Here is a 142818-nt window from a genome sequence, read left to right as displayed (position 1 = left end):
TATTCCCCAGTGTATCAAGTTCTCAAACAGCCTATCTTTTCCCATGACCCTGCAAACTTCCATTTCCTCAGAGCAGTTGCTGTCAAAGAGACCTTAGGAAGAAAGTGATACTATTGGATGAATTCACACTAAGATGTGAATGATTGATGACCCTGTTACCCACCTAAAGGGTATTTGATTTTTAAATGTTTTTCTAAGCTTTTTAAATTTTTAAATATATTTTATTTTTAAGAGATTTTATTTATTTGACACACAGAGAGAGAGAGAGAGAGAGAGAGCATGAGCAGGGAGGAAGCAGGCTCCCCGCTGAGCAGGGAGCCCAACACAGGCTCAATCCCAGGACCCAGACAGAGATCATGACCTGAGCTGAAACCAGGAGTCAGACACTTAACCAACTGAGCCATCCAGGCGCCCTCAAATGTTTTTCTAATCTTTTTCTAAAAAAATAATTTTACACTTACAGAAAAGTTACAAGAAAAATATAAAAGATGCCTATATACTCTTTTTTGAAGTACATTTGTTTTATTCTCTCTCTCTCCACACACACTTAAACACACACGTCCTTGTCTTTCTCAATCATTCAGGAGTAAGCTGTAAGCTTATCCCCAAATACTTCAGTGGTCACCTCCTAAGAACAAGGACTTTCTCCTACAGCCGCAACACTTACACCAAATTAACACATTGACATTGATACAATCTACCCTCTCAGCTCAGACTCAATTTTTGCTAATTATCTCAATAATCACTTGTATAGAGAGACAACAACATCAATAACAACAACAGCATCCCTCTTTTTGCTGTTTCCTTCCTGGTCAGATATGGTGCTTGATTACACATTGCATTCAACTGTTGTGTCTCCTTCATCTCCAGCAGCCTGGAGCATCTCCTCAGTCACTTGCACTGCACTGTCTTAACAGTTTTGAAGAGCACAGGCCATACACATCTTTGGCAGGAACACCACTGAGGTGACACTGTGTCCTCACTGCATCCCATCGCATGTTGTGCCATGCCCATTTGCCCTATTAATGGTGCCGTTAACATCTACCACTGCTTAAGACTGTAAAGTGAAAAGCTATTTTGTTAAAAACTAGTAAGCAGGGGTGCCTGGGTGGCTCAGTGGTTGAGCATCTGCCTTTGGCTCAGATTGTGATCCGGGGTCCTGAGATTGAGTTCCGATTAGGCTCCCAGCAGGGAGGCTACTTCTCCCTCTGCCTATGTCTCTGCCTTTCCTCCTATGTCTCTCGTGAAGGCATAAAATTTTAAAGAAAAAAAGAAGAGACTAGTCATTTTGTGGGAATATACTACGAGGCCATATACATATCCTGTTTCTCAATAAACTTGCTTCTCTTTCTTTTAGCATCCATTGATGAGCCTTGCCTGAACCTATGATTACTATGATGGTTGTTACCAAGTGAAGGTTTTCTAAATTTTATCATTTCTTTATACCTATTAGTTGGCCTTCTACTATAAAGGAGAGCTCTTCCTTCTCCCTTGTTTATCTATTTATTTATATAAACATGGACTTATAAATTCCTATTATATGCAATATGTTGTAATAAATTGATATCATTACTTATTTTGTTACTGAAATTGACTTAGACATGACCAACAAGAACCCTATTAAAGATGGTTAGATTAAAAAAAAAAAAGATGGTTGGATTATTTGATTTTTAAAAGAGGTGGATTGTTCATTCAAATCTGTCTCCAAATAGTACACATAAAGTGTTAAAAGCAAATGAAGTGAAAAGTGTAGGCAGTGTGCCAGAGCCTGATGGCGAGCAGAGTGTCCTTTTACTGGATCAGCACTTCCCAAACTATTCTAGCTTCTCACCGCTTCTTCCTTCTTTTCTGTCCTAAAATGGAATTAAATGCTAGAACTTGGAGGGACTTTAGAGACCAAAAGTTCTGTGGTTCCCAAACCCTGTGTTGTGCCAAGGGCTGTGTGATTGGGATCACTGGAGAGCTGGTTTAACAGAGCATTCCCCTCAACCCTCAGAGATTCTGATTCAAGGACAGACCCCAGAGGGGTGGGCAAAAGCTCCCCACGTGACTCCTATACTCAGCCATCACCCCCTTTCCCTTTACACACACGTCTTTTATTTTATAGGTGAGGAACCAGCCACCCAGAGAGGGATATCAGCGTGCCTTTAGGTCACACTGCTAATGCCAGACTAGGAGGGGAATTGAGGTCAATACCTGCTTTTGGCGGTGCCACCTTCCAGTCCTTTAAAATCTCCCAAGGTTTTGTCCCCTTCAAATCTTCACAATGGTGAGAATGAGGAATTTGCTGTCAGGTTGGGGAGAGTGTAAATTAGATGCTTATAAACAGGGAGCTACTTCTGCTTATTGACTTAATAATTACTTGCAATGTAGTTTTCTTCTTTTAAGCTGATCTCCAGAGTTTGTTGCAAATTGAAAATAATAATACCCAACTCATAGAGTTGTTACGAGCATTAATTGTAAAGAAACAGTATGGGAGGCCCTGGCAATTTTGCTAGGGAATGCATTAACCAATTCCCCTGCCCCAAACACACACACACACACACACACACACACACAAACACACTCCTCTACTCTCATGTAAGGAAACCCTTCCTGTTACTTCTCCTGTCTCCTTTAGCTCCTGACCCCTACTGAGTATTACAGCAATATCGCTCCCCCAAAATAGTGATTGAAAACTGTAAGGTAAAGGGTACCACTGCATCGCACACACATGTCCTCCCTGGGACTGTTCTGAGCTATGGGCCACAAGAATCCAACTATTCAACAAAATCAACCTCTAAACATAACTTTAAGCCTGATAACCCAGGGTTTCTACCTAATGACAATTGAGCCACCCACCTTACCAATCTAGAAATCACCCAATATTTTCAAGGCTTGTGATACTTACAATGAAGGAGCAGCACATGTTATGAATGTTTATGTTTCTGGCTATGGATAACTGTCACCTAGTGTCAATGTGCTCAAGATCGCAAGCCCTCCACCATATACTGTCTTATTAGGTAGGCCATTTCTTCAGTGTCAGCTCTCTTCCCTTACCTTCCATCTGCTCTCTTCCTTCCTTCAGGAAATCTGTAGGGCAAGAGGGTACTAGGGGCCAGGGCCTCTGCTGCACCCCACATGATTCCTTTTCTCCTCCTTTTGCTATCACCCAGCTGACCAGGGCCATGGCCTCCAGAAGAGAAACGGTCTTTCTGAGGTGATGAGGGTGAAGCTAGGAAATGGTTGGTGAGGCCGTATTGTCCTGGACTAGAAAGAGCTGCTGAAGCTACCCACTGGGGATGGAACAGGTGTCAGCTCCTGTGTTCCTGAGTAACTGTAGCAAAGGAACTTAGCATCACTGCTAATTAAAAATCTTTGGCCTAGTAATACATAAAGCAATCACAGTGACTCAGCACTTAAAGGGCTTGTGGATTTAAAATAAGTCCACAAGATCTTTGAATCTCCTCCCTTCAAAGCAGCCTAATTCCTCTCTTGAGCGTGGCTTACATGCTTTTGATCAATAGGATGTAGCAGAAATGTCAGAGGATGACTTCCAAGGGAAGGTCATAAAAGACATTGCACTTCTGTTTTGCTCCCTCCTTTGCATCATGTGCCCTGTAGGAAGCCAGCTACCACGTCATGAGGACAACCAGGCAACCCTCTGGAGAAGCCCACACTGCGAGGAACTGAGGCCTCTTCCCCACATTTGTGTGAGCGTGCCATCTTGGAAGCAGATTCAACCAAGACAACACAGCCATAGCCATCATCTACACCACAGCCAGACCCTGAGCCAGAACAGCCTAGCTAAACGGCCTCTGAAATCTTAACCTACCAATATGGCAAGATAGTAAAAAATTGGTGTTTAAGTCACCAAGTTGTGTGGTATTTTGTTACATAACAATAGATAACCAATATAGGGTGCTTCATCTTTTCCACAGCAACTGTGACAAAAGGTAATCCAGGCTCAGCTCCAACACCCTCACTGACGACAGAACTTGCTTCCTCCAGGGCAGCCCAGTGCATGGCTTGACCACCTTGAGTGTTATTAGGTGCCGCCCTCACTGACCTGGTTTTGGCTTCCCTATAACTTCCATCCCAAGGCTTCACAGTGAAGCCAAGGGGAATCCTTCCTTCGTCCATGTGACCGCCGTTCAGACATCTGAAGTCAGTAATGATGCCTGCCCTGTGCCCCCTTCCACTAGCTACCAGAATAGGAAGGAGGGGCTCAGGAAAAGAGACATAGGCCACTGTCTTTCATGTACCAATCCAAGAGGGATTGAATACTGGGAGGCCTCACGAAATGAGGGACAACAGTCCTGAATTACTAGATGATATGATAATAGCAGTAACACTAATAATAATAATAATTAGCACTAATAGAGCACTTAGGGTGTGCCAGGTTTATGCCAGGCTTGCTCTATGTGTTTCACATGTGCTAAGTCATTTAAACCTCACAACAACTCATCACTATTGCTCCCTTTCACAGATGGGGAAATTGATTACAACATGCCTGAGGCCCCACAGCTAGTAAAGGGCAGAGCAGGATTTTAAGCCAGCAGCCTGCTTTCAGGGGTCATTCTCCCAATGACAACTCAGTACTGCCTTCCTGCTGGGTCTAGCTCACCTCAGAGCTGCTTTGAAAGCTCATATGGAAGCAAAAACCATGGCTACCATTTATTCAACGTCTGCTGTGTGTCAGGACCTGGGCTGAGCATTCTGCATGTGCTAGAACCATTCATGCTCACAGTTCCAGAAAGACGGAAATGTATGAGGGTATTTTTGTCTAATCCCATGCCCACCATGTGATTTTTATAAGGACCCATGGTCTTGAGGCTGCCATTTGTGATTGCAGCAAATCCACCCCAGGCTATAAAGGCTGAGGTCCTAGGAGGCCTTCATCAGAGGAAAGGAAAAGTGTCAGATCCTCAGAGCCCCCAGGACACTCATTTATCATGGTGAGAAATACTGATATTAATAAACCCTTCCACCTGGTACAATTTCCTGTCATTGCCCTCCCACCACCACTTTCTATTTGTAGAACAAAACTCTCAGCAAACAGAGCTTCACACTTCCTGCAGACCTGTTGGATAAACACACATAAACACTCACGGGGAACCATTTCACACCTAATGAATGGGGGTTGAAGGTGTGTGACAGCACCACAGGAGATTGGAGAGCTGCTTTCCCTTGGATTCCCACTCCTGTGAGCCTGGCAGCAATGGGCAAGATGCAGCCCTCCCCCCACTTCCTGCTTGTGAGGTGCCTGTAGGCACTGAGACAAAGGTGGGACTCTGGTCCCCAGGAGGGGAAAGTCCTCTCCAAGAGGTGAGATGTACTTTTAGAAACCTGCACTTTCTCAGATCTCAGGGAAGAGGCAGATTCAGATTTTGTGATGCCTGAAGCTTATACAACTTGAGGTCCTTCTTTAAGAAAAAGAACACCAAATTATGATACAACATGAGATTTGAAAATCACTATTCATGTAAAACCAGAAAAGAAATCACAACCAATTTCAAATCTTAAAAATGCTGACCCATACCATAAACATCACAAAATCCACACAGATGATACACTATCTTATTAATTGCCTGACATATGACTAAAATATTTTTCCTGCCCTTTTTTTGGGGGGAGGGGGGCATATTCTTTAGATTGTTTCTTCAAATTGAATGACAGTTTCTGCCAATGGAAGACAAGTCAGTCTTTAGCATGCTTGATCAAGATTTTTTTTCTTACTGTTTCAAAAGTTTCTTTCAGCATCACAACTCATTATTGGAAACACCACGTAAACATTTAGGATTGTTGTCAATTTGGGGAAAACTTCCAACAAAATTTCTTTCCTATGTGATTGCATGACTTCAGAACATAACAAGTTTTCCTCAGCAGTGACTAATCCTAAAAACTTTTCAAATTGAAAAATCACTCATTGATTTATTTATTAGTCATCCATGTCCTCACTGGAAAAGGGTATCATGAGTTGTGTGCTATCCTCTTGGGTGTCAGTTTATGAGCAAGAAATGTAAATCTCTCTTCAACATATTCATATGATTCACTCCTCATCATTAGCTGCATTATTAAACAATACAAGAGTCTATTCATTATTATTCTATTTGAAAGTTATCTCTCCTACTGAATTACTAGTTTTGATATGATTAATTATAGTTCTATCCTTGAATCAGAATAATTTTTATTTATTTCATTGCTTTTCTTTTCCTATTAACTTTTTTCCTGAAATTTTTCTGTTCTTAAATACATGTATTTAAAGATGACAAAAGAATATACCTTCCTATGTGCCCAAATTGAAAATCTATACTGATGTGAGAAACAAAGGCAGAAGAAAAATTATTACCACCTTCTTTACCACCTACAGCCCACTGACAAGTCCTTGAAACAGGCAAAGTGACCTTCTTCTAGGGACTCAATTGCCTCAATGTAGATATTTTGCTAAGGCCAAAGGCAATTTTAGCCCAACCCCTAGAGCCCTGTAAGTCTACTTTAATATATAAAAATTCCTTTGGAAACTTCTTTTATCTCTACCTTCCCTCCCCCAAGAACATGCTGGCAATCATACTCCGTGCATCTGAAAGGTCTCAAAAGTGAAAGTTTACTAAACAATAATAAACGACCTTTCCCAACAATAGCTAGCCCCTTCAGGATCCTGAAAACCTTGTTCCCAAAATACCTGGGAGGCTTATACTATCCCTAACCCCCTCCCAATTTGAAGGTACATAATGGGCCTCCCCTCATAATCCCAGTGCAGCTGTTTCTGCCCCCGGGTCCTGTCCCTGCGCTTTAATAAAACCACCGTTTTGCACCAAAGATGTCTCAAGAATTCTTGAGCTGTCGGCTTTGAACCCTAATGTCTTTCCTACATGATAAACTATCTTATTTCTTTTAGTGAAATGTTCCAAAACTGTCTTTCCAAATTGAATTAAAATGGCATTTGAGTTCTGGGAATTTTTAAGTAAACACCTTGCTTCTCCTTGTATTTAAGTTTCTCTTCTGAGTCTTTGAAAACAGTTTTTAGAGTATTCTAAAGGTTGTTATGTCCATTTTGCAAGGTTGAACAGATTTACAATAGCAGGCCAACCATTACCTACATAATTCCAAAGCTGGGTATTGTAGGCCCCATTCGTACTAAAATGAAACCTCTGTTCCTATACATTTTGGGCAGTAGAATTATTCTTGGAAGCCATTCCAACACCAGACACTCCAAAATACGTCAACTATACATGGAAGTGATAGTGACTTCAAACACAATTATATCCCAATAGATGAAATAACTAAATTAAATATGTCCCCAACTCAACTGCCCCTTGCCTACATACCCAAAATGCCCATGGGCCATCACAACACTATTTGGGATAATCGGGAGTATGAAGGAGAAGAAATTGCAGCAGAAAAAAATAATGCACTGTAACAACTGCAGTAAACAGTGTTTACTTTAAGGAAGTGTATAACTTGAAAGAAGTCCCAGTGTCCAAATCTAGGATAATTTGAACAACGAAATAATGATAGTAATGGATTTAACCTGCAGGAAAATTTAGTATCCATCAGTTCATGATGATATAAATAAAATAACTGACTAAATAAAGAAATGAGGGAGAAGAGACAGCTTTTCCTTACAGAAGCTTTCAAATTAATAATTGTACAAAAGGGAAGAAGGAAATAGAAAATGACTTTGGTAAATACCACAGGAATAACTGTTGCAGGCAAGAATCATCAATGGATGCTAAAGTCAGTGGGTGAAAGAATGAAGATAAACAGAATATTTGCATAGTATTAAAGTATCTCCTCATCAGATACTAATTACTAGGGGGTGGGAGAGGGGGGTGGACAGGAATCAAATTCTATGAGGAGACACCTCACAGACACCTTAACCAAGTAGTCAAAGTTAACATTACCAGAAACAAGACACATCAGTATCATGTAGTACCTGATAGCTCGCCCAAGAAGAATATAACATCACTGTCAAGTCAGTAAACTCTTTAGGGATCCAGTGGTTTGGGGGCTGGGGGACGTCTCTTGGAAATAAAGGACAAATTATTGTACTTCACACCTCTCACCATTAAGAAAGAAGCCCAATGCCTGGTAGTCTTCCTCGGGATCTGAAAGCCACTTAGTGATATTGCTGTGGTCTATTTACATAAAGCTGTTAGCTTTGAGTCACAAGTCTAGGATGCAATGTAAAAGCCATATTGCTTAGACCAAACGGTTAAGCAGATCCTATTGATATTAGAGTTATACGTGGTGGGAAGAAACACCACATGGAGTTTATGGCATGCCCTGATAGGAGGATGGCTAGGGTTCTGCAGCAAGGCCATGCCATCTGCAAAGGGGAGCTATATACCATTTAAAACATAGCTCCCGGCACGCATGGTCCTGATAGAGATGGAGCATCTGACAAGTGACTATGTAGCCAAAGCTTCCCATCACGAGTTGGCATCCAACCTACCAACCACGTCCTCGGGTTGGCAGGCCCGGCAGCAATCTGTGTGTAATGGAAGTGGTTCATCAGGAATTGGGCGTGAGCAGGGCCAGAGGGCAATGTGAGTGGCACTGATAGATGGCCCAGATGCTGGTGTCATCACCACTGTTGTACCAGGTTCTCTCCCTTAGATTAAATGTATGGCCGCATGGGGCGGGGGATGCCTTCCATCAGCCAAGCTGATAGTCGGGGAAAAAAGGCTGAGACTGGTTCTAGGATGTGCTGGCTTGATTTGGAGATGCTAGCCAAAACTGGCCTGCTGTGGGCCTGCAGTCCCATTCAGGACAGTCTTGAAATACAGTGTTAAGGGAATCCTCTCACTGGCCAGAACACATGATCATTCACTTTGGGTGGAATAGGAAGAGGTATACAAAAGTTAGGGCTGTGGAAAATGACTGGGCTGGTTGTCCAAGGGGCCTGAAAAGAGAAAGATTACAAGACCAGGACCTGGGAAGACCACGTAGGTGGACCCATGGGTGAAGATCTTTAAACTGAATGTTAATGGCCACCAGAGAGGATCTTCCAGGGAGAAGGCACTGAACTCTGTAAAGATGAAGGGCTATCTTCTAGGATGCCATCAACATCCCCAAAGGCCATTATATGATTTGGTATCCCCAAGAAGCAAAATACATGGGTCCAGGAAGCAAGGGGTAGAAGTAGGAAAGACCCTGCCCACCTTCGTTCTCTGTGTCCCACCTGGGCAATCAATACTTCTCACTGCTGCTGCATTAGGCTCTGTAAGTCTAGAGGTCTTGATTCCCAGAGAGACACATTTGTGCCAGGGAACATAGTAAATGCCCTATTAAACTTTAAGCCTCACTTGCTGCCTAGTCACTGTAAGCTTCTTGTGCCAAAAGAAGGAGGTGAGGATAGGAGTCCCTACATTAGGAGGGTGATTAACCTTGATCATCAGCAGGAGGTAGGGCTGCTGTAACACTGCAATACCAGGTATACACTGGGGCTTTTCTTGGTAGTCTCCTGCCTCTTCTGGTGATAACTTGATGAGTTCAGGAGGCACAGCCAGAGAAAGCATACTGACCGGAAGCTCAGACAGGATGTTTTGGGTCCTCCTAGCAAAGCCAACAGCGAGAAGAATATAAAATATAATCATGGCCCTGAGACCAACTGTACCCACTTGAGTTATAGAGGCATCCCTTTAATCTTCCTCTGGAAAGTGGCAAAGGGAACCAACCAGAATCCAAGCAGAGCTGTGCCCAGACAGACTGAACTTCCTATCAGAGTCCAAGCAAGGGCACTGTGGCAATCGCTCTGGCACTGCACCTGGAAGCCTCCATCTAGGGTCAAGGTTCCCATTCCCTCAGCTGCTATGAGTGTTGGCTGCTGACTGCTCACATCGAGCCCCTCTAGGAATTGCCCCACACTAAAGGGAGTGGTCTAGGGAACAAGATGGGGCTCCCCTGCCTCAGCCTGAGTCAGTACAGAAGAACCGTAACCGTGGACCTGGCTGGGGCTGCTGTTGCAACTCTACCACACTTCCATCTGGCCCTGTGCTCATCCCTGCTTCCTCAGCCCCTTACAGGTGTTGTTCCAGAAACCATCACTCTGCAGACAAACTCCCTGCAACCTTTCTCCCAGGGAACCTGACTCAAGACTCCCAGATTTTCTACATGCTCTTGACACGAGTAGGAGTGTTGGCCCTTGCATGTAATGGTCCCAACCACTACAGATGAAAGGGGATGATGTGAAGCATCACACAGACATAGAGGATGAGCAAGAAGTAAAATTTGTGGTTTTCAGTCCCTGGGATGTGACAGTTCTTTGTGACCACAGTAGAATGAAATGCATCCAGACTGATAGAGAATCCACATGGTAATTCTGTCATTAAAATTGTACATTTTAAAATGTAAAATTTTGGACCTGGTTAGGTCCACATCAGAGTCCAAGCAGTGCACTAAGGTGCACTAAGGTTGGCCTAGGCCAAACCTCAATTTACAAAGCAAATGTAGGTTTGAGCTTATGGGTGACAAATTAGAATCAAGCAAGAAAGAGAGAAATGAAGTCAAGGAGGCTAAGTGCCAGCTCAGCTGGGCTTTTCTGGAGTCTTGACTGGGAGTTGTAGGATGGAATTGACTAAGAATTGCTTGTGGTGGCTGTTGGGTAAGTCTGGAAAGCGAGGATGAATTGCTAGTCAGCAGGTCATGGTTGGAGTTGGTTAGCCAGCTGTCCATGTGGTTTCAGGTCACTGCCAAGAGCTTTTTGTGGGTAATCTAGATGGTCCTGGACTCAAGTGGAAAGGGAATCGCCGCCTGTACCCGTGAGACAAAGATGAAAACTTCAGAGTTGTGTTCCATGTCTTCATTCAGTGGGAGGCATGGATCTAGGACAAAGGTCTGGACACTCGACAATGCACACTCATAGATAAGAGAACTTGTTAAAGTCCTCTCCAAAGGGGCATCAACAATGGATTTTGCTGATGGAACTTGACTAGTCATGGGGCTTTCCACCGTGGCCCTGTCTCTGGCCAGGTAGGGGGCAGAGTTTCCTCAGCCTGTGTGTCCTTGACACCCTTGTTAACGGCCTGCGATACAATACAATGTTATCTGGCTCAGAAATGTTCTGTAGCTATAGTCGCTGAGGAAAAAGCCAGAGTCTCGCTCATTAATATTTCATGAAGTAAAGTCCTGGGAATTTGCGTGTTGTCGATCTAATCAACCTAAGAGCCATAGGCAGTGCATCTGGCCTCTTCCATCCGTTTCTGCACAAATCTTGGCCAGGTTATTCTTTTTAATCCCATTTTTGATATTCCATTCCCTCTGCTGACTGCAGGCAATGTGGGCATTGATAGCATGAATAATTCCGTAGGCCTCACAACTTTAAAACCCGACCTGTCAAATGTAGGTCCCTGTGGTTGTAGAGTATTCCAAATCCAGGAATGCAGTTTTATAGAGTCTTTCGCCGATCACCACTGTCTCAGCCTTGGCATGCAGATATGCTTCTACCCATCTTGAAGAGACCATAAATTACTCAACCATGCCCATATGGATAGCGTTTTCCTTATCTGGATAAATCGAGTTTGAATTTTAATTACAGATAGCGCCTAGAGGAGGGAATACACTGCTTTCTCTTGTTGACAGCTGCCCCGTGCTCCCCCTTCAATTGCGAGCCTGATAAATAGGGCAGCTTTTGGGGTACTGTTTGGCCAAACAAGAATGCCGTGGACCAACTGGTCAAGCCTCCTGTTTCCTAACATCCCTTCCTTGTCGCCATGGGTGGTATCATGGGCTATGTGAGCAAGGGGAGGAGGCAATGCTTTTTGTGCCAAACAAGATATGGGTGCAAAAGGCCCCCTGCCCATCTCCGAAGATTCTGATCTGAATCTGAGACCCCATCCAAAAGTGCTGCCTGATTAGAGCGCTAGGCTCTTGACATTGGAAAGAAGCCACAGCCGCGGTCTGAGAGTACCAGTGGCCAAGGCTGGGCTATGAGCCAAAGCAAACACCTTTTTATATAACATAAGACACCAGAAATTTTAATTTTTTCCATTGTCATAAGCTGCCCAAAGTCACAGTGGGCGGCGGGCTTTGAAGAACTAAGTGTGCCCAGCTCCGGTGGCCCCCGCAGGAGGCAAGGAGCTTCCCCACCTGCCCCCTCTGGAGAACAGAGTACATCTCAGAGATTAATCCTCTTCTTTTTTCCTTCTTAAACCAATGACTGCTTTACAGTCACTGCTAAGTCCTTCAGAACACAATAACCCTGCAAGATAAGCTTATCTGCGTTTTCCAGATGGAAGACATCAGAGTCCAAGAGGCTGGGAGGGTTGCATTGGCCAAGCCTGGTCTTGAGCCCAGATCCTTCTGCCTCCAAAACCCTAGCACATCACCTCTGCTGTAGCCCTTCCCCTCTATGCAAAACAGCCCCTCCTCTGTGGTACAAGCCCAAGCTGCAGACTCTTGCTGTTCAACCTGTGTGTCTAGGGAACACGGCAATGGAAAAGAGATCTACTGTATTCATCTGTGTGTTCCTTCATTCTTTCACTCATTCTCATTTCCTTAATAAATATTTGTGCTCCTTTCACCAGCACATACACTTAACAAATACTTATTGAGCTGTTACTATGTCCCAGATACCCAGCTAAATGCTGAAACAGGTAAACAACAGACGGTCCGCTGAAGGAATCAGACACTAAACAGGTAAACACACAAATAAATACATAGTTACAAGCTGTGTGGAGGGTCTTTTTTCCAAAGTCTGTTACCATTGGCAGCAGCAAGGCTGGAAAAGCGTTTTCAGTTGTGTGGTTTGAGAATTGGAACTGAGAAGCTCCAGTGCAGCATGGCTCATGAGAAATAGATGTGTGTCATGCCAACCACAGAGGCGGGCGTAGTTTCTACTAGCAGCTTTAGGGCAGGTGAAAACAAACAGGGGAAATTAATTCTGATAACTTATTTGATTTACCCCCATGTCCAAAATACCACTTCAAAACAACAATATCTCATTATTGATGAGATATTTTGCCTTTTCTTTTCAGACTGTCATCAAAATCCAGTGTGTAGCTAATTTAAGGCTCACAGAAGATGAGAAATCAAGCTAGTCTCATTGCAAATGTTCAATAATACATGCTGGGCTTGGGTGCCGTGTTGTACGGTACACACTTAGTGGACACTGACAGAGCCATCTTGTGTGTACATTGGTGGCTTTCAATCTTAGCTACCATGGGAATCACTGGGGGATCATAATTCTCATTTGATTGGTGTGGGATGGGTTAGGGTTGGGGAAGAGGAATGTCTGGATGTCATTATATTTTAAAACTTCCCAGGTGATTTTAATGTGTAACACGCTGTGAGCAATAGAACCTTGCACCCAAAGTCTTCAGATCATTCAAGGTGATAGACTAAAGGCCCCTGACCCCTGCTTGCTAACCCCTGTTGTCTCTCCCCTGCAAGCTCAGCCCTGGTCCTAGGCTCTCGTCCAGGTACCCTAGTCTGGAAGGTTGGGCTGAGGAGCTCCAGGACAGTTGTCATACACCTGGGATACACACCCTGGCTGCTGGTCCCATCTGACCTTGTGGCCCGGGCTCTCACGAATCTGATTCTACCTTTGCTGTTGATTATCTTCTGTTCCTAAGCCTTTCTTGGTCCAGGAACCCACCCCCACATCTCCAGCCTTGGGCCTGCCTTGGTCTCTTTCCTATCCCCCAACCGTCCTATCCCACCACCTCCTCTGAGAGTACCTATTGGAGCTTCCACCCTTTCTCCCGCTTGATAGGACACCTGCCACTTCTTTGCCAGGTCTTCCAAGGTTCTCTGGATCGCTGGGCCCGCCAGCTTGGCTGCTCTCTCTTCATTCTCCCCCACCCCCAACCTTCCCTCATTACCTGGCCCACCTTCCCTGCCTTGCTGGTTAATCCTTCCTGGCCCAGTCCTTATCAGAGCATCTTAAAGCTCAAGCTCTTTTAACTTCGGATCATAATAGGCTCATTAATCTTTGTATCTAAGCACTTCAACCTGCCCAGGAAACCAAACCTCTGCTTATTTCTATTTTTATCCCTCTCCCATTACCTTTGTTTTTAGTTTTTGGTTTTTATCTCACCTTTTAATTTTTTCGTCTTCCGTTGCTTCTCCTGCTCTAGGCCTGCCATCCCCAGAGGAAAGAGTAGAAAGTCCAATAAATAGTGGAAGAAGAACATCGCCCACAGCCACCACAAGAGGTGTCTGCTCTGAGCTGACTCACTGCCCCATGACTGGTCTGGGAGCACAGAGAGGCCTGCAAAGCCAGTGGAGAAAACTTGCCTGGGAGATTTGGTCTCCAGCTTAGTATTCTCTTGGAGCTTCTTGTGCAGGGCTAGCATGAGTGTTTTTGGAGTTTTTTGCCCCAAAGTCCTGAGGACAGCATTGTTACAGTCAGCGTTGCAGTCCTGTTACGAGTGTAGCAGAACCTTCGGCTGAAACGTTAATATTCTTTGCTATTTTGCATAACCTAACAGCTGGTGTCTCCAGAGAGTCAAGCTTGTCAGATAAATAAAATTAAGGCTGTGAGGCTGTTATCTAAAACCTACCACAATTCTATTCCCACTAGGGAGTTAGGAAAAGATAAAGAGAGAACCAGAAGAATTTTTTAAGTCCATTCATCACACACACAGAGGCCAGGACTTAGGCAGCTTTTCTAGGTTTTAAGCACAGGAGGGATGACTTTCCCTATCTGTGGCAAATTCCTACTGCCCCAGTCTAATAGGTGTAATTTCTGGGGGAGCTAGCCACCCTATTCCTCTCCTTGAACTCTTGCATCCATAAATTGTCCTGGCCATTGGGCAAATGTCAAGTTTATTTTTGGATCATTAAGTCCTGTCCATAAACCTGAAACACTAGGATTTAAAAGCATTAATTGGTGGGATGAGAAATGCAGAACATAACACGGGGCTTGTGGGGTCCTAGGTGGATGGGTTGGTGGATGAATGGATGGATGGACAAGGATCTACCCTGTCAACCATGAAAATAATTTATTCTTCTGTCTTACATGCAGTGAGATAATATTTGGAAACATTAATTGACATGCTTTTGTCCCTGGTAGCATATTTGTATTTTTTTTACTTTTCCACTGTAAACAAATGTAGAAGACAAAAATAGTAACTTCTTCCCCAGATTGTTGTATTAAATGAGGTACCTGGGGAAAGCTGTTTAGCTGGAGTATTAACTTATAGTAAGAGATCATCAATACTTGCAGCTATTGTTACTATTCTTCCCATTTCACATTAATAACTTGTTTGATATCACATAGCTAGTCAGTATAAAACCTGGGTATATCCTGCCCCATTGGGAAGCAGCTGCTGGCTTGGATTTCTCCAGAACCTGACTCTTCCCCCTTAGAGGGAAAAGAGCACCACTGAGGCTTCTCAGTACCATGTAGACCAGTCTTCTCCTCCTGCAAGTGGTCACACTACTGCACTGGAAGGAAAAAAAGAGGGGTGTGTGTGTGTGTGTGTGTGTGTGTGCCTACGTGTGCATACACACATGTACGTTGAGATGAGGGGTAGAGAAGAGGTCTGCTATCCCATTTGGAAAAGTATAATATATGGCAGGACTCAGGTGTGTTTTGAAAACTCTTCTAGGAATGGAAGCTCTTCGCTTTTATTTTGCAAGTCCAAGGCCTGTGGCTCTGACCACCCCTCAGGAGGAAAATCAGAATCAGAAGGGTGTAAAAGAAGAGCTAGCAGGTCACCCCTCCCTCTGCTTCTTCCCTGAGGCCCTTGAAAATAAATACACCTGCAGAGAGGTTCTATGCAAAAGGAGGGCCCCTCCGGCTCCCTTCACCCCCATGCTAGCTCTTAAGGTCCCCACTTGCCCTGAATGTCAAGTACCATCTGATGAACCTCTGTATTGAAGAAGGCCTAGAAAAGGCCAGCCTCTGAGAGGTGGTGCTTTCTGAGTAGGATATAAAATTGCCAAATAAATCAGCCTTTTGGGCCAGAAGCACAGCCGCTAACTCCCTGTTGGGTTCTAAGCTTCACCCTCCGGCTCCCTCAAGGGCCTTCTAAGTCTGGGCCCCAGAAGATATGGAGATTGAGAGCAGACAGCTTGACCAGAGGGGCTAAATGCCCCTCTCCCGGCATTTAGCCTGCCTGCAGCTAGAGACAGCAAAGCATGGACCCGAACAGAGAGGTGACTTATCAAACAGGCAGCCTCCATGCATGCTCGAGATTCGGGATTGTTCTTCCAAGAGTACATAGTACCAACCCCAAGGGGGGACATTGTTGAAAGCAGAGCAGCCCTTGCATTTTCTCTATGCAGATATCATCTGTAACTCATAACCTTTGTCTGCCTGGTGCTCAATTACAACAGCAAAATCTCCCTCTGAAATTATCATTAATTTGAATATTTTTAAAGCTATGTTTCTCTAAGGAGACTCAACCTTTAACATGGCATCCAAAACACTGGTTTCCCTTAAATACATAAATGAGGTAGCTAAGGCACGCAGTTTGATGAGACACGTCTATCATGCCATACAGCAAAGAGTCTCGCAGAGCAGCCAATGGGGCAATCAGGTGGCAGGGGCCCATGTGTCCTTTAAAGGACATCAGTACATGAAAATTCAGCTTTGGGAAGCAGTTAAACGACTGCAGGTAAGTTTCTAATTTGGTAAGATTTTTCCCAGGACTCCTTTTGATGAAGACTCATTGTGGATCACTTACGATATAGTCTGATTTACAAAAAGCATATCTGTTCACAACACACAATGGAAAAGTGAAGTGGTTTGGTTTGGCTAGAAAAAAAGGCAGAATCTTTTGCTTATAGGAGGATGGCAAGGGTAACGTCCAGTTGACTCGGGGGAGCACCTCTCTTGGAATTCTTAGCAGAGTCCAGTTTCTAAGGCACTATCGCAGTAATTCACGATTCTGACCAGTGCAGCTGAGGAACTTGTGTAGCTTTTAGGTAAAGCAATAAGGAAGAAATAGCTGTGATTTTGTCACACCATCATGGAGTGTGACGGGGGCTTCGGAGGTAGACCAGGACAATGGGGGCAGTTCGTGCTGCAATGCAGACTAGGCTTAAACCTTGAGAGGAGTCATGATCCAGGAATCAGACAAGCAGCTAAGAACCAGGCGATCCATGGAAGCCAAATTATAAAGAAAATCTGTGGGGCTAATGTCAGTGAACTAGGGGGTTCGTGGCTTCTGAAGCTTCGGCCGGCATTGATTCATAAACTGCAGTTACAGGGAAGCATGAAGACTGAGTTGTCATCAGCTCTACCCAAGGAACTCCAGAGCTGGTAGGTGTGGAAAAGGTAAACCCTAACTCAGAGGTAAGAGACTGCTTGTCTGGAAGGTGGAGCCAGAGGTTCCAGAAGGTTCCAGCCAGCCTGCTGGAAGCAAGGACTCAAGGGAAACGGTTTCTATTTGGAGGAGGTGATGGCAAAATATCCAAAGGAACAGGAAATTAAATCTTACTCTCTCCTGCCTCCCTGTCTATCTATAGCCCAAGCTCTTATTGAGTAAGGAGCAGGTAAGGCTAGGGAGGGAGAAATAGATAGGGGGGCTACTAATCAGGCTCACAGAAATCTCAGATGTGGAGAGATGTTATAGATAAGATATTAACCAGAGAGAAGGGAACATAACAACTCCACCTTGTTTGTTCTAAATATAGATGGGATCATTCATGATATTTACAAATCCGCCTTGTTTAAAATAGATCTATAAATGTCATAGACAAGATTTTTACTGGGTTCCCTGGTCAGTTTTCTATAAAAGACTGACCATAAAAGCCCTCAGTGGGAGGGGGACACTTGACGGGATGAGCACTGGCTGTTTTTCTGTATGTTGGTAAATTGAACACCAATAAAAATTAATTTATTAAAAAAAAAAGCCCTCAGTGGACCCCCTCACTCCAGAGAGTTTTGCATTCCTTTCTATTTTCACCCTCACTTGATAAACTTTCACTTCAGTTCACCTTTTTGTGTTGAGATTCATTCTTCAACTCCATGAGACAAGAACCAACATTACTTTGGTTCTTGCAACATTATTTTTCTGTAATCCTTGTTACCTGAGTGAGATAAATAGTCAACTCGTCAGGGATCCAATAAAAGAGATAAGATGGTCTTCCCAAAGCCACGTCTTCTGCACAACATTATTGGGCTGAAGGAAGTTCTCCCGGGAGGGAAATTAAATTCTGAGGACCTCAGCATTTGACTTGCCTTTTTCCTTCCCTGCTGCTGAAAATTTGGTAAGCAGTAACCCAGCTTGGAGAAGACCCAGGTTGCCTCCAACAGCGAGGAAGAGCAGTGAGCAGGGGCCTCTTGTCTGCCCTATGACTTTGGAGGTTTGAAAACAAGGGAATCAGGAAGAGAGAGAGCTCTGCACGCTTCACTGTTTTACCTTGAGCTATTCCTCAGTGCAAGCATCCTGAGTGGAATGCCTAAGAGGGGGGAGATAATGAAAGAGATGCCTTCAGAGAGGCACTATGCATATTTGCTTCATGGAGATGGGTGAGAAAAGGGAGCAGGGAGGCAAAGGGCCTGAGCCAAGGTAAATGATTGCAGATACTGTGCTCTCTTGTATCCCATAGCACCTTGCAGCAGGTCCATTTTTATCAACAGCCAAAATAAAAACAGGAGGCCTACCGATCAAATATGAGACACCTTGAAACTGTCCGGAAAAGCCAAAGCATCAGACAGCAAAATTTGGGTCTAAATTCATCTCAACAAGCTGGGAAAATTTGGAATTTAAAAAATGAGAATTCCAGATCAATGGAGAGGCTGTCCCTAGGCATCCAAAACCACAGTCACACATACAGAAAGGCCAAGTCCTGGCTCAGCAGCAAGTAGGGAGGGTGCTCGGACTCCCCAGTGTATCAAGGGAAAGTGTGCTGCTTGGTGGGTGCAAATTGGTGTGTATGTGTATCTTCTCTGCAGGGGCCTGCAAGCAGTTCTTTAGGAAGGACTTCCACGAGAAAGAGCAACCATGGAAGTGGTAGTGGGATTCAACACCAGGTGGGTAAAGGAAAACCAGAGGAGCTGGCCACGCAACCTGCAGAGAAGAGCTGTGGCCACGGTCACGTGTATAATTTGTGGTGCCCAGGGCACAATGAAAAAGTAGCACCACTTGTTCAAAGAGCAGAAAAAAAAAAACAAAAAACAGGGCCATTAAAGATACTACAATATATGGGGCAACTGGGTGGCTTAGCAATTGAGCATCTGCCTTCAGCTCAGGTCATGATTCCAGGGTCCTAGGATCGAGTCCCACATCGAGCTCCTCACAGGGAGCCTGCTTCTTCCTCTGCCTGTGTCTCTCTGTGTCTCTCTTGAAAAAATAAATAAAATCTTAAAATAAGGTACTACAATATAAAGCTTTTTCCTTTATGATTATTTTTACATATAAAACACAAAGCAAAATTAGAGTGATAAATAACAGTATATGCATAACAACACACATTTAGAATTTGCAGAAATAACATTTTGATGTTATTTTATATAATACAATAAATAATAATGCCTTATTACTGTAATATATTGCCTAATCGTAAGATTTTTCTACAAATTCACTTACACTTTTGGTGATTTCACTTCCATTGAATGTAATTAAAGGTGGTGAGTTACTTTTGGCAAATGCAAGACTACAAGCTGACAACTGATCTTTTAATTTTGAGAATAATCTTTCTGATGATGTGGCTGTTGCTGAGCTATTAAGAGTATTTTACAGGCTGTGGCAACATTGGGATACATTTCTGATGAATTATTTTGAAATCTATAGGTTAGTACACCTAGAGTTGATGATTCTCATGAAACAGACTTTCTAAAGAAATTTAACTCTTCATACAAACTAATTTCATGTAGTCTGAGTTTAATTTTGAAGTCATTTTAGACCGTGGCATTTTAAGGTTTCCTCTAACATTTCCTGTAACTCGTGAAAGTCACACAAGAAACTGAAAGTGGCCTCATGAATTTATATAATTCAGAACATGTTTATGCATTCTCTCACTGTATCTTCAGTTGTGAGGAAAATTAATTTTACAGTTGTCTTCCTTGTTGAGAATTGGTTCATCTAAAGCTTCATCCAGAAGTAGTGTTCTTTTCCATTCAATGTGCAGTCTTTAGATTTAATTTCTACTCTAAGGCTGTGCATATTTACTTTGCAATGGTGTAGCAGTTCTCAAAACCAGAGAGTCAAACTCTTTGAAGAATTCTAGTAACTCTGTGATCCACTTTCCTGCAATGTGTGTGCTTTTATTTTGTAATAATTTACTGACAGAGTTTACTGTCTGAGCTTTGGCAGCTCCTATCTCTGAGTTGAGGCCAGAGGCTGAGTATTTGTGCAGATGTTCTGGGGATGGGTTCCAGAGGCAGACAGGCAAGCTGGCCTCCCACCAGCAGTCCTGCTGCTGCATTCAGGCACAGTCCCTCCCGCCCTCCCTGGGCCTGGCGGCCACTACTACTTCTTCTGCTACTACTCGTACTGTCATCGCCACCAGTCTTGGCTCAGGTCCTGCCCCAGGCTGCCCAGCTAACTTCTCAGGACACATGCTTGCCTGTTGTCCACAGTGGCCACAGGCTTAGGACCATGAGCATCACTTTGCCCCCTCCTTGGGTGTCTTCTCTATTCACATACTCTGCTCTACTGTCCCGTCAGACTTCATTTATGGAGCATGAGTTCCGAGATAAAATGATTAAGAATTCACAACAGTGATGGCAGGGCATTAAACCCAACACCGAGTCCTTGTGAAGTGGGCCCTGTGTGACTGCCCACAGTCACACACACCCATAGGTGCCCATAGGTCACACACACCCTCCATGTGGGAGAGGGTCAGGGACATGATGCAGATCCCAGGCTGGACTTCGGCAAGTCTGCATATGCATAACAGTGGTAAAATGGTCCCCATACATCAATTTGCTTGGGTTTTTCTACATCAAATGCACAAAGAAGCTTGTGCCTCAGAAGGAGGGGGTGGAAAGAATGAGCTAGATCAGCTCTGGCACCATGGCTCAGCCCCAAGGATAGGCACCCATCCAGCCCCTTGCAAAGGGAGGTTGCAGGCAGAAGCCAAAGGAGCCATTCTTCTCAGGGATCCTGAGACATGGAGAACCCCACTGAGCTGTGTAGGGCTCAGGTGCCTGCATGGTAAAAGGGCCTCCCACAACTCTAAAGGGAAATCAGCCAGTTGCTAAACCACCAAGTTCTCCAGGAAGACACAGCTGCTCTGTGTCTGGAATCTGGGGGACCACAGGTCTGGGGCATTGGTTCCAGTGCTTCAGTGCAGATGCAGTGCAGCTTCACTCACCTCAAGGGGCTTCTCACCTTGCACTGATGGGGTCAGGCAGGAAGGGAAAGAGACCTGGAGGAGCGGGTGAGAATGGAGGTCAGTCTGTGTTCTGGTGGGGGACATGCCCTGCAAAGGGACAAGAACCAGCACGATTGGGTTGGGATCACTCCTGGGACTCTGTAACCATCGGCTGCTGAGGCCTGGGGGTGGGGGTCACAAATATGGTCTTGGCTTTGAGTATCTGAAGGCCCATCAATTGAGAAAAGAAAGACCAGCTCTGTGGAGAGCAACTTGAGGAAGTAGTGGGGATGTGTGGGTGTGAGGAAGAACCAGTCTAAGTGTCACAGCAGTCCCTTACAGGCTGCCTCGAATCCGTTCCAGCGGAGACTGTGTGACTATAGGTCAAAACCCTTCTGTGAAAGATGCAAGGAGGGGATGGGGTTCAGGGAGGGAAGAGAGCGTTTTTCAAAGTGTTGCTGGAGGGCCTGCTTGCATCAGATGCCCTCTGCAGAGAGGGTGTTGAAATGTAGATTCATGGTCCCCCCAGAACTTCTAATCAAGCAGGTCTGAATATAACACATGCCTCCCTACCCTACAACCTTAATATGCAGTCAAGTTTGAGAACCACCATCGTAAGGATTTGCAGCCATGAACCCTGATACCTGCAGCCCAGCATTGTTCCCCCTGCCCTCGCAAAAGCACCAGCAACTGTTGCACAGAGAATCCTTGAGTCTGCAACCTCCTCTGGTCCCTGGTGCCTGCACATGAAAATAGGAGGAAAATGAGCAGGAGAAGGAGTCTCCTACTAACTCTTTTAGCATGAATTAAACCTGATTTTCACAGAAACCCTTCAAAGATGTTTTTAAATGTCTCTTCTTAGCAATCCAAACCATCCCAAGCACCTAAAATGTACAAGCAGCTTTCCCCAGAGCGTTCAAAACATGGCAAGGAAGATGCGCCATGCACTGGAGTTGGCCTGGGCCTGCCAGTCCAGCTTGGAACTGGGGAACAGCTGCATTTCCCCACCGAATGCCTCCCCTACCCCCTTCCAAGGTGTGTGTCTAATCTGCGGCAGCCCAGCAAAATAGGTGGTATCACCCACAATTTGCCAAAGTGCAAACCAACGCTCAGACACAGAATTGCTTCAAATCCCAGAGTAAGTAGTAGAGCCAGGATGGGAGCCAAGGAGGACAGGTTCAAACCCTGGGCCATTCCCAGGGCATCGTGCAAGGAACGCCCCCACTTTCTCTTCCTCCGGCTCCAGCAGAGCTTTGTGAAATGGTAGTTATTAGTCATTCCTGCTCCCCCCCCTTCCTCGCAGATAGGAAGAGGGAAATTGCAGATCTTCCTGTGCCCTGTCAGTAAGAAGCTATTAGCCAGTGAGCACAAATGTAAATGTCTGTCAGGGTCAGGCAAATTATGTAAATACTAAATTAAGCAAGATTTAAAAAATTAACTTAAATCCGGTTAGCATATTTAAACACATAAAAATCATTTTTTATTCCACAAAGAAATACGTTCACAGATTTCTCCCCTGCCACATAAGAAAGCGCTTTATTTCTAGCTGTCACCGTGCCCACATCTTGCACCTGCAATTTTAAAGCCTCTGGGGGCAGGATGCATGTAGGATATTAATCTCATTCCAGCCCCCAGCCTCCTCCAATGCCTAGGCATATATGGAGGGTTTCAGGAATGGCGACTAGATATTCTTAACCAAAGAAAAAAATGTCAGGCAGAAGGATTTAGGCCAACTATGAGGGAAAACAGACACTAATGGAGAAAGAATGCTTCCGTTCACCAAGGGGTATACCTCAGGCAAGTCCTTGGATTTGATCCCTGTGTTCTATTATTTCCTAGGCTTCTAAGATCCTATTATTCTAACACACAGAGAATTGGTTTACTTTTAAACCCTGGATTGGTTTATCAAAAAATGCTGTGTGTTTTCTTCTTAAGATCTTAAAAAAATTTCTCCCCTGCGTGGGATGTTTTAAATGTGGTTTTGTCTAAGGACAGGATGAGTTCTTAGCTCTTAATTAATTATCCTGCCTCAAATGATTCGGATAAACAAGTCAGTCTTTTTTGCACTGCTCCTGCTTGGTAGAGGCCCACTCATTTTATTTAACCTTTACAATAACCCTACAGGGTGCTATTATTCTTACTTTACAGATAATGAAATTGAAGCTCAAAGAAGCTAAGTGCCCTTCCTTCCTATCCTCTGTCCTTCTTTAAATTGCATTAGTTTTTGACAAGGAACAAAAGGTAGAAAAGAGTAGGGATAAGAATGTGTGTTACCTAAGCCCCTTATGCTATGTCAAACCACAATTGAAAATGTGTGTTGTGGTTGTTAGCTTTGTCTCTCACCCAACTTGAACCTCTGAACGTAGCTCTCCATGGCACTGCATCTTCTGCAGGAAGCCTTATTGTCAGGTTTTTTTAGGTACATTCTCGTTGACCCGAATAGCACTCATCAGGTAATACGACCGTCTCTGTGCCCCAATAGATTGCAAATTTCCCAAGAGCAGGAGCTTTGTCTTTTTTGCTCATTGTTAAGTCTCTAGCACTTAACACAGTGCTCTCTACATACCATGCACTCAATATCTGTTAATTAATCAATATCTCTCAATTAGATATCCTGGTGTACCTAAATTTATACACCCAGATCTAAGGTGCACTTCGTGGTACAAATGTCACATCAAAAGTATGGACATTTTCAATTTTAATAGATATCGGTAAATTGTCCTCTAAAAAAGTTATATAAATTTACATCCCTACCAACAATGTGTAGGAATGCTTGTTTCTCCACACCTTTGCCAAACCAATTTGAGCTTTGCCAATCTAATTGAAAATGGAATCTCCAAATATTTTATCTATATTTTTCTTATTTTAAATAAAGTTGAGCATCTTTCAAATGTCCTTTTTGTTTTCTTTTTGCAAACTATCTGTACATGACCTTTGCCCATTTTTCTATTGGATTATGAGTCTTATCATTGTAGTGACTCTTTCTATAATATGGAAATTAGTCCTTTGTTATGCACATTGAAGATAGTTTTCCCAGTTTTTTTATGGCATTTTCCCCCATTCAGTTAAAAAATAGTATATATAGAAGAACTATTAGAATTAAGTTTTCTAGAGGTTATTTCATGATCCACTCAAATGTACAAAATTCTCACATGGTTTCTTCTTGTGCTTTCATGGCTCTTTCTCTCTTTTTAAGTCTTTGACCCATCAGAAATTTATTTTGGAATAAGATATGGCAATATCTTTTTTTATTTTCTTCAGCAAGTTTCTTCATGTTTGGCTCTACAGGTTAGGGCTGAACCCTCATCTATAGATAAGCCTGCTGATTGGAAGATTTTTTTTTTAGGCATCCCATTTAGATAACTCCTTCCAGAATTCATTCATTCACTCATTCAGTCATTAATTTATTCAATACTGTGCCTATTATGTTCAAGGTACTTTATTAAGTGATAGAGACTCAAAGACCAAGATGTAGTTTTTCCCCTTGAGAATCTCACAGACTAGGAACCACATAGTAAACAACTGACCATTTAAATACATGCATGAGCACACACACATGCTCATGAGTTGGGCATGGAGGCAATGGTTGATATGAGAACCCAGTGGGGAGCACGCAGCTCTGGAATAGATGTCCTGAGGATAGTGAGCAATGTTTGAGCATATTAGAGAATGAGCAGGCATTAACCAGTCAAGGAGCATCCCAAGTTGAAGGGAAAATATGAGCAGATTTGGGTAAAAAAAATTATAAGGAGGTCATAGCAAAAAGTAGAGAAACATAAGGCTAGAGAGGTAAACAGGGGCCAGGTAACAGAAGGCCTTCTATGTCATAGGAGTGACCTGGATCTCATCCCAAGGGCATTGGAAGCTGACAAAGGATTTTAAACAAGGGAGTGACACAACCATATGGAGGATGGATTTGAGAGCCAAGGGTGAAGGGAGATACCCTTTGGGAGACCATTGTGACAGTCCAGGTAGAAGACAATATAAGAATAAATTAAGACAGTAGTATTAAGCATGGAAAGTAGGAGAGATTTAAAGAGTAAATGTGGCACTGACCTCTCCGTCCCTCTCATCTCCTGTAGTCTATGTAATCTCTCATTGCTTCCTTAGCTTCCTTTCTTGCAGTGCCTTCCAATATCTTGTTTTTTTCCCCATCTTGCCCTCCCAACCCCCTCCATTTGTCAATATAACAGGATATGTCTTTGAGTTGCTAAAATCTTCCCACTCATAGCTTTCGGTCTAGGGAAATTATCTCCCTGAGAAGGAAATAGACAAGTTTGTGCAAGTGGCAAGGAGCTTTCTGGGAGAAAGGAATCAAAACCTGATTGCTTTCTTTTTTGAGGCTCCATGTTTTTAGAACTCAAGTGATGAATTTCAGTTTTAAAAAGCTGATTGGCCACAGGTGTTCATTTCTTTGTCCTACCACAACGTTGCCAACATGATAGTAAAGGAATAAAAATGGATACAAGGACATACAGGACAGAAGAGCAACAGCAGACGTGACATTTAAATGAAATTTTGGAGAATGGGAAGCAGATGAAGTGATCACTGACTTATCAGAAAGGAGTAAATTATAACTTCAGACCCTGTCATAGAAAATTCTGGCATTTGGTAGGACCTACAGACTCCCGAGAGGTTCAGGATTTGAATGCTCTGCTGAGAAAAAGGTTTGGGACTCTGGTCTGAAAACAAGAGCCATTGTTTGAAAGTCTACATATACTGTCTTGGGACCCCATGTTCCTTCCACATGCACATGGCCATAAAACTGAGACATGCATCGTCCCAGTGAACAATCTGGCCTGGTGTATGAAAATCCTAAAGAAAAGTGAATCCATTGGCAGGCTCTATCCATATACCGTGGAGGTTCATAGTGGCTTTTCAGTGCTTTGTTCTTTTTTTTTTTTTTTGGTTTTATTTATTTATTCATGAAAGGCAGAGAGGAGAGGCAGGCTCCCTGGGGAGACCAATGTGGGACTCCAACCCAGGACCCCGGGATCACAACCTGAGCCAAAGGCAGATGCTCAATCGCTGAGCCACCCAGGCCCCCCTAGTGATTTGCTCTTAAGGAATAGATAACCCAGATATGACTTGTGAGGAATGCTCCTAACATAGAGGAGAGGAAATCTTCAGGAAACTAGAAGAAACAGACCATACAGGGCACATAAGAAATGACATTACATCTCAAAATAAGAGCATAAGAACTGTAGAAGAACTTTGACGAACTAGAATAATTCAGGATGGTGGAACATTCGATGGGGAAAGTAGATTGTAGTACAACAGGCAAATGCAAAACAAATTAATTGCGAAGTCTACGAAAAACCCAGGGCCATACAAGGATGGAATCTTAATCCAAACCACTACCTGGCTCAGCAGTGAAAAATATTTGCATAGTCAAAATAGTGAAATATGGAGCGTCAGATTATCCAAATATTGTACTGTAATCATGTTTGGGAGACAGTGGAGGAAACGTGAAAGAGTATTGGTATATGAGAACTAAGTCCCTACCTACCAAGGAAGAACATATAGGAAGTGACTAAAATTCAGTAAAGAATTAAGGAAATTAAGGAAGAATTGGAGGTAAATTCTAGAAGAACTAGCTAAAAGCTGTGGGTAGTTGCCTCTAGGGAGCGAGACTGGACAATGGGAGAGTTACAAGGAACAGGAAAGGGACTAGTGTTTTCAGTATGGGCCTTATAGTGTCATTTGACTTTCAAGTTATGAACGTGTGTTACTTTGATTTAAAAAATTGATTATGGGGGATCCCTGGGTGGCGCAGCGGTTTAGCACCTGCCTTTGGCCCAGGACACGATCCTGGAGACCCGGGATCGAATCCCACGTCGGGCTCCCAGTGCATGGAGCCTGCTTCTCCCTCTGCCTGTGTCTCTGCCTCTCCCTCTCTCTCTGTGTGACTATCATAAATAAATAAAAATTAAAAAAAAATAAAATAAAAAATTGATTATGGATAAAAGGAACGCTTCTCAAGATTGAGAGAGACTTGCTTGACAGCGATGAACAGCAGCAACAAAAAGACACCATAGGCTCCTTATGGCATGCAGTAGGCACTCAAAAGGTGTCAACAATTTTTCTTGTTACAGTAGCGAGCCGGCCAACTTTATAAGATGGTTACCTGTCTGTGACAGGCCCTGGTCTGCCACTGACAGGGACTTCTCACATGTTGGTCACAATACTAGAGTTGACTTGAGGGCTGGGCACGGTGGCTCAGCTGAGGTCAAAAGAAACCCTGGACTTGGTGCAAAATAGTGACTTTGTGGGGGAGACTACTGGCGGGCACCACCTTCACCACGTGGTCAAGGCTGATATCCCCACCCATATCGTGTGACTGGCTCCTCTAAGTTTAAAGTTATTTCCAATTAAAAAGTATTTTTAAAAAGTATAGAGAAAAAAAAAAGGAAGAAGAAGAAAAAGTATAGAGAAAAAACAAACAAAAAAGTATAGAGAAGAAAAAGCAAAATCTGTGAAAAGACAGCTTATAGAAACGCAAAGTGGCCAATAAACCTATGAACCTGTGCCCGGCACCCCTAAAAATCAGAGAAATGAGACATTTAAAAATTCTGTCACCTTAGCGCCATCAGAATGGCAGAAAGTAGAAGAGAAGCCACCTAGGCGTCCCTACACGACCCATTTCTAAACTTGAAATCATTTCGTAGATTTAGTTACAGTCTGCTCCATCAACTGTGCTACTCCCCCACTACAGCCCGGAACCCAGGCGTGAGGAGATGAAAACCCCTTCCCTAAAACCACACAATGGGGAGCACTCCCAGGCACAACCCCAGGAGTGAAGATAACTGGAATGACCATTCTGAACATTCTCAGGCCAAATTCTTCATGTTACAGCGCTAGGGTCCATGCAAAGCCACCCTCCCCTTTCGCCCTTCTTTGGAGGGTGGCTGCAAGATCAGCTGCAGGCCCAGGCCCTCCTCAAACGCTCCCTGACTAGAGAACCACTCCTATCCTCCTCCTAGGAGCCACAGCAAAGAAAGGCAGCCCAGGGGGCAAGCCTTCAGGAGCCAGCTGCCCTCAGGCCCCAGCCTCCCTGCAGCCTGGCTGGGCCTCGGGAGCCTGTTCACCACAAGTTCCCCGACCAGTCACTGAAGCCAGCAAATCTCCCACAACAGAAACCACCTGGAGGAGAGCCAGCCAGAGGCCTTGACATTAGTGCTCTAGGAGGGAGGGAGGTTATGGAGACCAGCACAGCAGCGGGGCAGTGACCCGTTGGTCCAGCCGGCCCACAGCTGCTGCCCTCGGGGCTCATTCTGTCACTCAATTAAAATAACAGGCAATCAGAATAGTAAAATCGGAGCACCTCTGAGTACAGAGCCAATGACGTCTCCAACCATAAACTCTTGAGGGCAGGACCAGGAAATCCTGGAATTTGTCGCTGGAAGGTACCTTGGAGATCCTCTGGTTCTGTCTCCCCACCTGGGGGACAGGTAGTCTCCTGAGGAAGCAGAGTACGGTGGTGGCGTGGCCACAACACCGGGTGAGTGTGGGGACAGGGCCCAGGGAGCAAGCGCAAGCCGCATTTCTGTGGCTCTAACCTCCAAAATAGCCCATGAGGGCAAAATACTCATCCCTTCTCTTTGGTCACTACCTGAGCTCCTGCTGGCTAGGAGTCTCTGGTACTCCTGTCCTCTCCCCCAAAGCTTCCATCTTTCCTGAGGAGGAAGAGGAGGCTTTGGAAACTCTGCAAAACGCCTTCACCACCTTTTCTGGAGGATCTAGTCTTATAGACGGTCCTGAGAAAAACAAGAGATCCGGGTGGGAAATTCTTACCTCCGTCCACTCCAGAACTATGGACTAAAATTTTTGTCAACATTTTTGCCACCCCCCCCCTTTTTTTTTTTGGCTCTTGTATCTAAAAACAAACAAATAAAATCAGGCTATTCTGTGAATTATACAGAATCTGAGCTAATTTGGTCCTCTCCCTCCTCCCATCCACTGCGAGCTCTGGCCCCAGCCCGTGAGCATTAGAAAATGACTTGTCACCCACTCAGCTCCCTGTCTCGTTCTTAAAGGAAAATATTTATATTATGCCACAAAGGGTTTCCATGGCAGTGACGACTGTAACACTGTTGCCTTGGCAACCACTTGAGTCCATCTTGAATGATCTGAAATCCCCTTTAGAGACAAATAAGGAAAATCTGTCAGGAAGACTGTTCTGCTGAAGGGAGCCCCGAGAAACGGCTCCCCCCACTCCCCCGAGTTTTCCCTCTGACACCCGCTCAGTCTCCACTGGCTCACCTCCTTTCATACACTCTCTTAAGCGCTTCCCACAGCTCCCACTCTTCCAAGGGCTTGCCTTGCCCTCTCCCTAACCCACTGTGGTGACACTGCCCAGGGCTCTGTAAAGGGTTAAGGACTGGCATGCAAAGCCACGCCAAAGATAACAGGAGGCAGGATAAACACACAGATCCTCCTTTTTATAGAGCTTGCTGCCTGCCCCTGGAGACTGGGTGCACGTTCTTCTCCTCCTCGGTCAGTCCGGAGCAGGTCTGACAGGAGAGCTTTACCAGAAAGAAAGACCGGTCTATCCTGAAGTACAGCTCCCAGTCAGGACACGTTGGCAAGTCACCTCTTTGGGCCGCAGCTTCCTCATCTGTAAAACAAAACAACAAAAAAGAGTTGAGTGGAGGGGCCTTCTGGTTCCTACATTCTAGAAATTTTTATGAATCAAGAATGCACCATCTCCCATCTCCCAAAGACACCAGAGATTTCTCTTGGCATGCCTGCTGGGAGCTCAGGGCCTTGGGGCGAGAGAAATCCAGCAGTGAAATGGAGCACGCCTACATTGCATGAGTCAACACGTTTCAAGCCATGAATGCAACGTGCACGTGTAGAAGTGTCATCGTTATCAACCCCGTTTTAGCACAGCATGCACCAAGTGGTGGACCCCGACTTCAGGGCCACTCCAACTCAAAAATTGTACTAGAGAAGGTACCCCAGCAAGCTGCTTAAATAAATAACTGAGACCCCTCTGGGCAGCGGAGGCTTTTCTCCAGGAGGAAATATCCTGAGCACGATTCCTGCCCACCTCTGGGGGTTTCTTTGCCTCTTTCCTTATTATTGAAACACAGCTTGGAAAGCTAGAAATGCTGACCTGTTTTCTTTCATTCTTCTTCCCACTTCTGACTGATGGGGAGAAAGCTTTTTCAAGAGAGGCAGAGGGCTGTTTAAATCCTTTTTATCATTTTACTAGTACACAAGGAAACCACTTTGCCAGTTTGGTATGGAGACTAGGAGAAACGTGAGGAGTCATGGGAAAAAAAGAAAACAAGGGAGAAGCAAATGCTATCTCGGAAGGAAGCTGAAATACCTCTTCCCCAAAGCCCTTCTCGGAAAGTAGAAAGTCTATACATAGCTCAGATTTACTCAAATTTCTGACCAGAGAGACAGAGAGTGCGGGAGTCTAGGGTCAGCTTTGGAGACACATGACGCCAGGCGCAGAACTTGGCCCTGGCATATACCACTCTTCTGACCACGGGCAAATTCCTTGACCTCCCTCAGCCTCTGTTTTTCCATCTGTAAAATGGGAGAAGCAATATCTCTACCTAATGGGGCTGTGTGGCGATTAGTTTGTAGCATCATCTTGGCTAGCTTATGGTGCCCATGCGCGGAATCAAATGCTAATCTAGGTGTTGCCATAAAGGTAATCTGCGGATGTGGTTGACATCTGTGATCAGTCGCCTTTAAGTGAAGGATGTTACTCATCCAATCAGTTCAAGGCCTTAGTGTGAAAACTGACCTTACCTAGACGGAGAGGAGCAAATTTGCCCTAAGATGGGCAGCAGAAACTTCAGCCTGAGTTTCCAGCCTGCTGGCCAACCCCATACTGAACTTGCTAGTCCCCACAACCGCATGAACCATTCCTTAAAATAAATCCATCCCTGTGTGTGTCTGCTTCTCTGGAGAACCCTGACATCCCCCAGGCCGTTGGGGGATTGAAATAACATGTGTGTACCTCACATGTTTGCTAGGCAGCCCTACCACCTGCAGCCTGTAGAAAGGGGAACTGGTCTATCCGTAAACCCTCCTGAGAGGCCACATTGCATCCCTATGTCCCCTCTTGCTGGCTGGCCACAGCTGATTGGACTAGGCAGGAATAGGAGCTTGACCTAAAGGCAACCGATCACAGCCTGGCCTGACCTGATCCAAAAGGCTGAACCAGGCCAATTAGCTTTCTTCTCTTAGGAGGCTCAATGGCAATTAAATAAAGGCCTCACTAGTTGGGAAAGGACGAGTCGGGGCAAAGGTGGAGCAGTTAAAAATGTGCATAACTGGCAGTATGGGGTAAGACTATGGTGGCATCTAACCACATAATGACCCACATTTTTGTGAATCTGTTACCGGTCTTTAAAACCAGGGAGATTTCACATAAAAATACAGCCAGAAAGTCTGTAACACAGATCTGTACAGCTGCAGTAAGCTGGCGCTGGGGTGCAGTGGCCTATTTATGGGGCCACGTGTTCTCCCATCTACCAGGCTCCACCAGCCCTACTAGGCACCAACTGGCCAGCCTCGTGCTTATGCTACCTGCCTGGCAAATGTAAGTATGGATGCTGGCAACCCCTGGGTCAGAGGGAAGGTTCTTGGATGACTGCTTCTCAGAAACCAGAGTTGCCTTGAATACAGAGCCACCTAGAGCTTGAGAATTATGGAGGCAAAACCCTAATGTGATTCTTGTGCCTACATCTCCTTGAAGCTCCCCTTAATCTTCTATGTAAATCTGCTTTCCTTGAGCTAGTGTGAATACTTCTCTATTCCTTGCACTAGCAAAATCCAATGGATACCAGGGTAATAACGGAAATTCTCTCCCCAGTTCTCCCAGAACCTGAGTCTCTCAGATGCTGAGTTTTTGTGCAATGGGCTGCCATCTAAGGAGCACTCCAGAGAACACTGGCTGATGATGTCCAGCGGCAGCCCCAGAGATCTGCTGGGTTGGGCTCATTTCTCCCAGGAAAGATGCAGAGATGAGGGCTGTGGCTGGCTGGCTCATGGGCCAACAGTTTGCTGAATCCCAGAGTAACTCCCATGAGGCAGCTACCTAGGGCTTCCTGGGGTCAGGAGTAAGCCAAGCATAGATTGGTCTTCTGGATACCTGGGGAAGCCAACGTGATGTCCAGCAGGACTGTGAGGAAGCTGATCCGTACTAGCGATGACAACAGACCTTAGCCCTAGCACAAGAACTGGGTCATGCAGGACCCCAACCCGACTGTGGACAGGGTTCCAAGGCTGCTGGGCCAGGAGGCTATTGATCAACCAGTATGGAAGCATACAATGTGCTAACAATTGGCATGACTGACCATGACCAATGACCATAAGGGCTTTAACTCACTAAACAGTCATGGATATGACATGGGGCCTTATTACTAGTTTGCCAAGAGTGCAACATTGGTGCCTTAGTGGGTTAAGGCACGCCCCTGAGAATCTTCCTTTGCTATATACACTTGTCCCTAGCAGCTCTGCTTTGGCAAGGATTTTGCTTCACAGATGTGTGTGAGCTCCAGGGGATTGCAATTTGCTATCACTGACTCCCAGGTACGCTGGATGTGAGCCACCAAACTCCGTGCACAGTGAGGTCTTTGCCTTCTAGATACAACCGGTGCAACAGATGCATACAGGCCTGAGCCACAGGCTGGGCCGAGGGCTGAGAGCGGGATCTCTTATCCTGAACCCTCGGCACATTTTGACAGTGTCAGGTTCTCAATCAGTAGCTGGAGGAAGGAGCATGGCTATCTGAGAAAGGAGGAAGACGGTTGTTTTCTTGACCTTTTCCGTATTTGGGTGGATATATTTAGCCACCTTCTTTACCTGAATGGGTCTTTCTCATTTGAAAACAAGTTTTTAAAAACACAGATTATTTTCTGAATCCAAAGTAACTTTACCTTCAAGGTCAAGAATTTGGAGAACATACAAAAAGAATACGGAAGAAAGTCAATACCAATGTCACTGCCTGGTTGTGAAGCATATTGCAGTGTTGAGTCAATTCAATGATTCCCCTCAGGTGGGTTCCAGTGCTAGGGAGGCAGAGCTCGGGGTGGTTCAGTCTCAGATGAACCCCACCTGCAGTTCCTTCACCTGGGCCACGAGCTACAGACTCCATGGTCCTCAATTAGCCCATGAGCACCCAGTAGCCTCCCACATGCACCAGGGTCTGCTCTGAGCTCTAGAATAATGGTCCCTATTTCTTCTATTCCTGAAGGCAATAATCACCTTCTCTGGGAAAACTGCAGCACTGGTTTGTTTCTGGATCCCTTCTAGCATGGCCTTCAATCGAGCCCAGCCTTCCACAAAGCCATCTCCACCTTTACCACAAGCAACTGTAATTAATTCCTTTCATCTTGTCTCACAATATACGGCCAAAGCCTGTGGCTCTTTCTAAATCAGGACAGCCCCAGAGTGTGTCTCTGAAGCCAGCCCACCACACCCAGGTGTGTGTCCAGAAGGTCATTTGCCTCTCTCCCAGCTCACACCTCTGCCTGGTGTCCCCACACTTGATCAAGGGACCTTGAAGTCTCCCACTACCAGCTTTTTTTTTAAAAAAAGGATTTTACTTATTAGAGACAGAGCATGGAGTAGGGAGAGAGAAAAGCAGGCTTCCCACCAAGCAGAGAACCCAACATGGGGCTCTATCCCAGAACCTGGGATCATGACCTGTGCCAAAGGCAGGCACTTAACCGGCTGAGCCACCCAGGCCCTCCTCCCCCTAGCAGCTCTGACAGCTTGCTTCAGCACCTGCTTATACAGGGCCACGTGTCTGTGATAAAACAAGGTTCTGCGACGCTTTTAAATAAGCTGTTCGTGTAACACGTCCCCCAGAACATCTTTCCTGCACGCCTATGGCCCGAGTCAGTCTCCAACCAAAACAAACTCCCACCAGCCCTGCTTAAACCTCCAAATTAATTTCATCTGATAATAAGCCTCTATTAAGCATCTTTGGAGCAGCAGGTCCTGTATGGCTGCATGGAGGACACCAGCTGATGGAGATGGGGCTACCACCGGTGAGTCACAGGACTCTGAAATGTGAGAACAAGAAGGGCAGGAGACCGTCAGTAGGAACTGTCATTACACCCGGGGAAACGTGGCCTGTGCGGGAACCGGCCTTAGTTCTTCAGAGTTCCACGGCGAGCGTCAGAGCCGCACCTAGAGCCCACTTCTTTAGAGTCTTTGGCCAGGTCCTTGCCATTCCATCCCGAGTGGCAAACTTTAGGTTTCCAGGCAGGTGACCTAAAGGAGAAATGCAGCTGAGCAAGGACTGTTGAGCTGGAGGGTACAGACCCCTCTAAAGGTGACCCCTACTTCTCAACCGTTTGTGGCTCATCCAGCCTGCTCACCCACCAGCAGGACCATCCCCTCCGCACTCCGCACCCTGCAGGTGGGGACAGAGGAGAGTGGAGAAAGTCAGGTGAAGTCCAACTCCTCAGCTGGGTTTAGCAGAACACCCGAAGCACTGAAGTTTGTCTAATCCCATTTGCATGGCCCAGCCACCAGGCTCAACTCTACTGTGCATAAGAATCACCTGGAGGGGGGGCAGCCCGGGTGGCTCAGTGGTTTAGGGCCGCCTTTGGCCCAGGGCATGATCCTGGAGACCTGGGATCGAGTCCCGCATCAGGCTGCCTGCATGGAGCCTGTTTCTCCCTCTGCCTGTGTCTCTGCCTCTCTCTCTGTATGTGTCTCTCATGAATAAGTAAAATCTTAAAAAAAAAAAAAAAAAATTCACCTGGAGGGGAACCTGAGTGGCTAGGTCAGTGAAGTGTCTGCCTCTGGCTCAAGTCATGACCCCAGAATCCTGGGAATGAAGCCTCGCATTGGGCTCCCCGCTCAGTAGGGAACCTGCTTCTCCCTCTCCCCTTGCTTGTGCTCTCTCTCAACAAACTCTTAAAAGAATCACCTGGAGAAGGGGGGTTAAAATGTGAATTCTTGGACCCTTCTCAAAGAGTTTAAGCCAGAACCAGGTGAACCAAGTAATATGACTGATACTCAAGCTGGTGAGCCCCTGAGAAAGGAACAGGGCTGCTCTCCCAGAGCCTTGGAGGCTGGCACAGGCTGGGTGGCCCAGCTGTGGGACTTCACTTCCCCATGTGTTATTACGTTAGGGGGTTGGATGGGATAATCCCAGTGCCCCCTCCAATTCTGACATCCCAGGATGGTGTCGTGCACAAGTCCCACACATTCTGACCCCTGGGCTTGGCTGAGCAGACTCTTGGAGTGACTGGGGACATGGGGCTCCCCGGATGACGCTCCCTCCTGCAGATGAACCTAGAGATGTGTGCCTGGCTCAGTCGGAACTCCCCATGCCCACTGACAACCTCCCATCACAGGTGCCCTTCCCAGGGGCTCCGATGATAGAGCCTGGCCCACAGACCTCTCTGCCAAGGTGGGCTGGGCCCTCTAGACTCCAGTTTCCCTGTCTTCCTCCCACTGACGTCTCTTACTTCTGAGGATGAACTCTCCTACACCTGCCTGAGAGGGGATGAGCCCTTAGACACAAAACACAGGATCTTCCAAGGGATGAGAAAAGAAGGGGTCCTGGGGGAGTGACCCCTGGGCCAGAGCAGCCCCACCTGCTCAGTGGCTTAACAGCTTGGACTCCTCTGAGCTCCAGGGTTTCTCATCAGAAAAACGAAATGAGAAAACTCAGGTTTACCTACAGGGCGTGGGGAGACTAAAATGTGATTACACACAGGGAGTGCCTAGCACTTCAACGGGACTCAGTAAGCCTGCCCGCCCGGCTCCCTTGCCCACCTTCTACGTGGGGGCGCATTGCTGCGGAGGCTCTGCAGCTTCGGGCTCCTAGGGGCGGACCAGGGCTGCGGGAGGCCGCCTTCTCTCCTTAGTGTTATTGAAAAATGTTCAAAAGAAACATTTACACGAAAGCAACTTTGGGAAAACAAAGGGAAAGGAACAAAACCAAATATAAATCCCTACAATGAAATGCAAATTGCAGCTCCTACAGGAGCTTCTGATAACTGGGTCCCCCTACCATCCCAGGGACCCAGAACAATGGGTGCAACTGGGTCTCCAGCTGCACATTGAAGCCTCTCCCTCCGCATCCGACCCGTGGGGCTCCCTCTGCCTCTGGGCTGTTTCCTAGGGTGGGGGGTGCCAGGCCCGGGGCCACACAGAGCCCTTGACTTAGCCCTGTCAGCTTTGCAGCTCGGTGGCCCTTGGCCCGGCCTGCTCAACACCCGCGCGCATCCCCACACCCTGTCCGGCGGCTCCCAGAGGGACGGCACCCCCAGCCCTACCCTCCGGGAGCTGCACAGGGCCCATCCCGGCTTCCCACACAAGGGAGACTCCCACTCGAGTGGGGTGGGCCCAGGAGGGGCAGGAGGCTGACAGTACTGCCTCTCTGCGTCTGGGCCCTTGAGTGACACCTGGTCCTTGCTGTGAACCACTGTTCTGCTCTCGGCCAAAAGGACGACCAGAAGCCCAAAAAGGGCGAGGCCCCAACGGTAGTCTAGAAGTTCTGTGCTCAGGATCCACTGAGGCCCACCGGCAGCAGATGCAGGGAAATCAGAACCCGGTGCAAGATTGGATTCAGATGGGGTGTCAGAGCAAAGGGGACGGCTAGTAAAAGGAGGCAAAACTAAGACTGCGGTTAGACCTTCCAGGGCAGCAGACTTGGCTCAGAACAAGGAAAATCTTCTAAACGGAGCAACGCAGCAGCATAGTGGGTGCCTGTGGAAGGCTCTTGGGGAAAGTGAACAGAGCGTGCCCCCAGGGTCAGCCACCTGGCTCAAGTCCCAGCTCTTAGCAACAACTGTGTGACCTTAGCAAGTTTCTGAGCCTCTCTGTCCTCATCGGCAACGTGAAGGAAATAACGGTACCTACCTCCAGGGGCTGTCCCGAGGGCCCGGTCTGTTTGTCAAGGGCATAGGGCCTCCGCGTGGCGTGGGTACACTCCCGAAAGTGCTGCGCATTCACTAGGATTGTGCTGCAGGTGGCGACACCGCACTGCTGGGAGCGGTGGCACCTGGGCGGAAGATGAGTTTCCGGGAAGCTAGAGGTCCCTGGAGACTGAACTAGACCACATTACAGAAAAGAGAGCCTTGGGCTCAGGTGACTTTGTGTGAGCCGCAGAATCTGCTGGTCTCAGTTTTCACATCTGTAAATGAGGCTACTGCCTCTCCACACACTGCCCTGAGGATTAAATAATCACGCGTACAGACATCTTATTGTTTGCACCTTTTCTTGTATTTTTAAAATCTCAAAATATAGGGCACCTGGGTGGTTCAGTGGTTGAGCGTCTGCCTTTGGCTCAGGTCGTGATCCCGGGGTCCTGGGATCGAGTCCCGCATCGGGTTCCCCACAAGAGGCCTGCTTCTCCCTCTGCCTGTGTCTCTGCCTCAATCTGTGTCTCTAGTGAATAAATAAATAAAAATCTTTTTTAAAAGTCTCAAAAAAAATAAAATAAAAGTCTCAAAAAATAATAATGCAAGGTGTTTATTGGGGTACCGCCCCTGACACATAACTGGGGCAGAGTTTGGAGGACTGTGTGACTCCCTTTCTCCCCCAAAGGCCTGTGGCTCCCCAGACACCAAAGCTGATCTTCTGCAGGCTTCTCACTGGTCTTTTTGTCCTTTCACAACGAGTACCCTCTTCTTCCAGTTGGCTGGGTGTGACTCACCCTTCTTTGCAATTAACTGTGATGTTCTGCTGGAGGCTTCCGTTACAAATGACGAGGAGAACAGCCGATTTGGCCTAAACAGAGTCTGGCGGGTGGGATTGTCTCACCTCATGATTTACTGCCAAAGAGACAGAAGATGGGCCCCTGGGCATGTCACAGCCGGCCTGCCTCTCCCTCACTGCTTAGTGTTGTCCCTTGACCTGGGTTCCCGGCACATCCTGTTCCAAGGGCCAGGCCTGCCCAGTCACACATGCTCACAGGCACCTGGCTGGCTGGCAGGAGGGAGGCTGGCAAAGAGAGAAATGCTATTTCTTCTCTTGGAGTTTGTCTTCCATTTAATCCAAGACGCCTTAATTGAACACCTACTCTGTGCCAGGCACTCTAGGGGATCAGATGTGGATTTGAAGCGGTTCTCACTCCCTAGAAGCTTATGATACACCAGGAGGTGAAGGCAGATCCGTGAATAGTCCTGAACCTCGGGTGGCATTGGAGCAACTGGGGAAGAAAGAGACTTTCCAACCACAGGGGCCCTCAACAGGCTTATTACAGTTGTATTTGTTGAGCACCTACTGTGTGTGTGAGGTGCTTCCCTTACCTGCTTCAATCCACAAGAATCTGTGAGGAATGGGATTATCTTCATGCCCATTTTACAAACAAACAGAGGGTCTGAAAAGTGAAATGACTTACCCAAGTTGCATAGCCAGTGAGAAGGAGAATCAGGACAATAATCTGAGTTCCAAACACATGATTTTTTCTTTCTGAAGGCCATGCTGCCTGCTTCTTAGAGAAGGTTGAATTTGACCTAGGCCTGAAGGACGGCTGATACTGCCTTCCTGGGGGTCGGGCATTCCTCCTAGATGAGTACAGCCTGCTTGCCCAGAGACACAGCTAACGTCCTCCCTCTTCTTTCCGCAAGAGGCTGTTGAAGCCCCACGGCGGGCTTGGTGAAGGGCCCTTCTGGTTCTTGTCTCCAGCTCCACCAGTGAATCAACCTTTAACGACCACACTGGCCATCCAAGTAGCACTGCCTGTCCACTGGAACCAGCAACCCAGATTTATGTAACACCTGCTGGGAGCTATTACTCGGTGATGCACCATTAATAACCTCTTCAACTCTGTAAGTAGCTGAGCACAAACACATTCTTTATGTTCCCTCCAGGCATGTTCGTTCTTGCCCCAGTTATAGAACTTTAGACGATCAGTGCCAGAAGGTAAGAACTGAGTTCAAGAGCTTCTTCCAAAAGATCCCATACCGACGTTCAGAGAGTGGAAGGAGCTGGTCTAGGGCTTCAAAAAAGGACAGCTGAGGGGTGCCTGGGTGGCTCAGTCGGTTAAGTGTCTGCCTTCGGCTCAGGTCATTATCTCAAGGTCCTGGGATTGAGACCTGCATCGTATCAGGCTTCTCCCTCTGCCCCTCCCCCTGTGCTCTCTCTTTCTTTCTCTCAAATAAATGAAGGAAGGAAGGAAGAAAGAGATAAAAGAGATGAATGGATAAAGAAGATGTGGTCTATGTATACATGGAATATTCCTCAGCCATTAGAAACAACAAATACCCACCTTTTGCTTCAGCGTGGATAGAACTGGAGAGTATTATGCTGAGTGAAGTAAGTCAATCGGAGAAGGACAAACATTATATTGTCTCATTCACTTGGGGAATATAAAAAATAGTGAAAGGGAATAAAGGGGAAAGGAGAGAAAATGAGTGGGAAATATCAGAGAGGGAGACAGAACATGAGAGACTCCTAACTCTGGGAAATGAACTAGGGGTGGTGGAAAGGGAGGTAGGCAGGGGGTGGTGGTGATGGGCACTGAGGGGCGCACTTGATGGGATGAGCCCTGGGTGTTACGCTCTATGTTGGCAAATTGAACTCCAATAAAAAATAAATAAAAATAGTAAAGATAATCTTTTGAGAAAAAAAAAAGGACGTCAGCTTTGCTTGGCAGTTGAACTCCTGCCTTCCACCCTGGGCTTGATCCTGGAGTCCTGGGATGGATTCCCATGTCGGGCTCCCTGTATGGAGTCTGTTTCTCCCTCTGCCTGTGTCCTTGCCTCTCTCTGTGGGTCTCTTTTGAATGAATAAATGAAAACTTTAAAATGAATGAATGAATAAATGGATAAATAAATAAAATGAATAGTGATAAAAAAAGAAAAAAAGAAAGAAAAAGAAAGAAAGAAAGAAAGAAAGAAAGAAAGAAAGAAAGAAAGAAAGAAGAAAGAAAGAGAATCACTGTCTTCATGCTCCTCACATACTGGGAGGGGCAGGATGGAGATTCACCAAGTACATCTCTGGCGGGGATTTGTCCCAGGAATTGTACTGTCGCATTTCATCCCCATCACAGCCCTGATTAGGGGTCCTGCACCCCATTTTCAGATGAGAAATCTAAAGCCTGAGGAATCCACAAAGAGAGAAAATAGCAAAGAGAGAATGAGACTTGCCCAAGGTCATACGAGAAGAAGCCAAGGTAGGGACACACACTTGACTGTCTCCCAAATCCTACCACAGAGCAGGAGGTGGGTGTTTTTCCCCCATCCCTTTTTGGGCTTACAAGATGGGCTAAGGTGTGGTGTAGACTCAGGAGGTCTAGGACCTGTTTCTCCTAGCACTGGACCTTCCCACCGGAGAGATCTGAGCTGCCCGAAGAATGACCAGCCCTGGGCAGGCACAAAATGACACACGCAGAGCTGTGGAAAGTGTACTTACATCTCTTGCTTTGTTCCTGGATGACTCATGCAGCCCACATAACAAAATTAATGTCTTCTCCAGCACCAGCAAATTGTATTTCTTCCTTGAAAAAATCACAAGCAAATGGTCCTGGCTTATTCTGGAGACATAGAGCCATCCTGTGGCCACTTCCCTGGACAGGCCGGCAGCTGCAGTCAGGGACACCCCCCCCCCCCGGAATGGGGGACCTCCCTGAGGCTGTCTCTAAGTCCTGCACTCCGCACTCCGCTCCCGGCCAGACCTTCTGCTCCAGGCAGTGACATTCCCTCATACCCGTGTCTCTTCTGAACTGATGTTCCGTGTAAGACCAAGGGCTCTGGAAGCCCCCACCCCAACTCCCCTCACACGGTGCCCTCCCCCCAGTGGGCCAGTTTACTCACCTCTCAGCGTTCAGCTCCAGGGCCACCCCCCCAACTCCATGAGCCTTCTCTGCCTGCTTCTGCACCAAAGTAGCATTGCCCCTTCCTCACTTTGTACCTCAATATCTCCATATGCAGGTCTCTTCCGATAATAATAAATAACGGCCAACATTTATATAGTACTAACTGTATACCGTCACTGTTCTAAGATACATATGTGTGTATACACATGCATATGATATACGTACACAGTATGTATCTCTGTGTGTGTATAGACACACAGATGCTCATTTAATCTTCACAATGCTATGAAATAGGCAGTTTTATCACCATTTTACAGTTGGAGAAACCGAGACAGAGCGAGGCCACATGGTTGGTTGGCCATCACTCAGCTAGTTAAGCAGCAGAGCCAAAATCTGGGTCCCTTCAATCAGGCTCCAGATCCTTCCTCCTAACCTGTACCCTATGGCTTCCAGCACCAGTCACACTCAGTTTTATTTGCTGAATTCCCACCTCACACCCCACCCCCCGATTCTGTTGTCTGCTTAAGGGGAGGGCTTGAGTCTTCTTCCTCCCGTGTCCCCGTGCCGGGCTCAGCATCTAGACCACAGCAGGGCTCCACATGCTTACTGAAAGAATGCATCGAGTCTGACATACCAGCCCCTTCCCAGGGCTCCATGCCTCTTCCTGCCTCTTATTTCTTTAATCCCCACCACTAGCACCCCGGGACAAGTCCCTGGCCTTGTTCTCCGTGTCAAGGATACTGGCACTGCTTCTAGCCCGCACCCTGCCTCTCCGTTTGAGGCTTGTGCTTCATCCTGTGGGGGCCAGAGGATGCAGGGGAACACAGACAAGCATGCACCCCATTCCTACTTCAATTTTTCTTTGCCTCTTTCAAAAGCACTCTATATATACATGCATCCAACAATATATTTTGGACATCTACCTCAAATCAGGCACTGTTCTAGGCACTGAGAGCATCCTGGCGAACCAGAACCAGGCACTACTGTCGTGGTTAGGTTCTGGGCAGGGAGACAGGCAGCAAACAAAGGACAGTGAGATGTGTGGTCATGTGCCAAGGGATGGCAGGTGCTGGGAAGGGAAAGAAAGTAGGGAAGCACAGACAGAGAGACGCAATGGTTACGGAGGGATTCTCTGCACATAGGATATTGGAACAAAGACCTGATGAAGCGAGGGACACAGGCTGGTACCTGTGGGGTAAAGCTCCAGACAGAGGGGCTGTAGGTGCCACATGCTGCGGTGGCTGGTGCGTAAGGAGCAGAGCGAAAGAGGGTGACGGTGGCAGCAAAGCATATAGATCTGGGCCATGAGGAGCGATGTAGGAGAGACATTAGACTTCAAAGCCAACAGCCAAGAAAGAATTCCTGGGACATCTTTGGTGCAAAAGGGTGGTAAAGCACAGGGACAAGGCCTGTGGGCAGGAAGAGCTGCACCAGGGTCGTGAGGGGTGGCCCATTATATACCTTCAAGTTGGAAGGGGGGTTAGGGATAGTGTAAGTCTCTAAAGGATTTGGAAACAAGGTCTCCAGGACCTCGAGGGACCTGCTATTGCTGGGAAAAGGTCATTTATTACCGTCTAATAAAGCCTGAGTCATGAGACCTTTCAGATGTATATCGGGGGTCATATACTTGGGGGATGATTGCCAACACGTATCTTGTGGGGTTTAGAGATAAAGGAAATTTCTAAAGGAATTTTTGTAAGTTAAAGGAGACTTGCAGGATGCTAGGGGTCGGGCTAAGGCTGCCTGTGGCCCTTAGCAAAGTATCAACATCGAGGCAGTTGAGTCCCTAGAGGAAGGTCACTCTGCTTGTTTCAAGGACTTGTCAATGGACTATAGATAGCAAGGAAAAATTTTTTTTAAGATTTTATTTATTTAGACATGAGAAACACACAGAGGCAGAGACATAGGCAGAGGGAGAAGCAGGATGTCCGCGGGGAGCCCAATAGAAAACTCGATCCCAAAACCCTCGGACCATGACCTGGGCTGAAGGCGGACACTCAACCATTGAGCCACCCAAGCATCCCAGTAGCAAGGAAATTTAATAATTTTTCTTCTGCCTTTGTTTCCCACATCAAGGAGGGTTGGAGGTTTGTCCTAGGGCTGCTTTAACAAAATACCTCAGACTGAGTGGCTTATAAACATCAGAAACGTATTCCTTGCAGTTCCGGAGGCTGGAAATCTGAGATCAGGGTGCTGACATGGTTCGGTGAGCGTCCTCTTCTGGATCTAGATTTCTCATTGTGTCCTCACATGGTGGGAGGGGTGGGGAGAGCTCTTCGGGACTTCTTTTATGAGAACATGAATCCCATTTGCCTAAGCAGCTTCCAAAGACCCCACACCCCAGCACCCTCAAATTGGGCATTAGGATCTCAATATATGAATTTGGGGGCCACAGACATTCAGGCTATAGCTGGTTTTATTCCAAGTGTGTTGGAAACTCCTGAAGGGACTGGTACAATCTGACTCAGGTTTTAAAAATGCAAAAGCTCAGGTTGTGGGGCAGCCTGGGTGGCTTAGCGGTTTAGCACCTGCCTTCAGCCCAGGGCGCGATCCTGGAAACCTGGGATCGAGTCCCATGTCAGACTCCCCCCATGGAGCCTGCTTCTCCCCCTGCCTGTGTCTCTGCCTCTCTCTCTGTGAGTCTCTCATGAATAAAGAAAAATCCTTTAAAAAAAAAAAAAAAACAAAAGCTCAGGTTGTGTGTGTTATCCAGTTACGCAAATGGATAACGATGCTTGGGGTTCTTGAGAAGTGCTCGTTGTTCCCACTGCTTCTCTCAACAACTACCTCCCTTTGCAGCCATGTTATGTCTTCACAGACTTTGACTGGAACTCAGAGCCCTAATAAAATAAACCACGGCTGCTGGAATTGGCAGAGATGGGGTGATCCAGGGGCTGTGGGAGCACAGAAAAGGGGCTACCAGGAAGACCGGGTACAAAGTCTGGGATGGCTTCAGCAGGAGGTAGGGTGTGACATGAGACCTGAATAAGCAGAGGTCCAGCCATGGGGAACCATATGCATGGACAGAGAAATCACAGTGCTACCATAGCGAAGGTCTTGACTATACCCTGATTCCTTCACTCCCTTGTTCTTCACCACCACCATCACCTCCCTCCCCACCTTGCCAACCCCAGCCTGGCCGCCCCAACTGAATCCCTTTCTGCCTCTGAACTTAACTGTACAAATCTGCCCCTACTGGTTCCAACACAACACAAATTCACACTCTAATCCCAGCGAGACCCATGGCCACCAGCACTCCCTGCCCTGGAAATTAACTGCCTGCCACATTCCCAACAGCTTAAACTCCAGGCTTCTCTCTCTGCCTCCTTCACCACGAGGTGACCCGACCTCATGTTACAATGTGAACTCTACCTCCTTTCCCCCGATCTCCACCCAAAGGATGCTTGAATCTTCAACCCTCATCTCCTTCAGATGGTCTCAGACGTGATGTGACCATTCTTCTTGATTAAGATTAACCATTTATCTTCCCTTGCCTGGATAGATTATATTTTGGAGTAATGGATAGCCCAGGTGGATAAGGGAGTATTCATTTTGATAGAAGAATTCCAGCCAAATAAAAAAGTGAATAAAATATAGAATTAAAAAATCGTCTTTCTAAAATAAATAAATAAATAAATAAATAAATAATAAAAAATAAAAAAATAAAAAATCGTCTTTCTGCAATGCCATTGGTTCACGTGAAAATTATCAATGGATGAAACAATCAGATGGTATGTTAATGGGACCCTGTACATGGAAAGAGAAGGCCGCCAGCACCTGACCGCCACTGTTCCATCTTAGCGAGATCCCTGGGACTGGGCCAACAACAGGTGCACCTCCTGATGAGATGAAACACAGGCGCTGGGCCTCACCTGCTCACTGGAATCACCTGGGGGAGCTTTAACAACTACTGGTGCGTAGCTCCATCCCACTAATTATGATCTGAAAGGTCTGGGTGCAGCCTATGCATGGAAATGTTTACAAAGTGCCCAGCTGATTCTAACGAGTGGCCAAGGCATGAAGCACAAAGTGTTACCCATTAATTGTGTTTACCTTGCAAGAGGTGATCCTTTCAAGCTAATCTCTAGTTAAAGAAATTTCAAGGGATAGAGAAACAAGTTAAGTGGCACTGTGAGGAAGCAACCAGACAAATCCACTCATTCCACTGAGCAAATGACTCATTTCATGTTTTCAGTAATTCAGGGACTTTAAGAAGGGGATGGAAGGACTGTGTGACATTGAGAATTTAAAGTCCTAAGAACCACCTTCAGTGAATGGAGTCGCTTTAGATCTTGACTTAAATCATTTTTTACACAACTGGGGAACCTGACTGCGGACTGGACATTAGAGGCTACCAAAGAGGAAATGCCTATTTATTTAGGTGTGTAATTACACTGTGAAGATGTAAGGAATGTTTTACATCCAGGTGTAAAAATGGTGAAACGATAGGAGATCCAGGGTTTGTTTTAAAATATTTCAGCAATGACAAAAAACAGTCATTGAAGCAAATGTGACAAAAGTTTGGAATTATTAAATCATGTAATCTCCCTGCAGCACATGACCCACTGACTGCTCCCCTGTTCTTGGAGCCTTCTCTACCATTGACTGGGGAAACATGGTTTCACCTGAAAACTGTTTTCTCTCCTCTGATTCTTCATCCTCCTTCTACAAACTTAATGTCACCTTTCCCATGTACTTAGCAGTGTGATCTTCATTATCAACCTAAGTATTTATCAGAGTAGGGCCCTGTGACCAACATCACAATCATCTGGGGTACATGGTAAAAATGCAGATCCCAGGGCGCCTGGTGGCTCAGTCGGTTAACCATCCGACTCTTGATTTTGGCTCAGATAATGTTCTCAGGGTCCTGGGATTGAGCCCTGCATCTGGCTCCCTGCTCAGTGGGAATTCTCTTCTTCTTCCTCTGCCCTTCCCCTTTCTTTCAAATAAATAAATAAATAAATAAATCTTTTTTTAAAAAAAAAAATGCAGATCCCAGGACCCACCCACAACTCCTGAACTAGATTCTGAAAGTTTAGTATCTTCATTTTAATAAGTTCCCCAGGAGATTTTTACATCCCTAGAGTAAAAATGCTTTCCCAGTGCCCCTTCCTTTCCAAAGCCTCCACCTGCCACGTACGGGCTGATGATTCTGAATTCTACAGCTTTGTTACAGCTTTCAGCCTTCGTTCCTACCTGTCACCTAGTCTAGAGTCCCCAGTCTCATCTTCCTCTTTTTTAATGGCCCCATTGTGTTAGTTCTGTTTCTGAACCATTTCTTTCATCCATCCCCTCGCCCTGTCCCACTGAGCCCCACTGCCTTGCCCCAGGAACAAACTCTCTTTTCTCACCTCACCTGTTGCTTTTGTTTTCTGACTGGTCCCTTTACCTTCAGAAACTCTCCCATCTTTCAAATCACCCTCCAGCCTGCTGTAAGAGTGCTCAAAACAAAGCACTGATCTAATAATGTGGATTTCCCAGCCCTGCAATATGCAGTTTCCCTATTGCCTATATAATAAAGTCCACATTCCTCTGTGGTCTGACTTCTGCCTACTTTTCTAAGGTCTTATCTTCACTTTAGATATAACATGATCAAAACTAAAGCCACTTTTTGTTCTGTACATCCTTTTGTTCCCCATGCTTTGCTTATGTGGTCCCTTTTGCCAAGGATATATCCCTCCTCTCATCGTGAATGTTGAAATCCTATCCTCTGTGGCAGCTAGATTTAAAAGAGCTTCCTCGGTGAGTCTTGTCTCCTGGTCATCATGCCCTCATGTAATCTCCTCCGATTTGGATCTGGTCTGGTCAATAGAATGCAGTAGAAGTGCCATTGCATAATGCCCAAGGTTAGCTCAAAAAAGAACTTGTATTTTCTCCCTTGATCTCCTGAAATGATGCTCTGAGAGAAGCTATGTGCCATGTGAGAAGTTCAAGTACTCTGTTTGCCATGCTGTCAGGAAGCTCAGTTAGCCAACTTGGAAAACCAAGTAGAGGGAGAGATACCCTGTCAGCCCAGGGTGTTGCAGCCATCTCAGACAAGGTGATAGGCATGTGTGTGATGGAGCCATTTGGGGTGCCTAGACCAGTTGAGCCTTTGAATGGCTCCAGCCCCAGCTGCAACCTGTTACCCCACATGAGACCCCAAGTGAGAGCCTCCCAGGGAGCCCAGCTGACTCACATAACTATGAGAGAGTATAATGAATTGTTTTAAGCCATGAAGGATTGGAGTGGTCGTTACACAATAATAGATTTATGGAATAATTTCTTTCAAATACTCTCTCCTCGGTGTAGAGACTGCAGAGCCCTGGGACAGAATGAATTGCCCTCTCCCATGTGCTCACAACATTTTGTGACTATCAAGGACATACCATAGTCTGACACACAACCGAGGAAGGAAGGGCAAGGATTTTGCTCACTCATTTCCCTGGCACTGGTGCCAATCACCATTCATGGTCTGGAATAGGTGCTCAGACAGTGTTTGCTGTATTAAACTGATTTGTTTTCCCCATTCCAATGCCTCAAGGCAGGCAGCTTCAAGATGGCCTAGACATAGAACATCAAGGAAACCCCAGAGTACATGGTATTGATGAGAGAAGTTGAATATAACAAATCAGTCTTGGCAAAGCTTTCTAAACCACAAGGAAGGAAAACTTTGGAGACGATTTCAAAAACTGAATGGAAGAGAGATGGAAGAGGCTAGAGGTAGCTGTCATTCTCGCTCACTGACAGGAGACAAACAGTTGAGGACTGGAGCCTTCTGTGCCAAGTGCCCACTTTCCCAACAGCCTGTGAGTCTCCCATCCATTCTGGTTCAGGAGGGTGGCCCTAGGTGTCTACCATGGACCCAGCTGAGACAGCTGCTGCACACACTTTGTTCATTAGGCAATCCCAACGCAGGCCTTTTAACTATTGTGGAGCCTAGAGCCAGAAATCCATCGGAGCCCTCTTGTGGGCTGGGAAGAAATCTTGTAGGTAACCACTCACCCCTTTGAAATCATACTCGCCGACCTCCCTCCATCATCTTAATTCCCTTCCCATCAAATGACCCTTTCATTAATCTTGGCCATATTCTGCAAAACAATTTTAAGTATGTTTTATTCAAATTGCAGCTGTCACACTATGCAGATGGCAAAGTCTCAACTCTGTTACAGGACAGGATTCTAATTAATCTACCCTTATCCTCTATGTCACACGTAGTAAGGACTTTTCTAAGGATTTGCCTGTTACACCAGGGGTTCCCTGTCCTGGTTGAGTGTTAAGATCCTGGAAGGCTTTAAAAAAAAGTACCTCTGCCTCCATCCCATCCCATTCTAGCCTAGGGGCTCCAGGCAAACTCAGGCAGTTTCCTGCTCAGTCCTATTTCTCATCTTGGCTACCAATGATCTTTTTGTAAAATTGGCCTGTCCCTATAGGATAGGAGGGATACCAGACAGACCCTAACATGTCACCACGGAAATCATAATTAAATGCAGAACAGTCGTATTGCATAGTTCAATTCTGGATCCTGGAAATTTGATTTATTGTCCAGCTACAGGGTGTGGTGTGTGTGTGTGTGTGTGTGTGTGTGTGTGTGTGTGTGTGACAACACTGAAGACTGCAGCGTGAGGAAAAATCACTCCATTAAAAGAGAAAGCAGAATTGTCTGTCCTCTGTGATTGCAGCTCCATAAAAAAACATATATTCTTGAAAGCCTGAACATGAAAGCACAAAATGATCATAATTAGAGTTATTTCATCCTTTTCTTGCAAAACTTCCTTTGTGTTGATCACCATACTTTTAAAAGTTCTTTAAAAAGCAATATAAAGTCTGAACACTTGGATTTATTTATAGAGACAGCTCTCACCGTTGACCAGGATAAAGAGAGGTAAGTGGGCAACTTGGACAAGTCTCTCTCCACCTTAGGCCACGGATTCCTGTCTGCAGATCTCACCAAAGGGGCTGCGAGGCCTCTTGACAGCACCACACTCTGGTTCAGGCTCCCGTGACGCTGTTTCTAGGAAACCAGTGAAGCAAATGCTACCCAGTATGCTTCGTTGGTGAGGAGTAGGGCCCAGCAGACTTGCAGCCAAGCTGTTTCACCTCCCCACCTCTGAGTGCACCTCCCAGCACTGGCCTCGCCTCCACCCACACCACGCCACCCCACTTGCCAACCTCCCTCCGCAGGCCCCGTCACCCACTCACAACGGCAGGGTCCCTTCCAGGCCGCCCAACAGCATGAGCAGTTTGCCAGCTAATATACATCAAGCTGCCACTTTCAAACAGCTCCCCATCTGTTTGGCAGGAGCGTGCCAACTAGAAGGACCACCCACCACCTACCGCTGTCCCCCTAGTGCTGGGCACGGGGTCTCCTCTGCACCCAGCAGACTTGGTTCAAGGGAGTAAGAGGCAGGAGCATTGGTCAGAGCTGGTCCAAGGGCCCCTCATACCACCTAATAAGGACCTCCTTCTCACTCCTAAAGACTTTAGGGATCCAGGTCCAGCCCGAGCCACCCTGGAGACATCTGAGGGCTGAAGACCACACAACCCTCCATGTCAGCACACAGTGGGAAGAAATGTCACCTGATGTGGATCTGGAATGCTTGTCCTTTACAATAATCATAATTGCTGCCGCCCATTGCTTCCCGTGTGCTGACTGCTCCAGACTCCTTATCCCATGTAATGTTCTCAACAACCTGGAGGTAGGTACTGTTATTATGACCATATTTGTAGGTAAGGAAATTGAAGCTTAGGCAAGTTGAATAATTTCTCCCAAATGTACTGCTAAGTGGTAAGACAGTGTGAAGTGTTGGCTTTAGATTCCAACTGCTTGAATTTGAATTCTGGCTCTGCCACTTACAAAGTGTGTGACTTTGGGTGAATTATCTCTCTGAATATCTGCTTACTCTTAAAGGGGGTAATAATATTTATTTGTCAGGGTTGATATATGAGGATTCAAGGACATCATCCATGCCAATGCTTAGCACAGAGTCTGTGCTCTATAAATGCACATTATCATTCTTAGCTGGATCTGAACCCAGATCCCTCTTCCAGGTACTCAAAAGTGGCTTTCTATAAGTGTTGATTTTATCTGCTTTGCGCCTTAACATGGGGCTCTGGGGCACCGGGTTCCATGTGCCAGCAATGCTCTCAAAAGCCCCAGCTTAGGCCTCTGGGTGACTCAGCCATTTAAGTGTCTGCCTTCAGCTCAGGTCATGATCACAGGGCCCTGGGATCAAATCCTGCTTTAGGCTCCTTGCTCAGTGAGGAGTCTGCTTCTCCCTCTCCCTCTCCCTCTCCTTCTCCCCCTTGCTCATGCTCTCCCTCTCTCTCAAATAAATAATTTTTTTTTAAAAAGTCCCAGCTTGAAGAAAGTAATAACCAAACACACATTTCACTTTAAAGCCCACCACTTCTGGATGTATCACCTCCTCTCTATTCTCAGAAACATGGTTGTCACATGCAGGGGGATGAGGTGGGGTGAGGAAAGTGAGTGGTATGTTTAAAAGAAATGAAATAAGACCACCCACCCAAGGACACACCCCAAAGAAGAAGAGTAGGATAGTTTCAGAGCCTCTCAAAACAGGTGGTCTTACATCCCACCTCCTTCTGCCCCACACCACCCAATCCTTGCTCCAGTCCAACAGAGGTGGGAAGAATTTTTGCAGAGAAAATACAAAAATGCTTGGTGTGTGGATAAGATAAAATGTGAAAACCCAGTCAATCCCTCTGCCTTCGAGGCTGGAAAAATCTAGAAAGTGGTTGAGCATTTTTCCTTCTCCAATATTCAGGTAGCACCAAGTAGCAGCAGTGGCCACTGGGAGCATTCCTCCCTTCAGGAACACGTGGATTTGCTCTGCCCAAGTATGGAGAATCATCCAGTAAAGGCATTTGCTTTATTCAGCTGGTGCTACTACAAATGACTTTCTCTAGACACCTCCCACACTAATCACCTTGAGGAAACTACCCACATCGGGAGTCAGGCCTGTGGGAAGTGTCTAGGGAACTGAGGATTTTCCGTGTGGTTTGAAGGGCCTTAGAAGATGGTCATTCATGCTTCATCCTCAAACTCCTCCTGCAGACCTCTAAGTACCAGCTACTAAATTGCAGGGGTGGTTGAGATGTGAATAAGACAGAGGCCTGACTCATAAAGTGCACATAGCCTGGAGGAGAAGAGGTATTCGTAGGGAGAAAAGACAGTACCTTGTCATGGGCGTGGGTGTGCATGCATGTGGTGTTTCTTCACGCGTGCACCTGTGTGTGTGTGTGTGTGTGTGTGTGTGTGTGTGTGATGGAAGTGGTCTTAGTGATCTCAGGATCCAGGCCACAAATAAATAGAGGTGTGGGTGAAATCCCCACAGAAGGGACCTCCCATCATCTCTTTCTCCAGGCCATCAGCTTAGTGAATCAAAGTCAAGCTCATTTATTTGTCACTAAGCGCTGCCGTGCACACCACTTCCTGGCCCTTGGGAGCTGGGACTGGAATTGGTGAGCTCACTCCCACAGGGGCAGCTCTTGGGACCACTGAGGAAACTCTTCCCATTAATCTTGGTCCCCAGAGGCCCTGGGGCCTGGGCTTCGGGGAACACAGGCTCTGCGGGTGTACGCCTTTACTGGAAAGACTTTCTTTTCTTTGCTGCACTTCACTCTGAGCAAGACTCGCTGGCTGGTGACAAGTGGATGCTCTGGGGAGGGACACACACCTTGTGCTCCTTTTGTTGTTCTAATGCAAGGCCGTCCTCCCTCCCATAGCTCATTGGGACCCTTCTTCTCCCAGGTGGCCCCTCCAGGGGGAATCCTCCTCCTCCTTTGAGATCAGGCATGTTTCCCTTCCTGCTCCCTCAGAAACAACTGGCCCTCCCTTGGCTGTGACCGATTGTTCTATGTGGCCAGTTGGCCTACTTCTGCCCCCTGGGAAGGCTTATATGGCCGCCTTCCACAAAGTCCAATCTTCATGCAGGTGTTCTTAGCTTGGAATTCTGGGCTCTTCCATCAGTCTTAGTCTGGCTCTCCATTCTGTTCTCTCATTCAGTATCGCCTCCCCCTTCCTCCCTCTACCCTGCCATGTTCCCACATAGTCTTCCATAAGACTAGAGACAGCTGGTTTGGGGAGGAGGAGGTGGTTGAAGAGAGACAGACAGATAGATGGAATCAGAAAGAGATGGAGAGAAGTAAAGATGAGAAATGGAGAGAAGTCTGCTGCATAGGTTGCCTTTGGCCCTCTAAGTCCTGATTCTGGTATTTGCAAAATGCAGGTTTAATTCTGTGATTTTTTTTTTACTTGAGTTATCTCAATTTGTGTTCTATGTATTATCCCCCAAAGAGTCCTAATCAAATATCTCATGCCACCCACCCCACCTCTCTAGGACTCTGCTGTGTGACCCCCCCCTCTTCTCTGAAGTCCTCCGTTGTGGAATCACCTGTCCTTTCCTCTCCTCCTACAGCATTTTCCACACAATCTGTCCACAATCCACGTGTGGTGATGATCTAAGGTGCCATTTTCCCATTTCCTCCCTCTGGGGCAGGGACTGAGTCACTTTCCAGGCCAGAGACCAGGTATCATTTACTCAGCAAGGTATCTTCAGAAGCCCAGAACAGTGCCGCCAGGCATGGTGCTTCATAGTGCTGGACAATGAATCAATGAAAGGATAAATTGTCAGTGCAGCCAAACTCAAAAATAAGTATATCAAGCTTTCTAAAATGCATCTGAAAAGTTTCATTCTAACTTAAGTTTTTAAAAATTTTTTTTTTATTATTATCATTTATTTATGATAGTCACAGAGAGAGAGAGAGAGGCAGAGACATAGGCAGAGGGAGAAGCAGGCTCCATGCTCCGGAAGCCCGACGTGGGACTCGATCCCGGGTCTCCAGGATCAGGCCCTGGGCCAAAGGCAGGCGCTGAACCGCTGCGCCACCCAGGGATCCCCTAACTTAAGTTTTAAGCGAGCTTTTTGGCCCAAGAAACATTGGACCGACAGGGACATCCACCCGAAGAGTGATTGCAGGGGTCCATGGAACTGTTTGATGGGCCCCATTGCTGTTTGCTGGGAGAACTTCCCCTCCCCCTTTCCTGGGCATGTGTGCCATTCCCCTGGACCAGAGGGTGAGCACAGGACCCTGTCCCGGCCAATAGGAGTCTTGGCCTCACCTATAGCATCTAGTTCCCCCAAATGTAAAGGTTCTACTTGCTAAGAGGGCAGAAGGAGACCAACATGCTCATGAACCAGACGTGCAGAGGAGAGGCTGAGAGAGAGTCAGAGGTAACTTTGGATCCTCCAGCTTTTTTTTTTTTTTTTAATCCCCTTTCTACTCTTGGAACTGCCCCCAGCGTCCTTATTGGCTTTAAAAGACAGTAGATCCTCTTTCTGATTTAAGCCATTTTGGGTTCGACTTTTGAAACTGAGAACATCAAGAACCCTGATTAAGGGGCACCTGGGTGGCTTAGTGGTTGAGTGTCTGCCTTTGGCTCAGGTTGTGATCCCAGGGTCCTGGGACCAAGACCTGCATTGAGCCTGTTTCTCCTTCTGCCTGTGTTTCTGTATCTTTGTGTCTCTTGTGAATAAACAAATAAAATCCTAAAAAGAAAAAAAAAAACAAAAAAAACAAACAAAAACAAAAACAAAAAAACCCACCCTAATTAATTCAACAGTAAACCTCCTACAGGAATCTGAACCTGATGACAGGCCTATCCCTCCAAAACAGACCTGTAATGCTTACACTTCCTTCTCACCTTTGTCGGGTCAGGAGTTATTTGTGGACTTTACCTTCCTTCTCATGGTAGGTAGGCTAATGTCGGGGCTCAGGCGATTGCGACAGAAAAGCCCTCTGGGCTGGATTTAAATGTGGCCTTTCTTTTTTTTTTAATATTTTATTTATTGATTTATTCATGAGAGACACAGATTGAGAGAGAGAGGCAGAGACACAGGCAGAGGGAGAAGCAGGCTCCGTGCAGGGAGCCCAATGTGGGACTTGATCCCAGGACTCCGGGATCATGCCCTGGGCTGAAGGCAGGTGCCAAACCGCTGAGCCACCCAGGTATCCCCAAAACGTGGCTTTTCTTAACCTCATAAGTACAGTATTAAATGAAAAAAGTAAGGCACAGAGAAGTGTGTACAAGGAATAGTGACTGATGTACTGAAGCAGAAGCAGACCAGATGGAGAAAGCATAGAACATGTGTATGAAAGGTAACCATGGAAGTACCAGCTGGATGGCAGCTCTTTGAGGGCAAGAATTTTCTACTGTTTTATCACTACTTATTTCTACTTGTCTTTCTACTGTTCTACTCCCAGAGCCTAGAATAGGTACCCAATAAGCATTTCAGTGGTAGGAGAACAGAATGAAAAGACTATCCCTGAAGAGTTGCATGGTATCAGCCACAGCCCGTTGGTGGGAGAGGGGAGGGTGTCAGGCTGGAGGAGGGACCGGGGACCGAACACCTCTGTGTAGCGTGTGCGACTTTTGCACATGTGTACTCCCTCTAAAAACAAAATGGAGTAAGCATAGGAAAGCAGGACATCTTGGGTCTAAAACAGGTGGAAAGAACAGAAGATCCGATCAAGAGTCTCTTCAGTGACCCCATGCTCCATTGCCCTGGGGGAGGAAGGGGTGACGTGGAGGCTGAGCAGCCCCTGCTCCCCCTTTGCTCAGCACCCCTGTGGGGCTCATCTGCCTCTGGTTGAAAATATGGCAAACTCTGAGTGTTTCCTGACACAGGCAAATAAGCTCCCATAAATAGCACAGCCTACTTGCTCCGAATACTGATGCAACAGGCTCTCATTTTGACAGCCAGCACTTGACACTCTGTCAACCTCTTGGGAAGTCGTTTCTGCCTCTTCTCCACGTAGCTGATTTCACTGTCACCCCTGGTACAGGCAGGTGCCCTTAGACGGAAGGGGGGGGCGATGTGTTTCATTTGAGCCAAGTCCTGTAATGACACCCATTCTTTGGGTTCTCGCAATATTTCCAGGTGTCCCATTTCAGTGCTTTCAAAAGGTGGGGAGCAGAGGAAAGGTAGAGAATTGGTAGTTTCTAACTTTGACAGAGAATTAAGAATTTTACATAAAATATCTCACTCAAGTGCCATAACAACTTTAGGCAGGAGATGGGGTTGCATTTTGTAGAGATCTGGGCCCAGATAAGCAGGCGGGCAGCAAGGCTGCCCCCCAGGCCTACCTCTGAAACACATGCCCTTTCCACCCGACTCTGCTGCCCTGTGTGATTTCTGCAGCTTACAAAGCAACTCACATGACCTTCCCCCTTTCGTCCTCCCAGCCCTGAAATCCAGGAGTTCTTTTTCATTCCTGTTTGGGGTGGACTGAATGCCTGTGTCCACCCCCTTCCATTCATATGTTGAAAATAATCCTCAATGTGAGAGCATGTGGAAGGGGGGGCTTTGAAAAGTGTCTGGATCGTGAGGGTGGAGCCCTCCTGCCCGGGATTGGAGACCTCCTCTCCTCTGTTCTCTGCAGCAGGAAGGTAACAAGTAGATGGCCAGCTGCAGGCCAGAGGTGGGCTCTCACCAGAAACTGGATCTTGGACTTGCCCCTCTCCAGAACTGAGAAATAAAGCCACCCAGTCTAAAATAACTTGTTGGGGCAGCCTGAGTGGTTAAGACACCAATGTAAGGGGGAAATTGAGGCTCAGAGATGGACACATGGAGGCAGTGTGGTGTAAGAGAGAGAGCACCAGTCTGGGAGCAAACAGACCTGGCTTCTACCCCTGGCTTTACCCCCGATGACCGGCTCTGGTGAGATATTTGCATTTGTTCCTATGCTGAAGTTCACACCTTCAAGTTTCTACAGTTACAGTGTCTTAATCATAATGACACTGCGTCTAGAGTGCCATCAACATTCCCATGGGAAATGGAAATGCCAAATTGCTAATAGCACCCTAGGGGCTTTGCTCCTCCTGCTACCATCACCTTCGATGATTTTTTTTTTATCATATTTAAGTTTATTAAAATATCAACCTTTTTTTTTTTCAATAAATGGACAGGCCTATGCCAGAGTTTTTACAGGGGGGAAATACTGCATGCATCAGAAATAAGCCAGCCCATATGAGCCGCACCCCCGGCCCAGCAGGCTGCCCATGGGGCTGGGGCTCCCTTGGGTAGGGGGCATTGCCGGAGTGGTGACAGCAGCAGGAACAGTAGAGGTGGAGGCCAGGGCCCCAGTCTACCACACGAAACTGGACAGGGGAGCATGGGTGTCTACACCGGGCAGGCCAGCTTTGACTCCAGGCTCTGTCACTTGCAGTCCTGTGCTTGTGCACCTCTCTCAGCTTGACTATCCTGGCCCATAACTTCCCAGCTTTTCTGGCTGAGGATTGCTTTGAGGATGGAATGAGCTTCAGATGTGGAGAAAATGATGCTAGCTGCATAGCTAGTCTTACTGGTTGCATCGAGTAAATGAGGAAACTGAGGCCCAGAGAGATGAAGTAACTTGCCAGAACGTGAACCTGTGCCATCCAACCCAAAGAGCCTGTCCGCTTGACCAGGACACTGCTGCCTGCGTAAACAAAACAAGGTTCTCATGAGTAGCTCCGCAGCTACATTGTGTCCCCAGATATTCACAGAGCATCTTTCCTTGCTTCCCTAAGGAAAGATCTGGCCTCCAGCCCTGCAAGCCCAGAGGCTAGCATCTGTGCACACAGTGTAGACGGGCCCATCTGTGTCAGTAATTTATGGTGAGTACCGACCACCAGATCCAGACCCCTTGAGCCGTTATGACCAATGGTGGTCACGTTATCCTTGGAAGCCAAGTCAAAATCAGATAGATGTTTACCTGAAAAGCCTGGGCTCGGAATGAGGGGCATTAAAGAATTTCAGTGGCTGGCAGCTGCAGGCTGGTGACCCCCAGGCTCCACAGGTGTGCCTCTTTCCTGCTTCTGCCCTCGGGATGGTGACATCTGAAGGCCCTCCAAGGCTTCCTCCTCTGGGGACAGCATTTGGACGGACCCACCTTCTTGCCCAACATTTGTTCCTAGGACTTGACATTTCTTAGATTCCAGGGCTGACCATTCCACTCCTATTTATTAACTGATTTCTTCACGTAAAAAGTCTTTTTGCTTTCTGTCAAGGTACGGTAAAATTTGGAGGATGGGGAGCCTTTTTGTCTTTCTGAGATGACTTTGAAGATCTCTGCTGTGATTCTTTATATTTTTATTTAAATTCAATTAACTAACATAATGTATTAGCAGTTTCGGAGGTAGAGGTCAATGATTCATCAGTCTTATATAACAGCCAGTGCTCATGACATCACATGCTCTCCTTAATGTCCATCACCCAGTTACCCCATCCCCCTCCGCAGTGATTCTTAGGAAGTTTTGCTTAAATTTAAGTCTTCAAGAGAAATCTTTCTCATAATTTCTAACCCACCAGTATTGGCAACAGAACAGAAGGCCTCCACACATAGTAGGGGCATGATAAGCACCCATGTAATGATAAACACCTACCCAGACACAGTCCTTGACCTGGGGCAATTTCCCAGTCTAAAGAGGAAGACAAACATGGATAGATAACTCTGACCCAGGATGCTAGAACTGAGACAGAGGCAAGAGGGCGGAGTGTTACAGGAGCAAGGAAGAGCAGTGTGTCACTGTACTGGGAGGGGAGATGCCACAGAAGACTCCCCCAGTGGGACATCTGTTAAAAAGGATGAGGAGAAGACTCACAGGCAAAAAGGCAGGGAGGGTTATTCCAGACAGGCTACATCATGGCACCTTTGAAGAATTACCAGCAATTCACCAGGAGTGCAGTATATTGGGGGGGGTGGGGTTTGTTAATGGTGGTGGACAGTGTGTGTGAGGATCTGAGGGGGTAGAAATACATAAGACTTTGTCCTAGTTAGAAAGAAGGTGCCCCTTTCTCCAGCTGCACTTGAGTACCTCCCCTTGTCTGGATGGCCTTGTGCACACACCGCACAACTGTACGCTGAGGCCATTTTGGCACAGTGTACTCTATCACCAGGGACACGTGTCATGGTTCTAGATGTTTGGATTTTGTTCAGAGCACCCAGAACCCAAATGATTGAGAAGGGTTTTCTTTTTTTATATAAGATTTTTTTTTATTTGCTAGAGAAAGAGAGCACCCACATGAATTGGGGGAGGGGCAGAGGGAGAAGCAGACTCCCTACGGAGCAGGGAGCCCAATGTGGGGCTTGATCCCAGGACCCTGAGATCAGGACCTGAGCCGAAGTCAGACACTTACCTGACTGAGCCACCCAGGTGTCCCATTAGAGAGGTTTAAATCAAGGAAGTGACACCACAACTGTGCTTTGGAGAGAATACTGTGGAGGCAGGGAGGCTGACCCATTGATGAAGAGTTGAGGAGAAGGCTGAGGAACCTGGGCCAGGGGGACTACATCGAAGACTCGGACAGAGGCCCAGGCAGGGAGGTGGAGCAGAAGGAAGACCTCGGGAAATGCTTGGAGGGTAGACTGGTTCCAAAATCCGAGCGGACACAAGAGAGAGTGGGTGAGGACAGGACGGCGGCTTGCTTCTCAGGCTCAGGGAACACAGATGTGAGAATCTTACAGAGAGAGAGAAGAAATCAACCCATCCAAGAATCAGGAATGAAGAGGACCCGGGACAAGACGTCAGGGAGCCCAGATATATTTCTGGGCCAGAAAGAAGTGTGCTGGGAGCGGGGCTGGGGCTGGGTGCACGCTGGCCCTGTGGTCCTGCTCCCCTGGAGGTGGAGGTGTCTTATAGACACCAGGGCGCGGGGGGGGGGGGGGGGGGGAGGGGGGAGGGGGCCGAGAGAAGCAAACAGCTGCCTTGGGGGCGGCCGTGTGAGGTTGTAGACGGAGGATACTGTGAAGAACTGCCAGGCACCAATTGTTTTCTCCTGGCCTGACAGCTGCCATCAGTTAGGGAACCAGATGGAATAATGAGGTAAGATTCTCCGGGCGCAGAAGCTACCCTCCGGGAGCCAAGCAGGTGCTTGCAGATACAGAATTTATTCCGTGAACCACTAGAGGGCCACTGGCGCTAACGCTGTCATTTGCTCCCATATACCCACCCCACTCACAACCAGGAGCCTGCCCTCCACAACCTTTGAAGGCCTGGTGCAAAAGGAGGCGCATATGCCAGATGTCTGAATATTTAGAAACTATAATTTTTTAAAAAGATTTTATTTATTTATTCATGAGGGATACACAGAGGTAGAGACATAGGCAGAGGGAGAAGCAGGCTCCCTAAGGGGAACCCGATGCAGGACTCGATCCCAGGACCCTGGGATCATGACCTGAGCCAAAGGCAGACGCTCAGCCACTGAGCCACCCAGGCGCTCCTAGAGACTATAGATTAAGCTACTGCGGGCCTGCTTTCCCAGCCAGAGCCTTGAAGCCTCTTCCCAAGCATCACCCTTGCATCCCAGAGGCCCAAGGAGCTGAGCCCACCCCTGGGCCAGGCCTGATGCATGACTCAGATCTGCTGGCTCATGACAGCTCTCACCAGACCCTCTGAACTCGGGACAGGGACTGACACAATCAAAGTCCCCAGGAAGCCTAGGCAGGCATGTACCCCTCCCTGTGTGTCATTTTGCCAACTCAGGATTTCCAGGCAGTTCTAAGCACCTCCCAATGCTACATCACCCGAGTAGAGAGAAGGGAAAGAACAGAGTTATCCTGTGGAAATTTCTCTGGCTGGATACCACCTTGCATAATTTGAAGCAATTATAAACAAAGCAGGCCTTCTGGAAACAACCCAGTCTCTGTCCGCTGGTAAACGGTAAAACAAAATGTGCTACATCCAGACAATTGAATACTACCCAGTAATGAGAATAAACTACGAATATACGCAACAATGGGTAAAGAGCAACTCCTAAGGCACTCAAAAGCAATATGTTAAGTGAGAGAAGCCAGACCCGCAGAAGGTTACATACTGCATGATTCCACCTGTATGACATTCTGGAAAAGGCAAGCTACAGGGAGGGAAGGTAGACCAGTGGTTGCCAGAGTGGGACATGGGAGGGGATTAACTGCAAAGGGACAGAAGGGAATTTGAGGTATAAAAATGTTCTATGTGCCGATTGTGTTGGCAGTTTGTCAAAACTCACCAAACCAAACACTTTAAAAAGGGTGAATTTTATAGTTAATAAATTATACCTTAATAAAGCTAACCCCCCAAATACGTATGTTATTCAGACCATCTTTCTCTGGTTTCCCAGGACAGAAGCTGCGATTTTCTCCCTCCTCCGTGGTCTATGGTCCGTTGCAACTCAAGTGACCCTCTCCTGTATTTACCCTTCACTCAGTTATTTACCGGAGTGACAGATGGACAGAGATTTAGATAGAAAACACTTGTGTATTTTAGAGTCTCTGAGATGTAGGATCCTCCTAAGGGGAGGCCCAAGGCAGAGAAAGGGTCATCTTTCCAGGGCCTAGGAACAGCGTGAGAATGTCACAGACTGAGAACATCTTCTTTGATGAGTCTGGGTATACCTCAACTTCTGACACCCAATAGATTTTTTCTCGATTAACACACAACTCTTCAAGTTTATGTATTTATTTTTAGTAATCTCTACACCCAACATGGTGCTCAAACTCATGACCCCAAGACCAAGAGGCACATGCTCTTCCCACTGAGCCAGCCAGGCATACACATACAACTCTTGAATAGTAAACCTCCTGTGAATGTCCAGTTTTGTTGAAATTTTATTTTTTCAAAAAGATTTTATTTATTTATTTATTCATGAGAGACACAGAGAGAGAGAGAGGCAGAGACACAGGCAGAGGGAGAAGCAGGCTCCATGCAGGGAGCCCAATGTGGGACTCGATCCCAGGACCCTAGGATCACTTCCTGAGCCAAAGGCAGATGCTCCACCACTGAGCCACCCATGTGTCCCCAATAACTTCTTTTTCACGTACCTCTATGGTGAGGGTCAGATCAACATGGGAAAAGGCTTTAAAAACTCTGAAACAATATGTGCCAGTGGGAGCTGCTGCTGAGTGGCTGTAAGCCACAGGCAGCCTGGCATGAAAATGTGATCCCGCCCAATGGCAAGGACCCCCTGGCCTTTAGAGGAGGCCCCAAAAGCTTGTTTGCAGTTGGGATATTTTTATTTCTGGTTTATAAGCAACCCGCAGGCTGTCCCCTTCCCCCTCCTTCTTGCTTACAGGAACAGTCTAGAGATTCCTCCTTCTGTCCACATCCTGGGTTTCCCGCATCAGGGTCACCCAGTGTGCCGTGAGCTCGGGGCCACCAGCAGTGCAGCCTGAGAAACGTGGGGGTCAGCACTACAGCCAGGCCCACCATTGTCTGGCCCCGCGGGTCAGTGAACAGGCTAATGAGGCCTGTTCAGGGAGGTGGGGCGCGGACAATGGGAACAAATCTCTGCCGGCTGTGCTCCAGGGAGGCAGAGTGCTGGCAGGATTTCCCCCAGAGCTAATCAATTCCAGAACCACTCAACCAGGGTGCTGAGCCCCGATGGTTGCTGACTCACAAAGGGCCGCACTGGTGCGGGGTGGGGGGAAATGAGAAACCATTTCACCGAAGAGAAAGGAAATAAGATCGCTTTGCAGAGATAAGAGAAGATCAAGGGGAAGGCCCAAGCCCTGGCAGGAAGGAGACAGGGAGACTAAGTTCCCCTTCCTGTGCAAGTAGCTACTCCGCCCAGCTGCGTGGAGCTCTCTGCCTGCCTGTAGCTCCTACCCCTGCCGCCCTCCGCCCTCTCCCCTCCTCCCCTCCACCTGCTGGCCAAACAGGCCTCATTGTTAGCCAGGGGCACCTAAGTCATAGATCATTTAAGCAGGGAGAGGCTGGAGACACCACTGTCCCACTGATTCCCAAGCTTTTTAACAACCAAGTCTTCTCCAGCCACTTCTACCGGGATCCCATCTTTGGGAAACTTTAAAATAGCTGCCTTTACTGAGCACCTGCTCCTTTGGGTTGTTCGCTGGGCTGAGAATTCTTCCTTAATATTTCGTCCAACGCCAACAAAACTACTGGGAAGGGAGGTACAATTACATCTCTATTTGATGTAGGAGAAGGCTCAACCTAGGAGAGGTGTGTTTGGCTGAAATACTACAACTAGAAAACAGGAGAATCAGAATCAAAACTAGGTCTGTGTGGCTTCAAGGCCCCACAGGCTGCCAGCATTTAAGAAGAAAGAGCCCATGCCCCCAGCAGCTGTACTCCTAGCTATATACTCAAGAAAAAAAGGAGCATTAGGTCTACATGCAAACTTGTACAAATGTTTATAGCTGTAGTCAAAAGGTAGAAACAACTCAAATGTCCATTGACTGACGAATGGGTAAGCCAAATGTGAAGCATCCATACCATGGAGTAGGATTTGGCCACAAAAAGAAATGAAGCACGATATATGCTACACCGTGGATGATCCTTGAAAACATTTTGCTAAATAAAAGAAGCCAGCCACAAAAGACCACGAAACATATGATTTCATCTACATGAAATGTCTAGAATATGCATATATATGTAAATACTGATATATAAGTAATTATATATGAATATATACAATACGTGAATTAGTAGAAGTAAGTCCACAGATGCAGAAAGTAGATTTGTGATTGCTCAGGACTGGGGGTGGGGGGAAGGAGGAGATAAGATGGTAATTCCTAAAGGGCATAGGGTTTCTTTTTGAGGTAATGAAAATGTTCTCTAATTGACTGTGGTGATGCTGGCACAGATCTGTGAATATACTAAAGTCTGGTGAGTCCTACACTTTGAACAGGTGCAGCATGTGGATTATATCTCAGAGTAGAGCTATTCAAGAGAAAATCACCCATGCTTTGAGGGGCATAGCATGACTCTCTTTGGCTGGGCCTTCTCTCTCTTTTTTTAAAGATTTTATTTATTTATTCATGAGAGACACACAGAGAGAGGCAGAGACACAGGCAGAGGGAGAAGCAGGCTCCCTGCAGGGACCCTGATTCAAGACTTGATCCCAGGACCCTGGGATCACGACCTGAGCCAAACGCAGACACTCAACCACTGAGGCACCCAGGTGCCCCTAGGTTGAGCCTTCTCATATGTCAATGTCATATAGTGGTTCTGTCTCATGAAGACTGAGAAGCAGAAGCTGTGTGGGGCTATGGAGGGAGCAAGAGCTTTGGAACCAGTGACCTCGGACAACTCCTCTAGCCTGTCTGGGCCCTGGTTCCCACCTTCTCAAGCTATTGCAGTATATACGAAAGCCCCCAGCCCCTCCAGTTCTAAAGTTTCCCAATTTTGAAGTGTGAGGCTTGAGGGAAGTGGCAGAGGTGGGTGGTGTCTGTCTGCGGACAGAGAGGTTTGCCTTGCTGCCACGGGGCCTTCTCTCCTGTGGGGACCACAGGCTGGTCAGCCAGGGGGTTAGGGGAGTTTGGAGACTCACAGCTCCTGGGCAGATGAGAGCCCCCAAATAAGAGAGATGAGGTCGAAGTTAAGAAAACAGGGGGATTTGTGTGAACCCTAGGGACAGCCCTGCTGCCCTTGGAAACTGGTGGGAAGTAGAACCAGGAATGAGGCAAATGAGAGAGTGAAGGGGAGGCCAGCTCCTATAGGAATGTAGCTCTTTCTTCAAGGCAATGGGATGGGCTGGATGACTGATGTATGCCTTCCCAGCAGTGAAGCATCTGCCAAAAATGCAGAGATGCTTTTCTGAAAACAACTGGAGGATAGAAAGAGATATAAAAAAAGCTAAGCAAGGAAAAAATAAAGCAAAAAACCAACAGTTTGGTAACAGAGGTACTTAAATAACCAGGAAAATGGTACTAACGCACCAGCCATAGTGGTAAAGTACACGTTCTGTATTTGTGAATTTGCCCACTGGCTAAAATTTACTGGTAATTCGAAAATCTTTCCTTCTGGTGCTTTTGAGGGCATTCAAGGGCGTGAGTGGAGCAGCAAAAAAATTTGAGTCCCCCAGTGCTCGTGTTCCCAGCTGAGGTCAAATGAAGGCTTTGCCTTCTGGTTGCAGCTCTTGTACTGTAAACAAGTATTTTGTTTTGTTTTGTTGCTGTCTATTTAGTGCTGTGTTTTATGCCTTGTTTCCCTTTTGGTTGGTGATTTTGCTAGAGAAAACCACCCCCAGATGTAGTGCTGGAGTGCTGTCTGGTGTTCCTAAGCAAGCTTTCCTAAGAAAGCTGCGATGTGCCCTGCAGAGAGAACCTGTTCATCTCATTCAGGCATGGGCTGTCAGTGAATTCAATGTTAACAAATCAACAATATACATTAAATAAGGTGTGAAACTGAAACACACATAAAAAATACTTAAGTAGTATTGATCAGCTGACAAAATCTCTGTGACCAGAAATTCACAGGCACCTAACTCTGTATTTTCTTCAGGAACTGTTGGCTGCTATCTAGTGGTCAAGTCTTTTTTCCTTTTTTTTAAGATTTTATTTATTTATTCATGAGAGACACAGAGAAATAGGCAGAGGGGGAAGCAGGCTCCCTGCGGGGAGCCCATGCGGGACTAAATCCCAGGACCCTGGGATCACAACCTGAGCCAAAGGCAGACAGATGCTCAACCACTAAGCCACCCAGGTACCCCTAGTGGTCAAGTCTTTATAGACCACAACTGTGGCATACATGAGCATTGGCCATACATGCTATGTGTTTTTAATGCATGACATCATTTTAACACCCACAAAGTAGACGTCATCTTTGTGCTACAGATAAGGAAGTTGAGGTTGTGTATACTAACGTGACTTAGAGTGCATGTATGGAAGTGGTAGGATTCCATTTCTCTCTCACTCTCCAAAGAGGAAGCCCTGGAGCCGAAATGTGAGTTCTTAGAAAAGGGTGCCCAGGCCCACATCGGGGCTGGTGGGAGGGCATCAGGAAAGCTGAGCATAGTCAAGAACAGGGCATATCTGAGAAAGGAAGGTGAAAGAACTGGACACGATCCTCCAGATGTAGTCTGGTCAGGCTATGGCTGAGCAGAGGGGAAAAGACCATCTGCAACCAGCACAGAGGAGAAGCACAGGATGAGGAGTTTGGGTGCCGACACCAAGAAAGAAGCGATGAAAGGAACAGGAATTGTTCAGCCTAGAGATGAGGGTGTGGAGACCAACAGGAGGGAATCTTCAAATACCTAAGGGGCTATCTTGGGAACGAGAACTAGAAGGAAAACAGAACTAGGCTTTCAGGTTCAGAATTACTGTTGACTCAATGTAAGCAGTATTTTCTGATACTCAGAGCTTTCCAACAGGCCCAGAACAGGGACTGGTGGTCCATAGGCTAAATCTGGCTGCAGACACATTTTGTTGGTTCACAGTGCTTTCTGAAAAATTGTATTTAAATGCTCTGCTGTGGGACATGTGTCTTGTTTCCAAAGCCTATGCCAGTCCCTGTGTTTTAATTCCACGTCATTCATGTATAATTTGACTTGCCCTTCAGGTATAGGGTGGACTCGTTTAGCAAATAAAATACAGGATGCACAGTAAAATTTTGAATTTCAGACAAACGACAAATACTTTTTTTAGTGTAACTCTGTCCGATGCAATACCTGGGATGTACTTATACTGTGTCTATAGTTAGTTATATGCCAGTTCTTGTGATTTACTAACACTGTCCCATATTCAATCTGGCAGCCCTACCCCAGAGGCCTGAAATAGGAGCCCTGATGCTGCATTTTGAGGAAGTGGGTTCTATATTTGGGAAATATTCGAAGAGTTGTCTCAGAGGAATGCTAGAGATGAAAACAGGGCTCAAATGTCTAAATATGCCCTTGTCTTATCTTCTAGAGATCCTCCATTTCAGAGAGACAAAACAATAAAAGCTAGAGGGAGATAATTCTAAATCACAGCCCAGGTGCTATTCTGGTGTGCTTGACAGGTGGGATGCTGGCTTGTGCTGGAACAGCAGAATGTTCTACCAAAACGGGGATTGATGGACAGATAAGGACACAAAGTGTTTTTGACCTCTAATATCAATTGCTAGGAAAACTCTTGTTAAGTGCAAGTTGACTGATGTGTCTACAGCTGGAGAGAATGGTGGCAATCCCTTTCTAGATCAGGGCATGAACCGAGAGGCCTGTAACATCCCCAAACGATGATTCTGTTTTATCTGTCAAAAGCCATCTTCTACTTCTCTGAGACTGGGGTAAGTCATCCCGACGCTTACTTTCCTATGCTGCTGCCAGGACTGTGTTTCTGGTTGTTTTGAACAGACCATGTCCGACTCACCAGGGACTGGAACATGGCAGCAGTTGATAGGAGAGCAGAGGCTGGCCCTAATGCACTGCTACCCCAGCCTCAGTTTCTTCTGCAGAAAAGGAGGGGCTAGATCTGAGGTCATTTCCAGAAACTGTGCTGCTGAAAGTATCAGTCTTTGGTCATCAGCTGGCCTTTCTGCATCCTCCTCCTGACCTCCAAGGAATTAAGATGTTTATATTCAGTGGGACTTGAGTGAGCATTTGGTTCAACTCCCTCATTTTAGAGATAATGCAAGTTCGCCTCATGGTAGAGAGATGAGGTCCAGAGCTCATTGTGGCTCAGTGGGTGGCCTCCCATTCTTTGTCTATGGTTCATCTTGTCTCCCTCCCTTACTTTTACTCAAATTTCTCAAAGTCCCTCACTCAAAACAGAGAAAATGACGAAAGGCAAGGGATGGTAACAAGTCAAATAAAAAATATTTAGGGGAGAGAATACATTTTGCACTAGTGTATAGATGGAAGTGCACACGGAGGGAATATCCTTAGTAGTTCTAATTTGTCCTTTTCTGGAAAAGCTCCTACGAGACCTTGACTCTGCCCTCTCTTTTAAAGACAAGTGCCTCCAGAACATCCCCAGGTTCACTCAGGTGCTCACCAAGTATCCCTAATGACACTGGGTTTCCTTCACCATTCTCCTCTTCATCAAAATTAAACAAAGAAAATCTCAGGAGTTACTCAAAGTAAAAATAAACTCCATTTCAACTATTGTATAGTCAGGACAGATTAAATATGTGCTTTTTTTTTTTTTTAACTGAAGGTTGAGAAGTAACTGACCCAGGTACCTCTGAAATCTTAAAAACCTTCAGGTTTGGCCTGAAGTCCTCATGGCTCCACCATTTTCAAGCAAAGGCTCTGTTTTCACTGTCCATTCTTGATAGCTAGTCTGTATCTTCCATGAGACCTTCAGGGGACCCTGACCTTTTCTCCTCTTAAATTCCTCAGGGCCTTGTACTGTCATTATGCACATGGACCCCGACCTGGCAGATATTGAATGAACAAGTTGGAAATGAAGGGAAAGAACAGGGGCTGTGGAAATGTAAATAATCTGGATCAAACCCTGGTTCCTCCAATCACCAGCTGGTGAATTTGGGCAAGTTTTTAGTTTCTCTAAGCCTCCGTTTTCTTATTTGTAAAATGCAAATAAACCACCTCTCTTATAGGGTTGTTGTAGAGAGAAAATGGATTAATGAAGGCTCTCAACAGGCAGTAGCTGTTGTTATTATCGTACCTGTTGAATCAATACCAAACTCAAGCAATGAGAACCACCACATGGCAGTATGATTTTCTAGCCTTCTAATGCAGTCCCATTCAGTTTGGCACAAAGTTATAGATTGGTAATCTGAAGGACGAGTTGCTTTGTGTAACTGCCCCACCACGGGTGGGCATGATTTTACTGGTCCCTAAGAGTGTTTAAGGAGAGGCATTACAGTCAACACTGGAATGCATGCCAATTGTTTTATTTATGATGCCTATTTGTATGACAAGGCCAACCAGCATGTGGCCCCCAGGGAGAAGCCCATGGCCCCATCCAAATCATTACTCCACAATGCGGCGGAAAGACTGCACAGCTGGGGAAGCTGCACCCCAATCAATGGGCTTCCGGTACTCCTTCTTGTCCAGGAGGTACTGCCTGCCACGGTAGTTGGGTAGCTCGTAGAAAATCCAGACACCATCCAGCACCTTACTGGAGTGGACCTCTCGCATGTGAAACTGCTCCATGATGGAAGGGCAATCTTCAGTGGTTTCGTACATTTGACCATTAAAATCTCCCTTCTCAAAGATCTGAATCTTATATTGGCCTCCACTAGACTGGAAAAACACAGGAGGAAATAAACAGCGACCATCATGAAAATCACCAACAGTTCAACAACTCAGAGAACAGCATGGTTCAGAACCCACCATCTTGAAAACTAGATGATCTGATCTCCCATCCCCTATGGTGTACTGACTGAAACAGGTGACTTTCAGTAAGAGAAACTTAGTGCCTTAAAGTGCTCAGGAGGTAGAGAGAGTGCTCTGGATATAATTCGTCATTCAGTCTTGGGATGAACTGACATAAAGTTTTATGTAAGCCTCAGCAGCCAACAAAAGAAAACACCCCATTAAGAGTAGAGAAATGTTAAGAAAAGGCTTTCACAGAAAAGTAAAAAAAAAAATAAAAAAAAAAATAAAAATGGGGGAGGGAGTAGGGAAAAGAGAGACAGAGAGAACCATAGCTTGGTAGGCAAGCAAACGAGCTAGGAGGGTTGGGCTCCAGACTCACCAGGTGAACAGCTCGGCAGGAGCTAAGGCGGTCGTTGAGGCCCATCCAGTGCTGGTATTCGGGGTACTCGCCCCGAGGTAGGATGTACATGTAGCCAGCGAAGTTGGGCCTTTCGTACACCGCCCAGGTACCTCCTTCCACTCGAATGGAGTTACAGCGACTCAGGTACATGTGGAAATCCGCACAGTCGCAGTCGCAGTCATAGTGGCGGCCTTGGAAATGCTTGTCTTCATAGAAAGTGATCTGAGGTGCAAGGCCGACAAAGAGAGGAACTGGGGAGTTGGGTGGCTTTCTTCATAAACAAAATTAAAACCAAGAACACATTCCTCACTTTGGACATTCCTTTCTCTTCAGTTTTGAGGAGGAAATAAGAGAGTTCTACTTCACCTCACAACACCTATCCTCTGGCAGACAACGTTGGTTGTCAGCAACAGGAATGAGAACTTCCTGAAGGCTTAAAATGAAGCAAAACAAAAGATAAGCCAGACCCAAGTTCATTGCTTCTTCCTTTTTGTTCCCATAACTCACTGTACTTATCGCATTAGAAAGTAAATTATCTGCTTACATATCTCTTTCCCATCAGACTCCTATTAGACTTCTTCCATGGGCAAAGGCCCAGCCTTATTTAAGCTATGGACAAACCTTCAATAACTGTGAGATGAAGATGAGTAAGTTCTAAATGCATAAATTCATTCTAGGTGATATGGAAGATACATAGAGAAAAATAAAATGTAGACCTTTGCTGTAAAGAGCTTATTTTAGATGGATATATAGAGCATACACCTGACAATATTTTATGTTTTGTATTATTTCATTGCCAACAGAGTAGTTACAAAGTAACAAGATGACAAGTCAAGAATGTTCTTTGCCTCAAACTCTTACCAAGTTTCTACCACAACCTTTGGGGTAAACCTGAGGCCTATGATGGCACTGTAGCATGCAGCCCGGAGAAACAGGAAATAATAAACCTGGGCTCTCAAGCTGCATCTCTACACTCAGCCTTACTACTTTAGGCAAGCTACCTTTCTGGGCTCCAGCTTCCCATATTTCAAATCAAAGGACTAGATTGGATTGGAAGCCCCAGCTAGCTATAAAATAAAATTTTTTGGTTTGCAACAGGAGATAAGAGTTCCTAGGCACTCCTGGGGCTTCATAGCGCAGTTTCTGAAAACCACTAGACCAAATGGACTGCAGAGGTTGCCCCTTCTTGTTCTGCAATTCCACAACCCAATGTCGATGTTGGTTTATAATTTAAACTGAAATCACCAGGGGTAATGGATTCAAGCAGTTGATCTCCTAGCGTTATGCCGCCACCTTGTGGCCAATTTGCTTTATCGGTTTAAAAGAAGAAAATCCTGTCCGGTGTTTTCATGTGAAGGGAGGTAGTCTAGAAAGGATCTTTGAGGTGAAGATTGGAGGATAAGGAGGGGTTTTCAGAAGCAAAGGAAAATGGATTGCCTGTTCAAAGGAATAAAAAAAAAAACATGACCCACTATAGGGACAAGTAGTTCACCAAGCTTGGTGCATATAGAGTATGTGGTGAAGTATTCGGAAATAAAGTCACAGATGCCCTGCTAGAATCCGTTGGTGATGATTTGCGAGATGCAATGGAGTAGCCTGTGCGTAGAAGCAGGTGGTTGCTATGGGTGTGGTGAGAGATGATGCGGGCCAGCCAAATGGCAACTACTAGATGAATGACACTGAGGAAACAGTCAAAGGAATGGAGAATTTGGTGACTGATTGGATGTAAGGGTTGATGGACAGGCAGAAACCAAAAATGACTTGTAAAAGGGCATAAAACCTCAATGTTTTCTACCGCAGAGGAGCCCTTCTAGATCATAGCCTATTGACTCATGGTTATTTCCTTCCACCTTAATCTACCTTTCCTGTTTCTCTCTCCACTCTTCTGTTTCCTGTTCTCTACGAGCTCCCTTACCCCTAACTGCTACCCCTAAATCATCTACTTCATTTCCTTCCTTCCCCTCCCAAATCTCTCTTCCAGCTCCATTTCCCATTTTAGCATAGCACAGATTTAGAGATATATGGTGTCCCAGTTTACAGATGAAAACAAAATTGCAGCACTGCTAGTTACCAGCTCTGTGCCCATGGAGAGGCCACCGGACCTCTCTCTAGAGCTCAGGCTCTACATTTGTAAAACTGGGTAACAATATCCACTGAAGAGGGTTGTTCTGAGGAGGGAGAATGCCAATTAAACACTTATTCTGGTTCATAATTGCCAATAAACTTTTGTTACTATTATTACAGATAAAGAAATTAAATGACTTCCCTAAATAGCTAGTTATGAGTTAGTTGCAGGCAAGCAAGTGAGTCTTATCTCCCTTTTGCTGTTTTCCTGCCTACACACCCCATTCACTCTCTTAGTAATGGAACACGACTAAGTCTTAGATGCTTTTCCCAAAGCCTGTGGAAAGATCTTTAGGAAAACCAAGGTAACTTCACTAAGAATTAATTGATTCTAAACTCCTTAATTCAACTTTAATTTAATTTAGCTTTGTTTTTTGGTTAACTATTCACCAAAAAAGAGGCTTTGCAAGAGATATGCTATAGAAAATAAAGTTATTATCTTTTTTACTTCAATGTTTCTCACACTTAGTGCCCTCTGCACATTTGCCTGGCTAAAATCTGTATCTGAGAAGTAGAAATATACACGATGTTTTATAAAGTCACCTTGCTGTCTACCCTTCCAGCAGACTAGCCAACCATCCCAGGGCTGAAACAAAGTACAATGTTGCCATGGAGCCATTACTGAACCAAACTCTCCTGTCAGTGGAGACCTTCCAAATCTCAGAGCCCAGAGAATGTTGTACCTCTACTCAATTTCCATTTGCAAAAGGACCATGAAATCTACTCTATGGTCAGCTGAGATTCTTGGGCAAAAACATTTGTAGAGTAGGCTAAGAAATAGTGCTGGAGATTTCCCTAGAAATTATGACAAAATTTCTCTCATTCTCATTTGGTTTTTGAAAAATAGCCTACTAAACCAATACAGCAAGAAAGAAAAATGTTGAGTATTCCAGAGGTAACAAAACCAAATTTAGTAAAATGCATTGCTTCTGCCAAGCCCACACAACTCTGATTAAATTGCTAGTAAACTGGAGGGAAAGGGAGAAGCAATAGACAAAGAGTAAGAGTAAGAGATTAACTTGCTCTCTTGACTCAGCAAGCAGGTGAGTTAACCACATGAACAGTGCAGCTACAAGAAATAAGAAGGCACACTCTTACTACCTTGGAAATCTTTAAAAGTGGGATTTTTTTTTCATCCAAGAGGGTTCTTTTTTTAAAAAAGATTTTATTTATTTATTCATGAGAGACAGAGAGAGAGAGAGAGGCAGGCAGAGATACAGGCATAGGGAGAAGCAGGCTCCATGCAGGGAGCCCGACGTGGGACTCGATCTCGGGTCTTTAGGATCAGGCCCGGGCTGAAGGTGGCGCTAAACCACTGAGCCACCCGGGCTGCCCCAAAGAGGGTTCTGTAACAGTCTTCCTTCAAGGCACATGGATATTCCTCTAAGGGCTTACAGTTCTTTCCTACGGGATTTGCATGGCGTCCTTTCAAGAACCCCGGAGCACTAAAGACACTGTCTCATTCTTCTCCCACAATCTTTTAGATAATGAGTATGATGATTAGTTCTATTTTCCAAGTGAGAAAAAAAAAAAAAAAAAAAAAAACAGGCACTACCTAATTCTGTAGCAAGTTAACAGGTGCCTCCTGACATGATGCGATGGGGAATACTTGACATTGCCTATGCAACTTTCTGGCCAAAGACAGTTTCGTCTGAATCTAAACACAGAGAAACAATCAGACAAATGCAGATTTCAGGATTTGCTACAAGACATCTGATCTGGACTTTGAAAAATGTCAATGTCTCAACAACAACAAAAAGGTAGGGCTGATTTTTCCATATAAAAGAAACTAAAGGAAAAAAAGCTTAAACCTGGCAACCAAATCCAATGCATGATCCTTGACTGGACCCTGTATCAGGGGAAAAGCCAGCCATGAAGCACATTTGGGGGAGCAACAGGAAGGAATTTGAATATAGCCTGAATATTAGGTATTATATTTATGAGAAATTTAGGGGACAAGATAATGATAGTGTGGTTATTTTTGGAGATACATGCCTAAATACTTATGGCAAAAGAATTAAGTCTGCTATTTGTCAAGTGGTTTAGTACAAAGGGAGAGAGACAGACCTAATATAGCAAAATGTTAACAATTGGAGAATATAAGTGAGGGATATTCAAGTATCTGTTCAACATTTCTTTCTTATTAAGATTCAATGGGTTTGAAACTTTTCAAAGTAAAAAGTTAGGGGGGTGGAAATCAGGCACCAATGGCTTTGCCTTACACTCACTGGTCAATGGAAGAGCTAAAATAAAGAATGAAGATAGATTCCCTCCTTCCTAAAGCCCTGCCTAAGAGATCAATTTCCAGTCCACCAACTGTGAATTAAGTATTTGAGAGGCAATTTTCCTAAGATAAGTAAGCACTTTATTTTAGGAAATAGATAAGAGTAATCGCTTGAATGAAGGGGAATGTGGGGCTTAATTCACTTCATTGGTCTAGAACATTACTGATTGATGCTAACTTTTACAGAGCAGATTTTAAAAAAAAAAAAAAAAAGATTTTATTTTTAAGTAATATTCTACACCCAATGTGGGGCTTGAACTTAAAACCCCGAGATCAAGAATCACATGTTCTACCAACTGAACGAGCCAGGCGCCCCTCACAGAACAGAGTTTTAACCAAATACTAAATGTTTTCTACTCCATGTACTCCCTTTTATCAGTATGTACTATTCCTGTGGAAATTCATAATGTATTGGTTGGTGGGAGGTAGAAATCATGATGACATTTGCATGCTATATACCTGTACAGTATTGAACGTCGCCCCCCCCTACACAAAGATAAACCCTTAATACAACTGTTGGGTAATTCTGTTACAGTAAAAAACATAAGGAGCATTTCCTAATCTCCTCTCCCAATCCCAGCCTTCAAATCACTATCATACTTACCTCCAGGCAAGAAAGCAAAAGCTTTTCTCCACATTTCTTTCAATGTATCTTTAGGTACATTGGAAAAGAGGAAACGTTCCAAACGAAAGGAAACACTGTAAAAGAAAGGCACAAAGGAAAAGAAAGTGGTAGGGTAAAAATCAGCATGACCGCTTACTTACCTTGGTTCCAGATTTAGACATTTTGGTGCATAGATTGGTTTCCCCGGTGCTGGAATCCGGAATAGCTACAGAGAGTAGGAGGCACAGAGACATTTATACTGGGCTGGTTTGAAATCAAACATTTGCTTAGTCATGAGAATAGGATCCAAAAATTGAGTCAGTCATTTAGAGGCTATTGATGGTTTCTAGAAAAACAATTGGGATTATGAAATAAAGGAAAGCTTCAGTACCCCTTCTAATGCTTACCAAGCCTTGCTGCATTATAGACTTTGCTGAGTCAAGGCACCAAAACCCAGCCAAAGTTTTCAAAATTAAAAACAAAAACGTCCCTCTTACCTGGGTAATTTGGTTTTCTAGCAAGCAGCCACCTTGAAATCCCCAATGTCTTCTTTTTTCAACAGAGCTTATAGGAGAGTCAAAAGACTACCCTCTAATTCTGAATAGAAGTGACACATTCCAAAGGAACAAAACTTAATGACTACTAAACACAATGCGTGGTCTTTTGTTTGGATAATGTCACTACAAAGGATATTTTTGAGAATGATTAGCAAAAATTGTTTACAGGCTGTGTATCATGAAATTGTGTAATTTCCTGAATTTAATCAATTTAATAATTTGTACTATGATTACACAGGAGAATGTCTTTATTTTTAGGAAATACATGCTAACATCTTTAGGAGTAAAGGTTTAAGATGTCAGCAACCTACTCTGAGATTGCTGAGCAAAAATACTACTACTGTCCAGAGTGGTCAATGTGGCAACACATTAGCAAGTGGTAAATCTAGACAAGGGATGTGTGGGGATTCAGATTCTTGCAACTATTAGGTTTGAAATTTTTTCAGGACATACATGCAAGTTCTAATCCGTAAGAAAGGGCTCTTCAGTATGCAGCCTGAGAGACAGAAAGCTACCATGGGAATTATCCTGCAAAGGTTGAGCTAAGCCCAACTTGCTGCCTGCTTGGTGGCATTTTTCTGCCATGATATCATATGAGGACTTGTTTAGAGGACACTTCTTGGTACCTACTACACCTCTGACTTTTAGAATGAGATTACATTTTAGGTAAATTCTTTTTTTTTTTTTAAGATTTTATTTTTATTTATTTATGTGAGATAGAGAGGAGAGAGAGCATAAGCAGGGACTAGGGGAGAAGCAGGCTCTCTGCTAAGCAGGGAGCCAGATGCAGGGCTTCATCCCAAGCACATGCTTAACTGACTGAGCCACCCAGGTGCCCCATTTTAGGTAAATTCAAAGAAACAGCAATCCTCAATTTTCATTTTCCTGGTCAAACATATTCTTCTTAAAAGTCCATCTTCCTCATGTTCACTAATAAAGCTATGCAACAAATGGGATGCCCCAAGATATATTTCGGTTGATTCAGAAAATGGGAAACGTGCCTTGATAAGAAGATTATTGAGAAATTATTAAGCTATGCTTAGCTTTGAATTTGATAAACTGGAATATATCTAAGTAATATCATTAATTTCAGTAACCAATAGCAATTTCCAAAATACTTGTTACTCCAGTGTTTCTTTATTGAATTCTCTCTTGAATTTCATCTTAAAATAAAAATGATGAAAACCTCAATTAGAATACACATTCTAAGAGTTAATTTTTCACTTTAGAAATAAAAGATCAAGCCCTTTTTTGATAATAATTACTAATTCAATGACCAGTGAGCATAAGAAACAATGTTCATCAGCAGATTCATTTAATAATTTAATAATTATTTAATAATTTAATAATTCTTTTTCATTTATCTTAAAGAATACAGCCTTTCCAATCAAATGTAAACTTTATTTTCATATAACATCACAGGATGACACTGGTAACCAAGAGGGAGCAGAATACATGACCCCAAAAATGTGCTACTGTAGCATGTGGGGATTTTGAGCTGAAAATGATCAAGACCTCTCAGGTTCAAGGAAAACATTTTCCCTCCCTTAACCACCTAAAATAATTCAGATATGGGGCCTGGCTCAGAAGGGGCACCATTACCAGAGGGAATTTTTAATCTGAATGACCCAACTAACTGTATGACATGGCAAACATCTACCTGCCTCCCATCTGTTCTTAACATCCTGTGAATTACCCTCTTCCTCTTTGAAGCCCTAGGACGATATTCCATTCCTTAGTTCAGGGTGGCATATATGCCAACTGCCTGACTTGTTCCTGCGACTCATGTTCTTATGAGGCACCCAAAAAGATACGTAATTAAAATTGTTTCCTCCTGTTAATCTGTCTTATGCCCATTTAATTAGTAGATCAAAGCCAAAAGAACCTAGAAGGATAGAGGAAAAATTCTTTCCTCCCTCATAAAACCTTTTCTAAAATTAAAAGTAAAGCTTTATCTTTTTATCAAAAGAAGAACATTACTTTTCAGAGTTTGCTTATTGAAAAATTGGAGCAGAAAATGAAAAATAGAGATTTTACACAATTTCATTGTTTCATACTTTTAAGGACTAAAATATCTTTGTATAAAACTATTTCTGCTATATTTATACACCAACAAACTATACTTTCATTCCAATCATTTTTTAAAAGGAACAGCAATTTCCTTTTAAATAGTTACAAAGAACTAGAAAACTCTTATTTAACTCTAGAAAGGATGATACCCTTTCATCATACAAATTGAAATGTGAAGTTTACTTGCAAATCTATACTCAATCACTTTAATAGTAACATACAATGAAACTACCTTCATCAACTTCATTTTGGTTTTCTGATGTGCTATAAACAATACGTTTATATGACAGTCAGAAGCTCATCTAAAATCCGACCTAAGTAGTAATATATCAGTGTGGAATGAAAATCAAGGAACGGTCTTAAATAGGAAGGAAAGAGCCCCAATGTCTCTTAAGAAGCAAGAGCATCTTCCCAATGTATGTTCAAGATGTGTACCATCTTCTATCCATCCTCCTGTTACCAGGGCCCTGAAAATAACCAAAGAAAAATATTAATAACTGAATTTTCTATTGTCTTCATGCAAGTAATGAGGAGAAAACTTATATTTATAAAATCACATAAATCAAGGTCAGATGAGAGTTCAGACTGACAAAATACATAACATTTAAGATTAATTGTATTCCTTTTTTCTGAGGGTCATATCAGTTCAAAATAGTAAAAAAGACATTCATATATAGACATGAAAAAGTGACAGGCTATCAATATTAGTCTCAACTAAAATTTCACATTCTTATAGTTCCCATTTGTTTTGACAATCTTCATCAGATTTCTGATTCTTAATCTCAGCATTTATTAAATATTATAAAATTCTTTTTTTGTAAGAAGTAATATACACTTTAAAATGCAAACAATCTATAATGATAAAGAATAGTTTTTTACAGTTTTGGAAAACAGTTCAACATTTCCTCAACAAGTTAAACCTATAACCTTGCAATTCTACTCCTAGGTACATACCCAGAGAATTGAAAATGTAGGTCTACACCGAAACTTTTACACTAAAGTTACACAACATTATTCACAATAAAAGTGAAAACAATTGAAAAGGGGAAACAACTCCAATCTCAGATCCACTGATGAACAGATAAATTGTGGAATATCCATACAATGGAGTATCAACCAGCCATAAAAAGGAATGACATACTGACACATGCTACACTCATGACCCTAAGATCATGATGTGAAGTGAAGGAAGCCAGGCACAAAGGCCACATGTTATATGATTACATTTATAGGAAATGTCCAGAGTTGACAAATCAGGGGACAAAGAGTAGATTGGTGGTTGTCAAAAACTGGAGAAAAGAGAAGATACTGAGAGTGGAGGAATGAGGAATGACTATGCGTATGGGGTTTGTTTTTAGGGTGACGAAAATGTTCTGGATTTGTCAATGGTGAAGGTTGCACACACGTGTATTGACTACATTAATAAAAGTCACTGAATCCTTCACTTTAAAAAGATGAATTTCATGTTATGTGAATTCTGTATCAAAAAAAAAAATTCTGTATCTTTAACCCTAGACATATTGTATCCTTTCAGAAGTTTTTAAGGCATGTAATTAGCATATAGGTATATGTAATAATCCGTCTCTTTTTTCAAACATACAAGGCAATAATTTACCCCTCCTCTTCTGCCTTAACCCTTCCAAACCCCCAGCTTAAAGATGATTCATATCAACACCTACAGATATACCTCATTCTTTTTAAAAATGCATCCTTTACCTTGGATGAACCAATGCTTTAGGCACCAGCCCTCTCCTGGGAAGCACTTGGGTTGTTTCTGGGCTACAACTATTTCAAACAATGCTGCAATGAACACATTTTTTAAACAGATCTTTACATACATGAGTGTATCTAGAAGATAAATTCCAAGAAGTAAAATTGCTAAGTCAAAGAATGTGTGCATTTATAATTTTCGTTTTGCCAAACTATCCTCCAAAGATTTTGCACAAATGTACGCTTCTTCCAGCAGAAAATTATGTCTTACCAGTGTTGTATACCAGCTTTTGATTCTTCCCAATCTGATGGAAGAAAAATGGTATCTTACATTTAAGTAAAAGAATCGTTATAAGTATCTTTCTGCTAACTATTGATGTCCTTTGTCTGTTTTTCTATTGTCTATTGTCTATTAGTCTTTTAAAAAGACTTCAAAAATAGAAAAAGAAAAGTAAACTAATTTCTATTTTTTAAGAGAATATTTTACATTTGGATTAAATAACTTCTAGTAAATTTGTCTGTATCAAGATTCTCTTGTATTGGATCTGTGACCTTCCAGACTTTAGTATTCAAATCTTCACTTGGATTAATTCTAGTAATTTTTTTTTAAAAGGCTAGACTTTATTTTTTTTAATTTTTTTTTTTAAATTTATGATAGGCACACAATGAGAGAGAGAGAGAGAGGCAGAGACACAGGCAGAGGGAGAAGCAGGCTCCATACACCGGGAGTCCGACGTGGGATTCGATCCCGGGTCTCCAGGATCGCGCCCTGGGCCAAAGGCAGGCGCTAAACTGCTGCGCCACCCAGGGATCCCTAATTCTAGTAATTTATTAATGTTTATATGTGTAATTTACAAAGATCAGTTAACTTAATGGATTTGTGTGTGGGTGATGGGAAAGATGAAAGATGTGTTAGAAAGGTGGAAATAAAACTGAAAGCTATGTATGGGGAAAGTAGTATATTTAGACAGTACAACCTGTACTAGGCAAGAAGCAAATAAGGCAAAACTTGGCCTTTATATTTGCCCATTATTCCATAGGTAGAGCCTATGGTTGGTCTTCTCACTATAAAATGCAGTAAAAGTGGGTATGTAAAGTCTGTACATGCTGGTAGGTCTGGTGGAGAAAAAGTGGCAGTGGCCAGTAACATAATATCCTGCACAGCTCGTTTGTATGCTTGTCAGCTTTTCCCAAGAAATATGTTCTAAGAGGCATATGTTATAAATACCCACCAACGTTTCGACGTAGGAGTCTTATCCTGCTGCTTGTTTGGAGCCTGCTGCAGGGGGCACAAGACTGTCCAGCTGTTGACGATGTCCCGTATTAATCAACCACTCATAAAACTTGTTCTCCACAAGTACCTGGAACTGCTTCCTTTGATCCCTAAAAATGCCATTAAGAATAAAAAAAATGTAAGAACGCTAATTCATGTTCATTTTACTCCAGGTGATTATCCCATGAACACTTTCATGGGATAGACATTATTTCTAGTTGTCCATTTGTTCCCTCCAAATAACTGCTCTGTTGAGTTCTGTACATCAGAGCACCGCCACCAAAACAGCAACAACAGAACGATTGGTCAGATACAATAGAAGTACTCTGCTCAGTCTTCAACTCCTATCCAAACGCTGCTAATTCTTCCAGGCTCAACACCAATTCTGCTTCCTCCACAGACCTTCCCTGCCTACCCACACTGATGTTTTCTGAATCTCTAGTTAACCATACAGCATGTCCCTGGCTTTTAGAGTTCAGACTAGTACACTTGAAATAAAATTTTGCAGTGAACATAATAAACCATGATCATCTACTATCACAAGCATGGAATTTAAAAACAAGATATTTTAGCACCCAAGTTTAGGAAGGATATAATTTCAGAATAAAATACAGTATTTTCAGTGGACTAAATTTAGCTTTGTTTTAAAACACCACACTTATTTTTCACATTTTACCATGGATTAGGAAAAACTTTGACAAAAACTAGCATTAGTCCATGGAGCAGTATTAGGAAGCCACTCTTGGGAGTCTGTCTGTGGTGTGTTGGAGCCAGGAATCTGTATTTCTAACAAGCCCCTTGGATGGCTAATGCAAAACTAAGGTTGAGAACCACCAATATAGTTTAGAGAAGTAAATTAAAAATGAAAACCAATTCATCAAGTATTGGATCATGTGGTATATTCTATATATGACCTTTCATAAATATAAGTTGTTTATCTATCAACTAAAGTTTCTGAAAAGAAGGGAGTCTAATTCTTGAGTATCTACTTGTTCCCAACCCCAACCAAACAGCCTGGAATACTGACCTTAACAAAAGACACGTTGTATCTTTTTTATTACTTTAGTACAGCTGTAAACATGGACAGATTAATTTGTTTTCCCACGGAGTTTTATGTGAGACCAATTCTAGAAAACACTCACTTTGTCAAACGAGCCTCCTTCACAGTTTTCTGCCAGATTTGTATCTTCTGTTCTCTTTGAGCCAGTGCTTTCTGATAGGCAGCTGGAAGACCCCCAGGTATCTCTGTTGTGTCCCCTTCCATTTCAAAGGGGATAATAAATACATAGAATTCACAAGGTGGTAAGAGTCGGAAGACACTTGTGTCACTATTCTCTCTGCACACAATCATTGGATTATCCCAATAGTTAGGCACCGTAGCAAGGCCAGTCCTGGCCATATGATCCTCCAGCATTGGGTAATGGGTATGAAAAGGGGCAAAAGTTACTGTCTGGTTTCCAGAGAGAATAAGTGGGCGTGTAGGCGTCAGAATGTGAAAGATGCAACCTGCTGTGGAAGAGATGGACAAACGATGGCAAACAGCGATGACTTTAATGTTGTCACAGCTGTGGAGGTGAAGAGCAGTCTGTACAGGGCCCAAGACAAAGGTGCTATTCCTACATTTCTCAATTGTCACAGATCTGAAAAATGAAAAAAAAAATTAGGTAAATTCCGCTGAATGAGAATTAGATAAAAGAATATTTGACTACAAAATTATTCTCTGATGGCAAAAAAGGATCAATCTAGTCCAAAGAAAATATCAAAATATCAGAACACTGTAAAGACTGTGCTTACCGTAAAGGAGACAGCAAATATATAAAAGATTCGTTGCAACGATGAATCTTTACATGTGCCCCCACCAGAGTATCTGAGCTCTTGGCCAAGGTCTGCTTGTAAACCTGGCTCATTACCACCATGCGGTGCATCCTAGGGGCCACATGAGTATTACAAGCAATCTTAGCTCTTTTGGTCGTCCCTTCAACTATTTGAGAAAAATATAAATAAATGAGATTGTTTCAAATCAAAGACACACAATCAACCATATGAGGTTACATATGTCTACATATCTACAATTAGATACATGTAAGATTTGGAAAAACTTTAGATCTAGGCATGGGGTGAAGAGGTGTTTGCTATACCGTTCTCTGTATTTTTCTGTATGTTTGTAATATTTCATAATTGTCTGTCATAAAAGTTTTTTAAGATCTATAGTTCATTCAAGATTGTGGCTAAGGTCATATGGCTAGTGACAGAGCTGGCCCAATTCAAATAACTCAAATATCTTCTACAAGTTTCCTTAATTTATCATCCCAATCCTTAATCTTTTGAAATTGCCATAATACCAATTTCATAACCCTCTTAAGCTACTTACCACATCATTCCATGAATTCTATTTGGATTCATGTCTTTAATCCCTACATCATTAGTAAATGAGAGCACATCTTCCTTTCACACACAGTACCTTGCACAAACTGATTCTCAAAAAATCTGTGAAGGGGTTGCCCTCCTAGTACAGTCTCACCATTATGATTGGCTTCTTAGTTAGACTATACTTCTCTGAAAGCTATCAGGACACCCTTGTAAAAAAAAATACTAGCCAAATATGAGGTCACATAAGTATGCTATTACATTTTTTTGAAAAAACAATTCTTATTGCTTCCTTTTATAAAATAAGTAATATATGGCTATTGTAGAAAATGTTTAAATACTAGTGCTAAAAGAAGGTACAAATTTTTTGTGATCCTATTATCCACTTGTGCTAATATTTCAGTATAATCCTAAGAGGTTAGATAGCCTCTTTTTCCAACTAGTGACTATTGTAAAAAACATTTAAAAGCTTACTGGAGCCTATATTCTTTTATCACCATCAAGAATTATGTAGTATGTCCTACATATTTATGGGACCCTTAGATATCCAGAAGTCTGTGACCTCATACTAGAGCAATAGCTTGGCTGAATATAGAATTCTTGGATCACAATCTTTTTGCTTGAGATTCTATAGACATTGCTCAATCATCTGATTCAAAACTGATTCGAAAATGGGATACAAAACTGATTTAATTACATGGAAACTGTTTTTTCTTTTACCTTGAAATTCAGAAATTGTGGAAGTATATTCTAGGTCTCTCTCTCTCTCTCTCTTTTTTTTTCCCCCATTAATTTTGCCTGGCATTTGCCTCACCTACTTCTCTTTAAACTTATACCTGGGCCCCAGAAGTCATTCAGCACCCGAACCTATCCTGTTAGCCATTGCTGGACTGTCAGTAATAAGTATCTGATGCAATCAAAGACAAATTTTCTCTCCTGTAACTTGAAATTTCCAATTTAGAAAAATCTAATCTGCTTGTATCTGTGTACCTAAAAAGGACCCCATTTTTACATCAATTCTCTGAGGTTGTAACTGGGGAATGGCCAAACTCGGCTGTGGTACAGAGAAAACAGGAAAGCCTCAAACAAATGAGCATGTGAGAGGATGAGGGAGAAAGAAAGGAGAAAAACAGAGCAAAGAGAGAACTGGCTGAAGCTGGAGTTCCATTAACTGTGGCCAAAATGACCCAGACTCTTAAATCAACTCTCTCAGACTATTGCTGCCTTGAGGGAAATAGTCATAGACAAAAGAGAGCTGTTGCCTTTTTCTCTTTAAGTAGCAATATTTTTTAGGTCTTCTACAGAAGCTGTGTGATTATTAACACACCAGAAAACACTAGGTTCCTTAACTTGTCATGCAATTTAATACAGATTAAAATACTGAAAAAAATACCTTGGTGAGCCCAAGCCAATTTCTTTCCAGACTTAAGGCAAGCAGATGTAGCAAATGGATTCCCAGTCAAACAGGCTCTCAACCAGGCTTCCAGCTTGTAGAAAGAAAAGGTCTTCGAGATCCTTGAGAAGCCACTTTCTGCATGTAGTGGTTGCCACAGTGCGAGTTCATGAAGTGGATATATCTTCCTGGCTCTACTCACTGTACCTTCAATAAGAAAGCTGAGAGCCACGACAGCTTCTCGAGAGACTAGACTGCTGTGTGCCGAATGAAATGATGCAGTGAGTTGTTCTGGATCTAAAAGTAGTTCAAGGAGATCTGATAGATGATCACAGACAAATGCTTGGTGACTGTAATCATTCCAGTTCTAAAAAATATCAAAATAAAGCACTCTTAACAGAATAGATTTTACAAGACCTGAACGTTTTGTATTTTAATTACTTTGTATTTCCAGTTTGTCTCCTCTCCTAAAAAAGCATTTAAGGCAACAATATAAACCTTATAAAGATTTTTTAATACATGTGATAGGTATAAACAGATTCTCTCCTTTCTTAACTAATTCAGAAGTAATACTATAGCTAACCCTTTGTGTGTGCCAACATGAAGTGTTACACAAACCTTAACATATTTAATCCTAGCAACCATCTTGTAATGGATGCCATTAACATGCCAATTTTACAAATGAGGAAATGGATATACAGAAAGGTTAAGAAACTTACCCAAGGTCACACAGCTAGTAAATACTCTAAGTCTCGATCTAACATAAAAATAGCTACCTTGAAAAAAAAAAAAATAGCTACCTTGGGACATTCATTTGATGAAGCATTGGGTTTCTTTATTTACCTTCTCATGTTACAGGAGGAGTTTCAAATTCCACCAGATGTAACAATGCAACTGATCTTACAGTAGCTAGATTTAAGAGAAGTTATCACTTTTGGAATAAGCTTTGAGTTGGCAGATGTCTCAATGATTTGGCTCATTCATTTAACAGAGACTTCTTGAATATCTCTTATGTGGTATGAGCAGTGTTAAGTGACGAAATATGCAAACTGAATAGGACATAGTTCTTGTCCTCAAAGAACTCAGGGCCTATGTAGTGAAAAGACAATATAAGCAACTATTACACAGTGGGATAAGAACTATAGCAGAGATCTGTAAAGACATGCTATGAGCCTCAGAGGAATAAGGAACCCCTCTTGGGGGAAAAAGAAGTGCTATTTGTACAGATTCTTGATTAATGTTGATAGTTATGCAAACAGACAAGGAAAAAAGGCATTCTCAGCCTGCAGAATAGCATATGCAAAAATTAATAGCAGTAAAATTACCTGCTGTGTCCAGAAAAATGGAAGTTCTGGGTGAGTTTTAGGAATAATGCTAGGAAGTGTCAGATAAAGTAAAAATGGTAGGCAGGGACCAATCATGAAAGGCCTGTATGAAACACTAAAGCATCTGGGCTTTATTTTGTGTGCCAGGGACTTCAAAACTATTTTCTGAATAGCAATACCATTTTTCTTTTTAATAAACTCTCATTTGGATACCAGAGAATATGTCAAAGCAGAGCTGTCGCTCTTCATCTCACTTACGGCATCCCCCTCACCCACAGTCGGCCTGAGGTAGCTCCATGGAACAGAAGATGAAAACAGTGACAATGATAATCAATGATGGGAGTTTTGACAGGAAACAGACATAATCCTTCTGTATTTAGAAAGTTCAGCATAGTAGGTGGAGTGTAGACTTAAAGCTGAGTGACCAGGTAGATCTAATTATAGAAATAAAGGACCCCCTAACATGTCATTATGGCCTATAAAATATTCCTATGAAAGGAAGAAAAGAGGTAGGCTTTTATTTATTTTTAAAGATTTTTTTTTTTTAATTAATCTCTACCCCCAATGTGGAGCTTGAACTCACAATCCTGAGATAAAGAGCTGCATGTTCCACTAACTGGGCCAGGTACCCAAAAAGGGACAGACTTTTAAATTAGAATTCTTTTGGAAGGGGGCACCTGGGTGGCTCAGTGGTTGAGCATCTGCCTTTGACTCAGGTCCTGGGATGGAGTCCCGTATGGGGCTCCCCACAGTGAGCCTGCTTCTCCCTCTGCCTATGTCTCTGCCTCTCTCTCTTTCATGAATAAATAAAATCTTAAAAACAAAAATTGTTTTGGAGGCAGAGTAAGTAAGACTTTGATGAAGTACACGTAGGCCTCATCAGAACTGGAACTGGAAGGCCATCTTGAGCCTGGTTCTCTCTCAGAGGCCAGTGTCTCCACCAGTCTGTTCCATTCTATTTTTTTTCTCTGATTACCTCATAGTTTCTAATCCTTATAAGTCCAGGTCACTCATGAACATGGTGGCTATTCTGGTACCACTGCCACCTAAGCTGTCAGCTCAAGCACCCATCACAAACTGGTAATTTCTTCAGGTCCTGGGGACACTGATTGGGCCAGGTCATCAATTCGAATCAGACCAATTTCAAATACATACCTATGAATGGGTTACTCTAGTCAAGTGTCCATCTCTGGTCTAATCAGTTGTTGGGAGAGGTCATGCTATATATAGCACAAACTAAGAGTCACCATTAACTGATGTTTACTATGCCACAAGCCTTATGCTAATGAACTACTGAATTCTCACAGCCATGCAGAAATAGGCATTATCATTCCCATTTACAAAAGAGAAGCCAAGGCTGAGAAAAATTAACCAACGTGCCTAAAATTATGTGACATTAAGTGGCAGAGCTAATGTGAATGCTGACTACCTTAGTTCAAAACACCATCTCTATACAGTGCTCATTCAACAGGAAACAATGTGTGGAAAGAACAGACAATGATTGGCCTTTTTAATACATCTGGACTTGGACATTCTGAATCTAAGGTATAGCTAGGGCATCTACACGAGGAGGGAAATCCAGGATGGAGACACACTCAGGAGTCACTGAGATATATAAAATCATGGGAAGACAAGAATTATGTTTAAAGACTATGTCTAGTGAAAAGACAAAATTGCCCCAAGTAGAATCCTGGGGGAAGAGTGGCCTGTAGGGGCCAGTGGGGAGGCTCATGAAGAAGAATGAAAATGAAGAATAAGCAGTACGACCAGGAAGGAATTGTATCATGGAATATAAGGGTGGACAGATTTACTTGAAAAAGGAGATTATAAAAGTACCAACTATCAGAGACGCTTTTGTGGTGGTTTTTGTTTGCCTCACAACATTTTTAAAGAACCTGCACATGGCAGTCATACTGAGATCCATGTTTTACTTAAAGATTTTTTAGAATATTTTTACATAAACAGGTAAAAACATTTCAGCCTTCTTTATAAAACCAGAAAGAAGAAATAACACAATCTCTAAAACTCATGTGAGGCAGTTAAGTTGAACTTCTTGATTGTCACATAACATAAGTGTGCTGAACTTAAGCATACCGAAGCACATCACTTAAACATGAGAAGATATTTTTATAGAAATTTTTTCAGTAGATTTCAACTGACTTTGCAAACACTACATCTTCTCATTTACTCTAACTTAGTCAAATAAGTAGATTCAAATTCATTAACATTTGCAATAATAAGAATGCTAATGAGAACCGTGAATAATCTGCCCCCAAATCATGTGATTTTTGTGTTAATGAAGGAATGGAAATTACTTCTCTATTTAGACTAAGACTGCAAATATTTATTTTGTTTTATAAGGAAAAGAAACAAAATAGCAAAACAAAACACACCAGCAAATGACTGGCTTATATAAGTAATCCCAACACAATTTTTAATGAAGGCAAATCATCTCCCTCATAAATTGTTCCTTTCAAAGAAGGAGGCCAAAATTTTAATAGTACCTTAGGATGACAACTGGATTTTTCAGTCAAGTCAGGAGACTGAGGTCTATTTCTGGGACTAGGCCACTCTTCTCCAATCAAAGATGTCCTCAGGGAGACCTTATTTAACTGCTGTATGTATAAGAAGAGCAGAAATTGTAGGGTGTCCACTGAAAGCTGTCCAAAAAGAAAAGAGATGATGAACACATGTCCTTAACCACACAAGTCCCTAGTCTATAACTAATTAGATACAGTAAAATAAATTCACAACAGTTTGCCAATCCTAAAAAGAAAAATGTAGAAACTTGCTAGCCTAAAAAAAAAAAATTAAAAAAAAAAAAAAAAGAAACTTGCTAGCCTTTGATATGTATGTCTCTGATGTCCAGATATGGGAGTTTCTAGAACTAATGAAACTGGAGTCACTCACCTTTTCGGAAAGCTAGGTAGCATGTATGGCCATAGACATTCTCTCCCCAAAATCTATGAAGAGGAGAGGATGAAGTACGTACTTTTTAAAAGCATATTATTTCAGAAGTTTAAAATTGCAGTTAAAAAAAAAAGACAAACTTTAGTCACTTGAATAAATAAATAGATCAAAGATAGGAAGAAGGAGATCTCACCAAAATACGGAGGTTACTCTAACCTAAGTGACTTATCAACAAAGTTTAGGGTATCAATACAAATCAGGAACTGAATGTAATTTTTTGGTGTATGTGCATCTTGTGGGGGAAGAGGACTCAGATTTTTATCAAGTTCTTAAAAGAGTGTTTGATTTAAAAAAATACTATCGTTCTGATAGATGGTTAGAAGTCATTTCTTATTTGAAGGAGGTTATGTTTTGAAGCTCAGGATTTGAAGCTCAGGATTATCCTCACATATTCATTCCCATATACATATAGGAGACACAAAAATGTAATAACATCTCCTATAGCTGTATTTTAGCCAACCTGGCTAAAAATGGCTATATCTAAGGAACTTAAAAGTACAGATTTTCAGGACCATCTAGAACTACTTAATTAATCAGAACCCTATGATTCTACATATTTTTTTAAATGCTTGCCTTTTTCATTAAATTTGACATAGCTGTAGATTCACATGCAGTTATAAGAACTAATAGATCCCCTGTCCACTGTATCCAGTTTCCCATCTTACAAAGTTATTAATACAGTAGCACAACCAGGGTGCTGACATTGATGCAATCAAGTTACAGAACATTTCCATCAACACAAGAATCTCTCATGTTGTCCTTTGATAGCCACACCTTCTTCCTACTTCCCTCCACCCTCACCCCTTCCTTAAACCTCTGACTTATCACTCATCTGTTCTCTATCTCTATAATTTTGTCATTTCAAGGATGTTATATAAATGGAATTATACAGTATAATAACCTTCGGGAATTGGCTTTTTTAACTCAGCAAAATTCCTTGATTTTATACATACTTCCATTTAACAATTATGTGGTATATTATCGTTATTCATATACCACCTTCTTCATGAGACTGTAAGATTCTCATCTTTTTCATGTTTTTAGTCCTAGTAACTAGCATAGAATCTAGCACATAACAAGCAGTCAAAAAATCTGGAGCTTCTTGAAGGTTTTATTAATCTCTGTATCTAGTATACACTACTGTACCTCACACATAGTAGGCACTCAGTATTTAATTAATGAATAATTATAATGTCTTTCCTTTCTTGTCAAACTTTTCAATTTCCAAACCTTGTTTAGATATTACCCCATGTGGCAGAGAATGGCTAGATACTAACTAAATACCTTTTCTTTTCTTCCTGGGCACACATTTAGATGGCATTCGTCGGCCTCCCTTGAAGTTAGACATGGTATATAACTGGGTTACAGTCAATGGAATGTGGGTGGATTAACATATGCCACTTTCGAGTCTCCCAAAAACAGTCCACAAAAAAAAAAAACGGAAGTGAAGGACTCTGAGGCCCTAGTGGGTATGGCTGGGACAAATTGTATGATACCTGTAATCATTCACTTCCACATCCTCTAGGAGGCTTATACAGCTGACCCATGGTCATGGGATTTCCCCACATCCTGAGGTAGTTTACTTCCCCACCTACCTGATTTTAGACAAGGACATAGAACAAAGCTTTAGCCAATGGAATGAAACTAGTTATAGTTTATGTCCCATCAGAACAAAAGTTTTAAGGGGCATCATGAGTTTTCTCCTGCTCTGCTGCTCTTTTCTTCTGTCATAGAATAGGCATGACCTATACAGAATACGTTTCTTCAGCCTGGCTCCCAAAATGAGTAGACACATAGAGCCAAGCCATAACCTTTAGCCCTAGCTAAAGTGTAGCCTGCACGTAAAATAAGCAAGAAATACACCTTTGTTACTGTGAGCCACTGCAATTTCATTTTTGTTTTAAACTTCAGCAAAGCTAATAATAAAATTATGGTTCCAGAAGACAGAAGATGACTAGATCCCTGAGTCGTTGCTTGGACAACAGCAGCCTAGAGAATCATCCTACCAGATGCCTTGTGTTATACTGCTGCATGAATGTGAAATAAACTGTTACTGTGTTAAGCCACTGAAATGCCAAGATTGCCTGTTACTGTAATGAGCCTGCTCTGATTAATATACTTTCTCTGTGAAGTCTTTCCTGATGTCTCACCTTTCTGGTGAGAACTAACCATTCTCTTCCCTATTCTATTTCTGTACTTTATGCATACTTTTACTATTATACGTTCCACATTATCAAATAGCACTCTTTTACACACTAACTTTCCCTACTAGTCTATGAACTCCATGAAGGTAGGGATGCTGTTGCAATGATCTTTGAATCCCAGCACATAGCACATGCTCACTTAAAAATAGTCACGTTCCCAGACTGTAACGTATCAACGGTTCATAACTACTGACTTACCTTAAAATATTTTTAAAGTCAATGAAAGTATTTTCTCTTTCAGTTATAGGGTTCTTGTAACATTGTGGCTTTGGAGGGGATGAATAGGGATTGCTAAAAGGAGGGCTAACTCATTAAAAACTGCCCACCTGGAACAGTTAAAAAAAAAAATGGCACGTCGGGATCACAACAGTCCTTAACCTAAAACCACACACTGCAGAGCTAGTACAAAAATGAAAGATAGTGTATTTCTCAAAATAATTATACACACATACATCTAAATCCATACCTGATTTCTTTGCTTTTCAACTTCATCCTCTGACATGCAGTTGGACAGGATCTCAGACCATTCCAGGCGCTCCTCTGGTGTCTTCACTGCAAGACTATCAAATATTTCAAAGTAAAGCCACGCCAGATCCTTAGCCAACTGCAGCTTCCCACATGCAATGTGCCTCCACGTAGACCAGTACAGGCGTGGGTAAGCCCCTTCCATGGCCCGGGTTCGCACATAGGTGGATATCTTCCTGAGATAGTGAAGACTGAACTTGGATGGAGGGGGGACCTGCAAGGCACCCACTATAAAGGGTTCTGCTTTCACCCAGAGGAGAACTCCGGACTGATCCATATTATCTCGAAGGACATCTGTGTGAAAAGGCTTCTTGGCATACCTAGGAAGCAAAGGCTTTTTCACAAACTGATTTGAAACAAAACTCTCTTATACATTTTCTTTTTGCTGTTGTTGTTTCCACTTATACATTTTCTTTAAGGTGACCCCCTCCCTTAACTGTTTTAAGATGTACTATGTCAGTTTTTAAAAGCAGATCTAGTTTATTAATCAAGAGCAGAATAAATTTTTGGTCAGATCTCACTATAATCGATTTGAACAAGAAATTTTGAAAAGAATTTATTTTGTGATAAAACAAAATTATCTTACATGAATTGTTTGAAGTGGTTGTTTTAGGAAGAGTGTATAAGTGCATGAAGTATGAGTTGGAATCCTGCTCAGGAAATAAAGAAGAAATGGGAGAGTCATCTCTTCACAAGAAATCTTTGCCTACCCTGAGGGACAATGCTAGTCAAAACAAAGGGAATACAATTTCAGGGTCAAATCACTTACACATAGTGTGGATGGTGGGCTAAAGATCTGGATGTGTTAGCTGACATACAGTTCAGTATGAAGCATTAACATATGTGGCAGACAAATGCTCACATAAGCATGGGCTGCAAAAATCCATCACCTTTATTCTCTGTAACCGTGAACCTGCTCTGGCATATTCTTTGTGCTTAGTTCAGGTGCAATGCTTTCAGATTTTGTTTGTTGTTTCTTTGTTATAACAATACATAATTTTATGGAATGTTCATAACATATCTAAAAATAGAGGGGGAAGAAATCATCTACTGTCCCACCATCAAAGGGAAACTAGTCAATATCGTATTGTACTTCATATCTTTTTCTACAGATTGGATGTTAGTTTTTGAATTTTCAAACTTGTGATAATAGCATATATATATAATTCTGTTATTTTAAAAGCTTCATAGCACTCTAAATAAAGGTACCCCAGTTTACTCATCTGTTCTCCTATTTTGGGACAGTAAGTAGGTTTAATACTTTTTACAAAAACAAGATAGGCAAAATACTGCTCATTGTTGAAGCAGGGTGATGAGCACATGTAGGTTTATTTACCTATTCTACTTTTGTATAGGTTAAAATTTTCCTCTGTGGAAAATTTAAAGGTAGGTGAAGGATAAAGGGGATTTAGAAGTATAACATTCCAGTTATAAAATAAGTCACAGGGAAGAAAAGTATAGCATAGGGAATATAGTCAGTAATACTGTAATAACTTTGTATGCTAACAGATGGCAGCTACATTTATTGCGTATTTTCTTTGTTTTGTTTTACTAGGCTCCACACCCAGTGTGGAACCCAACGCGGGGCTTGCACTCTCAACTGAGATCAAGACCTGAGCTGAGACTGAGTTGGAGGCTTAACCTACTGAGCTATCCAGGCGCCCCAGTGGTGTTTATTTAACTGTCGAATCACTATGTTGTACGAGTGAAACTAATATAATGTGTATCAACTATACTTCAATTAAAATAAAATTCAAAGCTTAAATGTCTCATAACTACAAGTAATGCTATAATCACCATCTTTCTGCATATTTTCTGTGCTATGATTATTTCCAAGAAAATTTTCAGATGTGCATTGGTGAAATGAAGTAAATGACAATTCTAAAGCTCCTGACATATATTTCCATTGCTTTCCAAGAGGACTGTGTCAAACTGTACCATCATTTGACCAAGGTGCCATTGAGTACCACTTGACCACTGAGCACTCCTCAGCATTAAGTAACATCACTTTAAAATCTTCCTTATGTGACTGGTGGAAAATATTTTATTGCTATTACTATGTTTTGCATTTGATTCCAAAAAGTCATATTTCTTTGGGGGATTATCTGCTAAATAAATAAATAAATAATAAATAAATAAATAAATAAATAAATAAATAAATGGCACCAACTGAATGCTTACTATGTTCCAGGAAGCATGCTCAACATTTTTTGTTCTTCACTTCCTTTCGTCCTCTCAAACACCTGGAAATAATGACTGTCCCCATTTTCAGCTGAGCACACTGAGGCTTGGAGAAGTTGAAGTCACAGACTTAAATTGGCACCGCCCTGGGTTAGATAGAATTCAAGTCTGTCCAGCCTGGACAAGTGTTACCAAGGTACCTTAGGAACCCAAGTTTCGGGAGAATCTCTGAAAAATGGGAATGGATCCATAAGAGGATCACCAGAACGGGTGGCCTTAGATGTGAGGCCACAGAAGAGCCAGGTAGAGGAACGTGTGAGCATGAACCCAAAGAAGGGTGTCAGGGGGTAAAGGGCGGCTGCCTCGGTGCACGGGAAGGGGGCTCAGCGTTGCCCTAGGGAGGGAAGGGAGATGAAAGTGGGAAGATCTTAGCTTGCCCCAAGATGCAAAGAGGCTGCTCTGTGAGATCCTGAATTCCAGCCCTGGAGTGTGCAACCGAAACCCTGACCCTGCGGGGGGAACTCCGAGGCTCGGGGTGCAATTCCGTAACCGAACCAGGGCTCTCTCCCTCTCTGAAGCAGCCGCTGGGAGCGCTCGCCGCGGGGTTTTGGGGGCGGGGAGGTGGGCGTGAGACCCAGGCGGTCCTCCGGCTCCGCCGCCACCTCCGCCGCTGTCCGTGTCCGAGTCCGGGCCGCACGAGCCCCCCGGCCGGACTCTGACAGCTGGGAGGCCCCAGCCGGCAGGCTCCGTGGCGGACCCGACACCTGGCGACCCAAAGGGCAGCCTCCCCGGCCCGCCCTCCCTACCTGGCGCCGGCCGGCGCGCGGTTACCTGCGAAGGCAGGGCCCCTCCGCCGCACCCTGCGCGCGCCGCCGCGCCCCGCTCGCCCCGCCCCTCGCCGGCGCCGCACCCACTGCGCAGGCGCCAGGCCCCGCACCACCGAGAACCGGAGGCCGAGGTTGCTAGAGCGGCCCGCCGCTGCTCCCGCGGGCTTGGGAAATTCCCGGCCGAGGTGCTGGGATCTGGAGCCCGACCCTGCTGCTCTCTGGTCGGCGCCTTCCACCTCAGCAAAGTAGGCAGTTTTCTATTGCTCTATGCAGCTACGTCCAGCCAACAGCTGCTGGTAAGTTCAGCACGCTTTGATCAGTAGTGTAGTGACAATGACAGTTTACAGTGTTTACCACGGGCCGGCCCCGGGTAAAGCACATTTACGTGTATCATCGCAGTCTCTCCAAGAGCCCTATAAAGTGAAGTGCATTTGCTGTGCCGACAAGTAACCTAAGGCATGGAGAGGTGAAAGGAACACAGCCCTCAGGTCACAGCAGCCGCCTAGCGAGCCAGGTAGCCTAAAGCCAGAGCCCCCAGGGTTATTAGCTCCTTAACAAAAGAACCTGCAGGTAAATTGTTAGATTGTTAGCTTTCCCGCCACGTTACCGCTTTCAGGAGCTTCTTGGGATGCCCCCCGCCCCCCCCCCCGCCCCCCCCCGCAGAAGACACCACGCGTTCCTCGAAGCCTCCATTTAATGATTTTTGGCCATTTCCTGATTTCTTGGTTCGTTTATGACCTCCACAGGTGTGGGAGTTACAAAAATAAATAAGACCGTAAAATGCAATTTAGTTTCTCTTCTGGGTGCTCTCTCTCCTCTAGTAGGCATCTTCCTGAAAGCAGTACCCTTGTCTTCCGCTTACCTCTCTGTAAGAGCCGAGAGTAGATAGGGCTTTGGATTAAACAGATCCTGGTGAGAATTCAAGCTGCGCCACTAAATAGTTCAGTGACCTTGAACAGATTCTGTTACCTCTCTATGCCTTTGTTTTTTGAAAGAGCAATTATCACTGAGCACAGCTGTGTGTCTGGCACAGTGCTAGGCACCAGGATCACAGCAGTGAACAAAATAGGTAAGATCCTTGCTTTCATAAGTGTATATTTTAATAGGGAGAATAGATAATACATATTAATAGGGAAAGGGACAATTTCATATTAATAAGTGCTATACATTTGGGGGGGAGGGGGGAGGGCCAATGCTGAATTTGATCTGAGGACTCAAGAATAAAAAGCCAGCATAGTTAGATCAAGGTCGAAACAACTTTTATTCTGTGATAGGCTCCGTTCTAAGATGCTGTTCTATTCAGGTATGACCAGACAGTCTAGACCCCTGCTCTCTTGAAACTGACGTACAGTCCTGTGAGTGTGGGGTGTAAGAATAAGGGACTCACTCAGAAGGAGCTATTTTCCATTGGCCGGTCAGGGAGGTCTTCTCTGAAGTAGTGACATTTCAACTGATCTGAGTGTAAAAAGCAGTCACCCAAGTTAGAAAGTAAGGGAAGAGTGCTTCAGGCAAAGATAATAGCAAGAACAGAGGCCTTAGGGAGGAATGAATTTTGTGTATTCATAAAAAGAAAAAACCAGGTTTGCTGGAACATTCCAAGGAGTATATACTAGGTGAGGGCACAGATCCTATCAGGCTTTAACTTTTTTCCCCCCAGCTTTATGAAAGCACACAGAGTTTTATAAGCTATCATAAAGAGCTGGGGTTTTATTTTAAGTGCAATGACAAGCTATTCGAGGCTTTTGAGTAGGGGAATGACATGGTCTGACACGTTTGCAAAAAATCATGCGGTTGGGGGTCGGGAGTGAACAAGAGAGTGTAAAATATTAAGAGTGGAGGCAGGGAGACCACGTAGGAAGGCTTGCCAGGGGAGAGATGACGTGACCTGGCCTAGAGAGGTAGTGGAGATGTACAGCAGTGGACAGATTGAGGATATAGTTTAAAAGCAAAGATCTGGATAGAGGATGTAGGGGCGGAATCAAGGAAGATACCTAGAATTTTGTCATGAACAAGGTGGGGGGAATCAAAGAGTCCTACACTGCGTGCCTGCTGTGCTAGACAGTTTACAGCTTTTCTCCCATTAAATTTCACAACACTGCCAGTAAAATGTTTTGCCCTCGGGTTTGTAAATGAAGCTTAGGCTTGACGGGGGCAGGGGAAGGAGGATGTTCTCACCGCTAAGAAGTGATGGAAGCTGAATCCGAATCTAAGTCTGTCTGCCCCCACGGCCTCTTCTCCGTGAAAACCGAGGCAATTTTCTTCGGGGCTTGTTCCAAGAGGGTAAAGTAAGATCTCTTGAGCCGTGCGTCCGCCCCACAGTTGGCGCAGAGTAGTTGTCCCCGCCCATTTCTCCGGTGACCCTTTGCTCCCGCACCCAGCGTAAGGCTCCAGATGAATGAAATTCCCAGTCTCGTCACCAGGTAAGTCCTCCCTCCCGTAATTGGTCAGTCCTGGAGGAGGAGCCTCGTGATTGGTGGAGAGCCCGAGGTGGGCGGGGAGGGGCGGGACTCCTGGACCCCACCGCCTTTTTACGTAGTTTTCTGCGACTCGTGGCTACCGGGGCCGAGCGGATGCCCGCGGCGGCGCGTCTCTCTGACGTTTCCTCCTCTAATTGGCCCGGAGCTGCGGCTGCAATTCCGAGGCCTAACTGGCCGCCCGCGCCGCCTCGGAGGTGAAGTGTACCGCGCTGATTGGCTGCGTGGCGCCGGCCGCGTGTGATGTCCCGAGCAGCGATTGGCTCTCGCCGGCTGCGGGGCTTCTCTCCCGGGGACTCGGACTCCCGGGAAGTGGACTGGCCGAGGAGGGGGCGAGCTCGCCGTCGCTCGGGACCGAGGGGTGACCCCGGGGAGAGGCGGCCTCTGGGCACCGGGCGGGGGGTGGGGGGCCGGTGAGCCGACGCGGCGGCGGGGAGGAGCGCGTGGGCGAGGGGCCGGCACGGAGGCGGGCACCGAGAGACCATGGCCCCGCAGAACCTGGGCACCCTCTGCCTGTTGCTGCTGTACCTCCTCGGGGCCGCGATCGCCGGGTGAGGACCGGGCGCCCGCGGGCACGGGGCCGGTGGGTCGGTGCGTCTGGGCTGCGGGAGGAGGGGGTGTGAGGGGCGGCGGGGAGGGGCGCAGGGCCGGAGGCCCTTCCAGCGGGATGTGGATGCGGTGCGGGACGCCCCGTCGGGGGGGGGGGGTGCTGCTGAGCCGAAGCGGAGGACCCGGTACGTGGACAGCCCGCGACAAGCCCCTGGGCCGGGGGGGGGGGAGGTGGTGCTGCGAGGCTGAGCCGGCAGGGGAGAACAGGTAGGGGAGCATGCTGGGCCGAAGGAAATGGGATGGAGGCAGCGAGGCGGGCCCCGGAGAGTGCTTGTCCTTCCTGGCTCCGGCGATAACGGAGCCTTAGCTGCCCTCCTGCTTCACGGCCTCTCTCCATGGCACGTTCCTGAGAAGCTTCCTAATCTCAGGAACAGGAAGGGCATTTCACCGACAGACAGCGAGCTGGCATTCAAGACCCCGCATCCCCACCCCACCTGCGAGTTTCGTGACCCTGAGGAACACTCTGAGTTCTCATCCGTATCATGAAGATAATAAGGTGCCCCCCCCCCCCCCGTACGAAGGGAGTAGGAAGGACCACCTGAACCCTCAGGGATGCGTGCAGCCTCTTAGATCTACGATCCTAAAGCTCGGTGACCGCAGGATATGACGTGCCGGGCTCACATTTGAGTATATGGGGGAAACAGTGAAGTCTTAGCTTCTAACAATTCCTAAGTTTCCCTCACTGTAGGGGATGCTACTTAGCAAAGCTTTAAACTTCAAAACGCTTGTTATTTCTTAAAAGTGTTTTTTCCCCCCGTGCTTGTATGCTTAAACTTTGTTGTCATTTTTTTTCTGGTGAAACATTTTAAATTGCTAAATAATAATAATAATGATTTCTTCTAGGGAATGCTTTATTGTTTTTCTTAGTATGTTTTTGTTAGTACTTCACTTAAAGCAACACATACATACCCTAAGATATGGGTCAGTCTGAGTATTGTTAATTCTGTAGCTTTAAACGCCAGCCTTTTTATAAAGAAGTCTTTGGGGAACTGTAACATTGATGCTGAACTATGCCAGCTATCTTTTCCCTGATTATTCTGGACTGTTACCCATTTTTATATTAAGTATATTCTAAGTAAGCCTCATTCTTTAAACAGCTCTTTTGTTATTAATTTTGGTGAACCTTTTGATTTATTTAGTCCCTTGTCTCGAGATCTGAGGGGTGTTTGCAGATTTGGGGGGGGGGTAGGATAAAACATCTAATTAATTATCATGGACTCCCTTGGGGATGATAATGACCTGAAATGATTAAATGACTTTCCAAAGTGCGACAAAGAGCTTATGAAATCATTTTTTCCATGTTCTGTCATATATCACTTGGCACCTCAATGCATTTTATCCCCATTGCATTTTAAAGTCACCATCACTACTGTAGTAGTGTGTCCATTGTGGACAACTTTCCCATTCCCTGTGTTGAGAAATGCATTTTCAGAATAATTTTTTTTTTCAGAATAATTTTTGATGACTAAAGTGACTCTGGCAAAAGGAGTAGGTTTTTGTGAGCATGCTTATTTATTCATTTCATTCAGTAAATATTTATTGGTGTCTTCTATGGGCTACAGTCCCTACCCTTGAAGTTTATTATGGTCTGTTTTATGCATTGGCCCTTCTTGCAAATACTCCTTTTATAATTACTTTAGTCCAGCAGAGTCCCTTGCAAGGAGGTCAGTGAATCTGTACCTTATCTCCCAGCTCATGCTATATGCATATTTGTAGCTGCTGAGACTTACAGGCTTCTGCATATGGACTTCAGCAGCTGTCTATAATTAGGACTTGACCAAGACAAACCAGTATAGCCACTAACAATGACTGCAAGATTGATATTTTCTCTCACTTTTAGCAAAAAACACCACAACTCCTACATCCAGGTAGAGGTTATTCTTTCTCAGGGTTCTTAACTGGATTTTGGCTTAATTTCTATGTTAACCTCTGAAGTTAATTTTAGTTGCTTCATGTTTAACATTCTAAACAAAGCTACGGTTAGAACTTTTACATGATGTGATCTTTTTGAATAAAGAAAATCATCCTTTGGTTATTATTTTGACCTTTGGACATAGCCAGAAGTCATTTGAAGTCACTAATAGAGGGAAGGAAAAAAGAGAGAGTTAATTCGATTGTACAGTTACTGGTTGAAAATAACATGTGACCATAAATAAGGAAATAGTTCTCTTGTCTGAAAGGGTCTAAGAGATGTATGCCACAGATGTTTTGAATAATGGTAGCGAAGTTCAAAAAGTTCATGGCCTCTCATTGTGATTACTTCAATATGTAAGATTCCTTACAAATTCTGACGGGCTCTTTTTAGTCATTCTTTTTTGTGTGTCACATGTATACCTTCATTTTCCTACCTCTTTGCTCATATACAAACTTAAAGCAAAGGAAAAAAATTTCACTTTTAAAAACATACTGTAGAACTCTTTAATGAAGTACCCTCTCCCCCTCCCTATTCCCTAGGCGAGATTTCTATAAGATCTTGGGGGTGCCTCGCAGCGCCTCTATAAAAGACATTAAAAAGGCCTACAGGAAACTAGCCCTGCAACTTCATCCTGACCGGAACCCGGATGACCCACGAGCTCAGGAGAAATTCCAGGACCTAGGTGCTGCTTATGAGGTGAGTCAGGAAAAAGGATGAAGTACGAACAAAATCTACAGATAGAGAAAAGGCCGTGTAACATAGAGTAACGCTCCTTTCTTTCAGGTCACTTTTTTAAAAAAATAGGCTACAGATAAAAGTAAGAGTAGTGCTTGCTGCTACATTGCATATTAACATTAGCATATGCCATTTCCTAATTTTTTCGTATTAGTTTTTGTTTTTTTTAAGGAGAGTAAGGTTGAATAAGATGAAAAAAAGAAAGATTGAAAGATTAATGAGTAGGTTGATCATCAGTCAGTTTGGGAGCTAGAGCCAGAAATAGAAACAAAATCTAAATGAGGATTGCAAATCCACATGCCTGCAATGGACCAGACACAGAACATGCAGGGCAGTTATGAGATAAAACATGAACAGTGGATCTTCTACCTCCATGTTGGGAATCAACAGGGATTGACGAGGACTCTGGCAAAATGATGTCTTCTTGCCCTTTCTCAAGGAGACAGCTGTTACTCAACCCCAGCTAGTCTTTGATATGTAGAAATGGAAACACAGTATTGCCAGATCATGTAATTTTTCAAGAGAAGTGGAAATGCAGATTTTTATGTAATTCTTTTGATTGGAAAATGTTGGTAACTAATTCAATTTAAAATTTTCTTTTTTGTGCAGATCAAACAAAACACAGCAACAGTTTACAATTTGCAGCCTCTAATCAGGAGATGAAGACGCTTTCATTAATATCATCTCATTTAATCTGCACTAGGATACCATGAAATATAGTAGAGCTGGACATATTCTTATTCTCAATTTCTTTTTTTTTTTCATTTTTACTAACACCGAGGAATATTTATTGAATGCTTAATAAATTACTTACTATTTTGAAAACTGTTACACACAGACTCCTTCAACACTATGGGAAAAAATTTTACAAATAAGTTCTGATAATCTTGCATTTGTTAGGAGTTAGCTTTTTTCATGTGTTGCAATTCACTTTTCCTCTAGAAATAGAATAAGAGATCGGGGTGGGGGAGGGGTTCCAGCCTTAGTGAGATATAATTGACAAAATTATAGAATGTTTAAAGTATACATCATGATGTGATATATATAGACATTGTGAAAGGACACTGCCCATGTAATTAACACATCTAGCACTTTTCTTGTCTCTTTATGATGTGAACATTTAAGTTATGCTTTCTTAGCACATTTCAGGTATACATTACAGTGTTACCACTGTAGTGATAACATTCCATTTTCTGAAAGGGCACAGGTAAAATAATTTAACTCTGAAAGTTTTGGAGCTAAAACTTCTGAATTCAAGTTAAATCCCTGGTTAGTGAGAAGGCTGGAAACAAATCTGAAAAATATTTTTAGTGGGAAAAAGCTGAAAGGAAGGGGTCCCAAAGCCTAGATTAAAGAATCCACCAAACTAAAACAATGATTTATACGGCGCAATCTAAAGCTAATGGAGTCCCCCTTCTATTGATGCCTTCAAAGATCCCATAGGATGGAAATTTCTAACCTGGAGCCCACAAATAAATTTGAGAGTGTTGGTGGACTCTCTTAAATTATATGTAACATTTTGGTTCTTATTGATAATATGTAAACCATATTTTGCACTATTTTTCCCATAAATATTCCCATTGTTTGCCAGGAACTGAATAGTCCAAAATATTTTTTAGGGAAGCTGTTGCTTAGAATTTGCTATGTTCTTTAAAGAGTCTACCATGTTGGGGCGCCTTGGTGGCTTAGTCGGTTGAGTATCTAACTATTGATTTCGGCTCAGGTCATGACCTCAGGGTCATTGGATGGAGCCCTGTATTGGGCTTCAGGCTGAGTGTGGAGCCTGCTTGAGATTCTCTCCCTCTGCCCCTCACCCACCACTTACAAATTCACTCACTCTCTCTGTCTCTAAAGAAATAAGTGTCTCCCATGCTGTTTAGCTATGACCTAAGCAGGCTATACATAAATCATTCATGAGATTGCAGTTTATTTAACTCGAAGAACCTTTCTAGTCACTGGTTCAAATTTTCTTTTTTCTTTGTATTACTCACTTCATTGCCTTAGTCCTTAGATAAATTAGTGTTCACGAATCAAAATCCCAGTTGAGTCTTTTGTGAATACAAATCTGTCTTTTCTACTGAGCTGGGATTACTGCTGGCATTTTAATTAGTTGAGACTTTGGGTTGATTGACCAATCAACTAAGAACCTTTATTTTCTTTTGAAAATAAAATAGTTTTTAAGACCATGGAATAAAATTGCATTCCTTGGACAGAAGAAAACTGAAAAGGAAGTGAATTATAATAGATAACTTTAAGGGTAGTTTTGAGAGGGTTATGAGAGAAGCCTCTGCTGCCCATAAAGAGGCTGACTTTAAAATAGTCTTGGTTTAGGGGTTTTGAAGTGGTGTTTCTTATAGACCCAAATGTGGGGTTCATTTCTTTGCAAGACAAGAGCCCAAGAGACTTGAAAGTAAAAATATTGGAAATCCAGATCACATAATAATGAGTTTGAGGCTTTTGTTTTGTTTGTTTTTAAAGTTAACTCTGCCCATTTCTACTTCCCTCAAGTAGCTAATTTTTTTTTTTTTTTTTTTTAGGGTATTTACCCAAACACTCCTTTCACATGAACAATTATGCCTTTAGTCAAGTAACCCATTTGTCTTTGCTTTTAAGAATGTTCTCTTTCATACACTCACTTTCTTGTAACATTTAAGATAAATTTAGAAAAATAAAATTTTTTCGTGGCTCTTTACACATTATTCAGCCCCGAGCCAAAAGCGTATCCTGTTTATATATGCCAGGCAAGTCTTCCCTTTCTTTTGCTGAGCAACAAGCCCCATCGTACTTATAACCTCTCTTTTCCTGAGCCAGTGCAAGTATGGGTTTGAAATAACTTGCCTTCAATCTGTTGTCTAAATAGAGTTTTAAAATAACAAATTAGGAATAAAGTTATTTAGTTGTCAAAATTATATGTGTGTATATACTTCAGATTTCTCTAAATAGATGGGAAGCCTTTACTTTTTTTTGGCATGTTGAAAGACTTTAAAGAGTATGGAAGTTTATTTTGTTTCTATATTCTTCAGTATTTTATATGGAATGGGCCCAATTTTTTCAAGCTGTGAAATTGACCTTGAGCAGTCTTCATAGAGCAGTGAATTTTTTTTTTCCCCACTCTCTGCAATTCAGACTAAAATTACAAACTTAAACATATATATAGTAGATAGCATTCTTCTACAGGTGAATTTCTACATACCCCCAAAATGGAGAAGGGAATATGAAAGTATAGTATAGACCTTTCTGAAGGGCCTATCATTTGATTCCCTTGACCTGTCAGTCTCCTAATGTGTATAGGGGATAGGGGTCCATATGGTAGGGACAAGTAGGCCTAAGCAGAAGATTTTACTGCGTCTATCATTAATTACAATCTGTCCTATCATATCATAATCTATGGTTCAGAGAGATACTGTGTCATAGAGGTGAACAGCACAAGCACAAGAATCAAACTGCATGGGAAATTAACCTGATGAATTCATCTCACCTCTTCCCTGTTGTTGCACTCCCCTTCATAGCCACATTGCTAATCTCAGATATGATTTTTATCTGACTAGGTGAATTTTGATAAATTTAAATTAAAGACATGAATTGAGCAACTGGAAGTTCCAAAATGAACAGTACATTGAAGAATTTAGTCTGCTAAGGCAAATATATACAGCCTTAATACCACACAGAATGAAAACTGCATTTCACAAAAGTCTTATCAGAGTTTTTTTTAAAAAAACCCTTAAATGTGAATGTATTGCATATTACCAACTCGTGATCTTTTCTTCCACTGGCTTTTGTCCCCAGGTTCTGTCAGATAGTGAGAAACGAAAACAGTATGATACTTACGGTGAAGAGGGATTAAAAGATGGTCATCAGAGCTCCCATGGAGACATTTTTTCACAGTAAGTAATTTGCCCATCTGTAAAGTGTTAGTGTCTGAGAATAGGTCATTGGATGCTTATTAGAGATTTATCCTTGCTCCCTTGTTGAGAAGCTTTTGATGAAGAGTACAGCTCAACTGATTCTTGACCAAAAGGTTAATCATCCTCTTCCCTGCAGGAATACACTCTTCTATTTTCATAAAGCTCCAAAATAGACAAGTAGCACCAAAAATGCTTCCATCCAGCCAATTATATCAATCAAATTGACCCTGACAATGTTGGGGGCCCTATGTGTTGGAAACCACTGTATATTGTCTCTTCACTGTCTTAAAATCTGCAAACTGTTAATGCATAAAATTATTCTTATAAGCAGAGAGAGAGAGAGAAATTCCTATTCCCATACCCAGAACTGCCTCTTTTTCATTATATCAACAAGAGTGTGGCAAATATGGTAATCAGCATTGGTAGAAGGAATTAGGGTAGAGGCTCTTTTGCTCCAGTTGTGCATGGCTTTCTGGGAGTGCTAAATGACTGGAATAATAATACACACCTTTCCCTCACACTCTTTGAACCCCTCTTTGTTGAGCATTTGAATATCTGTATGCACTGATGATGCCATAAGATCTTAATCTGGGGTTCCAAATCAAGTTATAAACAAAAAAATGTTTGTGAGTATGCTTTTGTATGGGTAGAGGGTTTATTGCTTTCTTCAGATTCTTAAAGGGTTTTGTGAATCCTTTCCCAAAGGAAGTAAGAATCACTGTTGCATACAGTAGTTTCCCTCATTTAGTATTTGGGGGAGACAGTAGATTTTTTCAGGACTTGTAAAGATTTGTGAATAATATGATTAGGAAATCCTTCTTTTCCCTAGGATCAGTTTGGTTGTTTTAGCCTACTAAGGAAGTGTCCTCTTCCCCTTGGCTATTAGAAGCAATATGTAGGGATACCAGACAGAAAGAAAGCTCCATCTGTACTCTACCCCCACCTTCTGAAAATCCTCCCTCTCTGTTTTTGTTTAAGATTCAGGAAATCTATTCACCAAGATTGGTTGGTGGGTGAGAAGGAGTTACTTAGTTGTCATCATTATGCTAACATCTGAGGTTTCTTTTTTTTTTTTTTTAAAGGTGTTATTATTTATTCATGAGAGAGAGAGAGAGAGAGAGAGGCAGAGACACAGGCAGAGGGAGAAGCAGGCTCCATGCGGGGAACCTGACATGGGACTCGATCCTGGGTCTTCAGGATCACACCCTGGGCTGAAGGCAGCGCTAAACCGCTGAGCCACCTGGGCTGCCCACATCTGAGGTTTCTTAACATCAAAAATTAACGTCAAGATTAGAACACCTGAACATTTGAAGGGCATTGTTTGTATTAATTCAAAGTGATGCTTTTAAAACTTACAAAAATTGATTTTGATTTTGTAGAGAACAGAACTTCCTTTATCTACTAAGGCTGATGCTTTTTTAGCTTACTTAATTATATAACCAAGAGTTTTTTTACAGAACACAGCTTCTTTAACTAAAGCTAGTTTCTGAATATACAAAGTGAATAATACAAATGTTCAAAATTATAATGAAAGTCGGCATTACATGAGTTTACATGTGCCCTTTCTCAGTAAGGCCATTATATCCTGATATTCCTTGATATTAAAACAGATTATTTCATTGATTAAGCCCAACTTTGAATTCATTGGCACACTGTATATGTGCACTGTAATATGTATCCGGATAATATTTATGAAAAATTTTTTGTGGCAGAGAGCAATATAATTAATATTGTATAAATTAAAATTGTATATTATGTATGACTCCAATGTATTAAAAATGTCAATTTTTATCCAATATATTGGTAGGACATAATATTGTATCCATGTGAAGAAAACTAAATAATTGAAGACGTGAACTCTGCTTTCTTTTCTTGATGATTTTACACTTATTCACAGCTTCTTTGGAGATTTTGGTTTCATGTTTGGAGGAACCCCTCGTCAGCAAGACAGAAATATTCCAAGAGGCAGTGATATTATTGTAGATCTAGAAGTCACTTTGGAAGAAGTATATGCAGGAAATTTTGTGGAAGTAAGTTCAAACAATACAGCTATTCATAATAACTTCCAGAACTTGTTCCTTTGACTAAAAACAAGAAATTTCTGAGTGCCTTCTCTGTCTTTTGGGAGTCGGGAGAGTGATCAGATGTGCCAGATTGAGTTAATCATAGTCCTTGGTTTATGATACAGAGTTAACTGTTTCATGAACTCACCACTCAGTCCAGGAACTACAGTAAAACTACCACTTACATCTACCCACATGCTACTTCTCTGTTCCATTCCTCTGTCTCACTTCAGAGCTAGCTACTGTCCTAAGTTTTGTCTTTACTGTTCCCTTGCCACTGTTCTTTGTTCTATTACATGTGTACAAATACCTGAATAATATATTGTTGTATTTTTATTGTTTTTGGCTTTGTAAAAATACTTTCATACCATACATTATCTTCTGGGACTGGTTTTTTTCACTCACTATTATGTTACCAAGATCGGTAGGTGTTGCTGTAGCTAAAATTCTGCTAAATAGAATTTTACTCTGAGCACATTGTATCAGTAGGCATGTAGGTTATTTCCAGGTTTGTTTGTTTTTAACTTCTTAATAGTGCTTTTTGAACATTCTTGTACATATGACTAGGTACCTGTGAGCAAGAGTTTCTCTTGGGTGCATATACGAAAGAGTGGAATTCATGGGTAATGGAAACCAATGTTCATTTGTACAAGATAATTCTATATTGTTTTCTCAATTGATTAGTACTAGCACTTCTACTAGAGATTTTATAGATTAGCTACCTCTCTAAAACTGTGAAATGTGAAACTTCTCAACTTTTGCCTATCAAGTGGGCAGAAATATCATTTCATTGTGGCCTTGATTTGCATTTTCTCAGTTCATAATTAGGATAAACACCTTCATATATTTGGTGGCCGTATTTATTTCCTCTCTTGTGAAATGTCTGTCCATACTTTGCCCATATTTTTTTGTCCTTATCGATTTCTAAGAATAGTTTATTTTTATTAACTTTTATTGGCAATAAGTGATACAAATGTAGCAAGTTTATAACTTGTGTTTTCATTATATTGAAGATTTATTTAAAATGAACAGAAGTCATTAATTTTAGCATGGCCAAATATATCAGTCTTTTCTTTTATGCTTAGTTTTTGTGTCTTTTTTTTTTTTTAAGATTCATTTATTTATTCATGAGAGACACAGAGAGAGAATGTGGCAGAGACCTAGGCAGAGGGAGAAGCAGGCTCCCCACAGGGGGCCTGATACAGGACTGAATCCTGGATCCCAGGATCACGCTTGAGTTGAAGGCAGAAGCTTAAATGCTGAGCCACCCAGGCGCCCCTTGTGTCTTGTTTAAGAAATTTGTTTCTGCCCTAAAATCAGAAAACAAGTCACCTATATTTTCTACTAAAACTTTGGGATCTTTTCATTTGAGGTTATTTCTCTTTTTTTAGTTCTGGAAAATTTATATCCCATTATTTTTGCAAATATATAGTCCTCTTCATTGGCATTTCTCCGTCTATCTGCTCATAACTTTCTTTTAAATATTAAAAACAATACAAAACCATTCTAGTTCCTTTGCCTTCCCTGCTTCCTTCTAGGAGAGTGCCTTATTTTGGACTTCTGGCTCACAACAGTCTTCAATTATGTCCATCCCAATAGTCTCCCATTGGCTGTGTTTTTATTTCAACTCATATCTTTGTATATAATATCTCTACTGGAGCTTTACATTATTTCTTATACTATTGCTAATGTCCTCCCTTATCTCCTTAAATGTAACTATGCTTATTGGTCTTTCTCCTCTAATACATTTGCTTAAAATATATATTTTATCTATTTGTTGCCTTTTCTGGAAAGTGGGGGACATATATGTAGTTGGACTCCTCAGGTGTCTAGATGTTTCTTTGGACTTTGAGCTCATATTTCCCCCATGGATATCAGCAACTCTCTTTCCAGAGGAGAGCGTTTGGAGGCAAGCGCTTGCATAGTGGTTTTATTTGTGTTCTTGGAGGTTTTTTTGGTCTTGTTTGGTGTCTGCAGTCTGTTGTTTTGGAGGAGAGAGGCCAGATAGTGCTTGTCCCAAGGCGATTCAAGAGAGAGATGAGAGCAGAACTTCAACTGCTTTTCTCTAGCATCTCTTCAGTGGCCCCCACTAGCTGCAGCCGCCCCATGTTGTAGCCTCCACATTATACACATGCTGGTTCAAAACAGCCTTCTGGCTCTGTGGAGTTTTCCCACAAATTGTGTGTTAAAATTATTGCTTCTTGGAATCCATGTTTTTTTTTAGTTTTTCCAGGATTTTGGAGGAGAAAGCCAGTAGTAGCCCATGCATAGCTACCAACTAGACAAGAAGCGTTTTCTTTAGTTGTGTTTTTGCTCTGAATAGTTGAACGAAGAAGACTGGACAGTTACAGAATATGCACTGGCTTCTAATACTGTGGTTTGGTCTGAAGGATGGGGAAAGGGCACTGAAAGTAATCGTTCTGTCTCTCTTTTAAAAGCAAGATAGATTGTTGAGGTGGGAGAAAAGAGGTGAGCCTAATTAATTCCCACATTCCCTCCAGACCTTGGTCATGTTCCTGAACCTTCTGTTTCTTAATTACTTCCCCTGCAAAATGGAGACCGTAACAGATCTACTTCATGAGGTTGTTATGAGTATCAGACAAGTTCATATATGTAAAAGTGATCAGAGCCTTGCTTGGTGCTCAGAGTAAGTGCTATCGAGGGTCTCTTCTACTCTTACTGTCGTCATTTATTCCATTGACCTAGGCTTCCATGTATTGGTAGGCTTTAAGGGGTTTCTCTGGCAAGCATTTGCATCATCCTACTGCATGAACACATGCGTTGTGATCAGGTGTTTGACTAATGAAGCAGGCAAAACCAGGAACACATTTCTTCATGCAGATTGGTTTACACGAACCTTGAGGGATCAGCATGTTTGGTTGCAAGCAATTACAAAGAGGTGATCATTGTATCCCTTACGTGTTAAGTGTCTGAATTGAGATAGCAGTGGGAAACAGTCCTGGATCAAGTTGCCCGAAACAAGGAAGTGTTTTCATTAGATTTATCATAGCTAATTGTATGGTGACAGCTAAGACCAGCTTTCAAATGCCGTAGTGGTTCTTCAGGGGTTGTGCTTTGCACAGCTCAGATTTCTTAAAAGATAGCAATTCTGTGAACTGCTTTAACTCAGGCATGGTTAGTTGTGCCTTAGAAATGCCGATATCACTTGTATTATTTTACAGTTCTCTTCTTACTCCCCTCTCTTCTCCAGCTCCAGAATTTGAGCCATTGAAGTATCTGCTTTATTCTTGTAGAGGCTGATTTGTGACTCCACAAAGGCTTCTGTCAGCTTTAGGTTTTCTGGGGGGTAGCTTGCCAGAGGAGGGAAGTTCCAGCTCCGGCATGTGGGCAGCCCTGATCAATTGAGGAGACTAAAGGCTCTTTTACTGAGAGAGAAGCTGATGTTGTTTATGTACTTCTCAGGTAGTTAGAAACAAACCCGTGGCAAGGCAGGCTCCAGGCAAACGAAAATGCAACTGCCGGCAGGAGATGCGGACTACCCAGCTGGGCCCAGGGCGCTTCCAGATGACCCAGGAGGTGGTCTGTGACGAGTGCCCTAATGTCAAGTAAGTGGAGCACCTTCTCTGTTCTACCAAGAGACACTTTCATCATCTCAGTTGTCTGATAAATGCTAATGGTCCATACCGAGATTTACTTCCCCAATCTCCCAACACCTTTTTCTCACTCTCTCTCATGCTCCACCTCTAGAGGACAGAGCAAAGACATGTACCTTTTTATTTTTCCAGAAGTATTTCTTCTAAATATCTCCTTCTGTGTTTCTGAACTAATAAGCAGTGCCCATTAATTCTGAATATATTTCTCAAATGTCAGTGTTTCATTTTTCCCACTTGGAATATTAGAGCAGTTATATATGTCCAGCTAACATTTCAGATTAGAGAGGTACTACTATTTGCTGATTATATTATAAACACTACTATTAAATTGAGCCGTATATTTTATATATATATAAACTAGATCAGTTATTTGTGGGATCAGGAGAAGTATCAGGTAGGATACTTTGCTTCTGATTCCTGTCCTTCCAGGTGCAAATTTACGTAGGTGTTGAGTAGTTTTCTGTGTTATTGATCACTCAGCTCAAAGTACTCAGTCTACTACAGGCTTCTTTAGAAGCCACAGTTACAAGATTATAGTAACTTTGCCTTGGCTATTGGCATGTAGGAGATGTAAATGGATCTCCAATGGCTTTGCCAATATGCCATCCATATTTCATATGGATGAAATAGTCTTTCAAGAAACAACTCTGATAGAACAGAAAAAATTAATTATCTGTATCTGGGATTTGGTTTGCATTTTCATTTTTTTCTTTCTAAATTCTCTTTGTCTCAGACTAGTGAATGAAGAACGAACACTAGAGGTAGAAATAGAACCTGGAGTGAGAGATGGAATGGAGTACCCCTTTATTGGAGAAGGTGAAATACTGATCTTGATGTTTTATTGTCATAATTTTCTGTTCTCCAGGTGCGTGAGAATTCCAGCCACCCCCACCTCACACCATATCCTAATGGCCACTAGTAAACGTGTATATCATTTCCAATACTCTTTGGTCAGTTTTAGGGCACAGAAAGCCTTATATGACCTTCATGGATTTTCACATTAAGCCATAGCATTACAGTTTACCTTTTTTTGAACATCACAGTCAAAGGCTCACACAGGCATCACAGGCTCTTATCTAGTAGCCTAAGTTATATCAAAATTTAGAGTGTTCAGACCCTAATGGATTAATTTGAACTCAGTAATGAAAGAAGATATGTAGCTCTGGTTGGCATTAATGAGATGCTCTCAGACCTCACTTTTAAGGTTTCTGAAAAAAAAAAAAGAAAAGAAAATTTAAGACTTAGGTTCAAGAAATCAATCTTTCTTTGGTTAGGAAACAGCTCAAGTTACTTATCGCTGTGTCTGAGACACAGATGATCTTCACTAATAATCTGAAACTTGGTATAACCAATTAGAGACACTGCTCTCACAGGTAGACTTGATAGGCCACACCTAAGGTAGTAGCTTTTAAAAAATTCTCCTAAACTACAGGTAGATTTGCAGTGTTCGTCTTGTGTGACTTACAATATACCGTCGTCTCTTCTGACTAGGTGAGCCTCATGTGGATGGAGAGCCAGGAGACCTGCGGTTCCGAATCAAAGTTGTCAAGTAAGTGATTTGATTTCGGAGGCCTTCTCTTTAGGCTCTGCTTTTCGGATGAGTTGGATTAGAAAGAGATAGATAGCCACCAGGACACTGCTAGGCTTTTCCCTGTGTTTCGTGCCCTTCATTACCTAATTGGTCATTTGTAACTACAGCAATACTGAAAATTTGGGGCTGGGGCCCAGGATTGAACTGTTATATATTTACTTGGGACCTACAAATCCAAAAGATGTTGGAAGGAAAGAATTGATAAGACAAGAAAGGAGTTGTAAAAGAGAGACAAACAGGAATGGGACTCAAGGAGTGACCTGAGATTTTGACTGAGCAAGCATGGCACCACAAAGGAATGGAAGGCTATAGAAAGAACCTTCTGTTACGTAATATGCAGCTTCTCTTTAGCATGAAATGCTGATTATACAAGAATTTTGCCCAGGACTTAAGCTTTCCTGTTTATTATTTCTCTCTTGTTACCACTTTGGAAAGCAGTGATACTTCTGCTTCTAAGGATTCATTGGAACAATTTTCCTATGTAAATATGGAGAAACATTCCCCCACTGCCTAGGACTTTCCCCTCCTACCACTCTTAATCTCAGAGATATTTTCCCCAAGTTTCCTTACCTACTTTATCTCTCTCACATCTTCCCAGAAAACCTGGAACATGTGCTGTTCCCTGAGTAAACCTGGTACCTTCTCAAGTCCTGGTCTTTTTGCCAGAATTCCCTCTTACTCCAACCTCACCCTCCCCCATTCCCACCTTATCTGCATCTACAGCTGACCTGGCCTCGAGCCTAGCCCTAGAGACTTCTCAAATCTGTTCCAATGCCCATCGCCCAGCCCCCACTGCCAGAAGTTGTCTTTTTCTTTTCTATAATATGATTACTTGTAGTTTTAGTTTTACTTCTGTGCTTTGCCTTCTGCTGATTTATAAACTCCTTAAGCATAGAATTTAATAAACCGTACACAACTTTTTGGTTTTAATTAATGCTACACACAAAGGAGTGCCTAATAAATGTTCATTGTTTAAAAGAGTGGTATTCATCCTTTACCAAGATTTTTCTTAAAATTTTTGGAACACTTTCCAAAGAAATATGGGAGTTTTTGATTTTTGCCTTGTTCTACTTTTAGGCACCCAATATTTGAAAGGAGAGGAGATGATTTGTATACAAACGTGACAATCTCACTAGTCGAGTCTCTGGTGGGCTTTGATATGGATATTACTCACTTGGATGGCCACAAGGTAAACAGACGAATTTTCCTGCTTCCCATCCTTTTAAAACCTGTCTTTTTAAACCTTTATGTGGGTGGTTTTAAGATTACGTGTTTTTTCCTTTTCCTTTGAAAACCTATTTCTTTGGCTCACAATGTCCTAATGGTGTTTCCCTTGTCCCTTCTTCACCCTTGCTGCTGTGCTGAGCTGTGATACGAGCTCTGGACACCAGCGCATGCTAGCAGCAGTGTGTGGTGTTTTAGGAGTACCAGTCCTAGTCCAGTCCATTGCCCTTTGCTTTCTAGGTACATATTTCCCGGGATAAGATCACAAGACCAGGAGCCAAGCTATGGAAGAAAGGAGAAGGGCTCCCCAACTTTGACAACAACAACATCAAGGGCTCTTTGATAATCACTTTTGATGTGGATTTTCCAAAAGAACAGTTAACAGAGGAAGCAAGAGAAGGTGAGCGGTCTAATGAGAAAGAGTTGTGTGTGTGTGTGTGTGTGTGTGTGTGTGTGTGTGTCGTGTCTGCAGTTTGTGAGTATGAAAACAGTGGTTAGAGATGACAGGCAACAAAAACAAACTCTCTGGTGACCGTGAACATCAAACACAGGACCAGGAAATGAACTTGCCTTTCTATAAAAGAGATATTGAAAATGTCATCACCATGTTACAAAAGGCTGGGTGAAGAGGCTTTGGCAACAAGGGTATGTGGCTGTGAGCTTGAAGTGGGATCACACAAAACAAATCAGCTGGACCAAACGGTAAAGGGATGGATATACATTAGAAGGGCTAGAGGCCAATGGGTGGCATCAGCAATGGCTACTTGAGGCAAGGGCCCAGTTGGTGCATCCTGAATAGTAGGAGGAAGGAGAATGGTGAAAGAGGTCAGAACTAAAAAGAGGACAAAGAAGAAGGAACGGAAGACAACTGAAGAGCTTGATTGCCATTTTCTCATTTCTCATTGATAGGGTTTTGTGGGATGTGTGCCTCAGAGACAGAAGGAGATAAGGGGCCGTGCCATCTTGGACATATGTGTGCCCATGGGGGGTGGTGGGGATCCACACGCAATGAACTTGAACATGGTTATTTATCTGTTTAACTCAGATCTGCGGTTGTCATAGGGCCTTTTGTGAGCCTCCCCATGAGATCTCTAAACTCTAAGAGAAATCACGTTTTTTTGTTGATGGAATCACTTATTCTTTCTTCAGGTATCAAACAGCTTCTGAACCAAGGATCAGTGCAGAAGGTATACAATGGACTGCAAGGATATTAAGAGTGAATAAAATTGGACTTTGTTTAAAATAAGTGAATCAGCGATATTTATTATCTACAAGGGTTTTTTTGTGTTTTTGTTCTTACTTTCAATATGCAATTTTGGCTTAATTTGTTTCTCCTAATGATCGTCATGAGATGAATAAGAGGGCTTAAGAATTTGTCCATTTGTGTTCAGAAAAGAATGACCAGCAAAAGGTTTAATAATACCTCTCCCTTTGGGGATTTAAAGTCTGGTGCTGCTGCCTGAGTTTCAAGAATTAAAGCTGCAAGAGGACTCCAGGAGCAAAAGAAACACAATATAAAGGGTCAGAGTTAATTGTTAGCCATTTCATTCAAAATACCAACTGGAGAAGTCTGTTTTTAAATACATTTTGTTGTCATTTTTTTCTTGACTCCTGTTTCTTGTTGGTTTAGCTACGTTGTTGTCCTTCCATCTCCATCTGGTCACTTTCTCTTGATCCTCCTAGTGCCCCCCTGGCTTCCTATGGGCTAGTTGGGTTGTCCTCCCATCAGGCAAGATGGACACTCAAACCTGCAAAAGGGCTGAGGTGTGACACGTGCTCTGGACACCAGTGCATGCGAGCAGCGGTGTGTTGTATTTCAGGAGTACCAGTCCTAGTCCGGTCCATTGCCCTTTGCTTTCTAGATACATATTTCCCGGGATAAGATCATAAGACCAGGAGCCAAGCTATGGAAGAAAGGAGAAGGGCTCCCCAACTTTGGTAATGAACCAGTCCCGTCCCCTGCCCCCACCCAATTAAACACAAATAGTATCTTCTAAAAAGTAGCTTGAAGGAACTGAGTAGATTAGAGATTGGAGTACATGAGTCCAGGTTACACAAAGATCTAACTGTCCCTGAGAAAGTATATCTCCTCTCATTTAATTTGGGAATAATCTGATATGGATACTTTACTGTTTATAAAGCACTCCTCATATATACCATCCCAGTTGACCTCCTGATTAAAAAGCCTTTGGTTTGTGTTAGGAACTAGGATTACCACTGGCCCTAGAAAATGAATGTGAAGTAGACCTGCAGATTACTTTTGCCTCCCTGAGGGGCCCCTGATTCAGATGGCACATGACTTAAATATGTTTTGTTTGACTTTTGAACCTCCTTCACTCTTCTCCCAGCCCATCACACTACTTTTCACAAACTCTTGGGCTTCTTGCCTCAGCTAGTGAGCAGTTCAGTAGTGTGGAATAATTTCTGTTGCAGTATGTGTAGAACTACCTTCCTGCCATCTGTAATTCCAGCAGCATTCCTACAGTTCAAGCAGCCAGTACTACTCTGCCTTTTTGTTGCATTTTGCCCCTGGTATACAAAAATGAGTGGAAAAAGGAGGAAAAAATGAAAATTTCATCAATTTAGAGCAGTTAAGAACAAGACAAAAAGCAGTGGCACACTTTTAACAGCAATCAGACTTGAGTACAACTGTGTTCTCGTGAAGGAAAAGAACAAAATTAAAAGGCTTATTTGAAATGCTGGAAATCTTAGAATTCAAATGAAATCATGTAAATTCATATCTTAGTGGACTTTTTGTACATTTGATGTTCATTATGTACTGAGTTACCTAGTCGAACATTTTTTTTTAGAACTAATCATTTCCCTTATATTTTTTAGCCCAAGAGAACTCTTGATCATTACCTGGACTTGCTCATTCCCCTCTTTCTTAGATTTTTGCAAGAGTCAGTCACATACTGAGAGCTAGAGCTACTAGTCTTGGCTAGAAAGACCCTATGGAGATAATGTTCTTGCTACAAGTAAGAATGTTAATGGGGCTTTGTTACTCCTGTTAATCCATGATCCAGATGGCCATGATTTGAGAAGTTAAGAATATTCTTTTCTCATTTGACTGAGCTTCAGTTCACTTTAACTGCTTTATCTGAAGCACACCATAATGTAGAAAGATTTGTATCATAGTTCTATAGATTTTTCTCACCCTAAACTAATGGGGCAGAATAGTGGTGGTAGACATGATGGGGAGATCTTAAAACCAGGTTCCAAAGCCCAAGTTTTTTTGCAGTATGGTGTAACTCTAATGCCAGAAGTTAGCACCACCCACAGTTGAAGTGCTGGTCCCGGAGACAGCTAGTCCCTACCAAGTAAGCTAAAGAGAGCATCTGTCCAGGAACCTTGCAGAGAGGGTTCTTTAGCTTGGGAGGGTATAGCAGTCATATGGATGTTCTCTTTAAGCCAGAAGGTTCTATCTATCACAGTTATCAAGTGAGGAACAGTGAAAACGTGCCTTCTTACTGAGTAAAAAATATTTATTGAGTGCTTCTATGGGCCAGGTTCTATTCAAGTACTTTATACGGATGAACTCAGTTATATGGAAGAGAGGCTGTTAATCTCTGTGTACAGATAAGCAAATTCAGTTCCATCTCCCAGCTCCCAAGTGGTGGGGCCAGCATTTGAACCCAAGCAGTCTGCTCCAGCACGCAGAGGATGTGATCAAAGGGGATGCAAACCTAAACTCAAAATACCACACTGGGTTTTTTATTTCTTCGGTGGCCTTTGAAGCACAAACTTTAGGGTAAGTCTGAAGTTTCAAGCCAAGACTTTATCACTGTGGCTCACTTTCAAGAGGAACTGGCTGAGCTGAGAAGTAGCTACAGGCTATTCCCCATGGGCATGTCCCTGGAATTTCAGTGGCAGCATATGAATCCAGATGGATCATGGCATTTCAGATTCTCTGGCCAAACTTGGGCCAATGCCTAGAGTCCAGAGATATCTTTTATTTAACGCTTGCTGTAGAAACTGAGAGTCTCCTCAGTGATCTAGATGCAGGTCCAGGAAGAAGACAGCCTGCCTGATGTGCCCCAGTTGCAGTCTGTGAACCTGTGGTGTTCTCAGGTGTTTGCTCAGCTTGAGCAAAGCATGATCGTGCATGCTTAGCCCCCAGTCTGCAGTTCTGAGTCCAAGTGTGGACTGTGTGCAGTGAGACTGGATTCAAATCCTGGCTCTGCCAATTATCAACTCTGTGACCCCAGATAAACATCGTAACCTCTCTGAGCTTCAGTCTCCTCCCCTACCTGATTCTGACAAACAACATGATGTATTTGAAACTTACCACAGTACCTGGTGTGTAGCAAGCATTCATTATTTTTTTTTAGAGAGCGAGAGAGAGAATCTTAAGCAGGCTCCATGCTCAGAGCAGAGCCCTGCTTGGGGTCAATCTCATGTCCCTGAGATCGTGACCTGAGCTGAAATCAAGAGTCAGACATTTAACCGACTCAGCCACCCAAGCGCGCCCCACAAGCACTCTTTAAATATGAGTTATTGCTATGGAGTGAATGTGCCCCCACTCCAAAACGTCATAGACCTGATCCCTAATATGATGGTGTTCAGTGGTGATTCAGAGGGCTCTTGGGAGGTAATTAGGTCATGAAGGTGGAGCTCTCCTGAATGCGATGAGTGCCCTTCTAAGAAGACACCTGAGAGAGATGACCCCTCCACGACGTGAGGACACAACGAGAAGATGGCCATCTGTGAGCCAGGAAACAAGCCCTCACTGGACCTGCCAACGCCTTGACCTTGGTCTTCCCAGCCTCCAGAACTGTGAGAAATAAATGTTTGTTGTTTAAAGCATCAGTCATGGTGATTCGTTATAACAGCCTGGACTAAGAGTTATTATTGCTATTACATAATAAATATGACTGAACTGTTTTTGAAGTGATTTGCATTTCTGGTAAAACATCATATTTTTTGAAACACTGACAGGTTGTCTTTCCCCAATGTCAAACAGGGGAAAACATTCATTGACCTGCCACAGGTGTGGATTTCTGACCTGTGACAACCCTCCCCCACCCCCCATCCGCCACACTCACTAGAAACCAAACAGGAGTATCTGCTGAAGGATTTCTGCGGAACGTACTAGGAGGGATGTGTCCTAAATAGTAAAGGGGGGGGGGGAAGCAAGGCACCCGCAGGGCCTCACAAGAAATAAAGGCAGGTGTCTCCAGCGCCCATCTGTGATGAGCCAACTGGCAGGGCATTTATACAGCAGGAAGCCTCAGATTTCTTGGGTCTTTGCTCCCGCAGCTGTGAAAGGCAAGACTCACAGTACTCGGTGACTCCCACCAGCACAAGGATGACCGACTCCTCCCTCTGTGCCTGGGACGCGTTTCCCGTTTTGGCACTGGAAGTCCCACATCGCAGAAACCCCTTAGTCTTGGGCAAACCGGGAAGGTCGGTCAGCCTAAGGTCCCAGCACTGGAGGGGCCGCTTGCACCCAAGCCCCTTGCAGCTCATGTCATTGATGTGGGCCAGTGCAGAGGGACAGCAGAAGGGACTGGAGGCGCTAGCACTAGGCTGAGTCCTGAGAATGTTCCCTGAAGGAGGAGTCCCTGAGAAATGTGCACGGAGGCCCAGGGAAGCAGGGCCAAGGTCAACTAGTACAGGGCAAGTGTGTGCAGAGGTGGGCCCAGCGCTGGCTTGCCACTCCCGGGCCTGGTCAAAGATTGGCATGTCTCGGAAACAACATTCCACTTTGCACAATTCTATAGGGGCAGAGGGAGAAAGTTCTTTTCTTTGGTAAAAGTTCTATATTCACCTGACTTATTACATTGAAGGAATTATTGCATGTGCTGACTATCTGACTAAATTAAACACTTCATTGCCTTTCATTTCCCAGTCATCCATTTTTTTAATGAATAACTGTATCCATTTATGCTAAGAATATATAGGCCCTTTACATGGTGCTGGACTTAAAGTCCTCTAAAAGTATCTTTTAAATTCTTTTTTCTTTTTTTTTTTTTAATCAGACCAAAAAATCCCATTTATTTCAATAGTTCAAAGTGCAAATACAGCAAGTCAGTTCACAACATTTCAAGATACAGTTTTAAGTATAATGAAAACTTGATATACAAAATGAAAGGGCAAATAGCAGAAATAAAGCTCAGGGATCCCTGGGTGGCTCAGCGGTTTAGCGCCGCCTTCAGCCCACGGCGTGATCCTGGAGACCCAGGATCGAGTCCCACGTCGGGCTCCCTGCATGGAGCCTGCTTCTCCCTCTGCCTGTGTCTCTGCCTCTCTGTGTGTGTGTCTCTCATGAATAAATAAATAAAATCTTTAAAAAAAAAAAAAAGAAAGCTCAATTAAAAAAAAAAATTCAAGTAACCCAAAAACCTTAAGACTAAAATATTCCATTTACGACAATTCGGAAATGCCTTAATTTATAGATACCAGTAGCACATTGCCATCCGAAAGGGCTTCTCAAAGAAGGAGAATCACCCCAAACCTGTCAGCTCAGGACCAGAGTGGAAGTTCTTGGGGCGGGCTATTCCTGATTTGGCAGCCTCACTCTCACTGTCAATCGATATGGTTCCACCCATGATACTTGGATGTTTAGGCAAATTCTAAAAAATGTTTAAAGTTCAATATGAGGTCAACACCCTGATAAGAGATGCTGAAATGGCCACTATATATTTACAAGATTTTAAAGACCAGTCTTAGCTTCCGGCCTCTGGTGTTACCGGGGGAAAGACAGACTGATACTTCTTCCATTACCTAGAACCTTTCCGTAAGGTTAGCAACGTGGCCTTTACAACCTCCTCATGAAAATCATACTTTGTTATATATTTACTTATTTCCACACATACAGAACTTTTAGGTAAAGTAGAAAAAGTTCCCACTAGGAAGATAATTAAAGGTTGTTAATGTTCTTTGTATCACTTAGCAGCCAAGACACATGTTTATTTCTGCTCCGCAGAAGCAATGTTAGCCACTCGCTTCAATTCAGGAAAGGCGTGTGCTTTCAGGATGGTGGAGAGGAGATATTTATTGCATCTTTTTCTCAATCTTCTTCATCTTTTCATTTAGGCAGTAAACTGAGAGTCTGTTCTGAAAATTCTGTCCCACCATATAAATGTGGAAGCATATTTTCCAATGACGTTCATGTGGTGGAAATTACATTATTTTTTTCTGTTGTATGTTGGTGCAGTTCTCCAATGTTTGCTTGTTCTATTCTCTCTTTGTCTGTTTTTGTTTTGTTTTGTTTTTTGGTTTTTGGTTTTTTGCCTGTGTGGTTGTTTGTTTTGTGAGTCTTGAGCCAGGCATCGTCTTAAGACACATACTAAGGGTTTTAATTGAACAGTAGTACTGCGTTTAGAACAGCAGCCCGGATGGCTCTGCAGTTTAGCGCCGCCTTCAGCCCAGGGCGTGACCTTGGAGACCCAGGATCGAATCCCACATTAGGCTCCCTGCAAGGCGCCTGCTTCTCCCTCTGCTTGTGTCTCTGCCTCTCTCTCTCTCTCTCTCCCTCTCTCAATGTGTGTGTGTGTGTGTGTGTGTGTGTGTGTGTGTGTGTGTGTGTGTGTGTGTCATGAATAAATAAATAAAATCTTAAAAAAAAAAAAAAAAAAAAAGAACACAGGCCGCTCTGAGGACAGCAAGCACCTGCCGGCTGGCTGGTCCCTGGGGCCCCCTCCCGAGGGGGAAGCCCCGCACCCGCACGGTCTCCTTCTTTCCACGGGAGGGCGCTGTCTACCGTGGCGGGGATGGGGCTGTGGCGCCCCCTGAGCACTAAGGAGTCCTGCCTGGAAATTCGGACCCACGGCTGCCGGGTTTCCAGTTTGTTCCAGGGTCATTTCAGCTCCCCCACCCGTCCCGTCCCGTCCGGCCCAGGCAGGGGCGCGGCGTGCCCTGGTCAAGCCTGAGACAAGCCCACTGGTGTCTGGGGTAGGGAAGGGGTGGGCAGCATCACATCCAAGGGAAGGAGGGAGCTGGACTGTGGAAAACTTCACAGACTTAATTTGATGTAAACCAGGCAGGAGGGGGGCGCCTGGGTGGCTCAGTGGTCGAGCATCTCCCTTTGGCCCAGGGCGTGATCCCCGGGAACCAGTCCTGCATCGGCTCCCTGCAGGGAGCCTGCTTCTCCCTCTGCCTGTGTCTCTCATGAATACATAAATAAAATCTTTAAAAAGAAAAACAAAACACCCAATTAGGACTAATTGCAGACTTTGTCAAAGGCAAACTGGTGAGGAAAACAGTATTGGTTCATCACACCCTTATTAAGCAGCCACTATGCGCATGACCTTTGGTGGCCCTGGGAACCAGGGATGCCCAGGCGCCAGCCCCTGGAGGAGGAGCCCAGCCAGGGCGGGTGGGGGTGCAGGCTTGTTCCCGCTGCAGGCTCCCCACCAGCCCTTCAGCTCAGACCCCTGCCAATGCAGAGCTTCCCGGGGCGCAGGCTGCCTGCCAGTCCCCTGGGGCACCGGCACACGGGAAGCACCTGGGGCCATCCATCCCTGCCCCTGCACATACCTCCTCTGAGCAGGTCCAAGCGCCTCTCCTCGTGCGGCTCACCGCTAGGCCCTGCCCCTGCCTTTCACAGCACAAACTGGGCCGTGGGGGCTGCGGTGGGGAAGTGGCCCCAAGGGTGTTGGTGACACCCTGCAGGAGCAGAGCGGAGGCAGGGTGCAGGCTGGCAGGCACCGGGGGCTTTCACTGCTACTGGTGCTACTGGGCCGGGGAGGGGCTCAGGGCGGCCCGACTGCAGCACAGGGAAAGGTGGGGACATGGCCTAGCCTTCACTGTCCTGTCCTGCCCTCCTGCTGTCCTGCTGATCGGACAGCAATAGGTCAAATGGAAGCAAAGGGAGTGCAGATGGAGCTCGGGGCTGGGCCCCCCACCCTGCAGCCCACCCTGTCCCAGGCTCCCCCGTCAGTAACGTTTCCCCAGACTTGTCTTTGAGCTCATGGACAGAAGCCACAAGAACAACAAACTGACTTTAGACCTACATTTTATTACATCAGAAAGTAAATCAACCTTGAACTGTTAGTTTTGGATTTTATACAAAGAGATAAAGCGCCATCCACCCCCACCCCCCCACCCCCAGCTCCTGATCACGCGTGGTCTCTGCTGGTTTCAACCTTCCTGGGTAACCAGCTCCTATTCCTTTTTAAATGTGATACGCCCAGATGTCTTCTGTTAAATGTCATCTTCTCTGTTCACTTCTCAAAATAATACCATATATTAGCGACTTGGAGTGAGAGGGCATCGTTTGCTCTCACGGTGATCAAATCACGGGCTGCAGGAGAGCACTGCTGTCACTCAGGGCACCCCGGCCCTTGTCCCCTTGGCAGCACCGCCCTCCCTGGCCTCGGGGGTGGTCATGGAGCAGCACCCAGGGCCGAAGTGAGCTCCATGTGGACAGTTCAGGAAGATCTCTTTGCTTTTCTATGTTATAGGCTGTCAACAGGCATCAAAACAGAAATGCCTAAACTTCCTGAGGTCTTCTGGGGACAGCCCCTCTTCAGTTCTTTCTCATAATAGGGCTCAGATAATGAATTCAAAGCAGGGCAGGCGGGAGACAGAGCTCAGTGACAGACAATATTTTGTTGTTCCCTTTGACCAGGGAGGACGCTTCAGTACCAGGCAGGCCTTTCAGTCCTGGCTCTGCTCCGGGGAGGTGGGTTCTGCCCCAGAAGGCCCCCCACCTCTCCTCCACATGGTGTCCTGGTGTCTATCCCACCCGTCTTCAGACACACAGCAACACAGCCTAGGAGGAAGCTGAGGCTCTGGAGCCACACAAAACCTACTAGCTATCTATGTAACTCTGTCCCATTTAATTTAAGAGAGGAAGCTCCAACTTTTAGAAACCATGGGGCATTTATATTGGAAAAGAAAAATCAAAAAATCAATCAATCACAGAAAAATCAAAGCATGTTGATCAAGTGGCCAACTTTAGTACTTATGCAAATCACACTGGCATACAACAAAATCAATACATTCATGATCCATGTGTTCACAGAAAGAAATTTTTAAATGCCAATTTTAGGATAAGGTCGAGGAAGAAACATGTTTAAAAGAGAAACTATGTTTTTTCTTTCATGTTGTCCCTTATCTGTGCTGCCAGGGTATGACTCTAGGTAATCTTATAAATGCCAACACCTGCACTGTTTTCTGGGGCACCCCAGGCCTCTGGTTGGGGCAACCCAGTGCCATGGAATAAAATGGGGGCCATGGCCATGTGGGGTAGTGGGCAGAGGACAAGACATGGACCCCGATCAGAATTCCACCTCCACTGTCCAAATCCCTATGCAGAATTTGCATTGAAAGATAGACATAAAAGACAGAGAGAAGACAAGTTAGACCATTCAAGTTGGCACTTGAATTTTTCTCTTGGTCTGTATTTGATCTATTATTTTACTTATTTAAGTATTTTTATTTTTTTATTTCAATAGCCATTCTTTTCAGTTAAGAATTTCTATTTGATTATTTGTTATATCTGCCTCTTCCCATCCCTACCCCATCCCTTGCTTTCTGTTTTTTTTTTCTTTCTTTCTTTCTGGTTTTAATGAGTAACATGACTAGAATTCACTTACTAGTTGGACAGGCAGCTAGCAGAATTTGGAGGAAAGTCTCAGAAAGGCCTTGGAAAAAGGCTGCCCTCTGGAAGGTCAGCTGAGCATGGCACTGCCCTTAAAGGAGTACATGTGAGCCCCTCGGGAACAGGCACTCCACGTTTACAAGGGTTCTAACCATTCCCTAAACACAGCCCACCGTCTCTACCTCTTGACTTGGCCAATACACTTCTTCCAACCAGACAGCCATACCCTCATTTCTACCTGTCTGAAACCTGTCCTTCCTTCAGGGTCAAACTCAAAATGTGTCCTCAACCATGACTCCCTCTTTCCTCTCCCCTGCCCACACTCAGCTGGGAATGAGTCTCCCCTTCTCCTGTGAATGCTGATAGCACTGGATTCCTCTTAAGTACCACTTACAGCTAATAGGGCCGGCTACATGATTCCCTGGCTCGATGCAAGGTGAAGGCACAGGGCTCCCTGTTCAAAACTGACTAAGAATTTTCAGGATGGCTACTGCAGAGCGTTACATCAAGTGCAGGGCCCTTCAAAGTGCGAAGCCCCACACCACTGCACGGGATACTCACCCAGCTAGCTGGCCAGATGACTACACTGGGACACTCTGGGGAAACTGTGATGCCCACTTGACAAATGTGATTGGTTAAATGGCTATTCAAGTCCCCTCCTAGGGAACCTCCTGAGCTGCCCGCCCTGCCTGAGCTGAGTTTGGCTCCCCAGCATCTACATGTCTGGCACTCCACCTCTCTAGCACTTAGTTGAGGGCACTGCTCCCTGAGCCCCCAGCCACTCAGCCCTAGGCTTATTGCCCCTTGTCCTTAGGTCCTGCCTTGTTGATTTTCTGGATTGGCCACTAGCACAGGAACAGAGAAGAATCCATTGGTTGTTTTCCACAACACCACTACATCTCCCTTTGTCTTTCTGTTCCTTCCTGTTGCCAGATGTTGCCAACACATGATTCTCTCTGCCAGCATGCTGGTGCAAAAAATGCAGTCAGACTCTCCACCTGTTCTATTTCTTTCTTGTGACTAAGTGGTAATATAGATACTTAACTGATGCAGGAATATTAAGTGTACTATCTCATTTAATGCAAGATCAAATCTTAGCAAGATCAAATCATTTGAAGTATGTGTTGCTATTATTGTGCCTTTTTACAGATGAGTGAACTAATTCAGAGAGGTTAAGGAATTTGCCAAAGATGATAAAATTAAGGAGTGCTTACTCTTAGTAACTGGGCTATGCTGCCTCTGAATAGGCTAATTGAAGGCAGGGACCATATCTTGGTCTCGTTGTATTCCCCCACGGGACCACTTTTTGCATTCAGTGCCACTGTGCCATTGGGTTTATTAAGAGCCCCCATCTATTGATAGTTCACTGTGTACCGCCCAAGGCTGAGAATTTGCAAACATTCTCATTAAATCCTTCCCACATCCCTACTAGTCAGGCTTTACTGCCTATATTTCAGATAAAGAAGCTAAGGCTTAGCAAGATCAAATCTCTAGTTAGGTCACACAGCTAGTAAATCATGGCACCAGGGTCAGTCCTTTCTTTAAATGTAGGCTTCCAAACTGTGGAAGGAGCCTTGGTGCCCATCGACAGATGAATGGATAAAGAAGATGTGGTCTATGTATGCAATGGAATATTACTCAGCCATTAAAAACAATGAAAACCCACCATTTGCTTTGACGTGGATGGAACTGGAGGGTATTATGCTGAGTGAAATAAGTCAATCGGAGAACGACAAACATTATATGGTCTCATTCATTTGGGGAATATAAAAAACAGTGAAAGGGAATAAGGGAAAAGGAGAGAAAATGAATGGGAAATATCGGAGAGGGACGCAGAACATGAGAGACTTCTAACTCTGGGAAACTAGGGCTAGTGGAAGGGGAGATGGGCGGGGGATTGGGGTGACTGGGTGACGGGCACTGAGGGGGGCACTTGATGGGATGAGCACTGGGTGATATGCTGTATGTTGGCAAATTGAACTCCAATAAAAAATAAAAATAAATATAGGTTTCCTAATCAAGCTACACTGCTCCCATGTCTTCCCTGTCCCTGCCCCACCCCAGTCAATCTGGCCCTCTCCATATTACTCAGTTTTACCTTCTTGCTAGTATCCATCCTCACACACTGCCTTAGCCTCCATTAGAATCTGAGTCCCGGAGGCTCAATTGTTGCTTAACCTGCTGAATGATTTGGCTGCGTGTTGCACAACCCAACATAGAAAGAGAAAGTTGCCCACATTACCTTCCCTGGCCCTATGATTGGCACTTTCTCTGTTTCAAATTGTGGCCTTCTAATGTTCTAACAAGAGCACCAGAAGCAGTGATGTTCCATATCACTACATGACTTCTAGAGATCAGATATCAAGTAGTGAAGACATGCTATCAACGGAGAGCTTTGTCAGATTCAAGATGAATGGAAACTTTTTCCACTCTGACAGGTCTCCCGCTAACTAGCCTCATAGATTTTCCCTCTCAACTTTCAAGAAGTCTAATCAAAGCAATCTACGGAAAATAATGGCCTCTCTGCTTCTTGGTCTCATTGTAACTCTGGTTGAAAGTCCAGATAAGCCCCTAGAAACCAGGATAAATCCTCCTACTATCCTATGAGTGGCAAGCGGCCTATCTCCTCACCTAGGAGTTGCTGAATTATCCTTCACCTGTGCACACAGGTGCATGAACAAGTCCACCTCCACTCAGATCCCTATGAAATTCACTTGACCCCCAATCATAGGATGATTCATCCTATTTTTAACCACTGGTGCCAGACTTCCCTATTCAATAAGGTGGTGAGGTCTCAAAACTGAGAAGTACATGATAAAGAGATGATGAAGATCAGAAAAGGGTAGCAGGATACAACGTGGATGTATCTAAATACCTAAAACCCAACATACAGACCAGAGAATTGACTTTTAGTCTATGTAGATCCTGAAGGGAGAATCTGGGTCCATTGGTGAAGTTACAAGGTAGGCAGGTGTTGACTCAATATGAAGGAAAAGCCTCCTGGTAACTAGAGTGATTCCACAATAGGATGGACTGCCAGTGTGGTGGAGAGATTCTTTTATTTAAATGTCCTCAACCAGACACCACACACTGAAGGGTGCCTCTGAGCTGAGTGGGAACCTGCCCTAGGACCTCTTGGTCAGTGGTCATGGATAAGGGGCGCAATCTGTGCTGGGCAGGAGGCAGGTGCCAGGAATACGAGATTAAAAGTGACAAAGACATTGCTATAGTGTAAGAACCCTTCCAACTCAGGGATTGCATTCCTCAGGATTTAACACAGGCCAAGGGCAGGAATAGCTTACACTTCTCTCATGTGTTCATAATAACCAACATAGTGCTGTAGAGCCTGACCCAGTGGTGACCATCTGAGGACAAGAACTGTACCTCCCATCTGTGCATCCTTAGCACCTAGCACAACATAGGTGTCCAAGAAATAGCTTTGAAGTTAATGAATGTGTGTCCAGAGAATACTCAATTCAAGGCAATAAATGGATCTACAGAATCTAAGATATTCATTTGCTGTTGAGAGGAGCCATTCCAACCCCAGGGATCTACATGATAGATAAAGAAGTGCCCCCATTTTCTCAGGTGCAATGAGTTACTTGACTCCAGTGGCCTCCCTAGAATCATTTGACCCTCCAATGGTAAAGCACAGCTCTTCTGAACATCTTCATGTTCAAGAGCCCCAGAAAGCACAGCAGAGGCCTCATTAGATGATCATTTCGCCTCTCATCTTGCTTCTTGTCTGAAAGTACTACTCACCTTGTTTTGAAGATCTCAAAAGGTGATGACAGAAACCAGTAGAAGAGATGGATGTGATTTTCTGCATTGACTTGCATCCCCCTGGAAAACATTTAACCAGAAATAATGTAATAACTTACCTTTTATTTACCTTCTAAGCCTGAAGTCAAGATAATTTCAACACCAGCTGAGTCATCACTAAAGTCAATAGGTCAAAGTCTCTTCTGCAAAACTGATTTCCAGATATTTTCCACTGACTGAAATTATGAGAATAAACTAATTTATTCTTTTCATTGTTAATAACCAAAACCAATACATTTTTCTTTTTTTTCCACCTTTCTTCAACTACAACACACAGCCGTGTTTTCTATTATTAAGAATAATGAGTTGCTCACTTATAGGCAACACACACCAGTCAACCTTCTTGGCTTTCTTTGGTTTGGGGTTAATAGGAAAAAAAATGATTGAGCTAAACCCAGGCTTCGTCAGTGTCTGACGTGGTCAAGTTGCAAAAACCTCTCTGAGCCCTTGTGTCTTCCTGTAAAGGAGGAAAAGATGAGAATGGAATAGATCCCATGAAGTTATGACAATAAAAGCACAATGCTTTCCACAGAAAAAGGAGTCCCTAACATTATTTTTAGGGAAGATGATATTTTCCTGAGGAGGAGTTATTCCAGCCTCAGAAAGCCCAATCTCCCCAACTTTTCTTTGACCCTACAGTGGTTAACTCTGTCTTTTGTGAGACAGGGAGTTTGCATGGGTGTCAAGGCCACAGTGAACAGTAAGAATATAGGAAGTCTTCCTTCAAACAAAAGAGAATGGAAGGTTCCCCGGAGTTTCTTTTGTGATAATGAAAAGCTTACCCCAAGGATTACTGTGTTCTTGAGGCAGACTTCAGGCATAGCATCACCACCCTGAGTGATAAAAGAACTTTCCCTGAAACAGTAGGAAGATGTGATGAAGTGCAAACTTTTCTTTCTGTGCTGGGTTGAGATCATGCCCCTTCCCCAGTGCTGGGTCTAAAGTGTGAACAGGAGAGGTCTAGGGTATAAAATGCAAAGAGATGCAACCCTGAGGATGAGCACCTCCTTAAATTGTGCACCTTCACCCTCTCCCTTGCCTCACCCTAATCCAGGCCCTACTCTTTCCCCATTGATCCCCTCAGATGCCCTTTCTTTTCAGGGTTTAGATCTACAGAGCCAGGTCATGGTTTTGTAGGCAGGATTGGGGGAAAGCTTTTAGAATCCTTTCTCCACTCAAAGAAAGGGAGTAGGTAATCACTGCTGGTCTCTACGATTTAATAAATTATGCCATGCTGTACTTAGGCCCACATCTTCCAATTTCGATGGGCTGGCACCAAGTACAAAGGGCTTTTCCAAATCACTCCCAGGGCAACTGGGCTAAGTTACCTTCACAAAAACCCTGATGGGTCCTTTGACAGGGGTAATTTGCATTCCACCGATGTTTTACATTGGAGAAATAAATTCCAGTCTGTCTCCACAAGACAAACGTTATGATACTTTTGTATAATAATCTATACTTCTTGGCTGATCAGACGTTACCGGGCCACATGAGTCAAGGTGAGCTCCTTTAGGGCAGATTGTGTCTTCTCATCACTCTGCATCCAGGCACCTGATATCACAGATAGTGGGTGTTCGATAAACATTTGTTCAATTGCCCATATGAATGAAGAAACACCAGGCTTATCAGAAACTAATGCTCGGCCTCTCAGGGCCTAGGCTCTTTAAGTATCAAAAAGGGCAGAGCCAGAAATCCAGCCCAGCGATTAAAGCACCAACCACTGTCACCTCCTCCCCTCGAAAACCAATTGTCCCTCTGGCTTCTGCTGACGTACACTTGTCATGCTCTACTTTGTGAGAGGCTGAGTTTCTGCCTCTCACCTCAGATCTCAAAGCTTGACTTGGTATTGCACCCCTTTCTAGCTCTACCCTTCTTCCCCTCTAAGACTCATGTCTGCCTGCAGGGCCCAGACACAACCAACCCCCAGCAACTGACCTCAGCTTGCCATGATCCTTCTTGTCTTGGCTTCTGGTTGGTAATTATAAATGCGGAATCTGCCTTGGAATATCTCAGATGCATCGCTGCCCTAGTGGAGAGCCCTATTGACCACTTCAGAGGACCTGGAGTCATCCTAGATGCCATCTTGAGAACCCCGCCACCAGCCGCATGGGGACTCCACCCAGCAAGCTCTGCCCAGCGCTCTGCTGCCACGTCCTGCAGGTTGTTGACCCTCTTCTGGCCCTTAGGCCCTTGGGCCTGTTCTTCTTGCTTTAACAAACCTCCGATAACCTCAATACTCTGAGATGCAGTGTAAATGTTAAGAATATTGTTTTAGTACAGTGATGTGGGCCTCACAGATGAGTAATTAAAATAGTGAGACTGATGACCAGAAAATGGAGTAAACGCCCATCCCCTACTGGCATGCAAAGAAATGGGAGCCAGGTGAGTGAAACTAACCCAGGGTCACTGATAAGTGCATTCATTTAGCATATGAAAATCTTCCCAAGGTTGAAATTGGTGCCAACAGGCACAGTGAGTACCTGTAGCCTCCCTTTGACACCCTTTGCTATAAGTCTCTTGGAAAACATACCAAAACATCGTCTCTTTTCTTCTTTATTGTCAGTAGGTAAATGATGACATTTATATCTAAGGAAACTGAAAAAAAAAAATTCAAGGGACAATTTTATTCAGCTTGGCTCTAAAGGTATTTCAGTTTGTAAGTATTAGACATATGGAATAGTTGAGATATAACCACAGATAGTCATAAAATACATTTAAAAAGAGTTCTGATGATTTTCCCATATCTGAATTCTCACAAAAGTCAGAATGGAAACAGTAACAGAAGAAAAGAGAGAATACTCAAGCTGACCTACACCGGTTGAATGGTAGAGACATAAATCGGCACAGTCTTCCCCATAGACAATTTGGCCAGAAAAACTGAGAGCTTTAAACATTTCCAAACTATTAGTGAATCACTGATTTCACTAGAAAGAATCATTCTTGCAAAAAGAACTAGAAAGCCAAAGATTTTTAAAATACAAAAGTTCATTGCTGCTCATACACGATAGTGATCAGCTGAGAACAAGCTAAATGCCCAATAGTAAGCAAGTGGTTACATACATTATGACACACGCGAGAGAATCACAGGCAGTCATTACGTTCCCTAAGTCCGTTTAATGACATGGGAATATACTCATGTTACAATGTTAAATGAAAAAAGAAGACAAAGTTGTGTATGCAGTATGGTCTAAATTATATTATACATAAAATAATAATTTGTATAGAAAAAAACACACAAGATGGAGATAACACCTGTATGACAAACCATTGGCACTGTTCAAAAAGAAGGAAAGAAAAAGAAACATTGGCACTGTTGACCTCTGGGTAATGAGATTGTGGATGAGTTTTGATAGGATGATAGGTGAGGTATCAATTGCTCTTTTACCACAGGCTTTGTTTTTCTAGCATCAGTGAAACAAAACAATACCTCGTGCTTTAGAAATTGTCACCGATGGAAGATCTAAGAACGAAGATGCCAAAAGAAGTGCTCCAAGTGCAAGAAAACATGATCAAAACGAATGATCCAACAGGACTTTTTTCCTACCCACCCCCCTCTCCACCGTGAGGCAGGGATGGCTGCAGAACCACCCCCAGAAGAGTTTGAGAATCCCAAGGCATAGGAAACCCGAACCTCCCTTCAGGCGTGGGGGGCAGGAGGGGGCTCATGGGCAGCATGGGGAGACATCACATCATAGGGAAAAGTCTCCTGCATAGCGGGATGGCACCAGAGCAGTGGCAGAGCCATCACGACTGCAGTGTCTGGGCAGATGGGCTTAGATGCAGCTTCATGAAGCCCCCCATACCCAGGGTGGACAAAATAGCCAAGTTTCCCCAAGCTTAACCAAGAGGGCAGTGCTTAGCTAAGAAAAAGGCCTTTGGTCTAGAAAGGGTCCCAGAGCTGAGACAAAGGGACCCCTGATCAGAGGATGCAGGAGGTATGTCTTGCTATGGACCAAATGGGGGCAGGCAGGATCTTAGCTTGTAGGTGGACATGCAGGTGGGTGCACCTGGGCGCCAGAGGAGATGGGTTACCCGGCAGAAGGGGCCAGTGCACACCCTAGCTGCAAAGGCAGACATCAGTCTCTGCCCTACTATAAAGGAAAGTGGTATTTGCAGAAGTCTTCCCCTCCCCACTCAGGCTTCCTTCTAACCCCAGGGGGGCAGAAGAAGCATAAGGGGCAAACCTAAATGGGACTGGATTGCAACCAAGCACCTGGGAAATCAGGTTACCTATAAGTGACTAGACTAAATTTCACAAAAGAGGGCTCAGACTCATGTGTGTGTGGCCAATAAAGTAGTATTTTGTACACCTGAGCTTATGACATATGAAGTGTGTACTCACTGCACACATTTTCGTGACTTTTCAAATTTTTAGTAATGACCATATTTTATATCTTAAAACATTATTTAAAAGAAAAGCATTGCATCCACACAAAGTTGCATAAGAGGGGTGGGAAGTCACCCTTGGTCCTGAGGATCATATTGCTAGATGACCAGAGCTTGTTGTGGGTCCCTAAGAGCAAGGACTTCACTCTCAGAGAGAACCTGGAGTCCCAACCACAGCTTCTGAGCCTCTGTCATTAAGATTCCATGGGATCAGGGCACCTGGGTGGGTCAGGGGTTGAGCATCTGCCTTTGGTTCAGGTCGTGATCCAGGGGTCCTGGGATGGAGCCCCGCATCAAAATCCTCGTGGGGAGCCTGCATCTCCCTCTGCTATGTCTCTGCCTCTCTCTGTGTCTCTTGTGAATAAATAAAATCTTAAAAATAAAAAAAAAGATTCCATAGGACCATATGAGCACCTGGGAATAACTAGGAAAACACCCTTACATCTATCTTCTTGGCCCTATATCTCACTTCACCCTTGCTTACCTTTCAACTCCCAGCAGATCCATATGATTAAGTTTCCTTGTAGAAAGTGTCTCCTTTTTAAAGATGAAATGTCATTCTCAATATCAGAGAACATAACAGATCCATCCACACACAGTGGTGAACTCTAAATATTTGAAGAACATGTGGGATCTTCATGTTAGGGCTTCTTTGCTCTGAGCTAAACCAAGCCATGTCTTTCTATGATTTTTTCCAAGCCTCTCACTGTCCTGCCCACCCTCCTGTAGGTCACCCCAGGGTTTGTCAAGAGCCACTTACAAGCACTGCCTGGAACCAACACCATGGCCCTGTGCTCTGGTCATCAAGACTCACTCTAATTCTGCTAAGGCTGTGAAGGGCATTATAGAGGCATTTATGTTCTTAGCTGCCCCCAAAGCATCTCAGCCTGCAGTGAAGGACTCAAACCCAGAGCTTTGCCAGAGAAGTGGCTGCTGGACCGGGGCTCCCCTCTGTGGCACTTGTGCACTGGCTGGGGGCCCCAGTTACACCCAGACACCCAGGAGACCCAGGTCAGTGCCCATCTGTGCAAGGCCTTGGCAATGTGGTCTGAGGGGGTAGAGAGCCCCACCCAGCCCTGCCGCAGGAAGCCCCTTCTCTCACCCCTGTTCCACACTGCAGGCAGCAATCTCTCCCTTCCTTCCCTCTTTTCTTCAAGGCTCTTACCCAAGACCTTAGCACCTCCCATAACTCTTCCTGGTCACTCTAGATCATCTCCATCTTTGCTACAGCTCTAAGCCTTGTTTTCCCTCCAGGAGGAGATCATTCTTGCTGACATTAGAGGATTTTATCACATTGCTGCCTATCCCCACTTTCCCCTCACAGCCACCCACCACCCCCACCCTCCCCCCTTCCACATGCTCTGCTCCAGTAGGGGGTGCTCCCTCTGCTGCTGAACTCAGAGCACAATGGGGCTGGTGGTGCCGGCCCCTCCTCGCCATGGTGCAAACCTCATCTCCTCCACGTTCCAAGCCGACTTTGGAGCATCTCCACCCCCTTCCGCCCACCCCCAGCAGCATTGACTTTGGCAGATTTCTTGGGGACCAGTGATGTCCTAACCTGTTTGCTTTTCCAGAGCTGATGTTTGCAGGGGTTTACTTGGAACCAGAACAGAAATCATCCCACGTCCTTATGCAATTCCTCCAGCAGGCTCCGGCAGATAAATAAAGCCCTCGGCCCTCCATCGGCCTACTTTTTGGAGCAAGAGCACCTGGGCTTGTCCTGAAGCTTCCAGCCATCTGCCTACCTGCTAGGGCCTCTCTGGAGCAGCCATGAAGTCCCTCGCCCTGTTCCTTTGCCTTGCTCAGCTCTGGGGCTGCCATTCTGTCCCAGTGGGGCCAGCTCTGGTTTATAGGGAACTGGACTGTGATGACCCAGAAACAGAGCAAGCAGCCCTGGTGGCTGTGGACTACATCAATAACCACGTTCTTCGAGGCTACAAGCACACCTTGAACCAGATTGACAAAGTGAAGGTGTGGCCTCGGGTAAGTGAACCTGCTGGGTATGAGCTGAGAAAACCTGTGTGTGGAGCTCAACTGCATGTCTCAAAGATCACATCTCTGAGCACAATGAAACTGCAGGGGGAGCCAAATTCTCTGGTTTCTTCCCAGGAGTGAGGGAGGGGGCAAGTGGGGAAACAAAGAGGCATTCTGGGCTGTAGTCCTGGGTCTCCAGAGGGTGCTGGATGGGGGCAGGGAGTTGTGTGAGACAAGAAAAGTCTTCAAATGATATTCTGAACATCACAGGGAGAAAGTGGGGTTTGCTAGAAAAACTATATGCACAAAATATAGGATTCTAGTTGACTGGAAATCACTTCTCTCTCTTTGCTTTCTCTGGATGGAGACTGAGAATGAATGAAACTAGCATTTGACAATCATCTACTAGGTGGCCAGGCCCCTCCACATACACCATCTCCTTACCTCTCCTGTCCCCCAATCCCACGGGCTGTGTATGGACCTTGCCTTACATGAGGGGAAACCAAGCCTCTGACATATTAGGACGTTTTGTTGTTGTTCAGGATCATATAATCTGGAAGCATCCAGCTGGGATTTGATTCTAGACCCATGTTCTTTCCTCTACACAAGTTACCTCCCAAAGACAGGTACCCACCTCCCAGAAGGAAATGTCAAACGAATGGGATTTACCTCTTCACCTACTAGACAAGTAACCAGTATAGTCTGAAGCCAGTGATAATAAAGATTAAGCTGGGAAATATGCCTTGGGGTCAGCTGAGAGATTTGGAGCAGTGGGGAAAAGGTGTATGTCCACTGTCTATTTTGAAATTAGATTTTATATCTGAGGAGGGCTAATTCTTTCAGCAAATATTGATTTTAAGCCTTTCATGAGTAAGAACCATGGCAGGTGCCATGAGATATTAAGTTGAACCCTAGAAAATTGCTCTTTTTGTATATTAAAAGCAGTCAAATATTGGCATTTTAATCGTTCAACCTAACACAAAAGTGAGAAAGACACAGTGCCCACAAGAAATTTACAGTCCAGAGGGGAGGATAGGCAGAATGTCTGCCCTAACACCTGATCTCACAATGGGACAAAATATTTGAAATCAGGATGGATTTTAGGATTGCTGCAACCATACTGTAGCACAGTGGGGGTTTGGAGGAAACACCAATGACTTCAGGGGGAAAAACAAACACACGACATGTATATCCGAGGGAAAGTAATGAACAGACATTGCAATTTTCACTAACGGCAGAGCTTGAGAGGGGCTTCGCTAGAGCAACCAGGGAGCACCAGGCTCCTGTTCACTGCAGCCACTGCAGCCCTGCGTGTTGTCAAGGAAGTTCAACTTGGGCATGTCTGCACATCATAAAACACAGCTTCCTCCCGGAGAGGAGGTTTGGATACTAGTGACTCAGCCAGAACCCATGTGAGAGGCAAGCAGAGCTGAACTAAAGTTTTTTAAAAAGCATACTTGTACTTTCTGGATTTTCCAGGGTTTGGAGAAAGGATACAGAAACAGACAAAACGCCAGGAACAGCTACAAGGACTTACCAAGCTGCCCCAGCCCTCTCTGCCTTCCCTGCTACTCCTTCCGAGTGTCCTAGGGGTCAGAGGGCGGCTCGCTGTGCCCCCTCATCCCCAGCAGGGGACAGTAGAGAGCAGCACCTTGGCGTCCAGGCCTCAACAAGCCCCAGAACAAAAAGCCAAGGACAACTTTTCCTTTAGGAAGGAAAGGAAAAATGGGGCAGAGGGGGAAGTTGATGGTGAGAGGGAAGGTAGAAAGAAGTAGAGGGAGGAGAGAGGGATGGAGAAGAGAAAGAGGAGACAGTAAGGTATTAGCCTACGCCACCTTACTTTGCCACTTGATTGAAAAAAAATTCCAAAGCTGATTTTTGCAAAGCACGCTTGAAGGGTGAAATTTTAAAAATTAAATAAGTATCAATGCTCAGTTTTAGCTTCCAAAGAGAGCTCAGAATGTTGACTGTGGTTCCAGCAACCTGCCCAAGCCCATGGTCCCTTCCTCCTTGCAAACACCATCTAGAGCCTGCCCAGCCAACAGGGGAGGACCTGGGAAGCCCTGGCTGTCGTCCTGTCCACAGGCCAGGGCAGCACTGGGTGGAGGTGCCGACTAACAGGAGTGACTTCCCCCCCACCTGTCCCAACAGAGCTGACTTCAAGCCCAATGGGGGCTCGTACTTTGGCTCACTCCATGGGATCAGAGGAATAAGCTGCTCACGGCTTCATTCTGTGTCTCCACAGCGGCCAATGGGAGAGGTGTTTGAGCTCGAAATAGACACCCTGGAAACCACCTGCCATGTACTGGACCCCACGCCTCTGGCCAACTGCACCGTGAGGCCGCAGATGCAGCATGTGAGTGCCCCTCTTCGGGTGACTGTGGATGGTGCCCCAGCCATCCAGGGTCCCCGGTGGTTCTGCAAAGTGCAGACCCGTCTCACCCAGCTTCCCAGTCTGTCTTCATGGCTAGCCAGTGTGAGGCTGCTAGAATTACTGTTCGAGGCTGCCCTCCCTGGGGCTGGTTTTTACAGCAGTTCAACCTTCTTGTTGTGGCCCTTTCTGAAACCAGAGAGCATCATGTTTCAATACCACTCAGTTAAGGTGACTTCATGAGGCTTGTCTTGGACAACCACATCTGAGGAACCCCCCACCCACCACCCCCAGGGCTCCCAGCCAGAAAGGAAAGGCCAGTCCTCCTCCTGAGCCCTCACCGTGGGTTTATTTCTCCAGGCTGTGGAAGGGGACTGTGATTTCCGGCTGCTGAAACAGGATGGCCAGTTTACCGTGTTATTTGCAAAATGCGATTCCAGCCCAGGTAGAGATGATGATGAGTTTTTCTTATTTGTACCTTGCGGAGAGAGTGGGGAAGGGGCCTGAATTGTTTTCAACATAAGCAAGCTTTAGCCACTTTGTTGGTGGGGAAAAGAAGGAGTCCGATTTCCTGGGAGCTGGCATTGTGAACCTGTTCTTTTTAAGGCACGGTTGTCATTGGAGGTGAAAATTGCCCTTGTTGAGAGGGGCTCCTGCACTAAAGTCAGCAGGGCGGGAGCCACCTGAAGATTTAGTGAGCAGCAGAGAAAGCACCTGGAGCCTTTGGAGCCTGTCCCAGGCCTTTCAAAATAAGCAGGGCGTGGGGAGAATGCCCCCAGAGAACAGAAGGACAACCCAGATTCGGTTCTCCTGTGTGCGTAGACTCAGCCGAGGACGTGCGCAAGGTGTGCCCACAGTGTCCCCTGCTGGCGCCGCTGAACGACACCAGGGTGGTGCACGCCGTGGATGCTGCGCTGACCGCCTTCAACGCTCAGAGCAACGGCTCCTATTTTCGGCTTGTGGAAGTCTCCAGGGCTCAACTGACGGTAGGGCTGAGACCTCGGGACAGACCTCTGGGCAGCTTGGTGGCACCTGGGGAATGTGGGCGCTAAAACAGCTGGGAGGGACACAGCAGGTGCAGGGGCAGCGATGGGAAGGCAAGGGGGGTGGTGGGAGACCGGGGAAAAGATAGGATCCGTAGGGGTATGAGGGTGTGAGGACACCGGGGGTCACGAGGGTCCCAGGAACCGTCAACCTGTCACCCGTGCGGAGCCACCCTACAACATTGGGCACCCCCGTGGGGCTGGGTTATGCTGGGCCTTCCTCCGCGGTGTCACCCTAACATGAAACAGCCAGCCTCTGCCTGGCCTGGCTCTCTCAGGCCTAGTTGGCTTGCGGTGCAGTGGGGGACCGTCCCCGCATTATCCAGAAGCACTCGCTATACATCCATGGGGTTCCACGTCCTTACCCCACAGCACTGATGCAGATCCTCAGTAACTGATACTTACAGAGGTGGGAGCCTGCTTACACAGGTGGGCGTGTAGCAGCAAGGTCCTAAAGGGCCTCCTGAGCCGTTGAAAAAAAAAATCTCATTGTACAGTGGATTATTTAGCATATTTGACTGCAACAGAATTCTTTTTTTTTTTAATTTTTTTTATTTATTTATTTTTATTTATGATAGTCACAGACAGAGAGAGAGAGGCAGAGACACAGGCAGAGGGAGAAGCAGGCTCCATGCACCGGGAGCCCGATGTGGGATTCGATCCCGGGTCTCCAGGATCGCGCCCTGGGCCAAAGGCAGGCGCCAAACCGTTGTGCCACCCAGGGATCCCAACAGAATTCTAATATTTAAGAAAATTGGTCTTCTGGATCCCAGGCATGGCATCCTTGGAAATGCATTCTAGGTGTAGGTAGTGATTCTAATTAACCGGAATACATGATTCTCAGAAACCCCCACCCCAGACTATGCCAAATGGCACTGGTTATGTTATTATACCAAATACAACATTTGTAATATGTATTATGCCAAAGGCAACATTACTGTTGTAAGCATCAACATGAATGGTGATTCTAATTAACCAGAATACGTGATTCTCAGAAACCCCTACCCCAGACTATGCCAAATAACATTAGTTATGTTATTATACCAAACACAACATTTGTAATAGGTATTATACCAAACACAACATTATCGTTGTAAGCACCCATATAGATTTTCCATTGGATCATGCTCTACATGATAGGATAGGTGGGAGAGGTGTTCATCTCCACTTTCCCACCCCATCGTGGAGTAACCTGAACTTTAGGACTCCAAGTGCAGCCCCTAGAGGGAAGGCTGTGAATCACTGTATTGTACTAAAACTAATATATTGAACCTGAAATTAATATTAAGGTGGACCCTCTGGGTTTCTGCTTCCTCTCTGAAAGCTCAGCTCTGCCCTGAATGATGGGCAGTGGATACCTGTACCTCCTTCACTCTGTATACAGGGGCTTTGGAACACAGTGCCACAATGACTGACCTGTGGCAGCCACTAGGGCCATGTTTCCTGGCTGCTCAGAGTGGTTCATACGAGTGGCACTCCCTGGAGCGTGCAGCATCGGTGCCCTCTCTGCTGCCTTCCAGCCTTGGCTTCCCCACCTTTTCAAGGTCAAGTCATGTTGCCTCATAAACATTTTCATGTATTCTCCTCAGCCTCTTCCACCTTCCACGTATGTAGAGTTTGCAGTGGCTGCCACAGACTGTGTTGCTGCAGAGGTCACAGATCCAGCCAAGTGCAACCTGCTGGCAGAAAAGGTGAGCAGGCCAAGCCATGATGATGGCAAAACCGGCTGTAGAACAGGGCGTTCTTAGAGCTAGTGTCTTGGGGCCATGGAAGACAGATGACAGTGAAAAGTACTCCCTCCCTGTGAGGCTGGGTTATGCTGGGCCTTCCTTGGTGGTGTCACCTCCTCGCTTAGGAACTATCATCAAGTCATCTCCCCCACTGGGCGTCCTTGGAGTCAGGAGAGAGATAGAGGCTGTTTCCTCACTAGGCCAAGTCATATCCGGCTGCCAGAAGCGTGTTGTAGATTTTCTAGGTACACCTCCAATATGAAATCTTTTAAGTCCCTTGATGCTATAATGTCTACTTCTAGGGATTTAGCCTAAAGAGATCATCAGAGATGTTTGACAGAAATGTATCTAATAAGATGATTTATTATTGATTCAAAATGACCCAAAAGAGACCCGAATGTCCAACAGGAGGGGGTCATTGGATAAAATAGAAAATTATACAGACCCTAAAAATTAAGTTTTGAAAGAAAAATGAATGATATAAGAAAATGTTATATTACAGTGAGTGAAAAACACAGGATACAAAATGGAATAGTCACCATGATCCTGATTTCTAAATGATTTTTAATATATTTTTTAAAAAAAGAATACATGTATGTTAACAGAAGTTCTCCTGGGTCACCACAATTTCTGCGATGATGGGTGATCTCTCTCTCTCTCTCTCTCTCTCTCTTTCTTTGAGAGAGAACACAAGCAGAAAGAGCAGAAGGAGAGGGAGAGAATATGAATCTCAAGCAGACCCCTCACTAGCTTGGAGTCTAATGAGGGGCTCAACCTCATGACCCTGAGATCACAACCTGAGCCAAAACCCAGAGTCTGCCACTTAACCAACTGTGCCACCCAGGCGCCTCTTATGGGTGATCTCTTAGAATCTCAAAGCATATCTGTATTTTTCTACCTTCTATTTAGAATTATATACATTGCATATCTTCTACAAGCAGAAACTAGAAACTTTAGGGGAAAAAATTTAGGGAATTAAGAATTTAAGTTTTTTCCTTTGACTTGGAGTGTCAGTGAAACTGGGGGAGAGAATCCACTTTTGAAACCAGTTCAGATAACTCTTCTCTTTCTGTGGGCAGCAATATGGCTTCTGTAAGGCAACACTCACAGAGAAGGTTGGTGGGGAAGATGTTGCAGTGACCTGCACCGTGTTCCAAACACAGGTAAGGACATCATGGATATACCTGCCCTCATCTTCAGAATACAATGATCCCTTAACATTTATGAAGTGTTAGTAATTATGGGGCATTTGCTGCCCTGTCTTTCTGAGTCCCACAATATAAATTGCCCTGGGTATATGGAGTCATCCACAAATGAAAGGATATTTCAGCCATGCCTTCCCCTGCCACGAGCTAGTGGCTTCAGGACAGAGCCAATACTAGTGTGAGGTTGACAAGTCCATATTTCTATTTGCAGGGGGTTGGGCGTGGTATTCTGAGTTACACAGGTAGCCAGATGCTACTGGTGCCCAACAGCTCCCAGTGCCTGCAGTTGTAGATGACAAGCAGGGTGATGCTGCTGGTCAAAGCTATAAGGCAGGGTGCTCGTCTTGTGGGATATACATGTAAGTCCACTGATACCAAGACAGTTGGTAAGAAAGGGGCTATTATAGGCCAGTTACCTCTCCCTCATGGCTCTGCAGGCAATCCTTTGTACCTTGGTAGTTCTTTTTTGCTAGATTCCTTACAAATAAAAATTATTACTGTGAGAGAATTGGGTAGGGGCCCTCCAGAAGCATGAGTGGCCTTGCTTATGAGGAGAAAGGTAGCTAACCTAGAAATGGTTCTCTCTCCAGCCTTTGATCCCACAGCCCCAACCAGATGGCACCGAAGCAGTGGGCCCTACCGTTGTGGCAGACCCAGGTGTGACTGTGCCTGAAGCTTCACCTGACCTGCCTGCAGCTGCCCTGGTGGTAGGACCCGTGGTGGTAGCAATTCCCGAGGCACCCCTACCAGAGCACCGGGCACACTATGACCTGCGTCATGCCTTCATGGGTGTGGCCTCAGTGGAGTCAGCCTCAGGAGAAGCATTCCACGTGGGGAAAGTACCCAAGGTGGTGCAGCCTGATGTTGCTGTTGCTGCTGGTCCAGTGGTCCATCCTTGCCCAGGGAGAATCAGACATTTCAAGATCTAGATGTAGGTCAGAGATGAGGAGATTTGGCCCAGGAACATAGCCGCCATTTTGTCCATAGTCTGGGTATGGGTGGGGGCCTTGTTTGCTATCGAAGCAGGTGCTATGCAGGTCTAGATTAATATCAAGTCTTCAATCCCAACTTCTCTTCATTCTTCAGAGAATGGAAGCAGAGGGGCAATGTTATGTTTCATGGAAGGTATAAGGCTGGCAACTTGATGGTCATTGTTTTGATGCTAAGCCACCACCATTGTGTTCTCTCCCTTCTTTGACCTCACAAAAACAATTGGAACTGTGACTTTGAGAGGTGCTCTTGCCAACTTCATATTTTCTTGTTAATGAAAGTGACTGAAGACCTTCCTTAATAAAGAAGGTTCTAAGCTGAAATGTGGTCATGATTGTTGCTTCTTCCCTCCAAGCTCACATGTGATCTGTCTTCAAAATAACCATAGCACAGAAGTCCCTAAGCAAAATCTAAGTGAAAACAAAAATAAAATGAAACAAAAATCCACTGTATTACTATACCCAGGAAAAAATTAGACCAAGACCTGCTCACAAGCCATTGGATGTGCCCATTTCCTTATGACAAAATAATCCTTTTCATTTCATGAGGGTCAGAAAATATTGCTAAAGGAGGACACAGTGCCTGAACTTTGTAGAAGCCAACCGTTGGTTTTCCCCAATATCCAGGTAAGGGGAGATTGGTAATTAACACAGAAGCCTCATTTTAATTATATCTCTTCATTATTTATGTTGATTGTACTGTATACACTTCATGTCATGATAGAGGATTGGTCTTTTCAGCCAATCCATTTTAAGACCTCAGGTTAAAGCTCTGGTTTATAGTATGAATAGAGGAGGGATACTTGGGCAGGTAAATCCAGTGGACATTTGTAGGTACTATCCAAGTACTCAGCATAAAGAAATAAACAGTTCCTATTACAGAATGGTGTCTAGACAATTTCACTGTCTACTAGCATTAGGTTATTCTGAGTAACCTTAATGATAAGCCCTTTCATTTTTTAAAATTTTTTTATGATCATCACAGAGAGAGAGACAGAGACAGAGACATAAGCAGGCTCCATGCACCAGGAGCCTGATGTGGGATTTGATCCTGGGTCTCTAGGATTGCGCCCTGGGCCAAAGGCAGGCGCCAAACCGCTGCGCCACCCAGGGATCCCGATAAGCCCTTTCAGATGGAATTTTAAGGAGGTGAGGCCAACAATGACTTGAGTGAGTTCAATTGAATCAAGGAAACCAGATCAAGCCTTGATATCTTATTACTGTTGCTTAGAGGTTTTGCCAATACTCCAGTAACCAGAAGGAATGTCCAGGAAGGTAGGAAAACCACTGGGTATCTCAGAAGCCCAGGGAAGATGAGGAAGGTATGATCAGCTGGACTAAATGCTACAGAAAGAGCAATGAGATTGAGGGCTGAGAAAAATCCACAGGTTAGTTGACTGGAGGTCATAGTGACCACTGGCAGATGCCGTTTCACCAAAAGGATGAGAGTAAAGGCCTACTTGCAGAGGGTTGACTGGTGGTATATGATGAGGAAATGGAGGGAGGGGCTCATGCGTTCTCTTTTAAGCAGTTTGTTGGTTAAGAGTGGGAGAGATAGGATGTAATTCAAAAGGGTAACTAACTAGGTTGAGGGAAGATTTCCTTTTCTGGAAAGAGGATTTTAAAGCATATTTAGGGCAAAAGATGGGAAGAAGAGAAGAATAAGAAGAGAAGAGATGGTGGGGCAGGATGCTGGGAGAGAGAATTTAGAAGAAAGCTGGGAACAGGAGGGTTTGAGCACGTCTGGTCCTTGCTTAAGGGAGCTCGCAAGAGCACCCTGAAAAAGCAACTTGTACCCAGCACTAAAAAAGACTCAGGCGCTTTCCACCATGGCTACACACAGGTGTTGCTGTGAGGGAGCACGTGGAGGGCAGGTGGTAGATACCCAATCCAACAGAAATAAAAGGGAAATGTTACTGCTTTGTGTATTGGCAATTCAAATGGATGAGTCCCACCTAAGACACAGCTGGATCTGGGGGTTCAAAAGATATTGTCTGTTCCCTGCCTCCATCTCTCAGCAAAGCCTCCCTTCAATCTTAGCTAGAATGGTCACTGGCAGCCTCACACCTACAGCAGCACTAATGCCTAAGTCTGAAGAGAGAAGAGCCAATCAAGGAGAGCCCAAGGATGAGCTAGCTATTCCAGGGGACTAGTAGGCGCAAAGGTCTAGAGGCAGGAGATAGGTTGATGTGGCCAAGGATGAGAGAGGCAGCTGGACCATGCAGGTAAGAGGAGGAGATGGACTCTAGGAGATGAGGTTGAAGAAGTAGATGAGGGGCAGGTCATAAACAGCTCTGCTGTCCCCAGAAGGAATTGGGGTGTTAGTCTCAGTGCCATGGGAAACCACAAAAGTTTTTAACCAGGTCAGTGACATAATCTGATTTTTGTTAAAAGATTACCCAGCCACCATGGATCTCAACCTGGGGATGGGTGAGGTGGGGCTGAGCAGTATCACCTTTCCGCCAGAGGGATGTTTGGAAGTCAGTGGAGGCACTTGGGGTGCTACTGGCCAGAGGCCAAGGATACACACTCTGAAATGGACAGGTCAGCCCCAGTAATGAAGCTCCAACAACGAATAATGATTAGCTAATGCCCCAAATATCAATAGCATTCATTTGTTGTTTGCTGTAGGGAAAAGAGGTTGTAGCTGGGTAAAAACAGCCACAGGTTAGAAAGAGACTGGAGCTTTCTAGGGGAGAGATAATGTATAACTTAGGGTAAGGTGGTGGGCAGGAGATGTGGTGAAGCTATGATGTAGTTTTCAGGTAGAAATCCTAGGAGTTCCTGATGAATTTGATGTGGGGGTGAGAAAGAGGGAAGTGAAAGATGACTCCTGGATTTGTAGCTTTGCAAACTGGGTAGATGGTGATGCCATTCACCGAGGCAGAAGACACTGGTTCATTTCACTTGAGTTACCTCAATGCCTCTCCTCTCTGTCTTGAAAATGTGAAGTTGATTTTTCTTTTCTTTTTCATTTTGTTTTTTAAGATTTATTTTTTTTTATTTTAGAGAGACAGAGTGTGTGTGCTCATGAGCAGGGGAGGGGCAGAGGGAGAAGGAGAGAGGGAATCTCTAGCAGACTCCCCACTGAGTTTGGAGCCTGACATGGGGCTCCATCCCACGACTCTGAGATCATGACCTGAGCCGAAATCAAAAGTTGGCCACTTAACTGACTGAGCCACCAGGCGCCACTGCAGTTGATTTTTCAATGTCAGGCTAACCCATGCCTTGATCTCATGCCTCTCAAGAAAGCAGTGAATCTGACAGACCTGAGTGACCTGGGCTAAGCTGCTTCACCTCTCACTTCTCATTGTCCTCATTCTACCAGCAGGTGTACACAGTAGCCTGGCAGGGCAACAGCGAGGATTCAATAAGATGCTAGAAGTATATGCTTGGAAACTTCTTGACACATGCCAGGTTCTTAAGGGTCCTTCCTCCCCTACTTTTCTTCCTGTCCTCTGAACTTCGTGAGTTCAGAAGATTATGTCTTGACCTTCTCTTAAATGTGTACTCTCTCCTTAGCAAGTCTCATGATTTAAACTCTCAGTCTCGCATATAACTTTACAGCTCCAGTTTGGGTCTTATTTTTTAATTCCAGCATTGCATTTCCAAATGTCACCAGGATTTCCTCACTTATATTCACCTAGAACAATTTCCTATGTGATTTATTTTATCTAAGAGATGCATACCTAAAGACTCAGCATTATTCAAAATGTGTGTATTTGAGAAAATTGTCTTCATAGAAATAAACATAAATTAGAGAGGATGAGTTATGGAGCTGTTAAATCTCCTGCACTTACAGCATGTATTTTTGTATGAATACTCTATATTTTC

At 44.3% G+C, this 142818-nt stretch overlaps 4 protein-coding genes and 1 long non-coding RNA gene across 14 annotated transcripts; 2 read left to right on the top strand and 3 right to left on the bottom strand.

The window, feature by feature from the left end:
* Positions 1 to 67528: 67528 nt before the first annotated feature.
* CRYGS (crystallin gamma S) lies at positions 67529 to 74621 on the bottom strand. Its single transcript, XM_026007330.2, has 3 exons — positions 73545 to 74621; positions 68351 to 68593; positions 67529 to 67896 (listed from the first exon to the last, which is right to left on the bottom strand). The coding sequence occupies exons 1-3, from the start codon at positions 73635 to 73637 to the stop codon at positions 67624 to 67626; spliced, it is 609 nt and encodes a 202-aa protein (XP_025863115.1). The 5' UTR covers positions 73638 to 74621; the 3' UTR covers positions 67529 to 67623.
* Positions 74622 to 75320: 699 nt separating this feature from the next.
* Positions 75321 to 95237, bottom strand: TBCCD1 (TBCC domain containing 1). 3 transcript variants are annotated; one of them, XM_026007325.2, is made up of 8 exons: positions 94961 to 95237; positions 89719 to 90097; positions 86583 to 86738; positions 82754 to 83120; positions 80788 to 80974; positions 80136 to 80633; positions 78953 to 79103; positions 75321 to 76477 (listed from the first exon to the last, which is right to left on the bottom strand). In XM_026007325.2, exons 2-7 carry the CDS (start codon positions 90052 to 90054, stop codon positions 78974 to 78976), a joined length of 1674 nt encoding a protein of 557 aa, XP_025863110.1. In that variant the 5' UTR covers positions 90055 to 90097; positions 94961 to 95237; the 3' UTR covers positions 75321 to 76477; positions 78953 to 78973. The 3 variants fall into 3 exon arrangements, with proteins under 3 accessions (XP_025863110.1, XP_025863112.1, XP_025863111.1); XM_026007327.2 differs by lacking the exon at positions 94961 to 95237 and adding an exon at positions 92765 to 92838; XM_026007326.2 differs by lacking the exon at positions 94961 to 95237 and adding an exon at positions 92790 to 92838.
* Positions 95238 to 95555: 318 nt separating this feature from the next.
* DNAJB11 (DnaJ heat shock protein family (Hsp40) member B11) lies at positions 95556 to 112523 on the top strand. The gene is made up of 10 exons (XM_026007328.2): positions 95556 to 95810; positions 98323 to 98479; positions 102305 to 102402; positions 104321 to 104453; positions 107910 to 108052; positions 108834 to 108916; positions 109592 to 109649; positions 110769 to 110880; positions 111156 to 111315; positions 112065 to 112523. Exons 1-10 carry the CDS (start codon positions 95743 to 95745, stop codon positions 112127 to 112129), a joined length of 1077 nt encoding a protein of 358 aa, XP_025863113.1. The 5' UTR covers positions 95556 to 95742; the 3' UTR covers positions 112130 to 112523.
* Positions 112524 to 116831: 4308 nt separating this feature from the next.
* On the bottom strand, positions 116832 to 127000 carry LOC140598223 (uncharacterized). Of its 2 annotated transcripts, XR_012000431.1 has the most exons (4): positions 126615 to 127000; positions 126069 to 126141; positions 125227 to 125307; positions 116832 to 117201 (listed from the first exon to the last, which is right to left on the bottom strand). It is a non-coding gene; the product is annotated as an uncharacterized lncRNA (long non-coding RNA). The 2 variants fall into 2 exon arrangements; XR_012000432.1 differs by lacking the exon at positions 126069 to 126141 and having other exon boundaries at positions 116836 to 117201; positions 126615 to 126944.
* Positions 127001 to 127025: 25 nt separating this feature from the next.
* AHSG (alpha 2-HS glycoprotein) lies at positions 127026 to 139308 on the top strand. 7 transcript variants are annotated; one of them, XM_072752501.1, is made up of 8 exons: positions 127026 to 127668; positions 131318 to 131655; positions 133892 to 134002; positions 134378 to 134462; positions 134840 to 135003; positions 136650 to 136751; positions 137870 to 137953; positions 138586 to 139308. In XM_072752501.1, the coding sequence occupies exons 2-8, from the start codon at positions 131443 to 131445 to the stop codon at positions 138922 to 138924; spliced, it is 1098 nt and encodes a 365-aa protein (XP_072608602.1). In that variant the 5' UTR covers positions 127026 to 127668; positions 131318 to 131442; the 3' UTR covers positions 138925 to 139308. The 7 variants fall into 7 exon arrangements, with proteins under 7 accessions (XP_072608602.1, XP_072608605.1, XP_072608604.1 ...); XM_072752504.1 differs by having other exon boundaries at positions 127030 to 127446; positions 131321 to 131655; XM_072752503.1 differs by having other exon boundaries at positions 127030 to 127446; positions 131247 to 131655.
* The last annotated feature ends 3510 nt before the right edge of the window (positions 139309 to 142818 follow it).

This window comes from Vulpes vulpes, chromosome 3 (genome assembly GCF_048418805.1).
Source record: "Vulpes vulpes isolate BD-2025 chromosome 3, VulVul3, whole genome shotgun sequence".
Classification (NCBI taxonomy): domain Eukaryota; kingdom Metazoa; phylum Chordata; class Mammalia; order Carnivora; family Canidae; genus Vulpes; species Vulpes vulpes.
The sequence above is the reverse complement of the archived record's forward strand: the minus strand, read 5'-3'. Positions and strand labels throughout refer to the sequence as shown.

What these genes read in the sequence shown, in the direction of transcription:
- CRYGS (XM_026007330.2), bottom strand. Translation starts at nt 73,637, where the DNA reads ATGTCTCTGTGCCTCCTACTCTCTGTAGCTATTCCGGATTCCAGCACC. An exon ending in TGTCTAAATCTGGAACCAAG is followed by an intron (nt 68,594 to 73,544) that starts GTAAGTAAGCGG and finishes CTTGCACCTCAG; the next exon opens with ATCACTTTCTATGAAGACAA. An exon ending in CCTGCCGAGCTGTTCACCTG is followed by an intron (nt 67,897 to 68,350) that starts GTGAGTCTGGAG and finishes GTGTTTTTCCAG; the next exon opens with TCTAGTGGAGGCCAATATAA.
- TBCCD1 (XM_026007325.2), bottom strand. Translation starts at nt 90,054, where the DNA reads ATGGATCAGTCCGGAGTTCTCCTCTGGGTGAAAGCAGAACCCTTTATA. An exon ending in TATTTGCTGTCTCCTTTACG is followed by an intron (nt 80,634 to 80,787) that starts GTAAGCACAGTC and finishes TTCATTTTTCAG; the next exon opens with ATCTGTGACAATTGAGAAAT. An exon ending in AAGGAGGCTCGTTTGACAAA is followed by an intron (nt 79,104 to 80,135) that starts GTGAGTGTTTTC and finishes TGGCATTTTTAG; the next exon opens with GGATCAAAGGAAGCAGTTCC.
- DNAJB11 (XM_026007328.2), top strand. Translation starts at nt 95,743, where the DNA reads ATGGCCCCGCAGAACCTGGGCACCCTCTGCCTGTTGCTGCTGTACCTC. An exon ending in ACCTAGGTGCTGCTTATGAG is followed by an intron (nt 98,480 to 102,304) that starts GTGAGTCAGGAA and finishes TTTTGTCCCCAG; the next exon opens with GTTCTGTCAGATAGTGAGAA. An exon ending in AACAGAGGAAGCAAGAGAAG is followed by an intron (nt 111,316 to 112,064) that starts GTGAGCGGTCTA and finishes TTCTTTCTTCAG; the next exon opens with GTATCAAACAGCTTCTGAAC.
- AHSG (XM_072752501.1), top strand. Translation starts at nt 131,443, where the DNA reads ATGAAGTCCCTCGCCCTGTTCCTTTGCCTTGCTCAGCTCTGGGGCTGC. An exon ending in GCAACCTGCTGGCAGAAAAG is followed by an intron (nt 136,752 to 137,869) that starts GTGAGCAGGCCA and finishes TTCTGTGGGCAG; the next exon opens with CAATATGGCTTCTGTAAGGC. An exon ending in GCACCGTGTTCCAAACACAG is followed by an intron (nt 137,954 to 138,585) that starts GTAAGGACATCA and finishes TTCTCTCTCCAG; the next exon opens with CCTTTGATCCCACAGCCCCA.